The sequence below is a fragment of the Phaseolus vulgaris genome, chromosome 8 (genome assembly GCF_000499845.2).
Source record: "Phaseolus vulgaris cultivar G19833 chromosome 8, P. vulgaris v2.0, whole genome shotgun sequence".
NCBI lineage: Eukaryota > Viridiplantae > Streptophyta > Magnoliopsida > Fabales > Fabaceae > Phaseolus > Phaseolus vulgaris.
In genome coordinates this window covers 49,214,648-49,328,719 of record NC_023752.2, presented here as the reverse complement: position 1 = coordinate 49,328,719, position 114,072 = coordinate 49,214,648, and the positions used below count along the sequence as shown (strand labels likewise).

General features: G+C 34.6%; 6 protein-coding genes and 2 pseudogenes across 6 annotated transcripts in view; 4 read left to right on the top strand and 4 right to left on the bottom strand.

The window, feature by feature from the left end:
• Positions 1 to 20,313: 20,313 nt before the first annotated feature.
• LOC137826006 (7-deoxyloganetin glucosyltransferase-like) lies at positions 20,314 to 22,334 on the bottom strand. Its single transcript, XM_068631843.1, has 2 exons — positions 21,632 to 22,334; positions 20,314 to 21,459 (listed from the first exon to the last, which is right to left on the bottom strand). The coding sequence occupies exons 1-2, from the start codon at positions 22,164 to 22,166 to the stop codon at positions 20,519 to 20,521; spliced, it is 1,476 nt and encodes a 491-aa protein (XP_068487944.1). The 5' UTR covers positions 22,167 to 22,334; the 3' UTR covers positions 20,314 to 20,518.
• A 5,761-nt stretch (positions 22,335 to 28,095) lies between these two features.
• LOC137825287 (uncharacterized) lies at positions 28,096 to 53,649 on the bottom strand (annotated as a pseudogene).
• Positions 53,650 to 63,514: 9,865 nt separating this feature from the next.
• On the top strand, positions 63,515 to 63,620 carry LOC137827361 (small nucleolar RNA R71; annotated as a pseudogene).
• Positions 63,621 to 65,876: 2,256 nt separating this feature from the next.
• LOC137825286 (protein-L-isoaspartate O-methyltransferase 1-like) lies at positions 65,877 to 66,622 on the top strand. Its single transcript, XM_068630961.1, has 2 exons — positions 65,877 to 66,009; positions 66,378 to 66,622. The coding sequence occupies exons 1-2, from the start codon at positions 65,877 to 65,879 to the stop codon at positions 66,620 to 66,622; spliced, it is 378 nt and encodes a 125-aa protein (XP_068487062.1).
• A 136-nt stretch (positions 66,623 to 66,758) lies between these two features.
• LOC137826504 (large ribosomal subunit protein uL22y-like) lies at positions 66,759 to 67,412 on the top strand. The gene has a single exon (XM_068632484.1). It carries the CDS (start codon positions 66,802 to 66,804, stop codon positions 67,345 to 67,347), a length of 546 nt encoding a protein of 181 aa, XP_068488585.1. The 5' UTR covers positions 66,759 to 66,801; the 3' UTR covers positions 67,348 to 67,412.
• Positions 67,413 to 73,194: 5,782 nt separating this feature from the next.
• Positions 73,195 to 90,352, bottom strand: LOC137826503 (LEAF RUST 10 DISEASE-RESISTANCE LOCUS RECEPTOR-LIKE PROTEIN KINASE-like 2.1). Its single transcript, XM_068632483.1, has 5 exons — positions 89,360 to 90,352; positions 89,209 to 89,247; positions 88,349 to 88,372; positions 75,538 to 75,561; positions 73,195 to 74,484 (listed from the first exon to the last, which is right to left on the bottom strand). The coding sequence occupies exons 1-5, from the start codon at positions 90,183 to 90,185 to the stop codon at positions 74,042 to 74,044; spliced, it is 1,356 nt and encodes a 451-aa protein (XP_068488584.1). The 5' UTR covers positions 90,186 to 90,352; the 3' UTR covers positions 73,195 to 74,041.
• Positions 90,353 to 90,739: 387 nt separating this feature from the next.
• LOC137827018 (rust resistance kinase Lr10-like) lies at positions 90,740 to 92,920 on the top strand. The gene is made up of 2 exons (XM_068633207.1): positions 90,740 to 91,565; positions 91,641 to 92,920. Exons 1-2 carry the CDS (start codon positions 90,824 to 90,826, stop codon positions 92,726 to 92,728), a joined length of 1,830 nt encoding a protein of 609 aa, XP_068489308.1. The 5' UTR covers positions 90,740 to 90,823; the 3' UTR covers positions 92,729 to 92,920.
• Positions 92,921 to 113,698: 20,778 nt separating this feature from the next.
• Positions 113,699 to 114,072, bottom strand: part of LOC137825741 (protein TRANSPARENT TESTA 1-like) — a 1,729-nt gene continuing 1,355 nt past the window's right edge. Inside the window, exon 2 of the mRNA XM_068631497.1 lies at positions 113,699 to 114,072. This exon is cut by the window's right edge and continues 308 nt beyond it. Coding sequence (XP_068487598.1) covers positions 113,991 to 114,072 — 82 coding nt within the window. The 3' untranslated portion in view covers positions 113,699 to 113,990.

The following is a 114,072-nucleotide window of genomic DNA, read 5'->3' as shown; positions in this document are numbered from 1 at the left end:
GAGGAACGGAGGTGAGAAGCGGTGCGCACGTCGATCCTTTGACGAGGCAGTTTCCAGCGTTCCGGTCAACAGGCAGGATCATCAGGCGCCCACCGTGGGGCCGTGTAAAACTTGCTCCCATCCACAGCGTGAGTTCTTGGAAGTTTTCGAAGTTTTCTGCGTGGTTGTGTGCTGGTGCAACCATCGTTCGCTGTTTGCTTCAGTTTCGTTCGGTGAATTCGCGTTTTATACCGTTCGTTCGGGTTTTCGATCGATGGAGTGAGGTTTCCTGCTGTTTACACGTAATTTGTTTGGTGGAAGTTCGAGTTCTTTCGCTCGTTTGGTTGTCCGTGGGGAAGCGGTGGTTTCTGGTGAAGTTGTGGTTTTCTTTGAAGGTTTACGGTGTTCTTGAGTTTTCTTGCGCAGTTTCGCACAGTTTTCTCCGATTGATCGCTGATTCAATCGTGGTTGAAGTGTCGTTCGCTGAGTTCATGAGAAAAATGAGAAGCAATCGTTCAAGTCCAGTTGCGCCCGTTGCTGCCGAAGGCGCCGCCGCCATGACCATGGCGCAGATGGCAGAGATGATGCGTTCGTTGCAGGCAACTGTGGAAGCCTCACGCGTAGAGCAGGCGAGAATACATGAGGACCTGGTCGCCGCTCGCGCCAGGAACGAGGAGCTTAGCAAGGTGACTGAGGAGCTGCGTCAAGCTCTTCAGGAGCAGCAAGGGCGTTCTTCTGCTGAAGAGGTGGCGCCGTCGACGCCACCTCGTGTTTTCCCTATGCCCTTTGTTCAGGCGATTACTGACACGCCTATTCCCACGAGCGTGGTTCCGGTTAAGGCTGTCTTTACCGGCGTGGAGGATCCAAAGGCTCATCTAACCACGTTCCATACGCAGATGATGCTGTCGGGAGGGTCAGACGCCGTCTACTGCAAGATGTTCGTGAGTACGCTCCAGGGAACGGCGATGGAGTGGTTTGTGAGCCTGCCTAACGGCCACATAACCAATTTTCAACAGTTCTCGAAGATTTTTGTCGAGCAGTACATCGTGAATAAGGCACCGCCCAGGGTGTCTTATGATCTGTTTGATATAAGGCAGTACCATGGAGAGTCCCTCAGAGATTACCTGAATCGCTTTGGAGCGCAGATGGTCAGATCGCCGGCCAAGGATGAAGAAATGCTGGTCTATGCCTTCAAGAAGGGCGTGCGGCCAGGACCATTTTGCGAGGCCTTGATCAGGGCTCACCCCGCGACGTTTGCTGAAGTCAGGCGACTTGCGGTGGCTCACATCGCCGACGAGAGTGAAGTCGCCGAGAAGAGAGGAAGCGTGGCTCCCGCCAGGCCACGCGCCCAGACCAGAATCCAGCCACAGAGGGTGCTGGAAACAGCGGCGGCGGCCAGAAGGGACCAGAGGACTCGCCATCCTTACGACAGGAGGAACAAGGGAAGGAGCCAGGGGCGCCAGCAACCAGCACGCCGGGAATACAATCGCCCGCCGAAGCACAAGTTTGTCATGGGACTAGCGGATCTAATCGCCATTCCTAATATATTTGCTAGGTTGAAAGCGCCTGAGAAGGTGGGCGACAAGGTGCTGGGGTCAAAGACGGATGCCTGGTGTGAGTTTCACCAAGGTTTTGGCCACACTTTGGACTCGTGTTTGTCCTTGGGATATCAGCTCGACGATCTGGTTAAGAGCGGGTTCCTAAATGACTATCTGCTGGACAGGAAGACGGGGGGAGCGTCGAGTTCCCAGCCAGCAGGTGGAGAAGCCCAGCAACACGAGATGCCTATCCACGGGGAGATCCACACCATTGCAGGGGGCTTCTCAGGTGGTGGATGCACCACATCGCAGAGGAAGAAGTACGCGCGATCGGTGATGACAGTGGATATGTTTGAAGATCACTCGCCGGAAGTGGACATTACGTTCACCAAACAGGATCTTCGGGACGTTGTGCCCCATGACAACGATCCCATAGTCATTTCGTTGGTTACAGCGGGAAGGAAGGTCCACAGAGTTCTGGTGGACCAAGGAAGCTCGGCAGACGTGATGTTCTAGCCGACTTTCACGCAGCTGGAGTTGCCCCTTGACCAGCTAAGGCCCTATGGAGGGTGCCTATATGGGTTCGCTGGTGACCAGGTGGAGGTCAGGGGGTACATTGAGCTGAGAACCACGTTTACAGATGAGGCTGGGTCGAGGACGGAGAAAATCAAGTACCTCATCGTAAACGCTCCTTCAGCATACAACATCCTGTTGGGAAGGCCCACGCTTAACAGGATAGGCGCCATCCCGTCGACTCGGCACATGAAGGTAAAGTTGCCGTCCATGGAAGGGGTGGTGATCACGATCAAGTCTGATCAGAAAGAAGCGAAAAAGTGCTATGAGAATAGCCTGAAAAACAAGAGATCGGTGAGTTATGTAACAACCACCCCACCTCCCGGTGTGAAGCCCAGATCGACGGTAACAGAGGAGGCCGCCGGAAGAGATGTGGAGATGGTGGACGCTGAGCTGGGGGAGAAGAATGCTGGTCTGGAGGAGGAAGAGGAGCGGAATCGCCCTGAGGAAGCGAGGGAGCAGGGAATCGCCAGGGCGGTGATCGCCAGAGAATCCAGGCCAAAACCCGTCGAGCAGTGGCTCGAAAAGGAGATCGGAGGAAAGATCTTTAAGCTGGGAAGATCCCTGGAGGTCGAGCTCCAGGACCATATCGCCGAGGTGATTGAGCGGCATCTGGACGCGTTCGCATGGTCCGCTTCGGACATGCCCGGGATTGATCCCGGCTTCTTGTGCCATCATCTGGCGATGGACAATTTGGTGAGACCAGTGCGACAAAGGAGAAGAAAGTTCAACGAGGAGAGGAGGCAGGCGATCAGGGACGAAACACAGAAACTCCTCGCTGCAGGCCACATCAGGGAAGTCCAGTACCCTGAGTGGCTGGCAAATGTCGTGCTGGTGAAGAAGAGTAACGGGAAATGGCGCATGTGCGTCGACTTCACCGACCTGAACAAAGCTTGCCCAAAGGATTCGTATCCTTTACCAAGCATAGATGCCCTGGTCGATAGTGCTGCAGGGTGTAAGTTGCTGAGTTTCCTGGATGCCTTCTCAGGATATAATCAGATCAAGATGCATCCCATGGATGAAGAGAAGACAGCCTTCATGACGGAGAGATCGTGCTATTGCTATAAGGTGATGCCGTTTGGGCTGAAGAACGCGGGGGCCACGTACTAGAGGCTGATGGATCGAGTACTTGCACCAATGCTGGGAAGGAACGTGCAAGCGTACGTCGATGACATGGTCGTGACCTCGCAGGAAAAAAGCAAGCACGTTGCAGACTTGGAAGAATTGTTCACGACGATCGCCAAGTTCAAGTTAAAGCTCAATCCGGAGAAATGCATTTTCGGCGTGGAGGCCGGAAAGTTTTTGGGTTTCCTCTTGACTGAAAGAGGAATAGAAGCCAACCCAGACAAGTGTGCCGCCATCTTGGCGATGAGGAGCCCAGCTACGGTGAAAGAAGTCCAGCAGCTAACAGGTCGGATGGCAGCCTTTCTCGCTTCGTGTCAGCTAGCGGAGAAAAGGGGCATCCCTATTTTCAGTGTCTGCGGCGCAATAATAAGTTTGTTTGGACGAAAGAGTGCGAGGAAGCTTTCGTTAAACTGAAGGAGTATCTGGCGAGCCCGCCGGTTCTGTGCAAACCGCTGGTGGGAATCCCTCTCAGGTTGTATTTTGCTGTAACTGAGAGGGCGGTGAGTGCGGTGCTCGCCCAGGATCAAGATCAGGCTCAGAAGCCTATCTATTTTGTGAGCAAGGTGTTGTAGGGCCCCGAAACGAGATATCAGGCCCTGGAGAAGGCTGCGCTGGCTGTGGTGTTTTTGGCGAGGAGGTTGCGCCACTACTTCCATAGTTTCACAATACTGGTGATGACTGACCTGCCCATCCAGAAGGTCTTGAAGAAACCCGACGTTGCGGGAAGGATGGTGAAGTGGGCAGTAGAGTTGTCAGAGTTTGATATTAAATATGAGCCCCGAGGCCCGATCAAGGGGCAAATCTTTGCAGATTTCGTGGTTGAGCTCTCATCAGAGGCGACGCGGGTTGAAGGAGACGATTTCCGTTGGGTACTTTCAGTGGATGGATCGTCGAACCAGCAGGGCAGCGGTGCTGGAGTCATATTGGAAGGACCCAACGGCGTGCTGATCGAACAATCTCTGAGGTTCGCCTTCAAAGCCAGCAACAATCAAGCAGAGTATGAGGCGCTGATCGCTGGGATTCTGCTGGCCAAGGAGATGGGAGCTAGGGTGCTGATGGCTAAGAGTGGCTCGCTGCTAGTAACAGGCGAGTTCCAGGCTAAAGATCCACAAATGGCGGCTTACTTGGCGTACGTGCAGGAATTGAAGAGTTCCTTTGCCTCCTTTGAAGTAGTACATGTACCCAGAGAGCAGAATGCCCGAGCTGACTTGCTAGCTAAGCTCGCCAGCTCAGGCAAGGGGGGTAGGCAGAGGACGGTGATTCAAGAAACTCTGAAGACGCCGAGAGCATTTGTGGCAGATCACCTGGTCCTTCAGATCAGCAAGTCGACGGAGAACGCCGCGAGAAGCCACAAGTCCCTGACGCAAGAAACTCTGAGATCGCCGAGAATTAGAGCATGCCGAGGAGAGAAGGTGAATGTGATGCAGGTCTGCGCTACCCATGAGCCAGACACTTGGATAACACAGTACAAGCGGTGCCTGGCAGATGGCCTTCTCCCGCTGGATCCGACTGAGGCTAGGAAGGTAAAGAAGAATTCTAGCAAGTACACCCTGATTGATGGCGATCTGTACAGGTTTGGGTTCACTCACCCGCTCCTGGAATGTATACACGGCGAGAAGTGCACGAGAATCATGGCGGAGCTCCACGAAGGTATATGCGGAAGCCACGTCGGGGGTCGAGCTCTGGCCGCGAGGACTCTCCGTGCAGGATACTACTGGCCATCCATGAGAGAAGATTGCAAGAAGTATGCCCAATGTTGTAAACAATGCCAGCAGCACGCCGATTGGCATAAGGCGCCTCCCGAGGAGTTGAAGTCGATTTATAGCCCTTGGCCATTTCATACCTGGGGAATCGACATCCTGGGACCTTTCCCGCTGGCGATCAGGCAGATGAAGTACTTGGTGGTGGCGATTGAATATTTCACCAAGTGGATCGAAGCAGAACCAGTGGCCCAGATCACCGCACACAAGATCGAAGGTTTCGTGTGGAAGAACATCGTGTGCCAGTTTGGAGTGCCTAAACGCCTGGTGTCGGATAATGGGACTCAGTTTGCAAGCCACCTGTTGAAGAAGCTCTGCGAAGGGGTGGGAATTCAACAAGTGTTTGCATCCGTCGAGCACCCTCAGACAAACGGCCAGGTGGAGTCAGCTAATCGGGTGTTGTTGAGAGGTTTGAAGAGAAGGCTTGAGAAAGCCAAGGGAAGTTGGGCTGAGGAGGTACCCCGTATAGTCTGGGCGTACCACACCACCGAGCAGTCAGGAACCCATGAGACCCCGTTCAGCTTGGTCTATGGGTGTGATGCCATGATTCCAGTAGAGATCCAGGAGAGCTCGCCGAGATTCCAGAACTTCGTAGAGGAAGACTCGAATGAAGAGAGAAGGCTGAACTTGGATCTACTGGACGAGGTCAGGGAAGAGGTGAGACTGAAAGCTGAGGCGGTGAAGAGGAGGATCGAACGAAGATACAACTCGAAGGTGATGCCAAGGCAGTTTAGAGAGGGCGATCTGGTGATGAGGAAGGCCCACCAGTACGAGATGGAGAATAAACTGTCGCCCAAGTGGACTGGACCGTTCAGAATAACCGAGGTGCTCGGGAACGGCGCCTACCGCTTAGAGACGCTGGAAGGAGGGGCGATTCCTCGCACCTGAAGTTGTACTATAGTTAAGAGCTTTGTAAGTAAAGACAAACACAAAGGTCATGTTACAATGTCTCTGATGAAACAGTTTGAAGGGGGCACTCTTTTTTCCCTAAGGAGGGTTTTTAATGAGGCCACCCAATAAAAGAAGAGCTTTCGAAGTATAAGGCGTTTTCAGATTGCATGTTTGCTTTTTCCCAAAAGTTTTGAAGAAAGACCTTGTCGCTTGTACGTGATTTAAGGAAAGTAAAGATATATCGCATGTTTTCTAAAAGGTTTTTAAGTCCTCATCGTTTTTCGGCGATTGGAGGCACCAGTTAAAGTTTTTAAGTCCTCATCGTTTTTCGGCGATTGGAGGCACCAGTTAAAGTTTTAAAGTCCTCATCGTCTTTCGGCGATTGGAGGCACCAGTTAAAGTTTTTAAGTCCTCATCGTTTTTCGGCGATTGGAGGCACCAGTTAAAGTTTTAAAGTCCTCATCGTCTTTCGGCGATCGGAGGCACCAGATGAAAGACCTCAGCGCCCTCACGCGTTCTGAGGCAAGATAAAGACCTCCTCGCCGTCGAGCGAGTGCAGGCGAGGAAGAGTGAAAAGTCCTCAGTGTTTCTGGGGGCGAGAAGATGTAACCCCTGGGGCAATGTAGAGGCACCAGTGAAAAGTCCTCCGTGTTTCTGGGGGCGAGAAGATGTAACCCCTGGGGCAATGTAGAGGCGCCAGTAAAAAGTCCTCCGTGTTTCTGGGGGCGAGAAGATGTAACCCCTGGGGCAATGTAGAGGCGAGTTAAAGACCTTCTCGCCGATGAGCGAGTTTAGGCAAGTTAAAGACCTTCTCGCCGATGAGCGAGTTCAGGTGAGTTAAAGACCTTCTCGCCGATGAGCGAGTTCAGGCGAGTTAAAGACCTTCTCGCCGATGAGTGAGTTCAGGCAAGTTAAAGACCTTCTCGCCGATGAGCGAGTTCAGGCGAGTTAAAGACCTTCTCGCCTACATGCGAGCTTAGGCAAGATAAAATCCTTCTCGTCTCGAACGAGTTCAGGTATGGCGCAGAGGGTGGAAGAAGTTTGGAAGGTGGCTAAGGTAGGTTCGAAGAGAACGCCTAGTCAACCGGTCTTTTGTTCTGAAGTTCAGGGAGGTAAAGAAGGATCCCAAAAGGCGTTTCTACCCCCAGACAAAGAAACAATGGCCAAAGCATGAGGCTAGAAAGAAGCTGATATCACCAAGAGTCTTTGGCGATCGGGAAGAGTTCAAACAGCGGCGAGAAGGTTAAAAGACCTGTTTGGTGAAGCAGGTCGAGTGGAGCGGTGTTTAAGCCAGTGACTGAGTTACAGTTCATTGCTTGAGGGATATTTTTACGATAAGGTTAATTGCCTTAAGGTTACGAATTGTTAAGTGTTTGTTGCTTAAGGCTGAAGTGATCCGAAGCAGTTAAGCCAAAGGTTGTACCTACAGTTTTCCTAAGTCATTTCTTTGGAATTAAACAAGCAAGGAAAGTTGAAGCGAGTGAAGAAGTTATAAAAGGGAAAACGTAGCCTTTGTCATTAACAGTTAACAGTTCAGAGCATATACACGAAGGGACATAAAGTTTATTACAAGTTATAATACAAGGGAAAGCACAAAGGTAGCAGATGAAGAAGAGTTGATTAGTCTTCAGCAGGAATGACTTTTCCATCCACCACTTCATTGTTCAGCGACACCATGCCGAGATCCAGGTCGGGGAACAGGCAAGCAAATTGTTCCCGCGCAGCTTCGAATCCAGCAGCCAGAATTTGAGCGGAGTTCAGCTTGAGTTCTTCAATTTGCTTCTGAAGTTCCTCAATCCGTTTTCTGAGGTCTTCAGTTTGCTCTTTCAGCTCTTTATTCTGTTGCTTCAGCTCTTCAACCTGTTTCTTGAGTTGTTCATTGGTCTCTTGAGCCTGGAGAAGGTCTTTAGTAACCTTTTTGGATTCCGCTTGCGCTTGGGCCAGTTCAACAACTGCCTTTCCTTTCTCTTCGTTGGCTTTGGCAAGATCAGCTATGGCGTCGTCCCTCGCCTTTTCCACCTGCCCAAGGAGGGTCTCTCGGTCGGCTGACCTTTTCTCTAGTTTTTGCACCTTGACGGCGTCAGCCTTCATGAGAGCCTCCAGGTCAACCACTCTGACGCGAAGGGGCACAATCTTGCTCTCCAGTTCGACCTTCTCTTGAGCAAGTTGATGCACCTTGTGGCGAAGGTCAGCGGCCTCCTTGCGCGCCAGCCTGAGCTCGGTGTTCATGGCATCCTCCACTCGGGAGTGTTCGATTTCTGCGAGTGTCAGGCTGAAAGACAACTTCTCCACCTCGACCCTCATGGTGCTGTTTTCGGTTTTGAGGTTGAAGAGGTCGTCTTGGAGCCTCCTGGTTGAGCTCTCCACAGCTCTGGTTATGATCGCCGGGATATCTTCTGCTATGGTCTTCAGCTTGGCAGTTAGAGGCTCCCACATCCTTGTGACCTCCAAAGGGAGGTTTGCTGCTTGGAGAGGCACCAGGTGAGCCTGTTGTTGGTTCTCGTCGCCACCTTCCTTAGCGGGTTCTTCAGTAGGCGCTTCCTGGCGTGGCGACGGAATCGGGGATTCGGTGATCAAAATCGGAGAGGTATGAGCAACCTCATCCCCGATTGGAGCAACTTCTGCAGCTGAAGCGTTTGAAGGGGGACCCCCTCCAGCTGACACATATGGTGTAGAGGCGCTTGGGGGGTCCTCCATGAAGTTTGGCTCTTGGGCCTCAACTGCAGGCGGCGCAGTGGCCAGTGGGACCGCTTGGACTGGTGAGGTAGGAGCCCGTGGGGGTGGCGATGATGGAGGAGGAGCAGGCGTCGATGGAGGTGTTGAGGTTGGAAGAGGGGGTGGAGCAGGCGGTGAAGAAGGTGCCACCCTCTTCCTCTTTGAGACCAAACCGTCTTCGGTGGCCTCGTCATCTTCTTCCTCTTCCTCGTGGATCACCTGAGGGGCTTTCCTTTTAGGTCTCTTGAGGACCAATCTCTTGCGTTGGGCAGGTTCCTTGGGAGGTGATCGCCCTTGGACGATGGCTGTCTCCACCACCGAGTTGGGCACCGTTTGAGAACCCATCGCCAACCCGTGGTTTCGGGCGAGCGCCTTCAGTTCAGCGAGCATGCCTTTGCCCAACATGTTATCTGCATAGAACGAAAATGTAGGGGTTAACTCAAGGAAAAAATAAGTGCATAAGGTAGTACACAGCAAAGCAGATGATATGTGCAGGAAAGATAAAACCAAAGTCTTGCGCATAACGCACAAGACGCCCAGAAACAGCTAAACAGAAGCAGTATTAAAACAACAGTTTTTAATGTTCTAACCTATTCGAATTTCTAGCTGGTCTTCGTAAAATTCGAAGCAGATCAAGGTGGTCGTAAGGAAAGTAATGTTGGCGTCCGCCACCCTTTTCCAGAAGAGACAGAGATCTCTGTCCAATGCTCCCATGCTGTCAGGACTTCTGGGTCTCCTGAAACAGCTCTTGGACTCTTTCTTCCCCTTGTCCACCCAGTACAAGGGGAAGCCGTCGAGAAGGGAGGCGTCCTTGTCATTAGCGCGCACTTGGACGAACTTCCCCTTCCAGTCCTTGTAGGATTGCTGGAAGATAGCAAAGATGGACCTCCCAGCAATCGCGTTCAAGCTAACCCACAGGCGGTCTCCTGGGTGCTTGGCCTCGAAGAGAAACAGGAATACATCCACGGATGCGGGCAACCCCAGGTGGTCGCACATCACTTGAAAAGCTCGAACAAACGCCCAGCTGTTGGGGTGAAGCTGGGCGGCGGCAATGTTGAGCTCGGTAAAGAGTTCCCTCTCGAATCGGGTGAAAGGGAACTTGAGCTTCACCTTCTTGAATAAGGTCGTGTAGACGAAGCAGAAGGGCCCGTCGGCGCTCACCTTGTCATCGGCACAAACAGGCAGATCGGGGGGGCAAGGCAGCACCATCATCTTCTCGTCGTGCTCCTTGTGAAATGATTGATGAGGCTCATCCCCCTTAGTCAGCCGCAAAACTGCTCCCGCAGTGTTCACAGAGGATGTCTCCCTCAGAAGGGTCGAGTTGGCCCAGGGATACAAGGTTTTGAAGTCTGGCAGGGGAACGGGGGCTCCTCCGGCGATAGGTGGAGTTGCCTGGGCCAGGACAGGACGGGAAGACGCAGGCCTCTCAGCCTGGGAAGATGAAGCGCCACGAACTCGTGGTGGATCGTGTGCTTGTGAAGGGGGGTTTCTTGATGAAGGAGGAGGATTCGGGGTGATCTTTGTGCGAGTCATGGTTGCAGCTGCAAGGGAAGAAGAAAAGGAAAAATGATCAGGGGTTACAGAGGCTGACTCGATCATAGAAGGAAGGTGAAAAACGAACGAATGTAGGTTCGTTGCGACGATTGACGAAGCCCTAAGTTACGCAGAAGGAGAAATGGAAAAGCAACCCACAACGTATGCACCAGGCAGTTACAGGATGATGCGAATCGGTTAAAATGCAAGGAAAACTAGCAGAAGAAGGAAAGTAGGTACCTTTTGATGATCAGGAAAACGATGAAGGTTGATGGTGATTCAGAACGCTGGAGAGCGCTGAGAGTTTTCCGCAGAAGAAAGTTAGAGCGTTCGTGAATGCGAGGGAAAGTGATGGAACAGTGTTGAGTGAAAATGGGTTTAAGGGTTTTTTCGAAATGGGTTTAGGAAGCGCAAACGGCAGCTGAAGAGAGTCGTTGATGAAGCCACGTGTCGAGCGATGAGTGAGGGGTTTGGTGGAGCGTCAGAAAAGTAGAAGGTACAACCGTTTGGAATTCTGCGTCAGTGCCACGTAGACCGGTGTTGACGTGACTCTTTCAGTCTTTTCGCTAGACAAGTCTTCGCTTAAGACTGGGGGGCTTGTGTACCGCCCTGGTAGTCGGGAGTGATGACGTGGCATCCTGCTACAGTATAGGCGTGTTGGCAAGGCGCCAGGCTGGCAGAAGGGAAGGAAGTCGGGGGGCTCGTGAAGCCGCTAGTAATTAAGTTGGCGTGTTCCGATCTCCAGTATATCAGAATAGGCGATCACCGGGTTAAATATGAAGTCGCCAGATGTGAACTCAGGCGACCAAGCAGTTGGAGATCGCCAGAGAAAGCACATCGCCGAAGATGAAGGAGAAGCAAATTTTGAAGGCGGCCGGCGAGACCACAGGGAAGGTGTATGAGGACACCCTAACTCGCCAACTCCAGTAGAGATCGCACTCCCAAGTTAGCTATGCACTGGGCAGTACCATGCATAAGTAACTTAGCCAAAATGAGAGTAGAAGCAGCGCCAAGTCAAGGAGGCTCCAGATGATGGCACGTGTACGACTGGATGCGAGCCACGTGTCCAGGTCTGTAACTGCCAGGAGAGAGAAAACAACCAGGTATATAAGAGTTCTCAACAAACTTTCTGAGGTACGCATGTTCAGTTTATACTCTTTACGCTTGCGAGTTGTAGAGCTGACTGTGAGAGAGGATTTGCACGGTTCTTGTTCTCTTAGTATTTGGTGATTCGGTCACTGACTTGAGCGTTGGAGTGCGATCGGCCGCAGCGGCGCCGCTCTGTTTCTTTGCAGGTTCTTGAGGTGGATCTCGAAGAGGAACGAAGGTGAGAAGCGGTGCGCACGTCGATCCTTTGACGAGGCAGTTTCCAGCGTTCCGGTCAACAGGCAGGATCATTTCTGATTCTATATTGTTTGATAGAGAGTGCTTATAAGTTTATTAGAATTGATGTTGCATTGTAAGAAAACCAAACTTTTTATATTTGATATATTATCATTGATTAGAATTTTGTTGGCTTTCTGTAACGGGTTTCTCCTAGTCCACTTGGCTCAATTAGATAAATTTAATGGTTGATAAAGTTGTATTGACAGTGTCCTATATTCAAAGCATAACAATAGCTTTTGCTTTTAAACTTTTTATTGGGAAGATATATCTAATAGTAGTAAAGTGTTTACATTCATCAGGTAGTTTGGATTCTCATACAACTTTGAACAGAAAGGATGATTTGGAACTGGAGATATTTGTCTTCAATCTCTCTGTTGCTGTTGGGGTGATATTTAAGCTAGATTTCATAGATTTTTTATATTTTATGGTGCTTGTTAATAATTTTTGACTGAGTCTATCATCTCAGGTTTATATCACCTTGTTTAACATCAATTCAAATTGCATAACATTACTAGTTAGTTACATGACATCACGTACTATCAATTTGATGGATTCATTGATCATTGGGTAGAATATAAACAGAAGTTCTAATTTATGAAACAAAATATCTCCTTATTCTAAATTATAATCCCTTGAACTTTATTAAAATAATGTAGTGTATATTATCATAACGACTGCCTATTGCACTAAGATGTGGTGGAATGAACTTAAAGATTAACAGAGCAATATAGAACCAAGAAAATGTTACTTAATTTTTTAAATTGAAATCTAGTTTTAGAGAAAAATTAAATGAAAAAAATATTGTGAGTGGTATTAAGGGATTAAAAAAAGTATTGCAAGATGTCTAAAGATGCTCTTAATTACCTACGTGGGTATTTTTGACATGGATGATTGAAGTGATTTAATAATTATTTATTTAACATGTTTTTGTTTTCCTAGATTAGGTTGACAGTTGTCCTTTTTTATTACATTAGCTAAACATAATGAGGACAATTGGTTAAGGGTCCTGCACTAAAAGAGGAGGTTGGGGTACATTAGTTTATGGGATAAAATTTCGGTAGTTTCCTTAATGATTTGTTAATTTTTATTAGTCTGGTAACACCATTCAGTCTGGAAAAACCAAATTGTATCTTTTGTACACACTAAACATGTCACTAAATAATAATTCCAAATAAAATAAATTGATCAATTGACAATAATGAAAGTCATTTCACAAGGAGCAGACTCTTAAGTTCTGAAACACAAACCATAATAACTCTGATATTTTTTTTTTAATATTTAAATATATTTAAATTTATTTATTCCTTTTGCAGAATGGATTTCTTTATCGTGACAATAAGGACAAAAGTATCACAACATGGGATATCAAGTCTGAAAAAGTTGTATTGCTTGGAAGACGCACATACTTCTCATTACCAATTCTCAATATTTCTATATGTTTCTTATTATTTGACACTTGGATATTTTAGTTTGTATTAGTATTTGTCACTTTAGAAAACCATAAAAAAATTGATTATTTTTTTAAGTAATACCTCTATTTTTGGTTTTTCATCTAAATTAAATGAATAATAATTATAGTCTTTTTATCACAATATAGAAAATATTTTATTATATAATTTGAAACTGGCAAGAGACAATATTACATATAAAAAAAAAGTAACATTTTAAATAGGTGTTAATAATATATATAAAACAGCCACTGAAACTGATTTGGTGACTATATCTACAAAGCTGCTTAGCGACCGAAACACAATTGGTCGCTGTAATTAAAGAAATATTTAGCCATCGAAATAAAATTGGTTGTTATAAGGGTCTTCATTTAGTCACCGAACTTAAATCAGTCACTATAAGGGTCTCCATTTAGTCACCGAATTAGTAACCACAAGTTTTTTTTAATTAATTTTTTATTTATTTATTAGCGACCGAAAATAGTGGTCACTATCACATTCTATTTCAGCCACCGATTTAGCCACCAAAAATAGTGGTCGCTAATTTGGTTACTATATTTTGGTCACCAAATTTTCTGCGACTGATTTAGCCACCGAAATTTTGGTTGTAAATTTGTGACCACTTTATAATTCGGTCCCTAAATGTTTTATGACTAGGATTTTCGCTACCATCTTTATTTGGTGGTCGTTTTGGTTGCAGATATGTTTAACGACTAATTATAGTGCTTTTAGCGACCGAATTTGGTAGTCTCAAAACTGTTTCTTACATATTTGAAAACATAAACAAACCATTTATATTTTTCAAAGATTGGTCAAAGAAATTAATAAATGAGCGTATTCAGTTAGACAACATTTAAAACAGATTCACCATTCAAAACTGAATTTTGTTAGGATTTTCAAAAAAACAATCGATTGAAAGTACGAAACAACCGATTGTTTTGGCTTGACATTTAAGTCAACCAAACCAAAACAGTTTTCAACCTTTTTCAAAACTCCTAAGTGTTAGAATGTATGGCTTTAAACTAGAGGGGGCTGAATGGTTTAAAGAAGGTTTTCACAAACTTTTTAGTCTAGAATGAAATTTCTTTGAGAAAACTTGATTCAAAATTCAGTTTGCCAAAAACACAAAGAAATTTAATACAGCATCAGAAAAACAATCGGTTGTTTCACAGAAACAATCGATTGTTTATACCAGTTGACAAATATACAAACTGAAATTAAAGAGTTTAAGGGAGAGAGAGATTGCACACATAGTTTATACTGGTTCACTCTAAAACCAAGAGCTACATCCAATTTCCCAGAAACCACTGGGGAATCCACTAAGTAACCAAACCTAGATTACTTACACACACCACCAAAGAAGTAACCTTGATCCCCTCAAGAAACACACTTCCTTTGGCTCAGCACATACACCACCAAGAATGTTGATCTTGACAACCTCAAGACCACACAACACTTCTTGGCCTATCACTCTAGAGTTTACACAAAGTACAGAAGGATTACACTTGTTACAGAAGGATCTGAAATCAATACAAATGAAATCCTATTCCACTCTCCCTTGATCAAAGCAAGCTCAAAGCAATCTTTTAACTCTTGAAAGCAAAAACAGTGAAAAACTCAAATATATTTTTCTATGATTAAATCTCAGTTCTTGTTTGTTACAAAAGATGAACAAACTCTTTATAGCTTTCAAAGAATGGTCAAAGCATTTAAAACAGGAGCGCATTCAGTTACAAAATCATTTAAAGCTCAGTCAACACACAAAATAGTTTTCTGTTTTGAATTGAAAACAAACAATCGTTTGAATGTGTGAATCAACTGGTTGTTTTGGTTTGACAGCAAGTCAATCACCAAAAACAGTTTTCAACCTTTTTCAAAACACCTAAGAGTAAAACAATCGATTGTTTCGACAAAACAACAGGTTGTTTTTCACTTAGTTTGAAAAACACTTTCAATTCAAAAGGTTTGAAAATGCTTAAGCTTTGGATTCAATCAAGAGTGGATTTACACAGATAATCTACCCCAGATCCTATTCTAAAGCACCTCAGCAACAACAAGCACATCCAGCCTTCCATCAAACTCAAAGGATTTGAATTCTTCAAAGCTTGAACACACTTGATTCAACACTAAGAGCAAAACAATCGGTTGATTCGACAAAACAACAGGTTGTTTTTCACTTAGTTGGAAAAACACTTGATTTCAACAAGGTTTTAAATCACATCAGTTTTAGATTCAACAAAGGAGTGTATCACACTTTATTCTACCCAGATCCCACCTAAACACAACAACAACACCAGCCTTTCATCAATCTCCTTGGATTTGGATTCTTCAAAGCACATGATCACTCTTGATCAACAGGTAAATCCAAAATAATTGCTAAGGTAGTTCCATCCAAAACGTTGCAATGAAGGTTTATTGTTTTTTTTTAATGCTAGAGGTCTGGCAAATAAAAAAATTGTGGAGTTGCGGTTTAATTTACTTAAATAAGATAAACCGTTTATTGTTTTTATTGTTGAACCCATGATGCCTTACACTAATGCTTTGGATGTTCTTTTTAAAACTGTTAATCTACATTTGGTTACTAATTCTCGTATCGTTAATAAAGCTACTAAGATTTGGTGTTTGGCGGTTCCAAATCTTGTCTAACATTCCATGGTTAATTCTCATTTTATTTCTGTAAATTGCTTTTTGCATAATAAATGTTTTAGCTTTGCAGGGGTTTGTGAAGCTAACACTTACTCGGTTAGAAGATTTTTGTGGAGGGATCTTAGCTTCTTCACTAGCCCTTGGTGCATTTTGGGTGATTTCAATGTTGTTGTCTCGGCTGATGATTGCAAAGGTAGGGTTGCTCCTAATCAGGTTTCTTGTAATGAAATCCTTTATGGGATTAATAATAATAGTCTTATTAGTATACCTTTCTCTGGTCCTTGTTATACTTGGAGTAATGGGAGGAGTTTACATAGAATGGATAGAAAGCTTGATAGAGCTTTATGTAATGAAGAGTATCTGGATGAATTGGCCTCTTATACTTATCAAGTTCTTGTTAAAAATTGTTTTGATTACTCCCATATTCTTGTTATTCTTTCTAGTAATTATTTTCACAAGGTTATCACTTTTTGATTCTTTAATAAGTGGATTCAGGATAGATCGTGTATGAAGCTTATTCACGATTCTTGGAAGAATAATGTTGTTGGTTGTCCTATGTTTATTTTGCAACATAAATTGAAAAGGTTGAAAATTGAGCTCAAAATCTGGAATAAAAAATCTTTTTGTAATGTTCAGAATGAAGTGATTCTTAAGTAGACTTCCTTACTTGCTATTCAGCAAAGTTTAAAGACTACTAGTTCGACAGTTCTTGATATGCTTATTTGTCAAGAAAAGATTGCTAAAGAGGAGCTTGATCATGCCCTTCATTGTCAATACTTGTTTTTGGAAAGAGAAAGCCAAGATGCTCTGGTTTAAAGATGGAGAAAGAAATACTGCTTTTTTCCATGTTGTAGTAAAAATAAAAATCTAGTGGGATTCATAGATTACGAATTGATAATGGTGTTATTGAGGATCCTAAGCTCATTAAGGATCATATTTTGGATTTTTATAGAAATCTCTATGTTGGTTTTAATTTTAATGCTCATATCATGGGTAATATGAAAGATTTTATTTGGTCTTATATTCCTGCAAAGGTTTTCTCTGAGGAGAATATTATGTTAATTAAATGCCCTGATCCTGATGGTTTTTGTGGTGTTTTCTATCATTCTTGCTGGGAGATTATTGGGACAGATGTTTGCAAAGTTGTTCAACAGGTTTTTAAACAAAAATGGATTCTTCCTGGGATGAATAGTTATGTGGTTTCCCTCATTTCTAAGATTCAAGGTGTTGATTCTATTAAAGATTTCATACCCATTGTTGTTGCCAATTTCAAAATTTAAGATCATTTCCAAATTACTGGCAGATAGGCTTGCTATGGTGACTTCTAGAATCATTTTTCCTAATCAATATGGGTTTGTGCTAGACAGACAAATTCATGATTGTATTGGTATTGCTTCTGAAGCTATTAACATGCTTTCTAAAAGGGTTAGAGGAGGTAATGTGGCTTATAAAGTTGATATTCATAAAGCATTTGACACTCTGAGTTGGAATTTCTTATTGTTGGTTTTGACACGATTTGGATTCCATCCTTCATTTGTAAGTTGGATTAGTACAATTCTTCTATCAACTATGCTTTCTATTAGGATAAATGGAAGTTTTTTAGGTTTTTTTGCTTTCTATTAGGTGATCCATTATCTCCCTTACTTTTCTGTCTTGCAGAGGAGGTTTTAAGTAGAGGCATTTTTAAACTTGTGAATGATAAGAACATTCTGCATATGGCTAGCCTAAAGGTTATATCATTCTTTCTCACATTTTATATGTTGATGATATATTTGTTTTCTGTATGGTAGATAATAAGTCTCTTAAAAATTTGAGTATTTTTCTTAAAAAATATGGTGATTTTTCTGTTCAGTACATTAACAATTCTAAAAGTAGATTTTTTTTATCATGGATACTTCTGCAAGATTTGTTACCAAAATTCAACGTCATATTTCTTGCACTCATGGTCTTTTACCTTTTAACTATTTAGGGGTGCCTATCTTTGTTGGTGTTGCAAAGCGCAGGTTTCTTCAACCTTTGACAGATAAAGTCAAATTGAAAATAGCTTATTGGAAAGGGAAATCTCTTAGCATGATGGGTTGAATCCAGTTGGTTAATACTGTGGTTACTAGTTTCCTTGCTTATAGTTTTAATGTGTATAAATGACCTGTTTCTATTCTTAAGCAAGTTGAGCAGTGAAGCAAAAACTTTATTTGGACTGGTGATATTATGAAGAAAGGCATAGCTACAGTTAGTAGGGCTAAGATTTGTTCTCCTGTTGAGAATGGAGGATTGAAGATTAATAACCTCCAACACGAAAATAATGCTTACCTTTTTAAGCTTACTTGGAATTTTTCTTATAGTAATAAGCCTTGGTCTCTTCTCTTGAAAGCTAGAGTTCTTAAATCTAAGTACCGACTTAAATTGGCTTATAGATCCTCTTTTATTTGGCCTGGATTAAACAATTTTATGACACTATTCTTGAACATACCTCTTGGAAAATTAGTACATGTATTGTTATTAATTTATAGAATGATAAATGGTGTTTTTCTACTTGTTTATTAAACTTACAGGGGTACCTGATGGTTCTAGAATCCTGATGACTACAGTTTCGCAATTTTGGAATGGTCGTGATTGGATTATTCCCTTGCCTTTACAACAGGTGAATCATTTTTTTGAACATATCATGATTAGGTAGGAAAAGAATACTCCTAATTGGATTTTGGAAGACTCTGGTCATTTCCCTCTTAAATCTGCTAGGAAATTTTTCTTAGATTTAGGAGTTCCTTGTGGTTGGGGTAAAATCATTTGGTCTCCATATATTCCTCTTTCCAAAACTTTAGTAATTTGAAATTTTTTTCATGGGCGGCTTCCTACGGATCAACACATTCAGCACAAAGGTTTACATATATGTTCTATGTGTACTCTTTGTGAAAAGTAGGAAAATCTATTCAACATTTATTTTTTGAATGTCCTACTACATTGTATATTTGGAGTTGGGTTTGACAAATTTTTCTTAATTCCTATTTCTCTAATGTGGATGATCTCCTTTCTTTTATTAAGAGTGATAGTAGTTCTTTGCTTAATTTCATTAAATTTTTTGTGATAACCTTTTCTATTTGGATGATATGGCCTATGAGAAATTATGCTAGATTTCAGGTTAAAATTGATTATTTTAGGACCATTTACACCATTAAAGATTTCACTTAGCTAGTGGGTAGTTCGTCTAAAAGCTCTATGGTGAATAATATGTTTGTTTCAATGTACTTAAGTTCTTTTATATTAATACTCGTAGTGACAAAGTTTTTCATCCTCTTCCTGTTAGATGGGAGTTTCTTTCACTAGGTTGGGTTAAAATTAATACTGATGGTGCTGCTAGGGGTTCTCCTGGTTTTGCTCCTTGTGGTGGTATTTTTTGTGGGAGTATGGGGGAGTTTATTGGTGGTTTCTCTACTTTCCTTGATATTCAGACTACTTTGGTTGTTGAGTTTTATGGAGTTATACATGCCATTGAAGAAGCTCAAAAGATGGGTCTTACTAGTTTATGGCTTGAATGTAATTATGCCTTGGTTTGTGTTGCATTTTCTGCTAGAACTAGTGTTTATTGGATTATTCGTAATAGGTGGAACACTTGTCTTAATTATTGTGGGAAAATCAAATTTATGATTTCTGTTTTTCATGGAGGGAATGCATGTCCTAACAAGCTTGTTAACTTAGGCTTTATTCATAGAAAACAATTTCATTTGTATAATAAGTTTTCATCTAGTCTTTTCTTAGAATTCTTTATTAACAGGTATATATTGTCTAAGTATCGTTATTGTTAGATTTTTTATATATGAATTTTGATTTAGTCCTCTAATATTTGTTTGTATTTTTTATATTTTTTTAATAATATTCTTTTCATGTGGTGACAAATGATTGTTGTTACTTAAAGTCTGAGATGTCAAGTTTCATAATAATACCTAACATAAGAGTTTTTATAAGTTGTAGTAAGTGTTTTAAAATATATACAGTTATGAATTTTCGCTTTATAAAATAGGAGTGGATATGCTTTTGAAACGTAAATTGTGACTTTTATTCTAAATAAGTAAATAATTAAAAGATATTACAACTTATACACATTATTCTCTCTTAACTTATAAAAATATTTTAAAATAAAATTGTTAGGTTGACACCAAATTTAGAAGCAGATAATTACTTGTATATGTTTGATTAATTTTAATAACGCTATTTTAGTAAACTTAAAATGGAAGCTTTTGTAAATTTTATAATTGAGATTGTTAGCAAGAGATAGGAAGATTGTTACTTTGTGTTTGTGTTGTTGGTTTGAGAAAAAAAAGCTTGATGTAATTTGTCATATATATATCAAAATATATTGTAATAATTTTTCTCATTCACTTTGTAGTTCTCAACTGTTAAGACTCGTATAAAATATCCGTACTTGACAAATAGATGTTAATACCTACGGTGATTAATAATAGAAATAAAAATTCAATGTTCAAGTCAAAGTTCCACAAAGATACATTCACGACAGACATTAATTAATTATACCACGTTTCTCAGGTGACCATCAAACATATATTATAAAATTAAAGGAGATAAAAAAACAAAAAACGTTGACCAATAAAGAAAATTTAATATAATATATATGGATATTATTTTTCCTTTTCACACAAAAATCAGTGAAAAATATATATTGATATGTTTTATATACACCAGAAACCCCGTTTGCAATTGAGCTTTGAACTTTTAAAATCACTTCAAAACAGATATCAGAATTGAGAAGCTTAAAAAATAAAGAGGGAAATAAGAGTTACAGATAGAGAAAGCAAGAAAAAGTGAAAGGAGTAGATGGCAAGTGGAGAAGAAGACATTGTTTCACATAATGGTAAATAGATATGGTGGTGTGGTTAAGTACCAAGTTAATATTTGAAATCTTCTTTCGCTAGCGTTTAACACTTTCGCCCACAAGAACTTCACGAATCATATTCTCTAAATTAAGAAACGAAGATCCATGCGGACCATAAGTAGCACTTACTGCCAAGTCCTTCCACTGTATAGCTTTCTCCTTCATCTCTTTACCCTTTTCACCATCCATCAACTCCCTCACAAGCCTCTCTATTTTGTCTCTCTTAACATCTTCAATCTCCAACCCAATCCCCCACTCTTTGCAACAGAACCTACAATTGGTTTGTTGCTCCGCAAAGAAAGGCCAACATATCATTGGAACACCTCCACACACACTTTCCAAAGTTGAATTCCAACCACTGTGTGTCAAAAATCCTCCAATAGCTGGGTGTGCCAACACTTGCTCTTGCGGGCACCAACTAGACAAGAAGCCTCTGTCTTTGGTTTGTTCCACAAACTCTGGAGGCAGAACAACGTTTTCACCCCCCACAACATCGGGTCTTATGACCCACAAAAAGCTCTTGTTGCTGTTAGCAAGTCCCCATGCAAATTCATTTAGCTGTTCACTTGTCATAACCGTGATGCTCCCAAAATTGACGTATATAACACTGTTGGGCTCTTTGGTGTCAAGCCACTCCACACACTCAAACTCCTCCTTCCAAAGATTGGACCTAATTACATTCAAGTCTTCATCATCAATATCCTTCACGAGTAAATTCAAAGGACCTATGGAATAAACAGGAGGCAAAATAGACGATAATGCTTCCAAAACATCATGCTCCATAGCATCAAAAGTGTTCAGAATGATTGCAGAAGCTTCTCGAGCTCTCCCGCACTCCCACTGTAGGAACTCAATCATAAAATCATCCGAATCTGTAGTCCTAACGAAACTGGGAAAATCCCTCAATCGAATTTCCTTGATTCCTGGTATACTATCGATTTTAGTCTCCAAATACCCATTGGTGACAGAACTTGAATCTACATGTCGGACGCAAAAAAGGTTCAACTAATTAAACTCATACAAACTACACCACCAGACATTAAAAGTCATATGTATGAACTATATGTTTTCTTAATTTATGGTAAATTTTCATGTTCCAAAGTACCAAAGAGTTTGTAGTTGTGACAGAAATCAAACTAATTGAATTACCTTTGAGGGGTATTAGGCCCTTTTGAATGAGTTGTTCAAGCTGCACATAACACATGAACCCACATGCACTAGGGGTCCAAAACAGCGCCAGTGGGACACCCAATTCTTCTGCAGCATCAAGAGTGAAGCTCATGACACCATCAGCAACTAAGCAAGTCACTGGAGGGACATCTGAACTATTGATTTTAGTGAGAAGGTTATTCAAGTGAGGCAAGCAAGTTCTTCTGGTGGAATCACACAGGGAAGGTATATCCTGTGTGGCATCGACAGCAGGCTCTGGTAGACCATCAGGAATGGTTTCAAAGCGAAATGAAGAGAGGCCCTTGAGAGAATCAGGACCTCTGGATTTGAGAAGGCGTTTGTGGGTATACTCAGTGTTGACAAAGGTGATATGAAAGCCTTTGAAGTGAAGAAGTTTTGCTAGTTTTAGCATTGGGTTTATGTGCCCTTGTGTTGGGTGTGGTATGCACACAGCATGGGGCTTCTTCATTGTGGCTGAAGAAGCCACGTTTGATGTCTCTTCCATAGATTGCATCTCTCAAATAGAAAGAATATGCAAGTGCTTGCAACAACCGTTCCACTGACTCTGCTATCAAAAGCTAATTTTCAAAGAAAAAGGCGAAGAAAATTATTACACACTCGGCCTGATTGATATTTAGAGATAACCTTTGACCCGTATGCTTTGCTTGCACTTGGGTTAAGGTTGAAAGAAAATAAATAAATAAATAAGAAAGTAGAAAATAAAGTTGTTTCGAAAGAGATAAAGGCAACGAAGATGAGTAGAAAATGCACGCGAGTTTTTCCAATATTTTATATGTAAATATTAATATTAAAATTAATAATTTTATTTATATATATAAATTATAAAGTTGATGAAATTAAATTAAATATAATGCAATAGCATATGTTTACATATTTTTTTATATTAATAAATTTAATATAACATAACATAAATAAGTAAAAATTAATGAATAAATTTTTGCCATAGTAAATACATTACAATACAATAACTTGAACAAATATATTATATAAACAATTATCTAATACTATGTTCCCATAATGTATTTACAGTGAAAATGAAGTTCTCTTCACCAACCTTATGATATCTTCATGCTGTAATTTAATCTGCAAAAAAGCTCTCTGAAAAATTATTGCAATTAAAAATATAATTCATTATATTATACCAAGTACAATTATTGCAAAAAAACTACCAGTAAATGTGTGTTTCTTCCAAAAAGCATATTGTAGGCAAAATCATATTAAATTATGAAGTCACCTTTTATCATATAAATTAAATTGCATTGTAATATAATACAAATAAAACATGATGAAATATAAATACAATGAAATACTATTTATATAAATAACTAAAGATCTTAAAAACCATACAACAATAATAAACATATATGCATCGTCAGGTTTTTAGATAAAAACAACAACCATTAATACTTCAATGACTAATTAATAATAAATAATATACAAAGAATAAAATGAATATAAGCATTCTATAATATTAACACAAAATATATAAAATAAAAAATATGATCAAAGATTTTTATGACTTTAATATACTGACAATTGTTATAGTGTTAAACATATGTAATAATGTCAACCTATTATAAATATACTAGATAATGAAACAAAATTGTAATAATTTATGTATTCACGTTGCAAGAAATGCATGAACAAATAGAATATGAATACTACTAAACAGAAATATATAGTGAATATAATATAAACAGAAAGAGCACCTAACTCTTCAGGTTTCCAAAAAATTACAAGCAGAAAAATAAATATGTCTGAGCTTTCTTAATCACTGGTAACTATTATCCTAAGAGAATAATAAAACAAATTATGCATGATAGCTTAAACTGTGAATAGAAGTAAGTAACAAAACCCTGATATGAGAAGAAGGATTTCTCGTATCACATTCAAAGATAATCTTGTCTCCTTCACGAAAAGAATGAAGACGACAAAAATTCTTCCACCCTTTGCCAAGTTTAATCCGTCTAGAAGGAAACTTCCCTTTCAACACCTTGCATTCCACATCCATTAGTAGACCATGCAGAATAACCTTATTGAATTTCTCTTGTCGAATATATTGTGAAAATGGAGCAGGAAGATCCTACAACAATATCAAAATAATAAGTAAATAGAAATGAAGTAGAATATAATACAGAGCATTTTTAAATAAATGAATAGTATACTAACCAGATAACTGAGTTTGATACTTAATCGAGACAACTTTATGGAAAAATGGTCAAAGGGACCAATGCTTAAGGGTTCCTTCCCTTCAATTTCGTCCAAATAACGATTTACTCCACTCTCAGGGACGTCATCCATATAAACAATTATATGGAAAGCGTTGTGACCCACATAACGGAATAAATTATAGTTATCATCTATGAAACCATAAAAATCAAACAAATTAAACCATCCACTCAATATTTCCGGTGACAATAAATTTTCGTTATATTCCACTATATGGACGTTTCCTTATGAATCAGCTAGGGTCCACTCCTGTCCAAGTTCTTTTTGAAACTCGATGGCGAAAGGCCGATCTACATAACCAAGCTATTGATTTTCAAATAAAGAAAAAAAAAAGTTAGGAAATGAAGAAAATGTTTAAAAGATTAAATTTTTGAAAAAAAGATAAATATACATACTTCACCACGACTGTTCATGCACCAAAAGACTTTTCTTGTTTGAAGTCTAATGATTTCTGTTAGAATATATGACCTTAAACGAGAGGGGGGTGAATTGTTTAAGGGGGGCTTTTTCAGCTAGAACAAAATCCTTTGTATGAAACTCAATCAGAAATTCAGTTAGCCAAGATATAAAGCACAAAACAGCATAGCACCAGAAAAACAATTGGTTGTTTCTTCGAAACAATCGGTTGTTTATACCAGCAAAGCAATAGCAACTGAATTTAAATGAGTTTAAGGGAAGAAAGAGATACACAAACAGTTTATACTGGTTCAATCTTAAACCAAGAAGCCACTGGGCAATCCACTAAGCAATCAATTACAAATTACACACAAACACCACCAAAGAAGTGACCTTGAACCCTTCAAGAAACACACTTCCTTTGGCACAACACACACCAAGAATGTTGATCTTGACAACTTCAAGAGCACACAACACTCCTTGGCTACAACACAAGAAATTACAAAGAATTCAGAAAAAATTACACTGGTTTACAGAAAAAACTGAAATCAATACAGATGTAATCCTATTCCACTCTCTCTTGAGAAAACCGAAGCTGAAAAGTGAATGTTCAAAACTTGAAAGAAATCTCTCACAATTGAAAAACTCAAATTTGTTTTCTATAAAACATAAACAAACTATTTATAGCTTTCAAAGATTGGTCAAAGCATTTAAAACAGGAGTGTATTCAGTTGAAAATCATTTAAAGCACACTTAACTAACAAAATAGAATTCTGTTAGGATTTTCAAACAAACAATCGATTGAAATCATGAAACAATCGATTGTTTTGGTTTGACAGCAAGTCAACCAACCAAAACAATTTTCAACCTTTTCAAAAACACCTAAGAGTAAAACGATCGGTTGTTTCGAAAAAACAAGAGGTTGTTTTTCACTTAGTTTGAAAAACACTTTAATCTTAAAAGATTTTAAAAACACTTTAGCTTTAGATTCAACAAAGAGTGGATTACACAAATAAAACTACCCAGATCTTATCCTAACCACAGCAGCAACTCCAGCCTTGCATCAAACACTTGGATTTGGATTCTTCAAAGCCTTTGATCACTCTTGATCAACAATCTCCCCCTATTTGATGAAGACTAATCCCTGGTTGCTTGTGTTGGAATTGTTTGAATATGAAGCAGTACCTGCAAAACAAAACTTGTGCAATAAAAAGCATCTATAACAGTAGGTTAGAAAAGTAATTCACTAAGCACTGTATCAGAAAAACAACCGGTTGTTTCCTCGATTCAATTGGTTGTTTCTGTCAGCAGAAGCAAAAAATAGTTTCAATTTCAAAAATTGGAGAGATTTAACAGTTTGAAACATATTATAGAGAGCAGACAACACAAAAACCAACCAAATTCTCCCCCTATTTGTCTTCACAAATAGAATGAAAAAAATAGTTTAAGAGAGATTTTGAGAGTCAAGAATACCTAACTCATTTCTCAAGAAGAAAAAATATCAGCCAGTTGCAGTTTTGTTTCAATGAATTTCACTTCACAATTTCCATGTATGAAGTGATGGCGAATCTTAATGTGCTTAGTTCTTGAATGTTGAATTTGATTTTTGGTGAGATTTATAGCACTTGTGATGGAGATCAAGCTCAAGTGGACATGGAGGCCAATCATCAAGAGCAAGAAGAGGTTGAGGCTCAAATGGAGGACGCCCATGGAGGTCAAAGCCCACCTCAAAGGCTTACAAGAGGCATGTTCAAAGCTTTAGGAGCTAGGGGACGTTTATTTTCTCTTTTTGTAATTTCTTTGGTTGAAGGTGCTTAGAGGGAAACATTAGAAACCTCTATTGTTAAAGCATCTTTTAGTCTTTAGTTAGGAGTCTTAGGAGGGGGGTGCGTTAGTAGATAGGTGTAGGAATAAAAAAGGAGGTGCCAAAGTGAGAGAAGAGATCACACCTTCCTCATGTCTTGTTTTAGGCGTCGGTTCCTTTTGTTTTTAGGAGGGAATTTTGAATTCTCTTAGCTTGATTTTCAGCACCTCTAGGCTATAAATATAGGTGTTGCCCTTGTACATTTCATATTTGAATTTTAATTAGAGAAACTATACTCAATTTTTGAGAGAGCATTGGAGAGCTTTGTGCCTTCTTCACTAGTCTTATCTTGATGGTTCCATGGTTACCTCAAGTGGCGGCTTGCACACTTATCTTGGAGTCTCCATCCTCCTAGTGGCGTGATCATCCAACCATACATCCATCTTCATGAGCTTTCTCTTCTCCTTCCTTCCTTCTCTTTTGATATTCATGTCTTAAGCTTGTGTTCTTGTGTTTTGGTTCGGCACTTTCATTTTCCAGCAGTTGTTCTTCTTCTATTTTGAATTTTGGTTCGGTGCTTTTACATTTCCAGCACTTCTTTTCATTATTCTTGCCTTTTAGTTCATTTTAATCGGTTCATTTCAATTCTATGTCAATTCTATTCGGTGCCTTTGCATTTTCTTTCAATTCAATCGATTCAATTTGACAATATGTGGAACTTCCATATGAGTTTGTGTTTTGGCACTAGTTTTGGTGAGTTCTTGTTCATAGAACCTTGATCCAATTCTATGATAAAGTGCCTATCTCATAACCAACTCAAGATGATTCCTAAGAATGTCAAGAATCATTCTAATTGTGCTAGTGGAATCATATCAACTTGTGTTGTCACAAAGCAAAGGAACCTTGCTAATCTTCAATCCAAAATCTGCAAGTTGTTGTTTAAGCCAAAGCTTTTGTGTATAGCAGCTTCCAGCAACAATGTATTCAGTCTTTGCAGTAGAAAGAGCTACACAAGCTTGCTTCTTACTATGCCAAAAGATGAGGCTTGATCCAAGAAGATGACAAGTGGCACTTGTGCTTTTTCTGTCCAGCTTACACCCTGCAAAATCAGAATATGAATAACCAATTAAGTGTATAGGAGAGTGAGAAGGATACCATAAACCAACCTTGGTTGTTCCTTTGAGATATTTAAGAATCCTTTTTGCAGCTTTGAAGTGAGATTCCTTTGGATTTGCTTGATATCTTGCACAAAGACACACGACAAACATGATATCCGATCTACTTGTTGTGATACAGAGTAAGGAACCAATTAACCCTCTGTATTTTGTTTGATCTACCTCTTTTCCAGCAGCATCTGTATCCATATAACAACTTGAAGGCATAGGTATTCTTGCTTCCTTGCAACTTTCCATTTCAAAGATTCCATCCTTTGTTTGCTTGACCTGCAATCCAAGAAAGAAAGAAAGCTTCCCCATCACAGACATTTCAAGCTCACCTTGCATAGCTGCCACAAATTCTTCACACAAACTATCTTGGGTAGCACCAAAGATGATGTCATCAACATAGATTTGCATTAGGATAATTTCAGAATTTGACTTCTTACAGTTATAAAATCATTTAAAGCTCAGTCAGAGCACAAAACAGTTTTCTGTTATGGTCCCAAAACAAACAATCGGTTGAATGCTCGAATCAATCGGTTGTTTTGGTTTGACAGCAAGTCAACCATCAAAAAAAAATTTCAACCTTTCTAAAAACACCTAAGTATAAAACAATCGGTTGTTTCGACAAAACAATAGGTTGTTTTTCATTTAGTTTGAAAAACACTTTCAATTAAAAGGTTTGAGATGCTTAAGCTTTGGATTCAATCAAGAGTGGATTTACACAGATAATCTACCCCAGATCCTATTCTAAAACACCTCAGCAACAACAAGCACATCCAGCCTTCCATCAAACTTCAAGGGTTTGGATTCTTCAAAGCTTGAACACACTTGATTCAACATTTGGCACCAATAACATTTTTCCCTAAGTGAGTTACCTGTAATCTTGTTCCATTGCAAAGTCCATTGGCTTGATCAATATTTCTTAGAAGCATTATTGGAACTCCAACTTTTAATTTAATACAATGATTGGGAATTCCAGAGCATTTGATATCATTCAAAATTTCAATTGTAAACCACTTAGCTTGAGCATTTTCTTTTTCTTCAGGTTTGCAAGGACTGTCTGAACTTAAATAAGTAACTTCAGATCCTGGTATTAATGATAAAATGAATTCATTCACTTGATCCACACATTCTATTGTAGGACATAATACTGCACCATCATCAAAAGAACCATCAGATGTCAAATTGTTTATGTAGGTGGGATAACCAAACTCAACCAACTGCAGTAAAGGTTGTTCAATTCTCTTCCGGTATTTCAATCATTCCTTGTCCCAACTCATTTAACTCCATATCTCCATCTCCAATGTGAAGTATCCAATTAGCAAACTCTTTTATTTCTGTTTGACTTTGCATTGATGTATGACTCTTTAATCTCATATTCTCTGTAAGTTTTAAGATTTTGCAATGTTTCCATAACTTCGAGTAATTTATTGTTGCCTTCACAATGTCATATTTTGATCCATTTTTTACAACAGGTAATATCTGACGAAAGTCTCCTCCCAATACAATTACTTTACCACCAAAAGGTTTAAGAGCATTTTCTTCACTTTCAGCTCTCATGATATCCATTAAAGTTCTATCCAAGGCTTCAAAACATAACCTATTAATCATTGGGGCTTCATCCCATATAATTAATTTAGTTTTGATCAACAATTTGGCCATAAGATTTTCTTGAGGAATATTGCAGGTTGACTCTTCATTTATTAACAAAGGAATGCAAAAGGTAGAATGAGTTGGTTTTCCTCCTGGAAGTAACAAAGAAGTTATACCGCTAGAAGCTACATTTATCACAATCAACCCTTTTGATCCAATAGCAGTGGACAATGTTTTCCAAATGAAAGTTTTTTCAGTTCCTCCATAACCATATAAGAAAAAAAAAACCACCAACCTCTGACAGGACTGTGGTCATTATATTCTCATAGACATCCACTTGCTCCGGAGTAAGAGATTGAAAAAGAGAACAATTCATTTCAGACATTTCTATTTTGTCATAATCCAATTCATCAATAATGAATCTATTTTGATAAATAAAAGAATCTGAATGAATAGGTTGTGGGAGACTTGGAAAGTCTTTCAAACACTTACCATTTGAAATTAATAACTCTTCTACTTGTAGAAGACAAAGGTTTTGTATTTGAGCATCATCAATTCTAAGACCTAGGAAAGAAATTATATGTCATACAGTAATTATAAATTATAAATTTCCAAGAAATAAAAGATTTATACCTAGTAGGACAAACTCCTTTCTTTTTTGGTATAAAATGTCATCTGATAACAACTTCCATGTTTTGTTCCACACTTCATCTGGTCTAGACATAGTATTCATCAGTAAAAGGGTAATAAAGAGTCTTCTCAATTGATTTCCTAAAGTAAGGTCACTGGACTCTATAATGGCATCAATAAAATCTTTATCATCTGCCAATAGCCCCATTGCATAGCATGCCTCTTTATATGTTTTGTGAATGAAACCATTAACAATTTTGATATTATCATAGTTACAGCAACCCTTTTGATAATTCAACAATAACCTCAGATAATATAATTCCCCTGACCCTGCAAGAATATATGTTAATCTTCACCAATTTTCCTTAGCTTCCACTCTCTTTTTTCTGCCATCCAAACAAAATATCTAGGGTATTCACAATAAGTCAATTTTTTTCCCAGTGGATAAATTTTGTTAGCTTCAAACCAAGCTAAAAACATTGTTCTTTTATGTTAATTAAAGTTCAATATTTTATCAATGTCGTCATTGTCTTTAAAGAGAATTGGTTGCTCGTACAATAGATGAAAAGTCAATAGTTGAACTAGAGGCCATCTATGATGAATATCAAAGGAAAATATTCTCCACACAGCTTCACATGGGGATATGTATCTACAATCATAATATTGTTTAATTTCATCAATTACTGGGGTCTCTGTAGAGTCTTTATCAGCAGTAGTAATTTTCAAATTGGCTTTATCTGGACCCTTGTTCAGATATTTAAACAAATACTTGATTGAATTTGATTTGTTGCAATATTATGTGTTAACATGGGCTTGGTACCTCAGTAGTAGTAATGGGCTATATGGCACAACATTTCTATTGTCCAACTTAATTCCATTTTTAAGAATGAATGTTCCATTATCTTGAATGCATATCCATCCTCATCAATAGTAGTCAACAATTTAAATTTTTTGGGGTAAAATTTCGAACATCTACCGTTAATCATGCAAGGTAAACTTATTCGACTTACCCCGCAAGGGCCATGTATCATGTAGGTTGTCACTGCCTTTGACAATTTAGGATATAAAATTGCATCCAGTAATTTTGTAGAGATGACTCCATCAATATCTGTTGGAGTTCTTAACTTTTTCTCTCCATCGAACCACAATAATATGTGGGCATGAGGTAAACCCTTTTTTTGAAATTCCACAGTGTACATGCCTATGAGAATATGAAAAAAATTCTTCAAAATGCAATACATAAAAATGCAATACTTGCATTAACTTTGCCAAAATAGTCATCTTTTTTTAAGTCAATCATCATTTGATCTAATTTCATCTTGAAAACTCTACAAACAATGGCTGGCCTATCAGCAGCAGTTAATCCTTTTGAAGTAACAAAATCACGTATTTCTGACCAGTTTACATTGCATGTAATAGTGATAAATAAATCAAGATATCCAAATGTTTTGCAAATGGCCATAGCATCTTGGCAATTGTTAAACATATACCTCATTCCTCTTGTAAAAGATGCAGGTAAAACTATATGCTTTCCAATTGCAGAAGATTTTGTTTCTCCTCGATTCATTGTGATGGAGATCAAGATCAAGAAGGGGTAGAGGCCGAAGATCAAGGTCAAGAGGAGGTAGAGGCCGAAGTTGAAGAGGCTCAAGAAGGCATTAGCTTACCTCAAAGGCTTACAAAGTGCAAGTTTAAAGAATTAGGAAGTAGTGGTAGATTGTTTTCTCTTTTTATAGTGTCTTTTGTATAAAAAGTAGAATGTTTAAATATATAGTTTTTAGGAAGGTGCTTAGAGGGAAACATTAGATACCTCTTTTGTAAAGCATCTTTAGGCATTAGTTTAGAATATTCTAGAAGGTGTCTCTTCATGTCTCACTATAGGCGTTAGAAGTGAGTAGCATGAAAGAAACTTTTGGTTAGCTTGTGATGCAAGCTTTGTTAGTCTCATGACCGGTCCTTGCTCCTATAAAAGGAGGGCTTAGGTCCTTCAAATAATAGAATTGATTTTTGATGTAATGAAACTCTCCCAAATTGGTGATTGAGTGAGTGAGAACTTGCCTTCTCCTTTTCCTAGTCTCATATTGAGTGCCTTGGTTCCTCAAGTGGCGGCAATTCACACTTATCTTGGAGCATTCACACTTCAAGTGGCGTGTTCATCAACCAAGTTCTTCAACCACATAAGTCTTCTCTCTTTTCCGTTTATATCTTTCATCTCCATGTCCATATGATCTCTTAAAACATGTCTTAAGTTCTTTCTTGCAATTCTATTCGGTGCTTTAGCTTTATTTCATGTTTTGTTCGGTTCATCTTCTTCTTTGCTGAATATAATCGGTTCATCTTCTTCTTTGCTGAATTTTAATCGGTTCATCTTCTTTCTTCTTGCTTTTGTTCGGTGCAATTCATTTGTTAGGCATTTTAAACGGTTCATTTGAATTCTTATGCCTTTTAACCGATTCAATTGACAAGAAATGGACTTCCATATGAGTTTTGGCTTGGTTACTTAAGTTTTGGTGAGTTCTTGAATGATAGAACATTGATCCAATTCTAGAAAAGTGCCTAATCATATTCCAGCTCAAGTTGATTCCATAAAATGTCAAAGAATCATCTATATCTTGCTATTGGAATCATATCATGTGGTATCTAGAGTTTAGGTTTATTCTTGTTTGTGTTTGAGTTGTTTGTAGGCTCTTTAATTCAAGAACTTTCTATTCTTGTTGTTTCCTTTCTGTTTTAGGTTATTTTTGGGTGTTCTTGCTGTTTTCTTTTTTATATTACATTGTGTTTGTGTCTTTTTAATTTTTGAATCCTTATAAGTTTTGTCATAGTCATGTTTTTCCAATAATGTTATCAATTCTTTGTGGTCCTTTTGTTTTAATTTTTATTTCTTGATTTTGTGTTAAGAACAGTTTTATGTGTTTGTTTCTTGATCCTTTGGTGCATTTTCTTTTTAGTATTGAGTTCATACTTGTATTTTAGACCTATACAAGTTCTTACACATATTTTCCATTGTCTTTGCTAGTTCTTAATTCTATTTTTCATTCCTGATTAGGTTTCCTCTGTTTTTCTGAAAACGTGCTAACTGTTTCGATTTATTGCAATTGATTTACTTTCTGGAAATTTCTGAAATTCTGGATTTGAGTTCGTCATAGTTTTATAAAAAAGAAGAAAAAAGAAGTACTTCAAAATTCAAAGTACAAAAAAAATGATAAATGAAATACAAACAGTGTGTAATTCTGTCGAAAAAAATACGGTAATCTGGCAGTGATTTTAGAAAATTTATCACAATTAATTGGCTTACTGTTTTTGATTAATTCTAGTCCCATTTTTGAGCTAAGATCTTGAATTTTCTGTGGTTACAATTTCATTATCCAGTTCGCTTTATATCATTCCAGATAAATCGGTAAACATCACGCACAGTTTGCACAAAAATATTTTTCAGTAGTTATGTTTTTGTTTTCTTCATCTACTCTAGTACTTTTCTTTAGGTCTCTTTTGTGTGCCTTCTTTTTCATTGAGTACCTTATTTTCTTGCTTGTCTTTTATTCCTTAATCTTTGAGTTTGTCATATATCTTGTATTTCTTTTGTTATAGCCTTTTCTTGTTTATACCTTTTCTTGATTGTCTTTCATTGATTCTTTGGTTTTGTGGTGTTTAGCTTTGAGATTGTGTGCTATTGCTTTGACATCTTTCATTTGAGGTTACTAAAGGCCTCAAGATCAGATTGGTAAAGGGGAGTTTTCTTTCTTTGGAGTGCTTTGAGTGACTCCTACCTTCGGCATTTTGTTCTAATTGTTGTTGCTAACTTTGTTTTCTTAACATTGTTTGTTCTTGTGTTTACTGTTTTCTTTTCTAATGGATACCTATTCAAGTGATGAATCTTCAAAGCCACGCTCTACTCATAGAGCTTATGTTCTTAATGAATTGAAAGAAGCAAGGAAGGCTCTTGCTCAAAAGGATGAAGAATTGCAAAGATTATAAGCACATTTGGCTAAGATTGAATTGCAACAAGAAGGAGTTGTCCATTCTTTGCATGAAATACAACCTTCTCCTAAGCATTCTTCCATGGGTTCTGCATCTGCTCACGGCTATAGAGATGATCCTAGACGAAGGAGGCATCATCATCATTCCAATGAGAGAAACCATCACGTGACCAAAGACCTCACCATGAGTCCAAGCCTCAAGTTCCTTTTGTCAAAATTCCTAGTTTTAATGGGGATAGTGATCCTAATGTATATCTAGATTGGGAGGCTAAATGTGAACAAATCTTTAACACCTATGAGGTTGAGGAGGACCAAAAGGTGAAGATAGCCACCCTAGAATTTGTTGATTATGCCATGAAATGGTGGCATGGCTATGTAACGGACATTTGCTATAACAAGAGACCTCCCGTGGTCTCTTGGAACAATTTGGTTGAGTGTATGCGCTTTAGGTTTGTACCACCACACTTTAGGAAAGACCTCATGTTGAAGCTCCAACGGTTTCAACAAGGCACGCTAAGTGTGGATGCATATTTCAAGGAGTTGGAAACGCTTTTGCTTAAGGTTAATTTGAGAGAGAGTGAGGAAGCCTTGATAGCTAGGTCTGTAAGTGGTCTAAGGAGGGATATTCAAGATGTTGTTGAACTTCAAGAGTATTCATCTTTGGTTCATCTTGCAATGAAGGTTGAGGCCCAAATTGCTAAAAGAAATGCTTTTAAAAATCTCCCAATGATGGTTACTACAACAACTCTTGGAAAAATAGAAAATCTTTTTCCAAAAACCCTTCTAAAGAGTCTTCTTTCAAACCTAAGGAATCTAGGCCTTCAACTTCTAATCCTAAATCTCCAATCAAATCATCTACTAAGAAATGCTTTAAGTGTATGGGTTATGGTCACATTGCGGCTAATTGTCCTTCTAAAAGGAATATGTTTGTGCATAATGGCATTGTAGTTAGTGAGCATGATTCGGATTCACATAAGCATTCTTCACATTCTAGATCATCTAGTGAGCATGAGAGTGAGAGTCCACTTGAAGGAGATTTGTTGGTTGTGAGAAGACTTCTTGGACAAGTTTTACAACCTTTTGATAAAAGTTTAAGGGAAAATATTTTTCATACAAGATGTCTTATTCAAAACAACATTTGTTCTTTAATAGTGGATGGTGGTAGTTGTGATAATGTGGCTAGTACAAGAGTAGTAGATAAGCTTGGATTGCCTACTATCTCTCATACAAAGCCCTACAAATTGCAATGGCTTAGTGAAGTAGGCAAAATCATTGTGAATAAGCAAGTCCTCATTAATTTTTCTATTGGAAAATACAAGGATGAGGTCTTATGTGATGTTGTACCCATGGAAGCAACACATGTTCTTTTGGGAAGGCCTTGGCAATATGATAGAAAAGTTTTTCATTATGGCTTTACCAATAAACTCTCTTTTGATTTCCATGGTCACAAGGTCATTTTGAAATCTCTCTCTCCAAGAGAAGTCCATGAGGACCAAATTCTTATGAAGAAGAAGAGGGAGAGTGAAAAAGTAAAGAGTCCTAAGCCTACGCTTCTTATTTCTAGGCATGAGGTCCAAAGGGATATAGTGGCTCGCAATCCTATCTTCTTAGCTATTCCTAGACCTCTTAAGTTAGAACCACTTGTAGATAGTCCTCATTATTTGGATAATTTGGTAAAGGAGTTTCATGATGTGTTTCAAGATCCTCCAAAAGGCCTTCCACCTTTGAGAGGGATTGAGCACCAAATTGATTTAATTCCGGGCTCTTCTTTATCCAATCGTCTGGCCTATAGGACCAATCCAAGTGAGACTAGGGAAATTCGCCAACAAATTGAGGAATTAATTGCTAAAGGTTGGGTTCAAGATAGCATGAGCCCTTGTGCTATGCCTATTATACTTGTCCCTAAAAAAGATGGCACATGGAGGATGTGTTCGGATTGTAGGGCTATAAATAACATTACAATTAAGTATAGGCATCTCATACCAAGGCTTGATGATTTGTTGGATGAATTGCATGGTTCCAAAATTTTTACAAAGATTGATCTTAAAAGCGGCTACAATCAAATTCGTATAAAACCGGGTGATGAATGGAAGACGGCCTTTAAGACCAACTTTGGTTTATATGAGTGGTTGGTTATGCCATTTGGCTTAACTAATGCTCCAAGTACTTTCATGCGCCTCATGCATCATGTTTTAAGACCATTCATTGGCAAGTTTGTTGTTGTTTATTTTGATGATATCCTCATTTATAGCTTGTCTTTGTGTGACCATAGGATGCATGTTAGACAAGTCTTAGAAACCCTTAGGAAAGAACATTTGTATGCTAACCTTGCTAAATGTATGTTTGCACTTGATCATATAGAATTCCTAGGGTTTGTTGTGAGTAAAAAAGGGGTCCATGTAGATCAATCTAAGGTAGTGGCCATTCAAAATTGGCCAACGCCTACCAATGTGAATGATGTCCGAAGTTTCCATGGTCTTGCTTCTTTTTATAGAAGATTTGTACCCAACTTCGGTACCATAGTTGCACTTCTCAATGATATAGTGAAAAAGGATGTGGTTTTTAAATGGGGAGAAGCACAACAACATGCTTTTGATGTTTTAAAAGAAAAATTGACTAATGCTCCCATTTTAGCCCTTCCTAATTTTGCTAAAACATTTGAGATTGAATGTGATGCTTCAAGTATAGGCATTGGGGCTGTTCTCCTTCAAGAGGGCCACCCCATAGCTTATTTTAGTGAGAAATTGAAAGGAAGTCATCTCAACTATTCCACTTATGATAAGGAATTATATGCACTTGTTAGAGCTTTGTTTACTTGGCAACATTATCTTTTTCCTAAAGAGTTTGTGATTCATAGTGATCATGAATCTCTTAAATATTTGAAAAGCCAAAACAAACTTAACAAGAGGCATGCTAAGTGGGTGGAATTCCCTGAGCAATTTCCTTATGTGATCAAGCATAAGCAAGGCAAAAATAATGTTGTGGCCGATGCACTTTCTAGACGCTATGCCTTGCTCAATCTTTTGGGTTCTCACTTTCTTGGCTTTGATCACATTAAAGATCTTTATCATGATGACTTTGATTTTTCTCTTATCTATCAAGAATGTATCAAAGGAGGACACAAAGATTTTTTTATACAAGATGGCTTTCTTTTTAAAGGAAAAAGTCTTTGTGTTCCCCAAAGCTCCATTAGATTATCTCTTGTTAGAGAAGCACATGAGGGAGGATTAATGGGTCATTTTGGGGTTGCAAAAACTTTGGATGTGTTACATGAACATTTCTTTTGGCCGCATATGCATAAACATGTTCATAGTTTGTGTGAAAAATGCATAGCTTGCCGTAAAGCTAAATCTAGATTGCATCCCCATGGTTTATATACTCCTCTTCCTATCCCTTCAATGCCTTGGGTTGACATTTCTATGGATTTCATCTTAGGATTACCCAAGACATCTAAGGGAAATGATTCCTTTTTTGTGGTAGTGGATCGTTTTTCAAAGATGGCTCACTTTATTCCTTGCCACAAAGTGGATGATGCATGTCATATTGCAAACCTCTTCTTTCAAGAAGTGGTTCGTTTACATGGATTCCTAGAACTATTGTGTCCGATAGAGATTCCAAGTTCTTGAGTCACTTTTGGAAGACCTTGTGGGGTAAGCTTGGTACTAAACTTTTATTTTCTACCACTTGTCACCCACAAACCGATGGTCAAACCGAAGTGGTAAATAGAACTTTGGGACAAATGTTGAGATGCTTTATTTCTGGGAATCCTAGAGTTTGGGAGAATTTACTACCACATGTTGAATTTGCTTATAATCGTGTAGTAAATTCTACCACTTCACATTCTCCTTTTGAGGTTGTCTATGGGTTTAATCCCTTAACACCTCTTGATCTTCTTCCTATTCCCATACTTGATGATGTCTTGTGCAAAGATGGTAATGACAATGCTTCTTTTATTAAAAATTTGCATAAAGACATCAAGTTGAGAATTGAGAAGAAGGTTTGCAAGTATGCTGAACTTGCCAACAAAAGGAGAAAAGCATTGTTATTTGATGAAGGTGATTGGGTTTGGCTTCATTTGAGGAAAGATCGTTTTCCTACTAAAAGGAAGTCCAAACTAATGCGTCGTGGTGATGGATCTTTCCAAGTCCTAAAGAGGATTAATGATAATGCTTATGAGTTAGATATGCTTGATACATACCTTGGTAGTCATACATTTAATATCAGTGATCTAACTCCTTTTTCCGTAGGTCTCCAGAATTCATGGTCTAATTCTCTCCAACTCGGGGAGTATGATGGAGATCAAGATCAAGAAGAGGTAGAGGTCGAAGATCAAGGTCAAGAGGAGGTAGAGGCCGAAGTTGAAGAGGCTCAAGAAGACATTAGCTTACCTCAAAGGCTTACAAAGTGCAAGTTTAAAGAATTAGGAAGTAGTGGTAGATTGTTTTCTCTTTTTATAGTGTCTTTTGTATAAAAAGTAGAATGTTTAAATATATAGTTTTTAGGAAGGTGCTTAGAGGGAAACATTAGATACCTCTTTTGTAAAGCATCTTTAGGCATTAGTTTAGAATATTCTAGAAGGTGTCTCTTCATGTCTCACTATAGGCGTTAGAAGTGAGTAGCATGAAAGAAACTTTTGGTTAGCTTGTCATGCAAGCTTTGTTAGTCTCATGACCGGTCCTTGCTCCTATAAAAGGAGGGCTTAGGTCCTTCAAATAATAGAATTGATTTTTGATGTAATGAAACTCTCCCAAATTGGTGATTGAGTGAGTGAGAACTTGCCTTCTCCTTTTCCTAGTCTCATATTGAGTGCCTTGGTTCCTCAAGTGGCGGCAATTCACACTTATCTTGGAGCATTCACACTTCAAGTGGCGTGTTCATCAACCAAGTTCTTCAACCACATAAGTCTTCTCTCTTTTCCGTTTATATCTTTCATCTCCATGTCCATATGATCTCTTAAAACATGTCTTAAGTTCTTTCTTGCAATTCTATGCGGTGCTTTAGCTTTATTTCATGTTTTGTTCGGTTCATCTTCTTCTTTGCTGAATATAATCGGTTCATCTTCTTCTTTGCTGAATTTTAATCGGTTCATCTTCTTTCTTCTTGCTTTTGTTCGGTGCAATTCATTTGTTAGGCATTTTAAACGGTTCATTTGAATTCTTATGCCTTTTAACCGATTCAATTGACAAGAAATGGACTTCCATATGAGTTTTGGCTTGGTTACTTAAGTTTTGGTGAGTTCTTGAATGATAGAACATTGATCCAATTCTAGAAAAGTGCCTAATCATATTCCAGCTCAAGTTGATTCCATAAAATGTCAAAGAATCATCTATATCTTGCTATTGGAATCATATTACATTGCTTCTTGTACATCTTGCAAAAATATCACAACGAATTGTTTTTTGGTTTAGCCTTATGAACGACAAGCTTTGAGCTTCAACCATTGTATATGAATCAACCAAAAACTGTTGAAACAATCAACGTGAGTGGACTATATTCCCAAACTCCACATTTCTTTCTTGAATTCTAAATGCAATAAATTCCCTTAATGAAATACGACTTCTCTTACGTTCTCTGCTCTTACTTCCAGAATTTCGTATTGGAATCTGTTCTTGATACCCATCCTCTCCAAAGGGGAATATTAATGGATATTGTAATGGAATAAAGGTTGTATGTGTTTCATGGAGTCTAAACAATTGTCTTGAACTTTTTTTCAATATGATATCTCGCCCTACATCCATGTTGCTCATATCACCCACAATTAATGCTGCTATCTCATCTGTTGTAGGGGTATTGTACAACCTTGGATCTTTGCAATGTAAAATCTGAATTTACATCATTATGTACAAAATCTCTTACTCTTCTAAAACTTTTTGCCAAAACATTGTTGTCATCAATCATCTTGGTAAGATCTTCCATCAAGGATTTGTCGAACTTCACATTTTTCACTTTCGACCTACATGCAATTTTTAAAAATATATCATTAAAAATTATCTTTGAATTAATTCAGTAAATAGAAAGTAAATCATTAAAGTAACTGAATATAACACATACCCAAAGTGAGATAATCTATTTGACACTTCATTTTGAGTGTCATATATGTAAAGTTGTGCAAGCTTAGGAGATGATCCACTATCGGGGAGCAAGCTTCCAATCCTATGATAGTTTTATCCATGCAGAATAAATTGAGGAGGTCCATATCCATCATTTATCGAAGAGTGAATATTCCCTCCAATTGAAGTAAATGAAAACATACTATTGTAACTTCTAATATTTTGTAGATAGTGTTGACTTCGACTATCTTGCCCATTTAATAACTCTAACAGCAATTTAGGAGGTTCTTGTAAGAAAGTGAGTTGTACTTTTCCCTTTTGACAACAAATAGAAAAAACATTAACAGAAGTCTTAGATTTCTAAGATCTTTCTTCATACCAGACCTCGCCCAAGCAGTATTGACATTGAATAGTAGGTTGTCCAAATTCAACAGTATCTATTTTCAGAAAATTAAGAAAGGTGATCTATTACTTTTCTGAGATAAATGGATTTAGTTTGCATGAAGAAGTGAAGAAGTTAGAGTTAAAGATATGGACCTTCATTTTCAACTTTTGAATATAATTCAGAATTAGAAACTTGTGGTATCATCGTAAACAAAATAATAATAAAAGAAAGTGGTTGTTAAAAAATTAAAATAAAATAAAATTATAAATTAACAATTTTTAGTACCATTATTTTCTTCATTTTGGACACCTTCGTCAAAATTCAATCTCTGAGTCACTGATTCAAGGATTTGAACACTGTATGTACCGAACTAGTTATGTAAGTTTAGTGTGTTACTAACTACATACCCTACACTCCCTGCAACTGAATTACCTGGATAAAATATGTTCCAAAGCAGCAATTAAGTAGTAGTAAAACATCAGTATGATTTTGAAATTTAATTGTCATAAAAGAATAACGAAAAATAATTTACATTGGTTTCCTGAACTAACCTTCAAATTTAGGGGTAGTACAGATTGTTTGTAAACATGACAATGATTGAGAAGTTGCATCCATCACGTTCAAATGATTCTTAGGGGTCACTGATTGAGAAACACAATGATTTAGGTTAAACAAATGTCTTTCATTAAATGAATTTTCATTTGAATGATGAATTATTTTATAAGTCATTATTGAAGGAATAAATGTACGAAAATGAATAATGTTTTAGTTTATATTTCTACTACCTCTAGCTTGATCACCCGTTTGCATCTTTCCCAAAATGTGCACAAATACAAACAAAAAAAATATTTTCCAAAAAAAATAAAGAAATAAAATTCAAATGTATTATTGCTATAGATTGTAATCAAATATAACGAATAATGGATTGTAAACTAACCATGAAGACGTTGAGTGAGGATAATGTCTCCATAAGTAATTGTTTGCATTCATGACATTGCTTTAGTAGTAGAATGCATCATGTTTAAGTCATTGTTAGGAGTAAGGTTGTCAGAAAAAGGGAAATTTGAGCCTGTAATTCTAGATGTTTGAGAAGCAAAATCCTGACTTGATTTAAGAGTACTTTGACCTAAAACAAAAAGTTTCAATGAGTGATAGAATAAGATAAATCAATTAACAATCAGTATATAAGAACTTATAAATTCTTTTATATTAAAGTTAATCTTTCAACAATGATTTGAAGAACTTTAACATTTTAGTGTGTTTGAAATATATATATATATATATATATATATATATATATATATATATAATATGATAATTATTGCTACTTAATGATTTCCGCTGATTAAGAAAAAATATAGTAAAACATAAATTAATACTATAATAATAAATCTAAACTGTCTGTATATTTGTAATAATACTATAATTGTAATCAAACCATGTGAATGATCCATTAAGAACTAACCATGAACCTGCACTTTAAGCCCAAATTCTTCATACTAACTGTACCCATTGTTGACAATACTTTTGTAATTGAAGGCATGGTGTTGAATTCATTGTCAGGAGTCAGGTTTACAGAGACAGAATCATTTATGCTTGTATTTTGAGAAGTTTGACACAAAAATTGCTTAGTTGAGTTCACAATAGTTTGACCTACAAAAAAATAAATGAGGCATAAGAGTTGACTTTAGTACTATAATTAGAAATTTCATTGAATGATATACTGCGAGAGTTAAATGAAATAAAATGTCATTGTTACTACCTCTTGTTTGATCAACCTTTTCTCGCTGATCATAAATGAAGTTTTTCCCCTCTGACCTAGCAGATTTTGCAACATCTGATTAATATAAACAACAAAAAATGATTCCACAAAAACAATATATATAAAAATTAAAATGTCTATTGATGTAGTATTAGTATAAATTGTAATGAATATAATTTATAATACGTTTTCACTAACCTTGAAGCAGTTCTACATTACTAGCAGTACCCATTGATGACAATACTTTGGTTGTTGAATGCATTAATTGATTGTTGGGAGTAACCTTCTCATAAACAGGGATATTTGTTATCATAATTCTTGATGCTGGAGAACCAAAATCTTGATATGAGCTTGGAGTACTTCCACCTACAACAAAAAGTCAGAATGAGTGATAAATAAGGTAAACGAATGACAAATTACTATATATTTCTTTTACACATTTGATATCAATTGAAAATTAATTTGAATTGGTTTTACACATTCAATATCAATTGAAAAATAATGTTAATTCTATTTTAAATATAAATCTAAATATAAATATATATATATATATATAAAGGTAATTAGGTTTCGCTACTTGTTTTAACTTCTTTGTTGCGCAGTTCATATAATATAATTCTTCTTTTTCTTCTGGCATATTTTCCATTATCAGCATCGAGAACTAAAAAAAAATTACAAAGAAAATCATATATAAATAAGATAGAGTACTTTGAAGTAAAGAATATTCTTAAAGTTATGCTTACCATTGCTGGATTCATATATGCATGTTGTGTTTGGATTTTGATTCTGTAGAAAATAAAACCCATGTAAACTAATAAGCTGTTAAAAACTATAACATACCATCTATTTTTTTATATATTTTTACCATAAATTGTGTTGAGAGTTCATTCACTCTGACATTATAACTGATTATTAACTTCTTTTATGAACCTAATTTTTAAATATATATAATAAAAGAATTACATACCATTAAAATTAAGTTCATATAATTATATGACATAAGTGTATTCCATTTGAATTAACATGTTTCAAAATAAGAATACATGGATAAATTTTTAGTATTATTAATGATAAAAAAAAAGGTAATTATGTTCTCTACCTGTTGTTTTGACTTTTCCGCTACGCAGTTCATACAATATATTTTTTCTTTTTCTTCTGGCATATTTTTCATTATCAGCGTCGAGAACTAAAAAAAAGAATAAATTGGAAAGAAAATCATAAATAAATAAATAAATAACATATAGTACTTTCATGTAAACAATATACTTATATACTTAAAGTTATGCTTACCATTACTGGATTCAGATATGCATGTTGTGTTTGGATTTTGATTCTCTGGAAAATAAAACCCATGTAAAACAATAGGTCAAATCATAAACAGACACTAAATCTATTAAGAACTATAACATACCATTTATTTTTTATATATTTTTACCATAAATTGTGCTGAGAGTTCATTATATATTATTACATCATAATAAACTATGAAATTGTTTTCTGAGCCTAATATTTAAATATATATCTATATGTATGTATATATGACACTTAAAAATCTAAATATACGTTGTAGTTGTTGTACCTGATACATTAGAATTTGTTTGAGAAAGACTAACAATCCTATTTCTTCTATTAATATTTTGCTTCAGTTGCTCCATAACTACTGAAAGCTGAATGATTGAACTTCAGGGAGTATTGTAGTAAGAACTATTTTCAGCCATAAAAGTATGTACTGTTTTGAGGAGTAAGTGTGTACAATATATTGTTCACACTAGTTTTGTTTTGGCTGTTTGTTTTGGCGCCAATTTTGACGGTACATGGTCAGGAACGGGACTTCCTTATATGTTATTACTTTGACATAATGCAGTTATTAATTAAATATTAAAATATTGAACAAATAAAAATGTGTAGTTTTTTTATATAATAATAATGATATCTAATTATATATAATTATATAATAATGATATTTAATACTTAAAAATGTTCAACCAAAAATTTACCTTTTAAAAGGGATAACTTGCACCTTTTTTCTTTATTTTGCATAATAAACAAAGTTCGAAATGTAACATAATTAAAAAATCAAATAATAACAACCATAAAAACATTTACAAATTTAGATAGTATCAATGTTCAATGAAGAAAGCTCATGCAATGCATGTCTAGAAGTTGTTGTGAAAAAGGGGAACTTAACTTTTAAGATCTGAAAACAACAAATTCATGTTCCAGTCCAAAAAGAACAACGTTCTACTTTAAGCATTATCATTAATGAATTGTTGGTTGACTTTTTGAAAGAGCAAACTTGCAAGGAATATACTTATCAGATTGTATATATAATAATATATATAGTAAATATTAAATATAGTAATATATTTGAACCAACATTTATCTAGAAACAATCATCTCTTAAACCACAGAAGAACGAAGCAACATCGAAAAACAGAAACATAAAGTATGTCAATTATAAAAAAATATAGCATGATCTGACAACCCTAATAAGCAAAAAAAAAAAAAAAGAACTTTTGCTAACTTTCTTTTGCACCATTATAGAACAACTTTTCTGTTTAACAAAAAAAAAGAATCCTTGCATTGGATATATCTAAAATAATACACAGCATGCAAAAACACGTAATATATGTATACCGCCCAAAAAAATTGACTAAAATAGATATGCTCATTCTGTATTTCCTAATTTGACTAAAACAGAAATCAACGAACAAAACATATAAATGAAAAAGATGGTAAAGAAAATTATTATTATAAGCCCATTTTTTTATGAAATGTATATACCTTAAATCTATGAACTAAAAACATTTAAAAATGGAAACTTGAATCAATATTTATGCTCAGAATGAAAAAAGATCCAAACTTTAATTACCTTTTCCATTCTATATTGGGAAATCACAGTAGAAGAGAAACAATTTTTATGTCTTAAAGCCTAAGAATAGACAAATATTATTATAACAACATTTTTTTTATGACATGCATGCACCTTTAATTAATATTTACGGTCGGAATGAAAAAAGATCCAAGCTTTAATTACCTTTTCCGTTCTACAACGTTTCACTTGTATCTCCCAGAATCAAGCAGAAACAAAGTAAACAATCTAGTAGATCTGGTATTTGGTTATTTGGTTATCTGGTATCTGGTATAATGGATAAAAAGAAGTTGCTGAGACAAAGAATAGAGAAACTAAGGTTGTTTCTAAACTGTAACAAATAGATATCAGTTGGGTTATGAATGTCGAAAAAGATGAAGATGATAAAGGGAAAATGAGTTTGAACTAATATTAGCACACCCAACTTTATGTGCTTTTCCAGAAACTTCCTCAGTCATTTGTTAATGATTTACTCTGAAAATTGTGTTATTAAGTTATTTTGAATTTGCACTAATATTAGTTTTTTTTTTAAAAAAAATTTCTTTTTAATTTAACTTCAAAATTTGTACTCAGTGTGAAAGTAATGATTACCTGAAAGTTCTCGAAGTCTTAAATAATATTTTATACAAATTTATTTTATTTGAAAATAATATAAATGTCCTTTCTTGGGCTACTTTAATTCTTCTTAACAATGTTTTTTTTATTGTACTTTAAAATTATAATAAGTCTGGCTAAATATAAAAATTGTGAAATTCAAGAATATAAAAATAGTGAAATTGAGGAGTTGAAATTTAATTTAATTAAATTAAATATAATAAAAAAAATTAACATTAAAATTACACAATTTTACAATGTTAACAACCCACAAATTATATGTAAAAGTGAAAGAATAATTTTTTTCCATAACTTGTAACTTACAATACATTACAATAATTTAAACTAATTTAAACTAAATAAAACGTTTTCTAATACTATGTTCCCATAAGATATATACATGAAAAATGAAGTATTAAAGACCAACTTCCTTCTTTAAGTTCATCCTACAAAAAGTACTCCACAATAATTACTGCAATTAAAAGTATAATTCATTAGATTATATCAAGTCAAGTCCTTGTAAATAAAAAAAATGTGTGTTTCCTCCAGAAACAGATTGTAGGCAAATTCATATTGAACTATGAAGTCACCTCCAGATATATATAATAAATATTTTTAAAATGAAATAGTACTCATAAAAATTACTAAAAATTAGAAAAATGATACAGAAAAACAAGCATATGTACATCAAAAGGTTTCAAGATAAAAAAAATAGTTAATACATCAATAACTAATTAATTAATAAATAATAATTAATAATAAACAATATAAACATAAACAATATATAGACAATCAAATTAATATACATGCATTCCACAATCTAAAACAGGTTTATGATTTGTTTAATATACTGGCAATTCTTATAGTTTTGAGCATATTTAGAAATGTCAACACATTATTAATATGCCAGATAAAAAATAAAAAATTAAAAGCAGTATGTATACATATTGCAAATATTGGAACCCTAAACAATAAATACAAATAAATAAAATGAGATAATTAAACATAACCACAATAAAATAAAAATAAAGAGTAAACCAAATAAACTATTTTTGTTTCCTCAAAGTGGAAACTTTATGCTTCCCAACAAAAGGAAGCAATGCTTGCAAAATAAATTAACTTAAAAAGAGTAATATAGTTCAAAACAATAACTGATTATCCTAAACACTAAGTCTTTTGTAGTGACTTGTCATCAGTAGTAGAACCCCGATATCAGAAGAGGACTTCTTGTTATAACATTCAAATATAATTTTGTCATCTTCACGAATAGAATGAAGACGACAAAATTGTTTCCACCCGCTACAGAGTGTAACACTTCTGGAAGGAAACCTGGACTTGAAAACGTTGCATTCTACATCTTGTAGCCATCCATGTAGAGTAACCTTCTTGAACTTCCCTCTACGAACATATTCAGCAAAAGGAGAAGGCAGATCCTTAAACAATAACCAAATTATTAGTTAATAATTAGTTAATAAAAGAAATAGAATATATCAATAATAACCATTTAAAAAGAAAGGATGGTAAATTGACCACATATCCTCCATAGACCTGTTTGGAACTCAACTTTAAGCCAAAATGTATAAAGGGGCCATTGTTGAGCGGCTCCCTCCCTTTCACATCCTTCAAAAAATTTCTTATAACCATTTCACATAACTCCCCCATAAAAACAGTTATATTGAAGGAGTTATTACCCGCGTAACGAAACAATATACTGTGGTGACCTTTAAACCCATAAAAATCACTCAGACTGGACCATCCATACAAAATTTGGGGACAAAGTATATCTTTGTTATAATATACTATATGAATATTGCCTTGACTGTCGCTGAGGGTCCATTCCTCATCCAGTTCATTTTCAAACTCAATGGCGAATGCACGATCCACGTGTCCATTTTATACATTTTAAAACCATAAAAATACTCAAAGAACTAAAAAAACTATGAAATATAGGAATTTCAGAATAAAAAAAAACACATACCTCCCCACGAATGTTAACTGTTGTAAACAAACCTTTAGCAGAAAGTTTTACAATCTCTTCAGGAATGACAACCATGATAGTGAGAAAATGAAATATGAGGATGATGGAAGTAGGAAAGAAGTAGAGAAGAGTAATTTAAGAAGTTACAAAGAAGAAAGCAACAGGTTTGTGAGTAATAAAAAGCCCTATGTTACTTATATATAGCCATCATACATTTTCAGTCACAAATCTACGATAAGTTTTCTATGAAGCAACATGTCCTTTCAGTTCCTATATTAAATAATAAAAAACATAATTAAAATCCAATAATGATAGTAAAATAAATTAAGAAATAATATTAAAGTAAAAACCAATAAATACGAAAAGACAAAACTATAAAAAGCAGAATAGGTGAGTTGTTACTTGTAATTATTCTTTGACGTTTCGATTTTCTATTGCCTTATACAATAGAGTTTTTTCAGTTTAAATAAGTTATTAACAAATTAATAAATAATAATTAATAAAAAATACAACTATTTCCATAGATAAATAATAATAATATTAATGACACGTAGAATTAATTAACATTATATAATAATAAATTAAAATAGTGAACATAAAATTGTATTATAATTTGTCCAATATATACATATTATATATATATATATTATATATAAATAAATAAATATATACATAAGTATAAAATAAATATAATATAAAATATATTAAACATATTAAATATTATATTATATATATTATATATTATATATATACATATATTTAAATTACATACTTAAACCCTAACCTCTAACATTAAATAACCTACCTGTAATTAAAATTTAAAATTTAAAATATAATTTGATATTGAATTTAAAATATAATACTTTTAACTTCTGTAATTATTACTTCTATCCATAATTTTAATTAATTAATCTTGGAAGATGAAATGAATACTTTGAGAAAAGTGTAAAGGATACCGAAGGGACAAAGTTTATGCAAAAATAAAAAATGAAGTGATGCATTAATTGCTCTGACACGTATTTAATATCATCTTATATATCCGTTTGAATCATTAGAGGTTGAGTGTAATGAGAATTTATTTTTTAAAAAAAAATATTTTTCGTAAGGACAAACATATCATTACATAAAAATTTCTTTTTTTATCACATACTAAGGTATTATCTATAAAAATTGAATGACGAAAAAACAATACATGTAATAAAGAACTTGGGAAAGGAAAACAATATTTCAATAACCTTCACAAAAAAAACACAAATTATAATTAATAAAATATTATATAATTCTATATAAATTCACGAATTAAAGAAAAAGTAAAAGTTGAGGTACTTACCATTACGATTCTGAGCTTTCATGAAAGAACCATTGTTACAAAATAAAGTTACAAAAATTATGCCATAATATGAATTACCCAAAAACAAACTCATTAAATACATTAAAATGTACACATAAAATTGAAAAAAAAAAAAATATATAACAACTTCAAAATGAACTATAAAGTCATTACGTACCTCAAACATAATGTCAACATATGAAACCATCAATATTACATAAAAAGATTTAAAAATATAATTGTACCAATACATCATAATATGTTCTACATACAAATTAAAGAAAGTCTACAATACATGAAAATAGATCATTCAAGTTACAAAACATTAGAGAAACAATATGAAATTATACTACTCCCTTTTCGATCTTGATATTTTTGCTTAATATCCTCAGTGGGATATCATCATCGGGAGTGAGCAAGTGAAGCAAAATCTCTTGTAACCCGTGGAGCAACCACTTCAGTAGCAGTACCTAAGACACTATCACTGCCTAAATCAACAGTTTTAGATTGCAAATTAGCAACTTCAGTGGAAAATTTATTAAATAAATCATGCGATGATAACAAAACATATTAGTAAGAGTAAATTATTCACTTTTTTAAGTTAATACTTTAAATGATAATTACATGAGAAAGTGGTACAGATGAATCATCTTGTTGGACATCTTTAACAGTACACAATCTTTTCTTCTCAGAATGAAGTTCCTTCACAAAAAGAGAATTAAATTAAGTAAAAATAGTATAAATAAGGAATTTAAGGGTAAAATGTAAGTAAGAATACACTGAAATTAGGAAACATACCACATTTTCAACACGACCATCACAAAACCTTTGTATAGTACTATCATCAATACACACTTTTTTGACACAAAATGATTGGTCAAACCTAAGAGATTGATCTTTAACATAACCAACTTTAAACAACACAGCTTTGTCAATCAAAAGATCAAAGTCTTTTGGTAGTACACCAGAATCACCGTTCTAAATATTAAAAAAATATATCAATTAATATAATAACCTTTTCTTATATGCATAAATAAACATATGCGTGGTTCGATAATTTACCTTATCATGACTTTCAAATAATTCGACGCAAGATTTATTGATCAGTGTAGTGACATCCGTGTCAAATAGAACGAAAGTAGTGGAATCCGTTTCATCAATCACTCGCAACTTCAGCTTATACCTGAAATATAAAATACATAAAGGTTTACGAATTCTATCTATAATTTAACGAATATAATTATTAATTAATTAATACAATAAGTAATAAGTATTAAGAAATATGTAATATGTAATTAAAAATAAATTCAGGCAAGTACAAACACTACCTCTATTGGACTTTGATAACATGTTTGTTATATTTCTCACAAAAAAAAAAATTTTTGGAATCAAGGTAAACAACTTTACCGCATAAGCAAGCTGTGTACCACCAATCGTCATCAGCTACAATATGTTTTATTGTAGCTAAGATAACAAAAGTGCTTTCATGTAAAAAGAAAAAAAAATGATCTTAAAATATTAATAATCCATTTCAATAAACTGTTAAAAAACATTAGTAATACCTCTTTGCAATCTTTCAGGCCTTGAATAGGCCTTGAATAGTATTTCTATGAATGAAGCTGATGAATTCATCCTCAACATTCTGTTTTCCAGAATCACACAATTGACTGAGTCCCTGTGTAGGAGAATCTATACTTTCAATCATCCTACACATGTAAAAGTTGTGATTAGAAAGGTTCATAAATAAGTACAGAATAAGAATATATTAAACTAACCTTTTCTTGAGTTCGATTGTATCTTTGAACTTATCATTATATATTATTTTTGTACAGTCCAAGAAATTTTTGTAGAAAAACCTTATCTACATTAAAATATAATGCATTGTTTTATAACAAATATCATGTAAATACAATAATCAAATAAAAAAATATCATGTAAATTAATCACTTCACTCGAAAATCTTTACTTTAGCAAAGTGCACACTGATGACAATATTTTCCACCTCTCCAAATGACAGAAATGATTGAGTTCATCAACATAGTTACCAAATAAAGTACACTCAATGCGGTAGCGGTTGTAAGTTAAAATTACAATTGTAAGAAAACAAATTTTGGATTCGTTATGGTACAAAATATTAGCTTACCTATCAACTTCAATAGAAATCGCATTTAGCTTAGTTGTTGACTTTGATCTATTCAACTCTCTTTCAGTTCCCACACCAGTTAATATTCCAATAACATTTGTAAAAACATATTCATTTAAAAACATGTCGAAAGAAATCTGTTCAAGTAAAAGAATATTACTAACCGACTAAGTAGTCCGTATCAAAACCAGGCGCCTTTAACACAGTAATTGGTGTGTAATGAGGTTTTGCACATGAAACCAGATCATTACCAACAGAGTTTACTTTGGTTCCAAACTTAAAATTTATTTTGTATTGGTGACAGGTAGTGCGATAAGATCCTAAATTAATAGACACACTAAAGAAATTGAAGGAATAAACTTTATCCTCAAAAATATCATTTTGAAATTTATATATTAGAGTTCTTCTAACAGAAACATGAATTATATCACCCTGAAAGATAGCAACAAACATTAAGCATGATTAATAAAAATTTCATTAAACTGTAGTACAAAAAAATATGAAAGAAAATGATAAATTATTTTACATCTTTGTCTTGTATCACCATTTCCATGGAGAATGAAAACTTTTTTTTCTTGAAATCAGAAACAAACCACAGACGTATAACCCTTGCTATCAGGATCCAATTTTCACTTTATGGATTAACATCTTTCACACAATTTGTATTTTGTCTTAACACAAACATTGCAAGGGTGATCTTTGAGTAAAAGGAAAATGTAGAATGCAATGGTCAATGTGAAACACAAAACATACCCATATACGTATATATATACTGAGGAGGTGGTACGAAATTATTTTCAAAAAGATAAAAAAACAATTTTACAATTTCAAAGTGAAATAGCTGGTAAGAAAACATAATAAAGTATAACAGTATTGTGAAACAAAAACAAACATTCCAATTTTCAAATGGGATATAGTTTTTTAGCTAAGAATAAAGATGAATTTAGTTCAAATATGTCATAAGACAAAATTAATCATAAATAACTTTAAATAAATATACAGGTAATGACAAAAAACTTAAGTTTAAAAATGTTCAATGAATGACAAAAACAAAGTTAAGCATGTCAAGTTTCATACAGAAGAGATTAAGCCTATAAAAAATTGAAACTTTAAAACGTGCAAACAATTCTACTTTCAACATTGCGATTAATGAACTTGTTGTTTGAATTTTAAAAGTCAGGTTGCATAAAGAAAACATTTAAAAAGAAAGTACAAATTTTTTGAAATTCCTAGCATGATATGAAAACCCTACTATGCAAATAAATGGAATTTTAGGTAGGTTTGCTTAGGACATTTGCAAAAGAGGATTCTTGTTTAGAAAAATTAATATTTGAAGATTAATAATAATAATAATAATCTTGGAATTGGAAATAAGTGTGCAGCAGAAGAACTCAGAAAAAAGAAGATATGAATCACAAAGGGAATTAATGTTGTTGAAATTTTAAAATTTTAAAATCTGAAAAATTAAATATTTTAAGATTATTAGTAATAATAATAATCTTGGAATTAGAAATAAGTATGCAGCAGAAGAAGTCAGAAAAAGAAGATATGAATCAGAAAGGTAATTAATGATCTTGGAATTGTAAAATTTGAAAATATGAAAAATTTAATATTTGAAGACTGTTAAGAATAATAATAATCTTGGAATTGGAAATAAGTGTGCAGCAGCAGAAGAAGTCAGAAAAAGAAGATATGAATCAGAAAGGTAATTAATAATCTTGAAATTGTAAATTTTGAATATTAATATTAATATTAATATGGATTTTGAAGAATTTGAATTTGAATTTGAATTTTGAAGAATAATATAATGCGAATAATCTTAATGTTAAAGTTTTTCTGAAGAATACATTAATCCAAATAATAAAATTAAATACATTAAATATAATTAAATGCATTAAATTGAAGAATAACTTTTTATGAAGTTTAATTTATTTATGTCAACACATTATTATAAAAAAATAACACACATTTCATGTCTCTTTTCAAAGTAAACTATACAAATACAACCTTGAATTTTCACAGCACTAACAACACCATCATATGAATTGGGGTTACTCCACTTATTAAAGATCAATTTGTGGTCTTCACAGAGTGCATGGATCTGACAAAATTCCCTCCATCCACAACCAAATTTAACAGAAGCTTTGGGAGGTGGCCTTATCAGAAATTTGCAATTTACTTCATTATTATGTCGATGAAGGACAACATACTTTAACCTATTTTCCCGAATATAATTTGCAAAAGCAAAACGAAGATCCTAAAGAAAATAAACACATGTATAAATACAGTAATGAAGTAATATGAAGTAACAAAAGAGTAGCCATTCCACTACCGGTTTCTGCACATCTTTGAGAGGAAGTCCAAACCCTAAGTAGCCCAAAAAAAACTCCATTAACGATTTTATCAACAAAAAAAATGAACAATGAAAACAACCATGAGAACAGAGGAAGGAAAAGATTTCACCTTGATGCTTGAACATACGATGGATATGAACGAAAATCCCATTCCACTTCCACTACAGGTTGCTGCACAAACTGAACTATAGATGGAAAAAAGGTGTAAAATATTTGCCAAAGAAAGTTTAACAACAAAAAGGAGATCTCTTTGAGTGGAAGTCCAAATCCTAAGTAGCCCAAAAAAACTCCATTAACGATTAATCAGCAAACAAATGAAAAATGAAAACAACCATAAGGATAGACGAACGAAAAGATTTCACCTTGGTGCTTGAACATACGATGGATATGAACGAAAATCCATTCCATTTCCACTACCGTTTGCTGCAGAAACTGAAATGTAGATGGGAAAAACGTGTAAATTTTTTTACAAAGAAAGTTTAACAACAAAAAGGAGATCTCTTGGAGTGGAAGACCAAACCCTAAGTAGCCCAATAAAAAATTCCATAAATGATTAAATCAGAAAAAAAATGAACAATGAAAACAACCATGAGGACAGATGAACAGACGAAGGAAAAGATTTTACCTTGGTGCTTGAACATACAATGGATATGAACGATATCCATTCCACTTACACTACCGATTGCTGCAGAAACTGAAATGTAGATGGATATCATTTTTATGCTTTGAAACGTAACAAAAAAACACAGAATCAACAATGTGAAGAACAAAGAAGCAAAGAAACGGTAAAAGAGATTAAAAGAATCAGTAGAAACATGAAAAGAACGAAACTTTGATAAGAAAAACCAAAAAAAGTATCATTGTTATGTTGTGGAACAAAGAAATCGTAAATGAGATGAACAGAATCCACATAACAATATCAATAATCACCTCGAGAAGGAGAAGGTCAAAAATGAAATGAAGAAGACAGAAATGAAGAACCATATAGGAAACCCAGAGAAGAAGAAACCAAAAGGCAACGAAAAAGAAAGAGAAACCGGGAAGTAGAGAAATAGGAGAGAGAGAAACGCTGAAAGTATATAAAGAAGGGGAGTATTTAAAAATGGGGTTTTGCACACGTGTAAGTTCTACAGCGTGCCACTTGTCACTCCCAAAATGAGTTTCAACTTGCTATTTTTAGTTAAATTTTCAAATTTTTTCTTTTTGAATTTTTTTTAGAACTTACCCTGGGAGTGCCTTCTATTTGTATTATAGATAGATGTATTGTAGTGAAAATAGGTAAAAAAATTATAGAAGAATAAAAATGAATAGAAAATTTGTAGTAAATATGATTAATATAATTAAAAAAATTAATGATATTATACAAAGAATTACTAATATGTCCTTGAGTGTATTTTATAAAAAAATTAGTATAAATTATATTTGAATAATGAACAATTATGTAATGCAAAAAAAAAATAGAAATATTTATTTAAACTTTTAAATTAAATAATATATATAATAAATTAGAAATGAGGTTAAATTTTTTTCTTCGTATGGAAACACAAAAGTGTATTAAAAATGTGTAATATTTTAAATTTGATTTAATAAAATATTAACGTTTTTATATAATTATTTGAATTTGTTTAGTGTTATGATGTGGTAGTTTACAAAGTGTGAAAATTTATTGGTTTCTAATCAAAGGAATGATAAAACAAAATTTGTATACGGGATAGGACACTAATCAAATATTTAAGATCGATTTTTAAGAAATGATTATTGTTCAAGAACTATTTAATCATTCAAATTCAATTACTTGAATCTCATAATTGATTATAGTAGTTTAGATAATCTATTATGCTAACATTCAGATATAATAAATTATGTACGTTAGCGTGATCGATTATGTATGTTATCATAATTGATTATATAATCTTCTGAGATGCATGAAAGTCTATGGTTGGACATAAAGATAACTAGAATAACTAAAGAAAAATGATGGTTTCACATTTCATTTTATACTCCACTAAATATTAATATTTTAACTTTTTTAATTTTTTTAATTTTAAAAATTATTTTAATATTTTATATTTTGTCTAATATTTTATTAAAAATATTTTTTTATTTTTAAATTTTTTATTATTATAAATATTAATATTTTAGTGTAAGTGTAAACTGGAGCGGGTATCAAAATATAATCACCCATAACTAAATTGTTTCATTGAACAATAACCCATGTATGAAATCAACAACACCATAACTATAATATATTTGGAACAAAAGTGTTTTGACAAAGTTTACATCTTTTTACTCGGAAGTGGTATCAAGTTCAATCATGATAATGTCAACTCCAATTGTCGGTAAAAGTTGCAAATACACCAAACCTTAACCTTAAGTATAAGGGCAAAGGTGTAAAATTTTCTTTCTCCTTTTTTCATCACACAATAGAGGGGCAACTCTCTCTCACCCTACCTTTTTCCATTAAACCATTTCTTCCTAAATCAACAAATTCATATGGCTGACTGTGTGTCACCATGGCAAAAAAAATTAAATTTTCTCTTTGAATTAACATCTTATTTTAGACTTTTAACCATTGACTTAAGTATGGGGTTAGTGAACCCCATGAATTTCCAAAAGTATCTTGGGATAAGCCATAAATCGTTTACTCTCAACATCTCGACCATGAAGGTTGCGCAATGCAAAATCATAATTCACTAACACGATTAATTAACAAGTAATACACTATAATCATCCATGCTAAGGAGGCTCAAAACAACCTCTATAAATAGATATCATTCTTCCAAAGTAAGAGGTAATAAAACTAAAATCTTTAATTTGAACCTAAACTAAATAATAAACTAAGCAAAGCGTCAAAGTAAATCACAGGTACACCTACCAATATTGAAGAGACTTGGACACAATCCAAGAAGTTGAAAACTGAGATTAACATGTATAAAAAAAATTAGACCTTAATATGTGAACATTAAACACTCTTTCCCCACTCCTTTTCTCAATAAATACAAAACGGTAAAGTAAACAAATTATAAAAGTTAATAAACTTTGATAAATTATTTAGAATAATGAATGGTTCATATATCATTATCTTTTATTAATTTAAAGTTTTGCTAAGTTTGACATCAGGATGCTTTTCACATAGTGTATATGTAAAGAACTTGTCTGCTTTACGCATTACAATATATGCTCGGAAGTTAAATACATAAGTTAAATTCATAGGCATAAGAGCATTTACTTGTTCAATTATTGACTTGGTTTACTTGGAATAAATTTTTTAGTTAAGAGTTTTGATATAATATTTTAAAATTATTTAAAAAAATGTCTTGTTTACTTACCGATTCACTTCTTCAAACAACTTATCTGAAAATTTAAAAAAAATTTTATTAATTGAAACAATAAATACTATTTTATATAATAATCAAATCTAAATTTAAAAATATATAAAATTATGTTATAGAGTTTTTTTAAAAAAAAAAATATTGAAGTAAAATTAAGGATAAATTTTTCAAAATTAAATATATAATAATATACTAAGAACCACAAATAACATTGTCCAACTAAATTACTTCTATTGGAGATACTCTTGAATTAATGGGTTGATTAAAAAAATTTAGGCACACAAAACTCAAGCCACAAGTCTATAAATCAATTTCACTTAGAAAAGATTTTAATTTGTTTTTCAGAAATAAATTTCAGAATTAATTTCAACATATTATCTTTAAAAAACAACTTATTATTTTCTTAATTTTAGTAATAGAAAAAAATTAACAGATTAAACTTGAAAACAATATAAGTATTTCAACTTTCAAGAACCAATGAAAAATTCAATACAATCAAACACACTTTTCAAAAAAAAAAAAATATTCAAACAATACAAGTGTATACACACAAAATCAGTACAGGATTCACACCCAATTTCTTAGAACATTTGTTTTGTCCAATTCAGAAAGCAAAACAAATATGCAAATAAAAAAAAACTCGATTGATTTAAAAAAAAACAAATTGATTTTTAAACCAATAAGAACAATTATGTAGAAAATTAAAATACAGTGATAAAGAAAACTTAAAGCACATTAAGATTTATACTTGCTCACTCACAATAGAGTTACATATAGTCTCACCTCACACCTTAAAAGAAATGTATTTAAACTGAAAATACTTGATATCTTACATATTAACACTACAAGAACATCATTAAATAAAAACTGATTTTAGAGACCAAAATAATTAGTTACTATTTGACTAAATTAGATACCCTTTTATAAATTTTTATTAATAATAGAAACCACTTTATATATGAAAAAAAAAATTACTAATTATTTTTTTGTCTCTAAATTTGGGTATGTAATAAAATTAGAAGTGAACGGGATTCAAAACCAGGTTCCTTCAGCAACCAAAGAAAATTTAACCACTACACCAAGCAAATTCTTTAATTTTATTATGATTTTTATTATACTTATTATTATTAATAATATTAATAATACTAACAATATTAACAATATTAACAATATTAACAATATTAACAATACTAACAATATTAACAATATTAATAATACTAACAATATTAACAATATTAATAATACTAACAATATTAACAATATTAATAATACTAACAATACTAATAATACTAACAATATTAACAATATTAATAATACTAACAATACTAACAATATTAATAATACTAACAATACTAACAATATTAACAATACTAACAATACTAACAATACTAACAATAATAATAATACTAACAATATTAACATATGAATCACATTTAATTTATCTATAATCTACTTGAATCTAAACATAATTTATTATATTATCTATTAGTATGAATCACATTTAATATATGTCATACTCATAGTCATCATATTACCTATTACATTAAAATCAACTATCATACTAATTATTATTTTACGATCATATTGACTTAATTAAGTTCATTATAGGTAGTTGGTTTTACTTGTGTTATAGTAAAGAATATTGTCAACAAACAATATTATCTTTTAACTTAGAATGATGACTTTTACATTAACTATTAAAGTCATTCACCTTGATTCCTCACAGATGAAATTCATAAGATAATTTCTCAAATACTGATTCCTCACAAATGAAATTCATAAGATAATTTCTCAAATACTGATTCCTCAAATATCTAACAAATCATCCAACTTTATGAACAAAATTATGATGCAATTAGTAACCTGAAATCTATTCCTAACATTACAAGTTATCAAGTATTTTCGTTTATTTCAGATAATTAAAGGTACTTTCCAATTAAATTTAAGGATCAAAATCAAGACTCCACTTATCAGATAGAATCAAGAAATAAGCATGAAACTAAAATACCAAGAACAAGTAGAAAAGAGAATATTATATATATATATATATATATATATATATATAACACCAAGAATACATTTGATCAAAGTAAATTACATTCAATCCCAAGTTAGAAAGCACTTAGCCACTCATGACAACTCCTTCAATCTTCATTCTTGATTTGGATTGCATAAGAAGGGCTGATCTGAGCAAGTTCTTCTCCTAAGAATAGAGGTTTCTTTTTCTTTTCTCACTAATCTATCTCTATAAAAATCCAATCTTTTTCCACCGCTTCCGTTTTTAGTTTGTTCCAAAATTTATATATTGAACTTTAGCTCAAGCTAGCCAATTTAGCTTAAGCTATATCTTTCGGTGCATTTTTAGCTTGAGTTAGCAATTCTAGCCTAGGGTAAATTAGTATTGTACCTTTAATCAACTTTGGACAGTTTTAGCTTGAGCTAGCAATTCTAGCCTGGGCTAGGTTAGTACTGTACCTTTAATCAACTCTGACAGATTTAACTTGAACTAAATCCTCTAGCTTGAGCTAAATCTTCTTGTGATCCAATTAAGTTTTAACTTTCTTTCTTTCAATGCTTCATATTCATCTACAATTTACACAAAAATTGAGATTAAATTTCTTCATTTGTTTCTTGGTTCAAAATATATAATCAGATTCAATAATTCTCATATTAGGGTAATTTTCTTACATTAAGCAACAATTAAGTTTCAAAGTGTTCAATTTTCTCAATCATAAAAACTACACATTGGCACTTATCAATTTCCCCCCAACCTAGAATCTTGCTTGTCCTCAAGCAAAGTAATTGAATCCCAAAAAATATGAGTTCATTCTTCCCCAAAATCCTTAGAAATCAAATCTATAGCTCAATATCATAACAACTTCATGGAAAGAGCACAAGATAATTCAACAAAAAATTATGGTGTTTCCTATCAATTCAAACCAATACAGGATAAGAATGTATTCAATTTCCAAGGTAAACAATTGTCACTCTTCATTGAGAATCAAACTAAGGAATTTCTCTCTTCATTCCTCACTAGTGAGTGTTTTCCCTCTCTTTTCACTGATTTCCAAGCTAATTTAAGGTTGCCCTTCATTTCTAGTTGATTACAAACACTTTCACAAACATAGATCTTGAGGTCTTTTTCAGGTTGTAATGAGGCCGGGTTACAAAGAAAATTTGATTTTTCCAGGATAACAAAATGCACACTTAACAAATGATTAGCATATTTGCAATTCAACTTCTAATTGTGTTATCCATTATCCCTTCCATAAGATTCATCCACATTGCTTCTTTTTCTATTCTTGTAATCCCCTTTGTTTTTCTTTTTCTTTCTTTCTTTCTTTATTTTGTAGAAAAGAGAATGAGAATTTGGATAATTTTGTCATTCCCCTTTTTTCTTTTTCTTTTTTTTTTTCATTCTCAAAATCCCAGCAGCCACACCAAATCCAATTCTTTTAATTATAGAAATTTGAATTGCACCTATACTTTCCTTTTGTTAGCATACCACAAGGTAGGAAAATATATGTATATCAGAAGCTATGGTGCAATAAAACAAATTTCAGCTTAAAAAGGGTTATTTTTCTGTACATTTCATCATATATTGCAAAGGTTAGTTGTTTGCCTCTGAGTTTTCTCACCTCCAACTCTATTAAACATGCCTCAATCATCTCCATATTTGATTTTGTGATGCAAATTGACTAGAAAATTAGGCAACCTCAATTAACTATTCACTAGTGAAAGTCTCTCAAACTGTTTAAAGGTTTCACACTCTCACTTGGTTGGCTAATTTCAATTCCTCATTTGTTCTCAGACATTGCTTTCAACTATTTACCTTGTTCCAAATTTTGCACATTATTATCCTTTCTCTATTTGAGTGATGGTTCCAGCCACAAATTCTTTTTCAAATTAAGTCCCTCATCAATCCATTTGGTGGTTCTAGTTTAGAACTATGATTTGCTTTCTTTCTCCCAAAAATTATACCATCATCTATATACAAGATTTCACAAAATATGCAAACATCAGCCACTATACTAATTTAAGCTTGCCATCAACAAAAGCTAAAGTAAGAAATATTAAACTAAACTGCTAAAGTCAACTTACTAAACTAAACTACTTAAACTAAATTAATACTAGAATTAAAGTTAAACAAAAAAAGATAAAACCAGTTTTTTTGTTCATTGTGCATGAGAATTATCAATCTCCTCTTTTGATTTTGTTCCGCTCTGTGCCAACATCATCATTTTGAAATTGATTTGAATCTTCATCTGCTGTTGCTACTCCAGATGGTCCAGCTCCTATTTCTGGTGTATCTTCAACTTTAGTCCCAACTCCAAACGCTCCTGCCTCCCCTGAAAAATTGTGCCTGTCCCTAGGTCAAGATAGATAATCATCAAATTCAGTGGGTGTCAACGACGGATTATGTAATACCAACTATGGATTTGGTGCGACTCATTTTTCTGCACATGTAAGAATAAGCATTTCTCAAACCAAAGTGTTCTATTTGGTTTAACAAACACTTGGTATGCAAGATATAGAATGGCATTGAATGAGTAATTTTTGGTATTTAATTCATGGAAGATAGTGCTTAACTTTGGATAAACTCAAAATAACAATCATATTCAACATCAAAACATTCAAATATCAACAAGATTGAATCTTTGAGTTTATAGCAATTTAGCAATGAAATCTTAAAATGAATGGAGAAGGCAACATGCTTGAATGGAAATGGCAATGATGATGGTTATGGAGATGATAGATTTATACATAAAACACTTACCTTGATAATGGAAATGTAGATGAAATGTTTGAATGAGTATGAAAGCTTTGGGATGGAATGACTGAAAATGAGTTAGGGTGTAGGGTTTTCAAATGTGATTTTAAAATGCTGTAGTTTTTTTTTTTTTTAGAAAAAACCCACTAGCTTAGGTTAGATCTTTTTAGCTCAGGCTAAAGTTTGGCAAAGAGCAACAAATTTGTTTAGCGCAAGCTAGGCCTTTTTAGCTCAGGCTAAAGTTTGGCAGAGAGCAACATATTTGTTTAGCTCAAGTTATATCAGTTTAGCTCAGGCTAAAACTTGGCCGAGAGCAACAGAGTTTTCTAGCTCAAGCTAGCTCATTTTAGCTCAAGCTAAAGTTGCAGAACAAAATTTCTTTATTTTTCTGCATATCAAGCTTAGGCTAAATTTGGCCGAGAGCAACACATTCTTTCTAGTCAGGCTAGCTCATTTTAGCTCAGGCTAAAGTTGCAGAACAAAAATTCTTTTATTTTTCTGCATATCTAGCTTAAGCTATAAGAACCTAGCTTAGGCTAAAATTACCCTGCAATGAAATTTTCTTGGAAATTTTCATTTTGTCTTTGCCAAAAGTTTCAAACCTGTCTAAGCTTTCTTCCATCCATTCATTTCAAACCTACATGATCATTTCACATATCAAACTGGTTTTAAAGACATCAAATATTAAAACATACTACTACATCAAAACAAAAATTAAAGACACATTTCAAAACAAAACACTAGGTTGCCTCCCAGCAAGCGCTCGTTTAATGTCATATAGCTTGACGCCTGATTAACGTCATTAAAGGTTCAACAACAATCACATCCACTCTGAAACACTCTTTCTGATCATTTAAATATTTCATTGCTTCAAAAACATTAAAGCTTACTTCTTCATCTTGAACACAAACCTTCAATCTTCCTTTGTCTACATCAATTATAACTTTGGCAGTTTTCATGAATGGTCTTCCCAATATCAAAGGTACTTTAGCATCTTCTTCAATATCCATTACAACAAAATCTAATGGGAATAGAAATTTATCTACCTTTACCAACAAATCTTCAACTATTCCATGTGGATATTTGATTGATCTATCAGCCAACTGCAAAGTCATTCTTGTTGGTTTCATTTCTACAACTCCAATTTTCTTCAGCATTGACAAAGGCATCAAATTAATACTAGCTCCAAGATCCAATAATGCCTTTTCAATAGTAAGATTTCCTATGGTAACTGGCAAAGTGAAACTCCCAGGATCTCTAGATTTCTTTGGTAATGATTTTTGAATTATAGCACTGCATCCAGCTTCAAATTCAACTATCTCCTATGGTCATTGATTTTTCTTTTATTTGTCAATAATTCCTTCATGAATTTAGCATATGTAGGCATCTACTTTAAAGCTCCAGTAAAAGGAATATTAATTTGCAATCTTTTAAGAATATTCATAAATCTTGCAAATTGTCTTTCTTTGCATTTCTTTGTAGGAGCATGTGGATAAGGTACATCTTTTATAGGAACACTCCTCTCTTGTTCTCACTTTTTTTTATTTTTTTTTCTATTTTCTCTCCAATATGTACAACATCTTCCTTATTCCTTCCTTCTCCCCCCCACACTCAATTTGTTCTTTTTCACTCTCTATATCTTTTAAAACCTCCTCCTCAACAACTAAGTTTTCCCCAATTCCTTTTCCTATAACTTTCCCATTTCTGGTAGTGATAGACATGCAATGCTCCTTGGGATTGGTTTGTGTATTGGCTAAAAATTGACTTCCTTGATTATCAGCTAACTGTTTAGCCAACTGCCCCACCTGTGTCTCTAAATTCCTTATTGATGCTTCAGTATTTTTCTGATTGAATAGAGAGGCTTGCATGAACTTCTTAAAAGTATCCTCCAATTTTGATGTTCTCTCATGAATGGAAGGATATTGTGGTTGGAACCAAGGAACTTGCCTGTTAGATGATCCAGCTTCTTGCTTCCATCCAAAACCTTGATTTGGATTTTTTCTCCACCCTTGAGCCATGTTATTTGGATAGTTAGATGAAAAGTCACCTTGCCTTCCTTGATTATTCATATACTAAACCTCTTCCTCTGATGGATTTTGGTAAGAGCATTGGTCATTAAGATGATCTCCCCCACAAAAATCACACTTCAAAGCTTGATTCTGAATTGAAGGAGAATTTACTGCATGTAATTGTTAAGGAAGTTTTGACATTTGCTTGGTTAATGCCTCAATTTGCTTAGTCAAAATCTTATTTTGTGCTAAACTTGCATCTGAAGTACTAAGATCCAACACACCTTTCTTTTGCACTGTATGTCTATCGTGTTGAGCTTGGTAATTTGTTGAGGCTAAGGCATCAATGATTCTTATAGCTTGTTCTGCATCAACAGTCATCATTGTACCTCTTGCTGCAGCATCCAAGATCATTTTAGTATCAGGCCTCAAACCATTGTGGAATATGTTCAACTGAGCAATATCCTCAAAGCCATGATTAGGACACCTTCTTAACATCACTTTAAAACGTTCCCAAGCTTCACAAAAAGGTTCATCTGGCCCTTGCCTGAATGTGGAGATATCAGACTTAGCCTTGATATATCGAGAGAGTGGGAATAATCTATGTAGGAATTTCTCTTCTACATCATTCCAGCTACTTAGACTTTGGTTTGGATGCGACTTTAACCATTCTTTTGCTTTGCCTGCAAGTGAGAAAGGAAATAGATGCAGATAAACAGATTCAATATCATTTTCCTCGAAGCCCATGGTCCCAACCAACTCATAAAATATGGATAGATGAGTATAAGGGTCTTCATGATCCATTCAACTAAATTGATGAGTGCTGATTAAGCTAAGAAAATTTGGCTTCATTTCTAATGATTTGGTGGCAGGAGGTATGGCTATGCTAGAGAAATGCCTCAGTCCTTGTTGCATAGCATAGTCTCCCAATGTCCTTCTAGGTGGATTTTGTCTATTATCAGCCATTTGCAACTTTGTTTGATTGTGCGAGTTGAGAGTATTGGAAGATTCTCCTTTTTCTTGTCCCTGCTTCTTCTTTTCTTCTCTCTTCTTGCTCTGGTTTTTTCTAGCTATCTTCTCAATTTCTGGATCAAATTCCATTTGATCTTCAGGAACCTATCCTCGTAATAGCATATATCTAAGACAACTCAAGCAAGGATTAGCACAGGATAAAAGAATAAGATCTAAACAAGTGTTTATTCACAAACAAAACAAACTATTCACAATACTCAATAAGTTATACTTTAGAAATTCTTAAAAGAAATTGCTCCCTGGCAACGACGCCAAAAACTTGTTGATTTTTCTCGGCAAGTGTACCGAATCAATTGTAATATAGTACTCTTTAAAGTACGAATGTCGAACCCACAGGGAACAATTCTAATTAAGATGTTCTGTTATAAAACTCATTAAGTATAAAAAATAATTTTGAGAAATTGTTCATAACCAAATTAAAGATTTCACAAGTAACTCAGAGATTTAGGTTTTGATTCAACCAAAAACAAAACTAACTTATCAAATATAGAGAAAGATACTTGGGATTGAATTGTGTTTCTCTCAATCATGTGTATTTTTTAATAATACAATATATAATACTCAAAACTACCTATTCTTGATGCTTCATTTAAAGTCATTCACCTTGATTCCTCACAGATGAAATTCATAAGATAATTTTTCAAATACTGATTCCTTAGATATCTAACAAATCATCCAACTTTATGAACAGAATTATGATGCAATTAATAACCTGAAATCTATTCCTAGCATTACAAGTTATCAAATATTTTCGTCTATTTCAGATCCTTAAAGGTACTTTCCAATTAAATTTAAGGATCAAAATCAAGACTCCATTGATCAGATAGAATCAAGCAATAAGCATGAAACGAAAATACCAAAAACAAGTAGAAAAGAGAATATTATATATATATAAATATATATATATATATATATATATATATATATATATATATATATCACCAATAATACATTTGATCAAAGTAAATTACATTCAATCCCAAGTTAGAAAGCACTTAGTCACTCATGACAGCTCCTTCAATCTTCATTCTTGATCTGGATTGCATAAGAAGGGCTGAGCTGAGCAAGTTCTTCTCCTAAGAACAAAGGTTTCTTCTTCTTCTCTCACTAATCTCTCTCTATAAAAATCCAATCTTTTTCCACCGCTTCCGTTTCCACTTTGTTACAAAATTTATATATTGAACTTTAGCTCAAGCTAGCCAATTTAGCTTAAGCTAGATCTTTCAGTGCATTTTTAGCTTGAGCTAGCAATTCCAGCCTAGGCTAAATTAGTACTGCACCTTTAATCAACTTTGGATAGTTTTAGCTTGAGCTAGCAATTCTAACCTGGGCTAGATTAGTACTGCACCTTTAATCAACTCTGGACAGATTTAGCTTGAACTAAATCCTCTAGCTTGAGCTAAATCTTCTAGCTTGAGCTAAATCCTCTTGTGATCCAATTAAGTTTTAGCTTTCTATCTTTCAATGCTTCATATTCATCTGCAATTTACACAAAAATTGAGATTAAATTTCTTCATTTGTTTCTTGGTTCAAAATATATAATGAGATTCAATAATTCTCAAATTAGGGTAATTTTCTTACATTAAGCAACAATTAAGTTCCAAAGTGTTCAATTTTCTCAATCATAAAAACTATACACTGGCACTTATCACATAGTTGTTTCCATGTTAATTTGTGTTTGGCTTTGTTGAACTCATTCTAGTGTTTGGCTTTTCGCATTTTAATCTTTAGTTGGTGGTCACAATTCCAAATTCGACTTGTGTTCAAGAACGGGGTACCTGACCGCGTGCTTTGCCTTGATGGTTGGACCCCTAGGTCATGTTGTTGGTGTAGAGCATATTCCTGAATTGGTTTCTTTTTCGATAGAGTATATTCAGAAAAGCGTTGTTGCTACACAATTGAAAGATGGTTCCCTTTCTGATCATGCTGGTGGTATGGTTTTTCAATTTTCTGTTTGAATGGAATCTGAAAGATTGAATATTTTCATTTTAGCACAATAACTGAATGCAATCCTTGTTTCTAGCTTAGGTTTTAAACACATAATGTCGTAGTTTGAATACGTATAGTTCTGTAGAACGGTAAAAACATAACCTGTTTGTCAGGATTTTCAATTTCTTTGATGTTGAGTCCATTAAAGTGCATTGTTCTTTTTATGGTTATCTAAAATATTCGTGTGACATTGTATGCATGACAATAGAATTTACTGAATCTACTATTGTTGCATGATTATTTCTTAACTAGTTAAATAAACGTCTACTTGGGATTATGGATTGGAGGATTGATAATTGTGGTGTTGACAGATGGGAGGCAAGGTTGGCCAGAGTTTGCACCTTATGATGCCATTAACGTTGGAGCAACAGCACCAGAAATTCCCCAGCCACTTATTGACCAGTTGAAGCCTGGAGGTAGAATGGTGATTCCTGTCGGAAACATATTTCAAGATTTAAAGGTGGTGGATTGGCATTCAAATTTTTTTTTGCGTAAGCAGCTTAGGAATAATCAAACACTTGGAAGGTTAGTACATGAGTGGTGTGAATTGAACTAATCTCAGTTTGGAATAGACATGTACTTCTAATTAACAGCGCAACAACCAAAGGTTCATATTATTATATTATAATTATGACTTGATGTTTAGTTAATTACCTAACTATGATTACCACACTTATTTATGATGTCGTGAGCCAATTCTTTGTTTGAATTGTGAAGGTGCCGAATTAAGCAACAATGGTGAAGTACTCAAGGGAGCCAAACAATCCCACTAAGTCTTGCAAGGCTAGAGGTGCCGACCTTAGCGTTCATTTCAATAACACTAGGGAAACTTCATTTGCAATCAGGAAGTTGTCCCTGGTTAAGGCTAGAAGGTACTTGGAAGATGTTCTTGCCCACAAACAAGTCATTCCGTTTAGACGTTTCTGTCGCGATGTTGGAAGGATAGCCCAAGCAAAGAGTAGACACTCTAATGGCCAAGGAAGGTGGCCTGTCAAATCAGCAAAATTCATCCTTAATTTGCTTAAAAATGCCGAGAGCAATGCTGAAGTGAAAGGTTTGAATGTTGATGCGCTTTACATTTCCCATATCCAAGTCAATCAAGCGCAAAAGCAAAGACGCCGAACATACCGAGCCCATGGAAGAATCAATCCTTATATGTCATCCCCGTGCCACATAGAATTAATATTCTCGGAAAAGGAAGAACCCGTCAGGAAGGAGCCCGAGACAAATTTGACAACAAGCAAGAAGTCCCAAGCTCTACGAAGTAGTGCCTCTTCTTAGGTTTCATTGGTTTTATTTTTGTGCTATTGCTTGATGAAGTTTCATACTCTGTTTCAAATTTGGAAATATTACAAGACAAGAAGCTGTAAGCATTGTGGGCCAATTTACATTTTGTTTATCATTATTCATGATCGTAAAAAAAGGCAAGCTTTAGTTCTAAATAGCTGGATGACTTAGAGCATGTATTTTTATTATTATATTTATTAATTTTAATTATATTATGAAGTTTAATTATATTATATTTATGTTATGATTTAATTATATTAGGAAATTTAAATGTGTACTGGAATTTAATTATAATATGAAATTATATATTATTATAAATTTAGATTATAAAACATAATTGAATAAATTATTAAATTTTTTAAAAATAAAATTAAATATTTAATACTCGAATTATGACAGTTGTAATAGTTATTATAAACGTCATACTATAATGTATTAAGTGATGCTTAAAACTGTCACTATTTACATTAAAATTGATTTACTCAATTTCAAAATTACGACATTTATAACTGACGTAAATTACACGCTTAAAATTGTCACTTTATACAATGTATTATATGGCGTCTATTACAACGGTTCTCAATTGGTATCGCCACAAAGTTTAATGTGGCGGTTATAAACGTCATATTTTAAGAAAATAACCATCACCACATACACTTTTTTTTTGTAGTGGATTAATTGTGTCGAGGTGGTTCTCCCGACTTTTATTTAAGATAGAGATTCTCGAGCTAGAGAACTTTGAGTTGTATGATTTACAAGCATAATGTTAGCATTAAGAATCACTCAAGGTTAAATATGAATTGCTTTTAGGACATAAAAATATAATTTGGGCATAAAGTAACAATTCTAACTATAAGGTCCATAGTTTGTTTTATTTATTTTTTATGTGTGTCCAATCAACAAACTCATATGACTGCTTACAAGTATGGGCGAACACAAGGAAAAATACGAGGAATGACATATGGCTATAGGGGAGCATGAACAAGCAAGACATTGGAAGTGGTTGTTGCAACTAAAACAAAACGGAGTTCGGCACACCCGACAAATAATATTGAATAAATAAAACGGAATAATAAAAGAGATAAAGAGGAAAAAACACACCCGAAAATTGTTAACGGAGTTCGGCCTGTTTAGCCTAATCTCCGAGCACAACTGAAATAGCCCGCTTTTATTATTATGGGAGAAGATATTACAAATTGGGATATATAACAGTGAAGGAGGAGAGTTTAATTTATAAAACCCTCAAACCTCCTTCCTAAACAATGAACCCACCGATGTGGGACTTGGGATTAAGCCAAAATCAACAAATCTCCACCTTGACTTAATTTCAAGTCCCAACTAAAACAAATCTTCTCAAAACATAACAAAAACAAACTTTGCAGTGCTTCAAATTTGCGCCTCCGGGCGCCAACTTCAAATGTGCAAGATATTAACCAAGTCTAAACAATGTTCAAACTTGGCCCTTGTAACCACCTTGGTGAGCATATCTGCAGGATTCTCCGTAGTGTGAATCTTCTGGAGAACAATCTCCTCTTCTTCGAGAATCTCACGCACAAAGTGATAGCGAACATCAATGTGCTTCGTCCGTGCATGAAAGACTTGATTCTTTGCTAAATGAATAGCATTTTGACTGTCAGAATATAACTCAAGTTGTTTCTGACCAACTCCCAAGTCTTTAAGCAACCCATGAAGCCAAATTGCTTCCTTCACAGCCTCTGTAATCGCCATATACTCTGCCTCTGTCGTAGACAAAAGCCACCGTAGACTGCAAGGTAGACTTCCAACTAACTGGCGCTTTTGCTAAAGTAAACAAATAGCCAGTTGTAGACCGTCGCTTATCCAAATCACCTGCATAATCATAATCACAATATCCAACTATGCATTGACCAAGTGATTCATCTTGCTCAAATGCCAATCCAATATCTAAGGTATTTTGGAGGTACCGTAGAATCCATCTTACAGCTTGCCAATGTCCCTTGCCTGGATTATGCATGTACCTGCTAACAACACTCATAGCCTGTGAAATATTTGGTCTTGTACACACCATTGCTTACATCAAGCTTCCAACTGCATTTGCATATGGGACTTTCGCCATGTATTCTCGTTCTTCATCAGTCGTCGGAGATAAACGGCTACTCAATTTCAAATGAGGAGCAAGTGGGGTACTTACAGGTTTTGTATCTTCGTGTATACCAAAACGTTGTAGTACCTTATGCAAATACTGCTTCTGTGACAGCCAAAGTTTTCCCCTCTCTCTGTCCCTGTTTATCTCCATGCCGAGAATCTTCTTGGCTTCCCCTATATCCTTCATCTCGAACTCTTTACTCAACTGAGCCTTTAACCTGTCAATCTCAACTGGGCTCTTTGCTTTTAGTAATTGTGCCAGCTTCCACGTCTTGTTCTTCTTCAAAGACTGCATCTCCTCTTCCATCGTACCTGCCCAATTACCACTCTCTGAACTCAGAATGGCTTCTGGGTAAGTGAATGGAATGTCATCAACAACTGGAAGTGCATAGGCAACCATATCCATGAAACGAGTAGGCTTCTGAATATCTCGTCTCTGTCTTCTAACTGCAATTGGCGCTAATTGCTGTTGAGATTCTTGGGTAGGAACCTCTTCCTCATCTGACTCTTGTTCTGCCATAGGAGAGTCACTTGTGGTATTTCGTGTGGGGATCACCACTGTCGGCTCAAACTCCACCTGCTTCCGGACACACTCCACCTGTTGTGGAGTACTATCAGCTCCTTCTGGATTTACCTTCTTTAACATGGAAAATTCATCAAAGGTAACATCCCTGCTGATAATCGTCTTCTTTGCCTCTAGACACCACAAACGGTATCCCTTCACTCCAGGACTAAAGCCCATGAAAAGAGCCTTCTTTGCCCGTGGATCCAACTTTGTTTCAATCACATGATAATATGCAATAGAACCAAAAACATGCAAAGAATCATAATCAGTTGCAGGTTTTCCAGACCATATCTCTAACGAGGTTTTGCCATCTATAGCAGATGATGGCAAAGGATGGACGAGATGTTGAGCGTATGTCACAGCCTCAGCCCAAAACTCTCTGCCTAACTCAGCATTAGACAACATACAACGAACTTTCTCCACATGTGTCTTGTTCATACGCTCCAACACCCCATTCTGCTGTGGTGTTTTTTTAACAGTGAAGTGTCGAACTATGCCACAATCTTGACATACCTTCAGGAACGGATCACTATTGTATTCTCCTCCATTGCCTGTTCGGAGAACCTTAATCTTCCTTCCTGTCTGGTTTTCAACTTGAGCTTTCCACTTAAGGAAAATTTCAAGCACATCATTTTTGTTCTTCATAGTAAACACCCAAACTCTCCTGGAAAAATCATCCACAAAAGTGACAAAATAATGCCTACCTCTGATTGACGGAGTCTTGGCAGGTCCCCACACATCTGAATGCACATAATCCAAAATACCCTTGGTATTGTGAATAGCAATGTCAAACTTCACTCTTCGTTGTTTTCCCAGAACACAATGCTCACAAAATTCAAGTTTGCAAGCCTTCGTACCTTTCAACAATCCCTGCTTGGTAAGAATTTGCAAGGATTTCTCTCCAACATGTCCCAACCTCATATGCCACAACTTCGTTGCCTCAGCATCCTTCTTAGAGCTAGAAGTTGCTGCCGCTACTGTCCCCACCACTGTACTACCTTGGTAGTAATACAAATTGTTCTTCTTCACGCCTTTCAACATCACCAGTGCTCCTGAAGTTGCTTTAAGAATTTCATCTCGCATCGTCACAACCAGACCTTTAGATTCTAAAGCCCCCAATGAGATGAGATTCTTCTTCAACTTTGGCACGTACCCGTACATCCCGCAAAATTCTGGTGGATCCATCATGATTCCGCAGCTTGATTGAACCTATCCCAGCTGTCTTACATGGATTATCATTACCCATGTAAACAACCCCGCCATCAAGTTCTTGAAATTCAAAGAACCAATCCCGAATTGGACACATATGATCGGTACAACTTGAATCCAATATCCACTCATCTGGATACGATGATGCTGAAAGCGAGACAATTAAAGAGATATCTGATTTCACATCACTTTTGCATTCTGCAACATTTGCATCTTTTGGACCCTTCCCTTTCTTCTCCAGTTTTGGACAGTCTTTCTTCCAGTGTCCTTTCTCATGACAGAAAGCACACTCATCTTTGGCAACGGCTCGACCTTTAGACTTAGACCTCCCTCTTCTCCCCTTTGTCTAGCTTTGCTGACGACCTCTTGCCACCAATGCTTCTTCCGATGTCGTTGATTTGATTTTCATCTTATCCTGCTTTCTCAATTCATGACTATATAAAGCAGAACAAACAACATCTAACGACACATTCTCCTTCCCGTGAAGGAGCGTAGTCTCCAAATGTTCAAATTCATCAGGAAGAGATGATAACAACTTCAAAGCCAAATCCTCATCCTCAAACTTCACATCTAAATTCAACAGGTCTGCTACTATTTGATTAAACATAGTGATGTGTGCATTCATAGTAGTACCTTGTTGGTAGTCAAATCGAAACAACCTTTTCTTCATCAGGAGTTTGTTCTGACCACTCTTCTTCAGAAACTTGTCCTCCAATGCCTTCCACAGTTTGTGTGCAGAAGTCTTATTTTTTACAGCATACTTCTGCTCTCTGGACAGGCAGGATGAAATAGTTCCGCATGCCAACCGGTTGATGATGCTCCATTCTTTCTCCTTTACCTCTTCTGGTTTCTCTCCTTCAATAGCAATATCAAGACCCTGCTGAAAAAGAGAGTCCAAGACCTCTCCTTGCCACATGCCAAAATGTCCAGTGCCATCAAATATTTCCACCGCCAATTTCAAAGTGGACACCTGGAACCTCGACCATGATGACGAGGAGCTCGACACTCTGGATACATCATTCGCTTCTTCTTCTTGTTTTGCCATTACAAACTCAAATTATAATATTCAATATTACAAATAATTTCAAACAACCCAAGGGCGAACCTTCGGCTCTTGATACCACTTGTTGGGAAAAACGGGTAATTTTCCCACTAAAAAAAAACCCTAACAGAGCTACCCGACAAATAATATTGAATAAATAAAGCGGAATAATAAAAGAGATAAAGAGGAAAAAAACACACCCGAAAATTGTTAACGGAGTTCGGCCTATTTGGCCTAATCTCCGAGGACAACTGAAATAGCCCGCTTTTATTATTATGGGAGAAGATATTACAAATTGGGATATATAACAGTGAAGGAGGAGAGTTTAATTTATAACCCTCAAACCTCCTTCCCAAACAATGAACCCACCGATGTGGGACTTGGGATTAAGCCAAAATCAACAATATGAATATGAGAATTTGTTTATTACACATGACTGTCATCACAATGAATAAGCGACTGGTCATACAAACAAGAAATTTTCTAGATGTTATGATGCTTTTATATGCTTCTATGTGTAGTTTTGAATGGTTTAATTCTCCTGATGAGAGTTTGGGCTGTTAACTATGGTTTTATGGTATGGTGAGGGGAGGAAGGTATGTAATGGTGAGTATTTAGTTACCTTTAATTTGTAAATATTTTAGACTTTTGTATATGCTTGGAATGTCCCAACTACTCCATTCATCTATATACTTTTCTTGTTGATAAAAAAAAAACAACGATTTAACATAATAGTACAACCCGTGATAATAAATTGAAGAAGAAATGAAGACATCACGATTTGTCTCCTTTTGAAATATGTGAATATGATTACTCAGATTGAAGTATAAATTTCAACAAATTTTAAATTTGATAACACATATTTTAAACTTCAAAATATAAAACTAAGGAAGGGTAATACATACAAATCACATATTATAGATGAGAAAATGTTCAACAAAGTAAGGTGGATGAAAATAAATAACCATTGTGCATAATCAAATGTTATTCTCTATTGGATTAATCAATTTCCAAAGAATAACTAGAAGAACAAGTAAATTCAGTTGTTATTGTTTGTTTAGAGTTTTCTGTTGCTTCATATGGATATAAAGAAAAATTTGGAGGGATTTCCAATTTTTTAATGTCTCCTTCAAGCATTTCCACTACTTTGTTCATGGAGGGACGATCATTTGGATTCATTTGTATACACCAAAATGCAACTATGATCATCTTCTTTACTATTTTCTTTTCCTCCTCTGTGATATCTTCCATTTCTTCTATTTTTATATCTTCCTCTTCTCTAATGTGATCATAAACCCAAGAGGGAAAATAAATTTGGCTTAAATTCTCGGCATGGGGATTTAAGTTTTTCCTCCTGCTTGCCATCTCCATTAAAAGCATTCCAAAACTATAAACATCAGACTTATAGGATATTCCCCAATATTTTTATAAAACAATTCTGGAGCCATATATCCAATTGTTCCTCCTATTGTTGTCATGGTGACAATGCTATTATCTATGGGATATAACTTTGCCAATCCAAAATCAGAGACCTTTGGATTGAATTTATCATCAAGTAGAATATTATGGGGCTTTATATCAAAATGCAAAATTTGCATCTCACATCCATGGTGGAGATAAGCAATCCCCCGAGCTACCCCAATTGCTATATTGTATATTTTGTCATAGCCAAATTCTATATTTTTGTCTTTAGAAAAAATAATTTTATCAAGAGATCCATTGGACATGAATTCATAAACAAGAGCACGTCACGAACCCTCAACACAAAATCCAATTAATTGCACTATATTTTGATGATGTATTCTTCCAATGGTGGCAACTTCACTTATAAAGTCTTGTCCACTACCTTTTGATTTACCTAACATTTTTATTGCCACATAAGATCCACTAGACAACTTTCCCTTAAACACACGGTCATAGCCTCCTTCACCCAACTTTTCTTTGAAACCTTTCACCATTTTCTTAATTTCCTTGTATGAGTATCTAATAGGCATCATGTTATTGTGTTCCAGATAATTTTCAATATTTTCATATATTGACAAATTCCTTTTCCGCCACTTGTATATCCCAAACAAAAATCTGACTGCCAAGAAAGATGGTAGAAGATAGCGTCCTATAATAAATGATACCGGACCAAAGTAGAAGTTTAAACCAAATCTTAGCTTTCCTAGTGTTATTGTGTCAAGCAGTACTGAAAATTAAATAAAAAATATAAGTGCATTTCAATAAAGAATGATAAAGAAAGAAATATGTAAGTGCAATAAAATATAAATCTAATTTTTCAATTTCTCTACTTTCACTACAAGAAAATAATTAAATTGTAACTAATTTTACAGATAAAATTTGAAATTTGTTTTGTTAGTGTATTAGTTAACTTAGATAATATTTTATAAATTAAAAAATTATTGGTACCTAAAATAGTTCATATTATTAATAAAAATTTGTAAACTAGTTTCTAAATTAATATCTAACTTAATCAATATATTAACTAATTATTTTTTGTTTATAAATTTAGTTTTTATGGTGTCTAAAATGAGAAGAGTGCATGCTAAAAGATAAAGAATAATATTAACAATTAAATAAAAAATCAACTATATAAATATTTTAATTAATTTTAAAGTTTGTTATATGAGTATTTGATTTTGTCATAATTTTCAATTGTTGAATTTTCACTAAAAAAATTTAAATAACATCTAATTTTATAGATAAAAATAATTAATTATTATATTTTTAAAATTAGATACTATTTATAAACTAAAAAATTATTGATATCTATTATTAATATAAATTTATAAAGTAGTTTCTAAATTTATATTTAACATTAGCTATCAAGTTTTTAACTACTAACTACTTTATATTTTAAATTAAGATTAATTTAAAATTTAAAATAAGTAACTAAATCCTTGGTAACTAAGATTAAATATCAATTTAGAATTTTAGATGTAAATAGTTTTTAGTTTATAAAATAGTATCTAATTTAATTAATATAGTAATTAATTAAATTTTGTCTCTAAAATTAATTGTTATTTAGTGATTTTTTTTATAGTTTTTAATCAATAATTATACTTTATTTTCTAAAGTGCAGTATTTTAAAAGATGAAAATCAAGCTTCTTGCTATTCAAAGGTTTTTTATTAGATGCAATGATAGAAACTACCTTATACAAGTTATTATAATCAATGTTACAGTAAAAAACTGGCATATAACTAATATTATTTGTAGCATAAAGAAGTAGATGAACTCACCTCTGCAAAGATTCTCAAAAAAATCTGCAAGAGAAGTATAATTGAGTGAGTAAATGATGTGAAAAATATTTGTTTGGTCAGGAAATTAATTAACATCAGATAAATTTGGTTTGTAAAGTTTGATACTAACCATTAAACTTAGTTGGTAATAATAAAAGGAAAATAATTTTGTTTTTAATTTATATTAATAAATTTATTTTTAATATTACTCTATGTTCCTCGAAGACTGCCACCCCAACGAAGTCTTAAGTGTTAAAGAAAATAATATTTCACATAAATAAGTAGCTCTAATAATATTATCTCAATAAATTTTAGATTGTTTATTAATTAATTTTTAGTTGCAAAAACGAAATATAATTATATTTTTTTATTGTATAAAGGTTTAAAAAAGGTTATCTCTATTTTAGGTAACTGATTAATATTTTACATATATTTATTAAATTAGGTTAATATGATACTACAAAGTTATTGTTTAAAAATTGTGACAAATTAATGGTAATGATTCTACTAATTTATATTAAATATATTTGGTCGTATACAAAATATTTTGAAAGAGGGACAAATACAAATGTATTATTATCGAAAAATAGCATATGCTTAGCAATGTTTTATTACATGATTTATAAGTAGCTATATTTTTCTAAATACTATTTTAAAAATTAAAAAATTATTAGTATTTAAAGTAATTATTATTATTAATATAAATTTATAAAATTATTTTTAAATTAGTATTTAATATCAACTATCAAATTTTTAACTTTTAACTACTTTAAATTCTATGGAGGGGAGAAGAACTCATATGTATGGAGGCCATGGGTATGACCGTAAATCACATAAACCTACATATGATTTTAGAACCTTCTTCTTCTCAAACTTCCCAAATGGCTTTGGTGAACTAGACATGATTAAGGTCTTCCAAAAAAGGGCTAGGGTAAAAGAAGTTTTCATATGACATAGGCTAAACAAATGGGGGCTAAGATTTGGGTTTGTGAGATTCTTTGAAGTGGGAAACGCAGGATGGCTGGAGAGGGAGCTAGACCAAATCTATATAGGAAACATGAAGCTTTATGTGAACATTCCAAGATATCAGAGGTATGAGTTGGAACCTAACAAAGCATCGAGAAGGGAAAACAGAACCCTACACAAGGAAATTCCAAAGGATACCAGGAAGCGAGTCCAGGAGGTATCGGTGGAAAAGAAAGGAAACAAATCCTATGCTGACATAGTTAAAGGTGAATCGCAACAGAAATGGAAGGGACCCGTTATCAAGACGCAACATCATGTATTGTCGTGGATGGTAAATAGTGTCATTGGCCAGTTCAAAATAGACATGAACTTTGCCCAGTTGGAAGAAGAATTTGTGAAAGGAGGAATGAACATGATAAAAGTGAGGTATTTGGGTGACAACCTAGCCCTTCTAACACCAAGAGATGGGGAGAGCATGGAAGATCTTCTAAAACTCAATAAGGAGTGGTTCGAAAGTTTCTTTGAGATCATTGACCCTTGGTCGGAAGATTACGTCGCGGGCCATAAGATAGTCTGGGTGAGGTGCTATGGTTTGTCGATCACCTTCTGGAACAAGGACTGCTTTTCTAAAGTGGTAGGAGAAGTGGCAGAGCTGGTGGCCATAGATAACTCCACGTTATTATGGAGAACCTTGAATACCCTAGACTTCAAGTTCGTGTATTGAAGAGTTGTAACACTAGGTTGGTGAAGGGTATGCATATAAATGACCAAACGTTCAATATTTTCATTGAAGAGGAGCACCTGACAATAAATCAAAGCCAGTGTAAGTGTGCCCTCAATGGCTATGAGTCTTTTGATAGTATCTCTTCGTCGGAGACCTATATAGAAGAAACAAACTTATTTGTGAAAAGTTGTGAGGAGGAGGTCAAGGTTTGGGATGGGAAAGACCACCGGTCAAAGGGGGAAGTGAAGGAAGGAGAGGCGGATGAAGGTGGGGAACAAGAAGCGCATACGACAAAGGTTAAACCATTTGAGGAATCTGCGACGAAAGGAGAGGTAAGCCAAGAAAAAGTTGCTAAGTGTTTCACTAATGAAGGAATGAAGGGTCTGAAAGTATCTGAAGAGGTTGATCCTGCCAACCACTCTACCTACGTCTGTGACCCAGCTAGTGATAGTCTCTCTGTACACGCTGAGCTGGCTAGACTTGTGGTGGATGTTGAGAATAAATTTACCCAGAGTAAGCCCAATACCGCCTCAGCCTAACAGGAGAAGTATTTGGCCCGAAGTGGACAAGAGAAGGGTTGTGCGCTGGCCCAATTGGAAGAGGGAGATGGAGGGTCTATGCAGATGGGTTGTGGGTCAGGGTGTGAAGAGGAAATTGGCACTGGAGAATTCGGAAGTCAAGCTACAAATTTAGTGGTGCAGGTGCTAGCGGAAGAATTGCAATGAAGCAAACATGTTGAGGCAACCAGCCAAACCCGAGTCGCTTGCTGGGTTGACGCTGAAACAACGAAAGCAAGATGGTCTACATGATAATCGTGACACGCATAGGGCCAGGGAAGATAATGACGACCCAAGGGACTCTAGCCCAAGCAGGAATGTATCTCTCTTGCTAGGAGATGAGGAAGCATCTGTGGGCAACATTTGCAAAACACCTCCACGAAGACATAAGATGAAAGGACTATGGGAATTGGGTGAACCAAGTACCCATCCTAGGCGGTCAGTTAGAATAAGTGTGAGAACATCCCAGGTAAGGGATTCCTCTCACTCTTGTGTAGGAACGAATTTTGTAGCCATTTCTGATGGGGATATCAATAATTGCAACTCAAGATATCGTGAGTCGGAATATATGGAGGAACCATCAAAGCTATGGGAGATTGATAAACATATTGGTGTCGCTTGCCGTGGGGATGAAGTAGAGGTTGTGAAAGAATTCCAGTGTATGGAAGTGAGAGATTTGGAGGTTATGCAGAGTTATGAGGAGGGTAACAAAAGTGGTTATTTATGTTGATAGTAAACCTAAATATTAGAGGTCTGGGGGGAGGTACCAAAGCTAGGTACATGAGGCATATAATCTCTTGTGAGGGAGCAAAATTTGTATGTCTGGAAGAAACAAAAACAATTGTCTTTTCGGATCCTAGATGTTTTTCTATGTGGGGGGGACAACAAAGTTGAATGGATACACAATGAATGAGACAACGAAGCTGGAAGTTTGTTGTCAATGTGGCACAAAGAAGCTTTTAGTTACGAAAGTCACCAGATGGGGAAGGGGTACATTGTTATATTTGGGCAGCACCTAAAATCGAACTATATGTGTGTTGTAGTAAATATTTACGCTGCATGCTCTCTGAGTGAAAAGAAGATTCTATGGGACGAACTGACCAATATTAAAGTGGCATCTCAGGACTCGGTTTGGTGCTTTTGTGGTGACTTTAATGCCATAAGAAGCAGAAGTGAAAGGAAAGGTGTAAGGAACAGGGGAGACCAATCAAGTGAGATATCTGGGTTTAATAGCTTCATCGACTCCAACTTATTGCTAGATTTACCTATAGTTGGTAAGAAATATACGTGGTTCAAGTCAAATGGTTCGGCTAAAAGTAGATTAGACAAAGTTCTTGTCTCTGAAGAGTGGCTGCAAAGATGGCCAATGTGCAAACAATATGTCCCGAGGAGGGAGGCTTCAGACCATTGTGCTTTAGTGGTGAAGACCATGGAAAAGGACTGGGGTCCTAAACCTTTTAGGACCATTGACGCCTGGCATATGGAGAGGGGTTTTAATGAGTTGGTGAAAGGAAAATGGCAATCATACTTAGTACAGGGGAATGAAATAACGAAGATCAAAGAAAAGTTCAAATTGTTGAAGGGTGACTTAAAACTATGGAAATAAAGATGTGTTTGGTAACCTAGAGTCAACCAAGAAGAGCATCCTGCAGGAAATAGAGGTCCTAGATTACCAAGACAACGACAGTGGTGATCTCTTGGGACGTGTGAGGTTGAAAAGAACTGAATTGGCGAATCGGGTAAAGAAGACTGATAAAAAGTTAGAATCCCTTAAACGTCAAAAGGCTGAAGAACGGGGACTCTTGCACTAGGTTCTACCATTCTTGCTTAAGGTGGAGAAGACTTAAAAATAAAGTTAAGGGAGTTGAGGTTGGGGGCCAATGGAGTGAGGAACCTAATACCGTTCGAATAGAAGTGAAGAAGCTGTTTGAAAATAGATTTAAAGCAACAAAAGATTTTGGGGTAAGACTCGATGCGATAGAGTTCAAATCTCTTTCCCCTGAAGAAAACGTGAGTCTTATATATGTTTTCTCCGAGGAAGAAATGAGGGGCGCAGTATGGTAATGTGATGGGTCAAAAAGTCCTGGTCTAGATAGGTTTAATTTCAACTTTATTAAGGAAAGTTGGGATTTTATCAAAGATGAGTTTGTTGCAGCTTTAGCTTACTTTCATGAAGCAGGCAAACTTTCGAAAGGGTGCAATGCATCATTCATTGCATTAGTACCTAAAGTAAGAGACCCCACCAAGCTAGAACAATATCGTCCTATCTCACTAGTGGGTGCAATATACAAAGTTATATCAAAGGTATTGGCTGACAGAATAAACAAAGTACTAGCATCGGTTATTGATGAAAGCCAATAAGCTTTTTTAAAGGACAAAGGGATGCTGGAAAGTGTGCTCATGGCTAATGAAGTGGTAGAAGATCTGAAGAGGTATGGCAGGAAAGGATTATGCTTTAAGGTGGATTTTGAAAAAGCTTATGACCCGGTTAGGTGAGATTTCTTATATGATATGCTTCACAAGCTGGGTTTCCATAGCAAATGGATAAAATGGATCCGAGGTTGTATGAAATCCGCTACCGTACCGTTCTAGTCAATGGGAGGCCTACATAGGAATTTAAACCAACAAGAGGTTTGAGGCAGGGTGACCCATTAGCCCCATTTCTCTTTGTTGTGGTAGCTGAAGGCCTAGCCGGGTTAGTAAGGGAAGCCAACAAGGCCAACTTATTGTAGGTATTAAGATTGAAAGGAAGGAGGTAGAGATTAGTATCATGCAATTTGCATATGATACTCTCTTTTTATGTGAGGATGCCTATGCCAATGTGGTAACTATGAAGGCTATTCTTAGGGGCTTTGAGCTAGCATCAGGCTTGAAGATTAACTTTCACAAATCCAAGCAAACAGGCATCAATGATGATAGAAATACTCTTGTATGCTACACAAAGATCTTGAATTGTGGGCAGATGGGAGTCCTGTTTAAATATTTGGGCCTAGAAGTGGGAGGGAACCCAAGGAAGAAGAAGTTTCGGGAGTTTGTTCTAAGTAAGTTAAAAGCTAGACTCAGTGTGTGGAAAAGGAGATTCCTATCCATGGCGGAGAGAATATGTCTAATCAAATCAATTATCATTGTTGTACCACTTTTCTACCTCTCCCTTTTCAAAGCGCCGGACTCGGTATATACAAGCATAATCAGTATTCAAAGAAGGTTCCTTTGGGGTTGGGGAAAGGAGAAGAGACCAATCTCTTGGGTAAGTTGGGAAGACCTGTGTAAACCGAAATAGGAGGATGGACTGGGGTTCAGAGATATACGAAAGTTTAACTATGCTCTCCTGACTAAGTGGAGATGGCGTCTCTTATCAGAATAGAAAGGGAGGTGGAAGGACTTGCTGGACTCAAAGTATGGCTTGGAATTAGACAACTCACATACACCAGTGAAATTCCAAAACTGATGGTGGAGAGACTTAGCTAAAGTATGTAGAGAGGGAGGAGGAGTTGGTTGGTTCCAAGAAGAACTAGTATGGAAATTAGGAGGCGGTGACAAAGCTAGATTTTGGGAGGATGAGTGGGTTGGTAATTCTAACCTCAAAACTTTGTATCCCAGGTTGTACTCCCTGTCTCTAAATCAGGGCCAAAAGGTGGAAGAGGTTGGAATGTGGGAAGTATCAATATGGAGGTGGAATCTAAGATGGAGGAGAGTCAGATTCGAGTGGGAAGCCGTCATGGAAGCAAATCTTGTTATGCACATTTCTCGGGCTAACATGTCTACAGAAGTTAAAGATATACAGGTGTGGAGGTGTGATGAATCAGGGGTGTTCTCTTTGAATTCAGCATATGAACGCCTAACTAAGCATGAAAGAGGTCCTCATCATGATGTGTTCAAGTACTTGTGGAAGGCTAAAGCGTTCCCCAACGTGATAACCACAACATGGAGGGTACTCCTGGGAAGGATCCCAACAAGAAAGGGTTTGACTAGGAGAGGGGTGATGTTAGACACAATTCTATGTGCATTGTGTCAGACTAAGGATGAATCATGCCAACACCTATTCCTAGAATGCAAAGTCGCCCAGTTTGTATGGTCGTTGTGCTTTAAATGCATTGGTATCTTATTTGTCCAGCACAATGATCTTATGAATCACTTTGAGAGCTTCTACTTATCTCAGACTAGTAGTACACAAAACCTGTTGTGGAAAGGTGTTTGGGCAGCTACAATGATGTGTATCTGGGAGCACAAGAACTCTATAGTTTTCAAGCAAGGGGTAGTCGATGCAGAAGAGATATTTCAAACGGCCCAACTCAAGTCGTGGCTATGGTTAAAGCATAGGGTACACACATTCAACTATTCTTTTGTGGATTGGGTCTTGAACCCTCTTATCTGCATTGGAAGCTATAAGTAAGTGGGGTTAAGTAATGTATTCAGTGGTCCTTAGAGAAGCGGAAAGTATGTTGGAATATCTGGTCTAAAGGCCTGGACATAGGGTCCAGTGATCAGGTCCAATTCTGGTTTAATAAGAAGTTTACTAGCAGGGGAAGTGTACAAGGGAGGGAACCAGTAATTAAAGGGAGTTAGGGGGAGGAACACGAGTTATGATTCTGCTAAGGAGTGCATACAGAGATGACTACATCCTCTATGATTTTCCAATTGTTAGCCTGACCCTATGTACTATGTCCAATAGGTGAAAGCATCATGTTGTTTGACAACCAAACACGCACAGAGTACTGAGAGTTCTGGTCTTCATGTGGAAGAGGGGTGGGAAATGTAATCAAGGGGCAGATTACATGAAGGCACAGTGGATATCTGGAAGGAAGCGGGAAAGAGAGTAGTCATGAGCACCTACAATTAGTCTCTCATGACACATGCTTTTATAAGCTAAGCTGGACGGTCACACGGTGGTCATGCAGATATAGACTCACAAGGATCTTTAATATATTGGTTAAAAAGGTAACAAACAAATTGAAATTGAAACATATTGAATCTGTACCGTGAGTACAACAGGTATATGGAGTAAGGGTGGAGAGATAAGTGGGGGCTGTGTCAGGATGGGAGTGTAAATTGTTGTAGTGTCCCCTTAATATAAAGACCACTTTAGAGGACTGCTGGAGTTTGGGGGCTAGGCACTGGTGGGAATTCAGAGATCCACCCTATAGTTGGAGTACGACCAACCCGTGAAATGGTCCTGTGCAATTAGAATGGAGTTTGGTGTGAAAGGGACAACACAACATCTACTCGCATTTGTCTGTAGGTATCCTAATGAGTTGCATTATTGGACAAGGAATTAAGGAACAAGAGGGTGTTGCTGTCAAAAGTGTAAAACAAGCAATCACTCACACTTGAATTTTCTCTAAAGAAAACACTCCTCTTTGAATTTCTCTCTATTGTATTTCTTTTTGTGGTGCATATTACAATCTTCACTATGGCCTTAAAACCCCACTAACAACATAATTAAAATCCCACTCACCTTTTACATATCCAAACTCTCATTCTACTCTTTTCAAGTAACTTCTAACTTTAAAACTCACAAATTTCATTTAAAGTTTATTCAACAAAACTCCCCCATAAACTTAAATGTTTCTACCATCCATCATGCCAATCATCTTCTTGAATTTGTCGAAAAGGACTTTCGGTAGCGGTTTTGTGAAGATATCCGCAACTTGATCCTGACTTGTCACATGCACCAATTCGAAACTTCCTTTCTTCACATGATCACGGATAAAGTGAAAATGAACGTCAATGTGTTTGCTTCTTTCATGGTTCACTGGGTTCTTTGCCAACTCAATTGCTGATTTGTTGTCAACTTGAATCACGGTTGCACCTAGTTGCTTTAGCTCCATCTTGCTCAACAAGTTTCTAAGCCATATCGCATGACATACACACCAAGATGCTGCCACATATTCAGCTTCACACGTCGATAGCGTCACAATCAGTTGCTTCTTTGAAAGCCAAGAAAATGTCGTGTTGCCCATAAAGAATACATATCCCGATGTACTTTTCTGATCATCTATGTCTCCGCACCAATCGCTGTCAGAGTAACCCACCAACTTATAATCTTCTGCTTTTGAGTAAAACAATCTGAGTGATACAGTACCTCAGATGTACCGTAGGACTCGCTTCAACGCCTTCCAATGTGAGTAAACTGGTTCCTCCATGAATCAACTTATGATGCCGACACTTAATGAAAGATTCGGCCTCGTGCATGTGAGATAACGAAGGCTTCCTACCAAACTCCGGTATCTACTTGCATCGACACGTTCTCCTCCATCGAACTTTGAGAGTTTTGCACCTGGTTCCATTAGTATTGATACTGGGTTGCAATTTTCCATCTTGGACTTCAAAATCTCCATTGCATATGTCTCATGTGATACAAAAATACCCGTCTCTCTTTGTCTAACCTCCAAACCAAGGAAAAACTTCATCAATCCCAAATCTGTCATCTCAAATTCCCATCTCATTGTGCCCTTAAACTCTTCTATCATCTCAATATTGTTACCCATAAAAATGAGATCATAAACATAAAGAGCAACAAATATCACGTTACCTCCACTATTCTTTGCGTAAAGAGCATGCTCGTAAGGACATTGCTTGAACCCGTTCTCCTTGAAGTATGTATCGATACGAGTATTCCATGCCCGCAGTGCTTGCTTCAACCCGTAAAGTGCCTTCTTCAATTTTAGCACCTTCTTCTCCTCTCCGATTTTCATGTACCCGGGTGGTTGTTCGATGTAGACTTCTTCTTCAAGCACACCATTCAAGAATGCCGACTTGACATCCATTTGAAATATCGGCCATTTAAATTGAGCCGCTTGGGAAATGAGCAATCGAATTGTCTCCATTCTTACAACGGGAGCAAACACCTCATTATAGTCAATTCCCTCCTTTTGTTTGTATCCCTTCGCAACGAGTCGCGCCTTGTACCTCTCTATCTCGCCTTGAGCATTCATCTTTTTCTTGAATACCCACTTCACACCAATGGGCTGACTTCTCTCGGATTTTTCCTTCAGAAAATAAACCCAAGTCTTTCGTGAGAAATCATCGATAAAGGTAATGAAATACCTTTTACCGCTGAAGGATTCTGGAGTAATTGGTCCACATATGTCGGTATGAATCAATTCGAGAGGTTGCTTGGCCCAATATTGAGCCTTCTTTGGAAACGAGGTTCTCACATGCTTGCTGAGCACACATTCTTCACAAAATTTTCCCTCGTAGTCCATGTTGGGTAGCCCGTGCACCATATTCTTCTTCGCTAACTCTTTTAGTCCACCATGATGTAGGTGACCAAAACGGAGATGCCACAACGATGCCTTATCTTCTAAGTTGACTTGCAAACATTTTTCTCGTATGCTTCTCAAATTCAGCTTGTATATCCGATTTCTTGCCATCTCGATTAGAGCAACCAAACGCCCTTGCTTGTTCTTCAAGTGTAGTAGCCGATCTTTCAAAAATATCGAGTAACCTTTCTCCGTGAGTTGCCCCAACTCAAAATGTTGGTCTTAAGGTCTGGTATGTAATAAACATCTTGGAGTGACCCAATTAAGTCATCCTTTTCTAAGTAGCAAACCGTACCTCGCCCTTTAACCTCCACATTTGATGCATCTCCAAATGACACATGACCATCTTCAATCTTTTGCATACCTTTGAATAGGTACTCGTGACCGCACATATGGTTGCTTGCTCCTGAGTCGAGGTACCACAAAGTGTCGCTGTTAACATTGACTTCATCTTGAGCCATCAAGAGAACACCTTCATTTGTTTCGTCTTCCAAGGCTATGTTGGTTGTTTCTTCTATCTTTATATCAACACGAAAATCTTTTGCAAAATGCCCTACTTTACCACAATTGTAACATTTGTCAGAGTTACAATCCTTCGCATAGTGACCATATTTGTGACATTTGTAGCACTCGATGTTGAAATAATTCAATCGGTCGCCTCTTCCTCTACCACGTCTTTTCCACGCCAATTTGGTTGGCTCGAATGTTCCTTCTCCTTATACTACCCTTCATTATTGGTGCCTTTTCCACCACGACCGTTTCCACGACTTCCACGACCACACCCTCTATTTCGAGAATTTTGATGATAAAGTATCTTTTCTTCTTTGATTGACGCCTTTGTTTGAAGTGCTTGCTCGAGTGTTTCCTCCTCCTTCTTCTTCTTTCGTTGCTCGTGTGCCTCGAGAGAACCGGCAAGCTCGTCGACTGTGAGCGTCGTTAGGTCCTTTGACTCTTCTATTGCGCACACAATACTCTCAAAATTGTCGGTTAATGTTCTCAAAATCTTCTCCACAACTCGTGCATCGGTCAACTTTTCACCGTTTCGGTTGAGTTGATTCACCACAGTCTGTACACGCGTAATGTAGTCAGATACACTTTCTGACTCCATCATCTTCATGCTCTCCAACTCGCCAAGAAGAGTTTGTAGACGCACTTGCTTAACTCGGTTGGCTCCTTTGAACACCTTTTTTAAGATGTCCCACGCTTCTTTTGAAGTAGTTGCACTGGCAATCTTCTCAAAGCCCGACTCATCAACCGCTCAGAATAACATGTATAGTGCCACCTTATCCTTTGATCGCATCTCTTTCAACACCTTGGTTTGAGCCGTCGTATAACCCGTGGTATTTGTTGGTTCTTCGAAACCTTCTTCGACCACCTCCCATGTATCTTGAGAACCGAGAAGAGCTTTCATTTGAATGCTCCAATTATCATATGGTGACGCTTTCGTTAACTGTGGTAGCGGTATTTGACCCATCACATTCGTCATTGGCTCTTGATACCAAATTGTAAAACAAATTTGGTAAAACAAGCTCGACTCATCAACCGCTCTGATACCAAATTGTAAAACAAGCAATCACTAACACTTGAATTTTCTCTAAAGAAAACACTCTTATTTGAATTTCTCTCTATTGTATTTCTTTCTGTGGTGCATATTACAATTGATAGAACATCCTATTATAGACTTTAGGAAGCTCTTCTAGAAAAATCTTCATTTTGGTATTAAAAACCCCAATATCAACATAATTAAAATCCCACTCACAACTTTTGACCTTTTACATATCCAAACTCTCATTCTACTCTTTTATAGTAACTTCAAACTTTAAAACCCACCAATTTCATTTAAAGTTTATTCAACAAAAATAAGTGTGAAAGTATAGGGCGATGACACAGATGCAGGTGTTGGTGGGACAGTAACTCTGAATCTGGTATGCAAAGCTACACAATTGAATATAAAAATTCAAAAGTGTATTGGCTACATACTAGGCTAACAAGAGAAGCATATGGTTTTGGGATCTTTTGGCCAGCTTGAGAGCTGCTGGAAATTTTGATCTTGCTGGGTTGTTTTGGTTTTTGGGATCTGTATTGCCATATTAAGGAATCTGAAGGATTGCTAAGTGAAAGTAGAATTAAGTATAGGTTCTAAGAAGATTGTAATGAAGCTGAAGCGAATCACGAGGGATTCTAGCACAAGATCTAGCTATTGTGGACAAGGTTCAGAAGTCTGAGAGGCCTCAAAGCTGTTGTTGAATGGGTGTCTTGCCGCAGGTCTGCTATAGTTGGACTTTAATGGCTTTGGGTGGAACTAGACCACCTTGTTTTCATAAGGAAGAACCTCATCTACGAAGACGTGGATCTGGAGCAGTGCTCCACTGAAAAATGTTCTTATGCCTTAACCAAGCGTAGGAAGCTCTTTTTCTAAGTGGCAGCCAAGATGCTTGTATGACTTTGGTCTTGGCGGAATGCGGGAAGCTCTTTGCCAGCTGAAGTTGACCTTGAATAGAAGCCACTTTTCTGGTCTCGGTATGCAAGGTGCCACAAGGTTTGAATGGTTCAAATCATGTATTGTGGCGAAGTTTTTTTAAGGGAGCTCCGTAAGGTGCAGCTGAAGGTGCTGTAATCAGATGGCCACCAAATAATCTGATATATGGAAGTTGCATGAAGGGTGGTTACCCTGGTTCTATTTGTTAAGTGAAGAAGGGGGAGTAAAATCTGGCGAGGAACATAATTCTAAGGGGATGTTTAGGTGCTGTGTGGTGTGATGCAACCTTTTAGTAGGAGCAGGTTAGGTCTTTTTTGTCTGCTACCATAGGCTTTTCAAGAGCAGATGGTGTGCCTGATTGAAGGTGCAGTTTTGTTGATTTTTTGCCAGGTATTCTCAGTCTTCAAGCATCACCTTCTGTATCATGCTATTCTATTAATTCTGGTTTTATCTTGTTGAGGGAAGGAATGGTTCTTTATAGGATTGGGACACACTACAGTGTTCCATAAATTTAATTTATTTTTTACTGATAAAAAAAAAACTACTTCAAATTCTAAATAAGTTACCGTAAAAAATAATGATTTTTTTGTTTAACATTAATTTTATTCCGTGATTGTCTTATAGTATTTAATCAATAATTACACTTTATTTTCTGAAGTGCACTATTTTAAAAGATGAAAATCAAGTTTCTTGATATATTCAAAGTTTTTTATTAGATGAAATGATACAAAATACCTTATAAAAGTTATTATAATCAATGTTATAGTAAAAAGCTGGAATATAACTAATGTTGTTTGTAGCATAAAGAAGTAGATGAACTCACCTCTGCAAACATTCTCAAAAAAATCTGCAAGAAAAGTATAATTGAATGAGTAAATGGTGTGAAAAATATTTGTTTTGTCAGGAAATTAATTAACATAAGATATAATATGTAATATATATTTGTTAAAATAAAACAGAAATTTGGTTTGTAAAATTTGATACTAACCATTAACTTGGTAATTATAAAACAAAAGTAATTTATAACTTATATCGATAAATTTAGTTTTAATGTTACTCTATCTTCCATAAGGTTGTCTTCACATTGTTTATGAATAAACATTGTTTATAAATAGAGGTTAATATTAATTTAAATATTTTTTTTAAAGATAAAATCGTATTGAAGTCTTAAATTTGAAAGTAAACCATAGTATATATAAGATGATGAACTCTAATTATACTATCTTAATTGGTTTGAGGCTTTTTACTACATTAATTTTTAGACATCAAACATAAAATATAATTATATTTTAATTGTATAAAAGGGTTACAAATAAAAGGTTATCTCTATTTTAGGTAACTGCTTCATATTATACATATATTTATTAAATTAGGTTAACAGGATACTACAAAGTCGTTGTTTATAAATTGTGACAATGCGAGTGATTTTACTAATTTATATTAAATCTATTTGGCCGTATACAAAATATTTTGAAAGAGGGGACAAATATAAATGTATTACTATCGAAAAATAACATATGCTTAGCAATGTTTTATTACATGATTAATAAGTATGAAATTATAGATATCTTCAGAGTTAATAAATTATGTAAAGTATATAATTGAATATTGAAACATCAAAATCAATTCATGTTATGACGCACAAAAACAAAGCGCAGGTAATTTAAGAGACACAATCCTTACATTGTGGATAAGCTAACAGCTGTGACCATATCCCTGTACCTGAAAATGAAAGAAAATATGATTCTCAGAATTCTTCTTACCACTCCGAGACCAAGAATACTGCATAATGCCATAAATATTATTAATTTAAGTTGAATTTGAATTCCTTTACCACACCGAACTAGCAGTATTCCAAATTTATCTTGGCACAAGGGGGCGCATTGAAGCTTGAGGGTGGAAGTGTTGAAAGAGCACTCGTCATCGGATGACTTTCGACATTGATGGTCACAGGCGAAATGCAACCACGACATCTCAAATCCATAAAGTAGCGCCCTGTTCATATCAGTGTAGGAAGATTCATTTGCGTCCAAACCCCACCAAGACGTCAGAGACACCAGCTTTACACCGCAACCTACTTTAAGTTCCGCTGCTGTTAAGTAATCAGCAGCGGTGGCATACATGTAGCCTTTCGACTGCCACTTCACACACGGAGCAGTATTCACGTACTTATTCTTCTCACTCACTGGATGGCTACAATTCAAGTAAATTATGTGCTTCCAAAGACTATTCCACTCAGGACCAGATTGATGAGATTGGTATTGATAGCTTAGGTATGGAGCCACGACGTCAATGAAATAACCATCACTGAAATTTGATTCAGACAAGAAATAGCGAGGAAGGGAGGAGCAACTTGGTTCTTCAACTCCCGGATCAACCACTCGAATTGTGAAATTATTGTAGTTTATTGCCTGAACGTGATATTTTCCCGAGAACAGATACAACACGGTAACATTATTTTCACAATCAAGTTCGTACTTGCTGTCGCCGCAATGTATCGGATCACGTTTCAATCTGAATGGCCGACTTATGTTTGTGATTTTCCCGCAGGAAGAAGTCGGACAATCCATACTATGCTCTTGCTCATGCGTAGCACATATTTGTTGGACTACAAACACCAAGAAGATCACCAATAACAACATCTCTCTCCACATGACCATGGTTGGAGGCTTGTGATTCAGACTTAGACCGTGGGATTGTTAGTGTGGCAATATTTAAAAGTTCAAAGGCAGGCTTAGATTTTTTACCAGGAAGCTCTCTATCTGGATTTCTACTCTTAGATGAAATTAACAAATATAAAAACTGCAGTGCGATTCCTTATGGACCCTTTAAAAAAAGTTGTGCAATAACATTTAAAAGTTAAAAACGCGGACTTGGATTGACTTAGACCGTGTTTCCTCTCTGAATTCCAAGATTAAAGGCAACAAACAAAAATATAAAAATCGTGTAAACATAAAGGAAAATCCGTGGTCTGTGTCTTTCCTGCCTGTAATCACGTTCTTTTCCCAAAAGAAAACCAACCACTGCAGTAGTGCCCTTCCAAGTTGATTCCATATTGATCACGTTGTCTGCAGGTACAGTATTTTTCTCTTTCAAAAGTTTTGCGATGATATTTAAAAGTTAAAACGCGGACTTACGCTGACTTTCACTGCAGCTTCTATCTGGATTCCTGAACTGAATGTAATAGTAAACAATTTATTCATTTTGTAAACATAAATTGAAAACGCTCCGAGTTTGGTTCTCTAACATAAGCTTCTTATTTCAAAAGAAAACAAACCTTGTACTGTTGAGACTTGAGATGGCAAAGCCTAGTCTACTGTCTCTCCATGGTTATGGCATATTGATCACAATAATGCTATTCCTAAAGCTCATTCTTATCAAAGGTAGCAGCGATCATAACGAGTGCAGGGAGTTGTCTTGTGGGCTAAACCAAACACCTATTAGATTTCCCTTCCAACTCGCCAAGGGGACGCATGAATGTGCTCATCCTGGGTATTGTCTGTATTGCACTCAAGAAAACAACACCATGCTTCTCCTCCCTACCATTAAACTCCACGTCATAAACATAGACTACGAAAAACGGCAAATTTACTTGAAAGACCCGAAGAATTGCCTTCCAAAATATTTTCTAAAGCACAGCAATTCTTTTAATCATTATTACTTTACCGAAAGCAGCGTGAGCTTCTTTGACTTCTCTTCACTTCCGTATAGTCCACTCAGAAGTCAATATGGCTACTACCAAGATATGATCTCCTGTCCGATTTACGTTACTGATTCTCAAGCAAGTGTCTTGGAATGGGACCTGACATTCTGTTCTAAGATGTCCGATGGTACTGCACCAGTCTCGGCAATCGAGATGCTGCAGAATGAGTTCACGTTGACATGGTCCAAACCAGTTTGTTCTGCGTGCGAAGCTGAAGGCAAAAGATGTAAATGGAAGAACAACAGCACCGAACTTATCGAATGTTTGGATTGCTCTGACCACAAGGGCCTCCATAAAAGAATCACAAATTTCAGATCTTTTATTTTTTCCAGTACAGGTGAGACCAGATTCTTCCACACACTTCCCTTAACTTTTTCATTTCTCTCACTCTTTTTAATGAAGTCTGTTACAGTTATCGTAGGTTCAATTGTTTTTGGCCTGCTGGGAATTATGGCTTTTAAGATTTTCCGCTATTTTAGAGAGAAGGAAGAAGACCAAGCAAGAGTGGACAAGTTCTTAGAGGATTACAAAGCTGAAAAGCCTACGAGATTTACATACGCCGATGTCAAGAGAATCACCGATGGTTTTAAAGAAAAACTAGGGGAAGGAGCCCATGGAGCTGTTTTCAAAGGCAAACTTTCGAATGAGATTCTCGTGGCTGTGAAGATCATCAATAATACTGAAGGAGATGGGAATGAGTTCATCAACGAAGTTGGAATTATGGGAAAAATCCACCACATTCACGTGGTTCGTTTGCTAGGCTTTTGCGCCGAAGGAATCCATCGTGCTCTTGTCTACAATTTGTTTCCAAAGGGTTCACTACAAAGCTTCATATTTCCACCCGATGACAAGGAGCATTTCCTTGGGTGGGAGAAGATGCAACACATTGCTCTTGGTATAGCTAAAGGGATTGAGTATCTCCATCAAGGTTGTAATCATCCCATTATTCACTTTGACATCAATCCTCGGAATGTGTTACTTGATGACAACTTCACTCCAAAGATTTCTGATTTTGGATTAGCCAAATTGTGTTTCAAGAATCCAAGTTTGGTGTCCATGACAGCTGCTAGGGGAACCTTGGGATACATGGCACCGGAAGTTTTCTCCAGGAACTTCGGAAATGTATCCTACAAGTCTGATATTTACAGTTATGGAATGTTGTTGCTAGAAATGGTTGGAGGAAGGAAGAATGTAGACATGTCATCCTCAGAAAATATCCATGTTCTGTACCCAGATTGGATCCATAATCTTGTTGATGGAGACATACGTATCCATATTGAGTATGAAGGTGATGTTAAAATTGCGAAGAAGCTAGCCATTGTTGGACTTTGGTGCATTCAGTGGCATTCAGTGAACCGTCCATCCATAAAATCTGTCATACAAATGCTAGAAACTAAAGAGGAACACCAGTTAACTGTGCCTCCTAATCCATTTCATTCAACGACTTCAACTCTCACTTCAGCAAGAAGACCTTTGGAGTTGGAAGCAATTCAAGAGTGATGAGTGAGAGAATAGTTCTGACTGTTAGACTAACAAAGATGTGTTTTATTGATTTATTCTCATCGGAAGATCCATGATTTGTTGAAACTTTTTGCTTGTAGATTTTAATATGGGATTTTTTTAGCTTTTCGGTGCAGTTGCAAAATTTTCAGTGTAAAGTTTGCTTTTCCTAATGTGTTAGTTTATATTTGATTGTGGTTTTGGTTTTTTATTATTATTCTTATTGATATTATTATTATTAATAATAATAACAATAATTATAATAATATTATTAATTATAATATTAATTAGAATAATAATAATATTAATAATATCAATAAATAATAATAATAGTAATCATTTTAATATTATTAATAATTACAATAATATTAATAATAATAATAATACTAGCAGTAATAATTATAATAATAATATTCATAATAATTTTAATAATAATAATGTTAATTTTAATATTAATACTAATTTTAATAATAATGTTAATATTAATAGTATATTATAATAATATTCATTCAACTTAATTAGTGTTCTATATCTATTTTCATATTCTTACCATCTCAATTTATTCTAGTCAAATATGTTCATGAATAATATAAATATTTATCGTAAGTATACTTTTTAATTGGATTTTCTTGACATCATTGCTATAATTTTATTTAAAATGCATTTTTGTATGCTTAAATGCATATTGCGATTAGCATTAGTATGAAGACTTTCATTTATTGAAGTACTGACCAATTGAACTCGAGTATGGTGGAGGTTAATGCATTGGTCATTCAAAAAATAGTTCAAGATGTTATGACCTGGTTTAAGTTTTTGTACAGTGATCAGGGAGGATGATGAACGAGGTCAACTGAGTTTATTACACGTGAAATTTATTTATCACATGAAAAATGAAATCGATTATTTTAAACATTTTGACAAGTGGTAACAGAACCACTGACTAATAAAATTGTCCAACCTAAAACATAAATTATAAATATTGTACACAACTACACTTTGATTCCTCCACTACAATAAGTGTTCACCTTGGTGTCCTCCACGGGAGTCACTTCATATAGACCTCATGCACAACCCGATTGAAACATAATAGTAAGCTCTAAATGTTAAAAATTTGTTCAGTGTGCAGAAAGTTGATAGTATGTCACCACTTATTCATACACATGTCACCACTTATTGTGACTAACTACATTGATACTGAGATTAGAAAACTTTTCCTCAGTATCTTCCATTGAGGTCACTTTACACACACCTCATGCACCACCCCACCCAAAAACAACACAAAGCTCAAAATTTCTAAAATTACATCACAATACATAAACTTGGTAGTATGTTACCACTTTTTCCTACCTAGGTCACCACTTAATGTGTCTTTAACTAATTACATTGAAACTGAGATTACAGAACTTGACCTTGATGTCCTCCATTGAGGTCACTTTACACACATCTCATGCACCACCCTACTAGAGAACAACATTAACCTCAGATTTTCAAAAATTTGATAAGTGTGCAGAAACTTGATAGCAGGCCACGACTTATTCCTATATAGGTCACCACTTTTTGTGACTAACTACATTCACATCGAGAATAAAGAACTTGACCTTGGTGTCCTCCACTAATGTTCCTTTACACACACCTCAGGCACCACCCTACCCAAGAACAAAATAAAGCTCAAAATTTATAAAATTACATCATTGTGCAGAAAAATGGTAGTAGGTCACCATTTAATGCTACAAGGGTCTCCACTTATTGTGACTAACTACATTGATGTTGAGATTATACTTGACCTTGGTGTCCTCCACTAAGATCACTTTACACACATCTCATGCACTGCACCGCCTTACCCAAAACCAAGACAAAGCTCAAAATTATTAAAATTACTTCATTGTGCAGAAAGTTGGTAGCTGGTCACCACTTATTCATATAGGGGTAACCACTTACTTTGACTAACTAACACTGAGATTAGATAAATGTACCTTGGTGTCTTCCACTGAGGTCACTTTACACACACCTCATGCACCACCCCATACAAGAACACCACAAAACTTAAAATTTCTAAAATTACTTAATTGTGCATAAACTTGGTAGTAAGACACCATTTATTCATACACAAGTCACCACTTAATGTAACTATCACTAACTACATTAACAATCAGATTAGAGAACTTGACCTTTGTATCCTTCACTTGAGTGATTTTACACATATCTCATCAATTGCACCATCCTATACAAGAACAAGACAAACCTCAAAATTTCTAAGATGAATTAATTGTGAAGAAAGTTGGTAGCAGGGGTCACCACTTACTCGAACTAACTACACTGATACTGAGGGGACATAAGGCCCAACGTTCTTATACTAACTTAGCTTAGAAATTCAAAGCCAAAAGAAAATTATTCTACTATTTACAAATTTATATAAGACTAAGACAGATATTTTCTTCTGCATTTTATCAAGGTTGATTCATTTGCTCTTAGTTGAGAAAATGGTGGCTTGAGAGAGAATGGTCATCCATCATGGTCTCCCTCTTTAAAAGGATTTGTCCTCAGATCCGATTTAATTTTAGCACCTTGACCAATTTTTTTAGCATAGTACACCATGTTCAAATATCCATCTGAAAAAAAAAAAATAGGAACACAAAGGAAGAAAAGAAAAATTATAAAAAACCATGGTGGAAAATAAATGGTCATTTGTCTTTGTTTTTATATATGAAATTTCTTTTTACTAATAAAATAAGAAGAAAGAGTGGAAGAAGAATTACCTCTCTCAAATGTAGATTTCAGTAAACATAGAGGTTTGGAGGATGAAGGAACAACTTATTTATTTCTTTCATGTTTTTCTTTCTCACTATCTATTTTTGCTTTCAATTTTATTTCAACCTCCCTTAGTTGCTGAGGTGTAAGAGGTCACAAAATAAACTTATGATCTTGAAAAGAAAAGATGATTTTATTTTTATGACCCTCATGATAGGAATTAATCAAATTGTCAGGGCCTCTCAAGAATAATGTGAGCTATATTCATTGGAACAATATAACATAAAATGTTCTTTTTATACTTTTTTTATGGTTATATGGACACCTACTTGGTTTTTCACTACCACTTCACCCTCTTGAATTATCCAATCTAGCTTATAGGGTTGGGGATGTGGAATAATTTTCAAGGATAACTTATTCACTAACTTGGAACTACAACGATTACAACAAGAGCCATTATCCACAATTACAAAACAAATGTTATCGAAATCTTTACATCTTGTATGGAATAGGTTCTCTCTTTGTGATTATTCTAGTTTAACAGGAAGACTTTGCAAAATTCGTTGGACTATCAATAACTCACCTGTGTATGGTTCGATTTCTTCCTCATAATTTACAACTTCTTCTTCATTTTTAGAGGAAGATAAAGTCTCAATATTTTCAGTACCTTCCTCTTTTAAAACCAAATTTTACTTTTGAGGACACTCAAAAGAATAGTGACCTTTTTCAAGACACTTAAAACATTGGACTTATTTAGTTTTTAACTTCTTTGAAAGAAGAAACATAATTATTTTTATCTTTTTTCTTTTACAGGTGCCTTTTCCCTTTCTTTCTCTAGTGGTCTTGGTTTTTCAAAAAACAAATTATTTTTCTTTTCAAAATCCTTAGGATAGTTAGAAGAAGATGATTTTCGAAAAGAAGATTTTCTTTTTAATTGTTCCTCTACTCTAACACAAAGTTGAACTAAATCATTTAAATCATTATAAGAAAAAAGTTCAACTTTATCCTTAATTTAATAATTAAGACCACTTTGGAACCAAGCTATGGTAAGTCTTCTCTAATCACTGCCCTTAACATAAATAACTTCATTATCTGCCTGTATTGTTCTACAATCATGTCTCTCTAGGTTAACCTATGGAGTTATTTCATTAATTCTCTATCATAGTAGGAAGGTACATACCTCTCCCTAAGGGTTGACCTAAGTTCATTCTGATACTTTATTTGGGGAAAATTATGTAACCTAAGATCTCTTGTATAGGTTTTCCACCAAGTCATGGTTGAATCTAGGAAACTAAAGGTAGCTAAGGTAACCCTCCTCTCATGATCTATATGGTGAACCTCAAATAAGTTTTCAACCTTCATCTCCCAAGTTAGGTAATCTTCTATGTTTGATAAACCATGGAAATAAGGAAGGTAAATCTTAGGTTCTTTAGGTACATGATGGGATCGATGTTTATGTTGTCTAGCATTTTATTGGTAGTAATTTTTGTTGTTATGACTACTATAATCATCTTGACTTTGGGAAGGTCTTCTATGATGACCTTAATATATTCCTCTCTTGGGAAATCAAAATTTTTGAAAACATTTCCTTCAATTCAAAATAAATCTTTTGCTTGTTTTGCTAGTGTTTTCATGGACATTAGAAAAATCTTGAGTGTTTTGATTACCATGAACCCTAGATTGATGTTAAGGATCACCCCTTGTTGAATTAAAATAGAAAATGTTTTCAAGAGTTTACAATTCAACTTTAGTCATCAAAAGATTTTTTGAAAATATTTTTTTATTTTTGGATAAGTAAATCAAGAGATCAAGTATGAGAGTTCTCCAATTTCACTCCCACGAAAGTGAGGTGAGTCACAATGGATGACTTATATACAAGAATTTTCCTAGTCAGAGTTGACCCCAAATAGTTCTCAACACAAGTTCCCTCAAATAACTTTAAAACAATTTTAGAAACGAGAGTGGGTGTTTGAGTGCCTTTAATGTGGTTATAACTATCATTTGCAACCACATCTGAGGGGGAGTCCGGTTTTAAGATGGAAAATTTAGGCAGAAAACCATCTAAATTGGACGAACCCTTTAAAACAAGTAGGGATATCTAAGACGCGTGAATCAACCCACTCATAATTTGGACAATAGGACGGTCGGCTAGCAAGGTCGACTGCGTGATTCGAGCAACCCACATCTCTCACCTCGTTTGATGTGGAATGTGTACGCTTAGATGAAGAATGATGGAGATAAAAAAGAAGAGGATTTTACTAATGGAGGAAGAGGCCATCCACCCAAACATTTAAAGTTCTTCCTTCTAGTCTTATCAAAATTAAAGAAAGAATTAAATAAAGAGAGGATCAAGCACAAAGATAACAAGAAGACAAACAAGCATTCAAGAATGGGCTCCAATTAATATCTTTCTTTGTAATTTCTTTTGTATAAATTTGTAAAACATATAGGAGTAGTGTTTAGGAAGGTACTAAGAGGGAAACCAAAAAGACACCTCTTTTGTAAGTACCTTAGGCGTTAGTTTTTAGGAAGAAACTAGAAAGTTGTCTCTTCACACTTCTTTAGGCGCTAGAATAGAAGGAGTTGGAAGGTGACCTTTCAAAAACTTCTCTTGTAAGTTTCTCTTGTACTTTGTGAGCAGCCCTCTCTATTATAAAAGGGGTTCTTAGGTCTTTGAAATAAAAAGAATTCATTTTGTGAGCAAAAAACCTCTCCCAAATTGGTGAGTGAAATTGAGAGAGACTTGTGTCTTCTTCTCTTCTAGTCTTATCTTGAGTGCATTCTTGGACTCTCAAGTTGCGGCAACTACACTCATCTTGAAGCTATTCATCCTTCAAGTGGCATGCACATCTCCAAGAGCTCCAACCACATAAGTTTCCTTGTTCTTTTCATCTCCTTCATCCATTTCCATTCCAAAACAAACTCTAAAACATGTCTATGTTGTTTCCTGTCATTTCAATCGGTAGAACTTGTTTGTCTTGTGTTTATATTCGGTAGTTTCTTTTAGTTTGTTGTTCTTGTGATTTTAATTGCGTTTCCTTGAATTTTAATCGGTTCATTTGTGTTCTTTCTTGTTTTAATTGGTTCATATGCCATATTGTGGGTTTCTATATGAGTTTGGCTTGGGTACTTGTGTTTTGGTGAGTTCATGAATGTTAAGAACATTGATCCAATTCTTAAAAAGTGCCTAATCATATTTCAACTCTTGTTGAATCCATAACATGTTCATATTATATCATTATCATGTTATTGGAATCATATCAAAGAAGAACATAAAGGATTACTAGAAAACCAAGAAGAGGAAGTCATTACTAACCTCTTGAAGTATAAATGCAGAAAAGGAAGGAAACTAAAAAGTACTCGACACTCAGAAAACTCTTGATGACTAAGAAGCAATGACAGCAGAGGTAAACATAATAACGTTAAAAAAACACTTATATTTATAGACTAGCAATGGAGAGAGAATGAAACATCATCTCCTTCGGCACCGTTAGATCCATATCCATCCAAGGGTGCACAGTGCTCGACATTCAAAACAATATGACTTCACAATCGTTAAATCTGTTCGATCAAAAGTGAACACTCGAACAATGCCTTAAAAAGACGCATGTCGCATCTCTGACATAAACATTCAATGCATCCATGTCACTTCTCACCTCGGGTACCCAACAGTCACATCTCAACTCTTCTGAAGTAAATGTTCCTCGATTTGGGGATTAAGTGTACCGGTCGGGACTGGACTAGCCATGTCACTCGGCCTCGGTGACCGACCGACCGGTTGGAGACACATTTTAAAAAGTTACAATTAATACCAATTAAGAAAATTGCAGAGACTCCCTCAAAATCAGAGACACGTCCCACCAAATCCCGATAATGCCCCGAGAAATCAGAGAATCTCCCTAGAAATAAGTTAACATTGATATATGATAGATTCGGTCCATCATAACAGAGGGTCCATCACCAAACACTATAAATTAACTTCTATAAAGGAGTAAGGTACGTTTTGAATCGGTTCTTAATATATACTTTGAATATTGAGTACTTATTTGATTGTCAAAATACTTTTTATAAGTCAACTACGATCAAGCACCAACAAATTAAAAAAGAGTCTTAGAATATTAAAGAATAAGAAAATGACCGAACGACTAACACCTACACAATTATAGAACCAGTTATAGGTATTATAGAGGTTCACTTTGTCTAATATAGTTTTCACATCGTGTACATATAAAGAACTTGCCTACTTTACGCATTACAATATATTCCCAATTGTCCTGCTGATCGGAAGTTAAATTCATAGGCATAAGAGCGTTTACTAGGAATAACCTTTTAGTTAAGAGTTTTTATATAATATTTTAAAATTCTTTAAAAAAAATGTCTTGTTTACTTCACTTACCGATTCACTTCTTCAAACAACTTATCTTAAAATTAAAAAAAAAATGGTATTCTATTAATTGAAACAATGAATATTATAATATATAATAATCAAATCTAAATTTAAAAATATATAAAAATATGTTATAAACAGTTTTTAAAAATAATCATTGAAGTAAATTAAGGATACATTTTTCAAAATTAAAGATATAATAATATACTAGGAACCACAAATTACATTTCCAACTAAATTATTTCTATTGGAGATACTTTTAGGAATCAAACACAAACATATCAAGTCAATAAAAAATAAATATCAAAATACACAATAAAAAAAGAATTTATTTGACAAAATTTATTCTTTACGGAACACTTTAAAATTAAATTTTTTTACAAAACAATAAGCATAAATCACTTTTTATATAAGTGAACCTTCATTACATTAGAATTTGCATACTAGTTAAATTTACAAACTTACAAATAGATCTTATCTTTCCTGTCCATGATTTGTTGACATCATTACCTATAACAAACTAATAAAATTCATGAATTTCAATAAAAAATTCTTCCGTGAAACTTTAGTTTGAATATAGTTCATCATCCATCCATATTCTCTCTATTCAGAACACCCATCTCTTATACATTTTTATACAATAATCGCTTACAAAACAATTGTTTGATAAGTTTAATAGAGTAAATACAAGTGGTTAAAACATGTGTTTAATACATGTATACAATTATTGTAAGAACATTTTAATTAGAAATTTAGAACATGCATAAATTTTTCTTTTAAGCATAGCAATGATGCTTTAAGCGAATATCATGCTCTCATACGTTTAAGTAACTAGTGACTACCACTCAAACAGTGAAATTGCATTTCACTTATCGTCCATGAACTTCCAGTTTAGTTTGTTTGGAGTCTAATTTGAAACTGCCAAGAGACAATATTACATATGAAAAAATATTCATATGTAAATCTAACAAACAATTACATACGAATTTATCTATATGTAATTACATATAGATTTATCCGTATCTAATTACATACGAATTTTACATACGAATTTTGAATCCGTATGTAACAGTTAGTTACTGACAGTTTTACATATGAATTTTTTTTGTTATGTAATTCGTATGTAACTATATTTTACATATGGATTTGGACTCTTACATACATATTGGTGTTTTATATAATACCAAATTTTCTTGTAATATACCTTTACCTATTATCCCCTAAAACTTGTTATGACTTTGCTAATTTTTCTTCCTCGTCATCTTCATTCCACTGTTATACTCGGTAACACATTTTTTTTTCTTTATGGATTACTTTCTATGGTTTAGAAGTACTGTTTTAACACTAGTTACCATATCCAAACTGTAATGTTTTCATTTCATCATGTCGCTTAAGCAAGGTATAGGACTTGTTAAGAGACAATCGATTAAATGAGGTTCGATTTGCTTAAAGGGTTTTTTCTTAATCACATTACGTCAATTAATTAAGTGAGATTGTCAATCGTTTAAGAGATCGACATCTTTTTAGAATTGAATGGATTATAATTTTGATATTTTTTTCCTTAGATGACGAGGACAAAAACTTTCACTGGAGTCTTGCAGATTGTTCAAGCTACCAAGAAACAACACCCCTCTCTAAGAGAATGTATGTCCTTTATTGGAAATGATGGTCATGAGAATGATGAACTTCTAAAAACATTATATGCAGCCCACCATGAGGCTCAATTTCAACATATAAGAGAAAAGGAATTTCATCCCAAGAAAAGGGTGGAGCTTGAGAGGTCTTCACCTTCAAGCTAGAGACAAGGAGGTGGACTAAACTCCCTTAGCCTAGCGCACAATTCATCGAAAGGTTAGTTCGAGATTTATATATTATATCATGAGAGGGGCATAATAAAAGATGAAAAATTCGAGCCAATTTTTCACTTTATGATTCTTACTTATTTCTTCTTTATAATTGTTATTGTAAATTATTTTTAAAGTAGTAAAATTTTATAATGTTAAGTTTATGTACATCTTTTCCTCTATTTGAATAAATATCTCATAAGCTAAGATTAATTATTACAAAAGTTGAACATATATTAATTAATTATACTTAATCTCCATCAAATACACATTTAAACGCTTAACTATAATCACTTAAGTGGATATTATATTTGTTTAAGCAAGAATTATTTAATCATTTTTTGTACAAGGTACCTTCTTTTCAAATGTTTTCTATCTCGCTTAAGAGGTGTCACTTAAGTGAAACTTTACGTTTGTTTAAACAACAAAAATTTAATCAATTTTTTGACATAGTACTCTCGCTTCAAAAGTCACTTGCTCTCATTTAAGTGACTCCAGTTAAGCGTGTAATTGAACACTTAAGTGGCAATGCTTAGAGTGACAATGTCTTCGCATTAAGTGAATTTTTTTTCATTATCACTTAAACCAAACTTCAAAACGCAAATGATTATTGATTTTTGTGATGAACTCTGTGACAAACCTTTTATTACACTTTGATGTGCCAACACAAATCGTTACTCATTTTCTTCACACATTTTTTTACAACGTTTGTAACACACAACTTTAAAGACGAACACTTGACGTCACAATAATTGTCACAAAATTAGTAATAAAACTTTGTGTCACGTTGGATTTATAAAAGACATTCACTTGTGACAAAATTCATCATAAAACTTTACAAAATAGAGTTAGTCACAAAAGTTCAATTTTCATTAGAAAATTTGTTACTTTTTTGACAACCTCTTTGTTATAATTTTTTTTATAATAATATAAAAAATATTTTTTATTTTTAAATGATTAAATATTATTTATAAATATATTTATATAAATAATATTAAAAATTTTAAAATTTAAAATTGCAAATGATCACTTACCTCATATGTAACCATAATGAACGTATAGGAAAAACTTTTATCTTTCTGTGGGATATGACTCATATTTTACCGTTTTCTTGGCATAATTTGGAGGTTACTGTTCACAATTAATTGAAATCATTGGGAGACTCACCGTTCACAATTAATTGTTATCAAATGGAGGTTATTTACCATTAATTGTTTTTATTATTGTTGTCTCCTAGAACCACTATATATAGTGGCTTCCTTCAAACACTTGCTTCCTCTCTCTTTTCATATACTCTCTATTTCTTCTCTTGGGTGTAAGTGTTTAACCCATATAGAAAGAATTTGTTTTGGGGCTATTTATCTATTAGCCTTAGAGGAATTCATTATACTCCCAATACCATTATAGTGGAAGTTTTGGCTCTCTCGTCAGTAGTTTTTTACCTCTATTTAAAGGGGTTTTCCACCTAAAAATTTATGGTATCATTCTCATTTTAGTTGTTACTTTAATTTTTCATAATCTTTGGTTGAAATTTTCACACTTCCACACATGATATCCCTACAAATTGGCATCAGAGCTTTTTCGATAATTCAACCAGGATTTGTTGTTCAATAATGTTGAAATTCGATATTAAGAAATTTGATGGTAAAATCAGCTTTGTTATCTGGCGAGTCTAGATGCTAGTTGTTCTCATCCAGAATGGTTTAAAGAAAGTTCTGACAAGTAAAATGATGAGGCCAACCACTATGACGGAGGAGAAGTGGGATGAGATGGATGAAAAGGCATTGTCTGCAATCCAATTATGCTTGTCCCGTGAGGTGTTGTGTGAGGTCATCAACGAGAAAACTGCAGCATGCATATGGAGTAAATTGGAGTATCTATACATGACCAAAAGTCTTCCAAACAAACTCTGATTAAAGGAGCGACTTTTTACACTCTGAATGTTCGAAGGTACTCCTATCCAATCTCACCTTGATGAATTTAATTCCATCATAAATGATTTGGAAAATTTGGATGTTAAAACTGATGATGAGGATAAAGCTATTCTACTTATTGTTTCTCTACCACCCTCGTATCAACAACTCAAAGAAATTATGTTATACGGTAATTATCTTACCTTAAGCTTTGATGATGTCAAAACTAACTTACTAGCCAAAGAAAAATTTGATACTGAAATTCATTCTGAAAGTTTTGGTGAAGGATTAGTAGTTAAAGGGAGAAACCAAGAGAAAGGTAGGAACAGTAAATATAAATCTAGGTCAAAATCTAGAGGCAAGAACTCCAAATATTGTCGTTATTGCAAGAAAAAAGGACACGAGATCTCTGAATGTTATAAATTGAAAAATAAGCAAGATAGAGAAGATAAGGGAAATGGTAAACAACCAGAAAAATTTGTTGAAGCCAGTATTGTTGAAACTGAATCTGATAGGGATTGTTTTGTAGCTTCAAACACTGAACAAATGACTAAAAATGAATGGATTCTTGATTCTGGTTGTACTTTTCACATGTCTCACAATAGAGATTGGTTTACCACATATGAACCAGTTTATGATGGTCTTGTTTTGATGGGAAACAATGCTCAATGCAAAGTTGTTGGTGAAGGAACAATCAAAATCAAGACACATGATGGAATTGTTAGAACTTTAACAGGTGTCAGATATGTCCCTGAATTGAAACAAAATCTCATTTCCTTAGGCACTCTTGAATCTCATGGGTGTAGATACTCGGCTGAAGGTGGAGTTTTAAAAGTGTCTAAAGGATCTCTTGTGTTACTAAAGGCAATTCGATGTGATAGTTTGTATGTGTTGTAGGGTTCAACAATTACAGGTTCTACAGCTGTTGCCTCACCCAACAAAGATAACACCAAGTTGTGACATATGAGATTAGGCCACATGAGTGAGAAGGGAATTCTAATCCTCAAGAAGAAGGGTCACCTTGGTAACCACTGTACTGGAAAGGTTGATTTCTACGAACATTGTATTTTTGGTAAGCAGAAAAATGTTAGTTTTTCTAAAGCCATACACAGAACCAATGGTACTTTGGATTATATTCATTCGGATGTTTGGGGTCCGTCAAAAGTTCCCTCCAGAGGTAAATGTCGTTATATATAATTATTGATGATTTCTCACGAAAACTTTGGGTGTATTTTCTCAAACATAAGAATGAAGAATTTTCCACTTATAAAGAGTGGAAATTATCGATTGAGAATCAAACTGGCAAGAAGATAAAGAGGCTAAGGAAAGACAATGACCTTGAGTTCTGTTTGAAAGAATTCAATGATTTCTGCAAGAAGGAAGGCATTTCCAGACACCTCACCATCCCAAGGACTCCACAACAGAACGGGGTTGCAGAAAGGATGAACAGAACTATCCTGAAGAGAGTTCGTTGCATGCTCTCCCATTCTGGTTTAAGAAAATCTTTTTGGGCTGAAGCGGCTTCAACGACATGTTATCTGATAAATCGCTCTCCTAACAAATCAATTGATTGCAACATTCTAGAAGAAGTTTGGTCAGATAACCCTGTTGATTATTCTAATCTTAAAATATTTGGTTGCCCTACTTATTCTCATGTAAACGAGGGAAAATTAGAACCTCGTCCTAAGAAGTGCATTTTCTTGGGTTATGGCTCAGGGATTAAAGGTTATCGTTTATATAATCCGGAATCTCACAAAGTAATTCATAGTCAGAATGTAACCTTTAATGAAAATGCTATGCTATCTTCTGTAAAGATACTGTCATTTCTTCAATTGATACAAGTGACCAGGAAGATGCTCGAGAGAAGGTGGAGTTTGAGATTAAAACACCCGCTCATGAGGAAGACGTTCCCAATTCCTCCAGTACTCAAGATGATCAAGTCATCGCTATTGATGGTACAAATGAACATTTGAGTCCACATGAACAATGTCCACCTCAACGACGAGGGTTACCACAACCGTGGTCTATGGCTCAAGAACTTCCACAATAGAGACCAAGAAATCGACTCAAAGATTAATTGCAGAATCTGCCAACATTGCTTATGCTTTAACTATTGCACAAGAGATGGGTGAAGAAGGTGAAGCCCAAAATTACTATAAAGCTATCTCTAGTGATGACTCAACAAAGTGGATTACTGCTATGCAAGAAGAAGTTGAGAGTCTTCTAAAATATGAAACATGGGAATTTGTGAATTTACCAGAAGGAAAACAAGTCATTAGTTGCAAGTGGATCTTTAAGAGAAAAGAAGGGATCCCTGGTGTTGAGAGTACAAGGAATAAAGAAAGATTTTTTGTAAGAGGTTTTGATCAAGAGGAAGGTATTGACTTTAATGAAGTATTTTTCTCCTGTTGTTCGCTATACTTCAATACGTATATTACTTGCTTTAGTTGCCTTGTATGATTTGGAGCTGGAAGAGTTAAATGTGAAAACTACTTTTCTTCATGGTAATCTTGAGGAAGATATTTACATCCAGCAACCTGAGGGGTTCGTTGTTCCTAGAAAGAAGGACCATGTATGTCGTTTGAAGAAATCTCTCTACGACTTGAAGCAATCACTAAGACAATGGTATAAAAGATTTGATTCTTTCATTGTTGGACATGGCTACTCCAGAACTAGCTATGATAATTGTGTTTATTTTCAAAAAACATCCGATGGGTCATTCATATACTTGTTGTTATATGTTGATGGCATGTTGATTGCCGCAAGAGATAAATCTTTAGTCAACAAGTTAAAGGCCCAACTTAGTAGTGAATTTGATATGAAGGACTTAGGTCCTGCCAAGAAAATTTTAGGAATGGAGATCAACAGAGATTGTCAAGCTGGAAAACTTTTTCTATCACAAAAGTATGTTCTTAAGATGCTTGACAAATCTGGAATGCGAGATTGCAAAGCTGTTAATACTCCAATTGCCACCCACTTCAAGTTGTCATCAGATCAGTGTCCAAAATCAGACGAGGACAAAAGGCGCATGTCACATGTCCCATATTCAAATGCAATTGGAAGTCTCATGTATGCTATGGTATGTACCAGACCTGATTTAGCTTATGTTGTTAGCATTATTAGTAGGTTCATGCACAATCCAGGCAAGGCACACTGGAAAGCCGTTAAATGGATACTTCGTTATCTGAAAGGTTCTCCAAATCTTAGTTTGGTATTTGATCAACATAGAGTCGATCCCGGAGGAGCAGTTGGCTATGTTGATGCTGATTATGTTGGTGATTTAGATAAGAGAAGGTCACTTTCAGCCTACATTTTTACCCTATGTGGTTTTGCTATTAGCTGGTATTCTTCACTTCAAGCCATTGCGGCTTTGTCCACCAATGAAGCAGAATATATCACTACTACAGAAGGTATGAAAGAGGCTATATGGCTTCGAGGCTTGGTAAGTGAACTTGGTCTTCAACAAGATGTTCTTGTTATATTTTGTGATAGTCAGAGTGTTGTCCACTTAACCAGGAACAGTAAGTATCACTCAAGGACCAAGCACATAGAAATTAAGCACCATTTTATCCTAGACATTGTTGATATGGGAGACATAATTGTTGAAAAAGTTCATACGGCCGAAAATCTTGTAGACATGTTGACCAAGCCACTTCCACCGACTAAGTTCGATCGTTGCCTGAACTTAGCTGGTATTATCCACACTTAATCAAGGCTTCATGGCGAGAGAGTGTTACAGTCAAAGGCAAGTCAAGGTGGAGATTTGTGGGATATGACCCACCTTTGTCGTTTTCTTGGCCTAATTGGGAGGTTACTGTTCACAATTAATTGAAATCATTGGGAGGTTACTCACTGTTCACAATTAATTGTTATCAAAAGGAGATTACTTAACATTAATTGTTTTTATTATTGTTGTCTCCTAGAAGCACTATATATAGTGGTTTCCTTCAAGCATTGTAACACAACAAACAACAACATACACTTGCTTCCTCTCTCTTTTCATATACTCTCTATTTCTTCTCTTGGGTGTAAGTGTTTAACCCATATAGAGAGAATTTGTTTTGGGGCTATTTATCTATTAGCCTGAGAGGAATTCATTATACTCCCAGTACCATTATAGTGGAAGTTTTGGCTCTCTCGCCGATGGTTTTCTACCTCTATTTAAAGGGGTTTTCCACCTAAAAATTTCTGGTATCATTCTCATTTTAGTTGTTACTTTAATTTCTCATAGTCTTTGGTTGAAATTATCACGCTTCCACACACGATATCCCTACACTTTCAATTTCCATTTTACAAAATTTCTTATTAAATATATATGTTCAAAATAAATTAATTATATTAGTGAACTTCTTTTTCTTTTTCAAGTGTCTAAACATCATTTTTGAATTACAAGACTAATCACTGGTTAAGCACTAGGTAATACACTCTTAATCATGATCCAAAATCTTAATCCGGTGCAATAACAAAAGGCCCATGTAATCATATTAATAGGCACAAATTCTAAGAATCAGGTAAATCACTATCCAGTACTAATAGCACCGAATGCCGAACACCGAAATTTCACTTGAGTGTTACAGTGCCTTTTGCAGGTATCATCTGAACTTGGAGTTCATGGAGACGAGGAGTAGAGCAGTGGAAGGAGAGCACAAAGATCGTTTCAAGAAGAGGGAGGGAAAGGTAGACCAACCGACTAAGAAGTTAGATAATCGTTCTCTTAACTCCAATCCTATTTGAGAACAAAATTAAAATTGTTTTTGTTTGCTGTGCGTTTAGTTTGCCAAGCCACAATAACCAAAGAAATTATGATGATTCTCACCGACGTTCTTGTGAGATATACTGGGCATCTCCCACTTTTTTTCTTCATTTCTTCTGTTCTTTCAACTTCATTTCTTCTTTCTGAATCTGATACCGATTTCCACTTTTTTCGAAAGAATAAATTTTCTTTAATACGTAAAAAAACTATAATAATTTTTTGAAATAAAATATTATATTATAATAAATTAATAAATTTTTTTTATGTTAAATAGATTAAATGAGTGTTACTCCGAAAGAATTCGAAAGCAATCCTAGGGTAAGCTACCAACTTATTTTAAATAAGCTACCAACCTATTCTAAGGCATATTTAGTTTGATGACTTTTCCATTTAGTCTAAATGCAAATTTTCTTCGAGTGTCTCTTAATTTTTTATTTTGCAAACCTTTTTCTAATTCTCTCAGTTAGAAAAAGAAATTTCTAAATTAATTTATGCTTTATAGTCTGAAATTGTTTGATAAGTTTTTACTATGTGATTAAGATTTCGGTGTAACTCGACTTTTGTACATCTGTGACCTTCGCCCATAGGTAATTCTGAGGTAAGAAAAGTTATATTTAAATTATCATTGTATTTTAGGTCTATTTAGAAAAGTAAAATTGAATAGTGATATTTATGGATGTATGTGTTTGGATTTTTGAATATAGCCAGAATGAATAATTTGAGTATTGGATAATTTTTTTTCAAGTGTGTGCATGTTAGAATAGAAAATTATTTTAAATTGAGGTTTAAAATTTGATAGGAGAATTATATTTATTTACAATAAATTGAAGTATGTTTTGGATTTAATTGGAAATTTATTGTTGAATTTTCTTAAACTTAAGTCATTAATATTCAACTTAAGTTGACATATTTGGAACACGTAAATTGTGTAAGATGATTCTAATTATGTATTTTAAATTTATTGGAATATGTAAAGTGGTTGATTTGAGTTCTCATACTGATTTAAGAAAACTGTAGATGTCGCTTAGTGAATCTTAAGCCAAGAAATAGATTTGCCTAACGAATCTTAATCCAAGAAATAGATTTGCCTAACGAATCTTAATCCAAGAGTAATTAAAATAATTTCATAATTAAATTTGCCCAGCTAATGAACTCTATTTTAAATAACATATTTGATTAATTGAGTGAATTGAAAATAATTTAAATTTTTTGTGTAGACGTAATATTCATAATTATTGTGATGTGATGAATTTTATTAATTCCATTGAATTGATTGTGAAATAATATATCATGACTTTGAGTGGTATGATCAATTTATTACAATACGTTAATGATTGTAACTAATGATTTACATGTACGTAGATAGAGATTTTATATGATAAATCTAATTGAATTGATGTATGTTTAATTTGATCTCTTAATTTACATAAGATAGTATGTTAATCCAATTTATGTATTGTATGTATTAAGTATATGAATATATCATAGATATACTAATTTTATTGAATGCTTAGATATTGTAGATTAAGATGTCATGTGAAGAGAAGTTGAGAGAAAACTTATTACACACCTCAGACGAATATATGTGTATGAGTATTATATGTCGTAAACTTATCTTTATTCATGATTTTGTAATCCATTTATTAATCAAAATTTTGGATTGAGTTAGATGTTAACATAATTAATACGAGATCTCTTGGAGGACATCGGTTTATATTTTGTATTATATACTCATTTAATACATAGATTCATGTGTTGATTTATAGTTAAGAAAATATCAGATTGTGATTTTGTATATAGGCATGCATAAGTTGTTTGTAAGATTGATTTATGTATAATTATCTTGTGTTTGATATCATTCTTTGTATTTGGAACCTGGTGTAATTGTATTTGGTACATAAAATAGGATTATAAATACAACATTAAGAAACCATATCACTTAAGTGATTTTTTTCAAAATATTCTTGGAAATCCCTTAACCTCTCATTTGAAGCGCTCTATCTAAATACTTTCTCAAGCGTTCTATCTAAATACTTTCTCTAATTTTATAAAAAGAAATATATGTTGTTTTCAATTCTTCTTCAACTATAAGATCCAAGATATGTGCACAACATCTAACATGAAAATATTTACCATAACAAATTTTTTTGCAAATTAAGTCTTTTTTTTTTTCAAAATTCTAATCATTAAAGAGACACTATTCAATATTCTATAAACTATTTTGCCTTCTAACCCCAATCCTTAAGTTCTTCAATCACCTTTCTTAATTAAAGTAATGTGTGAACTTTCTAAGTAACAAAATAACAATAACTTACTATTTCCAATTTTCATCAACAAAATAAACAATTACAATTATACAGTCTTGGATAATTACACTGGTTAAATTATTAAAATAAAAAATCAATATTTTATTTACCTCTTAAATTCTTCGTACTCATCATAGTTGAATGAAAAGTCATTCTTAATAATATATCTAGAAAGTGTTTTTTTTTATAAGCTTTAGAATCGAAATTCCATTGCTTTAACAAGTTAATTTTATTATCCAACATAACTTTCACATCATGGTGTACTAAGTAATTACACTACATAGAATGCCAACAAAGGATTTGTACCTTTAACTCCTTTACATGTACACAATTTGTCACACCCTCACGTTTACCTTTCTTTAAGCATTCAATGATACCTTTTTTCAAAATAATTTGACACCTCCGAAGTTTTCTTAGCCTACATATTTATAGTTTATATTGCAAGATTTAATACTAGTACGATTGAGAAAGAAATTATTAGTTGGAGTAACCTATATATTGGTTTGAGGTGGAGTTTTTTTGCATTGGATGTGATTCATCTTTCATATTTATTATATAATTATAAATAAATAAAATTAGGATATAATATTCAACCTTAAACTTTTATCAACATATATATCCGAAATTAGTTATTTAGCAATTTAAATATTCATTTTAATTGGAAGGTTCATAAATGTGATCACAAATTTTATAACAATTATGAGTAATTATATATTCTTAATTATTTGCTATTGTAATTAACCAGAATCAATAGCAATTACGATCATGATTTTTAAACAATTCAGACTATTTTTAAACTCTTATAACTTGATCTATATTATGAAAAATAAAATATGAACAATAAAATGCAATTTCTAAAAGATATTGGAATAGTTGTGAAAGAAACCAGAGGAAACGATGGTGGGAAAGTTGTGCAGAGTGAAGGAAGCAACACTGTTTCAGTTACAATCTCCTTCAACAACCAGTCTGCAAAGTATTAATATAAAAACATAATAATGGCAATATCTTTAAGCCTTTTTATGTTCTTCTCGCAATTTTTATAAGTGTCAGAGAAATCCAAATTACCCATGAAAATATTTGAGATCAGATAATTTAAAAAATTATTTTTAAAAATATAATTTGAAATTTAAAAAATTATTTTAAATATTTAAATAATAAATCCAAAATTGTATTTTAAACATTATATAATTTAAAATACATTATTAAATTGAAAAATATATTTCAAATTATACAATCTAAAATATTTTTTCATAATATAAAAGTACTTTTAAATTGTACAATCAATTATATGTTTTTATATTAAGTAATTGGAAAGTTCAGATTGTATTTTTAAATTTAAAAATGTATTCTAAGATTATGTAACCTCAAATACAGATTGTGTAACTAAAAAATATATTTTTAAATTACATAATTTAATATATATTTTATATTTAAAAATATATTTGAAATTATACATTCTAAAAAATATGTTTCTGAAAATCCAAAAATATTTTAGTATGAACATTTTAAACTTTTTTTTTTTTTATCAGCAATACTTTTTAAGCAATTACTTAAGTGTAGAAAGAAATCATACGGGTACAAAACGCAATTACTCATTAATAAAACATTACACAAACCCGTCTATAAGTTCACGGCTAGACCTACCTCGGCCTGTTTGGACCGATAGTAGTAGTATAACAAAATATAGTATTTTGAACATATTTATAGTTATTATTTTGACATTTAAGTAATTTGAGAATTATTGTTTTTGTCATAAGTATTATTTTTAAATAATTATAAGAATTAATAAATATTGAAAATGTTGATTTTGAGGTATTTTATTTGGTTAGATTTAAAAGGTGACAATATTTTTTAACTAACTTATCATCCAACCAAATTCAATTATAGGTACATTGAGATGTTAAATAAAAAAAGATAAATAAAAACTAACAAACTTGGGCTAAAATTAATGCAACCACTTACAATTCTAGATTTAATCAGTTATTTCAATTTTAGATTCAATTATAAGATGTGACCTCAAGCGTTTATTTAAAGTAGTTCATTATTAAAAATATTTAAAGTTAAACCATTGTAGAGATGAGTGATTAAACCTAATCCTAATAGTAATAATAAAAATACCTAACCAATTTTATAATGACATTCAATTACAAATTATCATATGAAATACGTCTATTAACTATCGAAAAAATATATATTATCAGTATATTTCTTATTAATATGAAATAAGTTTATTAACTATCGAAAAAATACATTACCAGTATATTTCTTATTAGTTGACACTATAGATCTGAAAACTAAAAGTTAATTGTTAGAATCATAGTATTATAATGAGAAAATGAAAGAGAGAAAAAGAGAAAAATATGTGGCTTTCTTAAACAATATACTACCACTTAATGTCCCTCTTTGAATAAAAATTTACTATAGTAATCGAAATTGTTTGAAAAAACTATTAAAATAGATAATTGTGAAAAAATTATAAAATTATATAAGTCATGATTTTATCTGGAAGAAATCATGTTTAATAAGAATAATTTTAACTTTTTATTGTTATCAATTCTAAAAAATTGTGTTTTATATACACAATGTTATTTTATATAATTTTTTTTAATAAAAGTTGTATTTGAGAAATACCATTTTTTGATTTTTTTACTAAATTTTAACAAGCACAAATTTTATTTCTTTTTTTATTTTAATTATTTTTTTTATACTGAAATTGTGTTATGGCCATGACTTTTATTTTTCTTTTATATTAAAGTAATGTTTAGTAAACATAATTTCAGTAAAAAAAAAAACTATTTACTAAGCACGACTTTAATAAAAATAAATAAATCGAAGTCGTGCTTATTTAATATAATTTCAATAAAAAAATGATATAAAATAAAAATCTTATATCTAAATATAACTTATGTGTATTAAAGTTACGAAAAAAGTTCTTGGTTCACAATCACTAGTTACTCAAATATGTAATTATTTTACAATTTGTTCATGTTTTTTTGGATTTAGGGAAACTACACCAAAATGATAAATTTTTCATATTTGTGTTTCCCTCCTTATACATCAGTCTAAATATCACAAGAAAACAATGATACGTAGAAAACAAAAGGGTGAACAACGTCTTAACTGACACACATAAGAAATTAGTTACATATATTGAAGCAGAAAAAAAAGGCAGAAGCAGGGAATGAGTGAATTGGAAACAAAAACCCTCAGCTCCCATCTTCTCTCTGTCTCCTTATTCCTCTCTACTTACGAAACTTAATAACAACTTAGGAAACCACATTCGAGATTGTAATAAAGTGCATGGTTATTAACTACATGGCATCAGAAGAAGAAGTGAAAGGGGTGTGACCAAAGCCAAAGGCTCTGATATGATCTTTGAGAGACCTCTTATGT

What these genes read in the sequence shown, in the direction of transcription:
- LOC137826503 (XM_068632483.1), bottom strand. Translation starts at nt 90,185, where the DNA reads ATGGTCATGTGGAGAGAGATGTTGTTATTGGTGATCTTCTTGGTGTTT. An exon ending in TTTTGAGAATGTTTGCAGAG is followed by an intron (nt 75,562 to 88,348) that starts GTGAGTTCATCT and finishes CTTCTCTTGCAG; the next exon opens with ATTTTTTTGAGAATCTTTGC. An exon ending in TTTTGAGAATCTTTGCAGAG is followed by an intron (nt 74,485 to 75,537) that starts GTGAGTTCATCT and finishes TTTAATTTTCAG; the next exon opens with TACTGCTTGACACAATAACA.
- LOC137827018 (XM_068633207.1), top strand. Translation starts at nt 90,824, where the DNA reads ATGGCAAAGCCTAGTCTACTGTCTCTCCATGGTTATGGCATATTGATC. An exon ending in TTTTATTTTTTCCAGTACAG is followed by an intron (nt 91,566 to 91,640) that starts GTGAGACCAGAT and finishes AGTCTGTTACAG; the next exon opens with TTATCGTAGGTTCAATTGTT.
- LOC137826006 (XM_068631843.1), bottom strand. Translation starts at nt 22,166, where the DNA reads ATGCAATCTATGGAAGAGACATCAAACGTGGCTTCTTCAGCCACAATG. An exon ending in GGGCCTAATACCCCTCAAAG is followed by an intron (nt 21,460 to 21,631) that starts GTAATTCAATTA and finishes TCCGACATGTAG; the next exon opens with ATTCAAGTTCTGTCACCAAT.
- LOC137825286 (XM_068630961.1), top strand. Translation starts at nt 65,877, where the DNA reads ATGGTTGGACCCCTAGGTCATGTTGTTGGTGTAGAGCATATTCCTGAA. An exon ending in CCTTTCTGATCATGCTGGTG is followed by an intron (nt 66,010 to 66,377) that starts GTATGGTTTTTC and finishes TGGTGTTGACAG; the next exon opens with ATGGGAGGCAAGGTTGGCCA.
- LOC137826504 (XM_068632484.1), top strand. Translation starts at nt 66,802, where the DNA reads ATGGTGAAGTACTCAAGGGAGCCAAACAATCCCACTAAGTCTTGCAAG.